This window comes from Sciurus vulgaris, assembly GCF_902686455.1.
Source record: "Sciurus vulgaris genome assembly, chromosome: 5".
Lineage (NCBI taxonomy): Eukaryota > Metazoa > Chordata > Mammalia > Rodentia > Sciuridae > Sciurus > Sciurus vulgaris.
Window position 1 is genome coordinate 181,531,262 of NC_136465.1, and position 130,681 is coordinate 181,661,942.

The 130,681-nt window shown below is 48.8% G+C and overlaps 3 protein-coding genes across 12 annotated transcripts; 2 read left to right on the forward strand and 1 right to left on the reverse strand.

The window, feature by feature from the left end:
• Window positions 1-16,893: 16,893 nt before the first annotated feature.
• On the forward strand, window positions 16,894-72,081 carry SHANK3 (SH3 and multiple ankyrin repeat domains 3). Its single transcript, XM_079141269.1, has 24 exons — window positions 16,894-17,029; window positions 17,412-17,471; window positions 18,196-18,818; window positions 19,146-19,349; window positions 20,368-20,439; window positions 22,177-22,285; window positions 22,360-22,511; window positions 22,603-22,770; window positions 22,860-22,976; window positions 23,394-23,471; window positions 24,338-24,404; window positions 37,342-37,615; window positions 40,333-40,526; window positions 41,426-41,539; window positions 46,548-46,623; window positions 46,906-46,988; window positions 47,350-47,474; window positions 47,571-47,703; window positions 48,658-48,738; window positions 52,651-52,674; window positions 55,851-55,981; window positions 56,532-56,616; window positions 60,503-62,771; window positions 70,505-72,081. The coding sequence occupies exons 3-24, from the start codon at window positions 18,540-18,542 to the stop codon at window positions 71,094-71,096; spliced, it is 5,427 nt and encodes a 1,808-aa protein (XP_078997395.1). The 5' UTR covers window positions 16,894-17,029; window positions 17,412-17,471; window positions 18,196-18,539; the 3' UTR covers window positions 71,097-72,081.
• ACR (acrosin) lies at window positions 56,532-81,012 on the forward strand. Of its 3 annotated transcripts, none has more exons than XM_079141270.1 (5): window positions 56,532-56,616; window positions 76,017-76,223; window positions 76,429-76,712; window positions 79,630-79,775; window positions 80,337-81,012. In XM_079141270.1, the coding sequence occupies exons 2-5, from the start codon at window positions 76,060-76,062 to the stop codon at window positions 80,985-80,987; spliced, it is 1,245 nt and encodes a 414-aa protein (XP_078997396.1). In that variant the 5' UTR covers window positions 56,532-56,616; window positions 76,017-76,059; the 3' UTR covers window positions 80,988-81,012. The 3 variants fall into 3 exon arrangements, with proteins under 3 accessions (XP_078997396.1, XP_078997397.1, XP_078997398.1); XM_079141271.1 differs by lacking the exon at window positions 56,532-56,616 and adding an exon at window positions 73,086-75,121; XM_079141272.1 differs by lacking the exon at window positions 56,532-56,616 and adding an exon at window positions 73,086-75,121 and having other exon boundaries at window positions 80,345-80,581.
• A 19,973-nt stretch (window positions 81,013-100,985) lies between these two features.
• RABL2B (RAB, member of RAS oncogene family like 2B) lies at window positions 100,986-115,101 on the reverse strand. 8 transcript variants are annotated; one of them, XM_079139240.1, is made up of 10 exons: window positions 114,953-115,094; window positions 114,469-114,650; window positions 113,456-113,602; window positions 107,006-107,035; window positions 105,827-105,906; window positions 105,041-105,120; window positions 102,866-102,977; window positions 102,525-102,622; window positions 102,179-102,262; window positions 100,986-102,019 (listed from the first exon to the last, which is right to left on the reverse strand). In XM_079139240.1, exons 3-10 carry the CDS (start codon window positions 113,560-113,562, stop codon window positions 101,939-101,941), a joined length of 672 nt encoding a protein of 223 aa, XP_078995366.1. In that variant the 5' UTR covers window positions 113,563-113,602; window positions 114,469-114,650; window positions 114,953-115,094; the 3' UTR covers window positions 100,986-101,938. The 8 variants fall into 8 exon arrangements, with proteins under 8 accessions (XP_078995366.1, XP_078995364.1, XP_078995367.1 ...); XM_079139238.1 differs by lacking the exon at window positions 114,469-114,650 and having other exon boundaries at window positions 114,953-115,101; XM_079139241.1 differs by lacking the exon at window positions 114,469-114,650 and having other exon boundaries at window positions 102,525-102,619; window positions 113,456-113,606; window positions 114,953-115,101.
• Window positions 115,102-130,681: the final 15,580 nt, after the last annotated feature.

Consider the following 130,681-nt stretch of genomic DNA (forward strand, 5'->3'; position numbering starts at 1 on the left):
TGGCCGACTCTGGGGGCGGGGCCGGGCCCGGTCGGGGGGGCCTGGGGAGGGGCCGGGGCGGGGCCGGGTGGTGAGGAGGGGTCGGGTCGCCGCTGGGTCTGCCGCGGGCTCCCGCGGGCGGGGAGTGGCTCGCCCCCGGGTCCAGCCCTGCGCTGACCTGGGTCCTTCCCGAAAGTCGGGACGAGCAGTGCCGCGGCTGGCGGTGGAGGACCTTGGGTTTGCCTTCTCGGACGCCCCAGAGCAGGTTCCCTCAGGGCCTTTCTGCCCCCAGCTGTGTGCCGCAGTGGTGTGTGTGTGTGTGTGTGTGTGTGTGAGGCGCTCGTGTGAGCGTGAGGCGCTCGTGTGAGCGTGAGGCGCTCGTGTGTGAGGCGCTCGTGTGTGTGAGTTGCTCGTGTCTGAGGCGCTCTTGTGTGTGAGGCGCTCGTGTGTGTGAGTTGCTCGTGTCTGAGGCGCTCTTGTGTGTGAGGCGCTCGTGTGTGTGAGGTGCTCGTGTGAGGCGCTCGTGTGTGAGGCGCTCGTGTGTGAGGCGCTCGTGTGTGAGGCGCTCGTGTGAGCGTGAGGCGCTCGTGTGAGCGTGAGATGCTCGTGTGTGAGGCGCTCGTGTGTGAGGCACTCGTGTGTGTGAGGTGCTCGTGTGTGTGAGTTGCTCGTGTGTGAGGCGCTCGTGTGTTTGAGGTGCCGTGTGCGTGAGGTGCTCGTGTGTTTGATGTGCCGTGTGCGTGAGGCGCTCGTGTGTGTGAGGTGCTCGTGTGTGTGAGGTGCTCGTGTGTGTGAGGTGCTCGTGTGTGAGGCGCTCGTGTGAGCGTGAGGCGCTCGTGTGTGAGGCGCTCGTGTGAGCGTGAGGTGCTCGTGTGTGTGAGTTGCTTGTGTGTGAGGTGCTCGTGTGTTTGAGGTGCCGTGTGCGTGAGGCGCTCGTGTGTTTGAGGTGCTCATGTGCAAGGCGCACGTGTCTGAGGTGCTCGTGTGAGTGTGAGGTGCTTGTGAATGTGAGGTGCTCGTGTGTGGTGTGTGTGTGGTGTTTGAGATGTGTAGTGCTTGAATGTGTGTGTGGTGTTCCAGGTGTGTAGTGTTCAGTGTGTGTGTGGTGCTTGAGGTATGTGCATATGTTGTGCTCAAGATGTTTGTGTGGTGCTTGAGATATGTGTATGGTGTTGGAGGTGTGTGTATTGTATTCGAGGTGTGTTTGTGTTGTTTGAGGTGGTGTGTGTGGTGTTCCAGGTGTGTACATGGTGTTGAGCTGTGTATGTGGTGTTTGAGGTGTGTGTGTGATGTTCCAGGTGGGTATGTGGTGTTTAAGAGGTGTGTGTGGTGTTCCAGGTGTGTGTGATGATACAAGTGTGTATGGTGTTCTAGAGATGTGTGGCATTCTAGGCGTGTATGTGGTCCAGGTGTGTTGTGTGACCCAGGTGTGCTGGTGGTCCAGGTGTGTTGTGCGGCTCTGGTGTGTGGTGTTCCGGGTGTGTGTGGTGTTAGAGGTGGGAGCGCTGTGTGAGGTCCTGTCCTCCTCTGACTCAGGGTTTGGAGGGGAGGAGCCATCTGAAGGTGTCCCGCCCTGATTGCCTTGGACTTAACCTTTTCAGCCTCCTGTTTAACTGTCCAGTGGGATTAACAGACCTGCTTCTCCGAGGTGGGAAGACAGGTGCTTTACTCAGTGTACCTTAAAACCTGGAGAGAGTGTAGAACCTGCCCCCCGAGGGCTGTGTGCGCTGAGGGCTTGGTCTGCAATTCAGGAGCGTTCCCAGGTGGGCTTTGGGGAAGGGATCCACCAGGAAGACATCAGCCTGGTAGGAAGGTGCCACTTCACGCTGTTCTCCCACTGGTGGCGTATTTTAAAACTGGCGTGTTTTTTCCTTCCTCTTCTCCCTTAACCGCTGGGAAGGCAGAGTTAACCTTCCCACCCTGGGCTGAGTTACCTATTCTTCAGCTCACTGACCACAGGAGTGAAGGAATCCAGACTTAGGACTGGCACCAGAGGATCTGAGGACCCGTCTCCACGGCCACACCTGGAGCTTACCTCCCATCCCCTCTTCAGTAGCCGTGTTCCTGAGCAGTGAGAACCACAGCCTCTGGGACAGGAGTCCTTGTGTTTGCCAAGTGGTGAAACTTCTTTTTCCTTTTCCTCAAAACCACGTCCTTACTACTGAACCAGCATTGCAGACAAGGACTGAGTTTTTGGTGTCAACGCCATCATTGGATTAATTCACTGATAGCTGGGACCACGGGGAAGGTGGTATCTGTGGGAGGTGGGACCTGGTTGAAGATCCTTGGGGACTGTTCCCCCCACCTTGAGGGGAGCAATTTTGCTTCACCATGTGCTCTTCCACCATAAAGGTTCTGCCTTCCACCCAACCATGGACTGAAACCGTGGGCCAAAATAAATCTTTCCTCCTCGAAGTCGGTCCTTCAGTTATTTGGTTCACAGCAATGAAAGGCTGATTAACACAGGCAGTGTCAGGGAAAGTCTGAAGGGCAGAGGCTCCCCTGGTGTCATGGGAAAGGGCTGAGCCAGAGGCAGGTGGTTCCCCTGGTGTCCCACTGCAGCATGGCTTCTGGGCTTGTGCAGGATGTGGGGCGGACCCAGAAATCTTTGAACCTGTAATTGGAGCTCTCAGAGTTAGTTGATGCTGTGAATTGGAGTTTAAAAGAAATCAACCAAAAGTACTTTCTTCTCTTTGAACTGCAAGCTGGGAACTACCCCAGGATCTGCCCATTATTCCTGGGAGGGCCTGTGTGGGGCTGTAATGTTATGCAAATCACGGTACTTACCCTGGGTTCTGGAGGCCTGCGCAGGTGCGTGCCACGTGTGCCTCGTGTGCCTCATGAGGGCTGCCTTGCCCAGCCCTGACCTCAGGCCTGCTGTTGGGGGTGGGGGAGGCTGTGCCTGTGCTGCAGACTCGGGTGTGTTCAAAGCCAAGCTCTGCAGGCTGTCCTGTATTTTGGGGATGTGAGTTCTTTTTCTGCATTGACAAAGCCCCAATTGGAGGCAGCCTGCTGGGGTTTGGGAAGTAGCTCCGGACACCTGGGGCATTGCTAATTTGGGACAAACGCCCACAGTTAGGAAGGAGGCATTGCAATGAGCAGCAGGTCTTTTCTTTCTGCACATTGGACAAGGGGCAGGAGAGGCCTCTGCATGGGAGGGTGGCATGGAGGAGCTGCCTAAGTGGAAGCATTTGGCCTGAGTGGACTTCTGCAGCAGTTGGACCAGTTGACACCCCAGCAGGCCTCCACTTCTCCCACCCCTTGGGCCTGTTCCTTAATGCTGCTGACGTTACTTAGGTGTGCTGTGCAGGGCTGTGAGAATCTCAAGCCAGAGCATGGAGCATTCCAGCTGAGCACTGAGTCCTGATGGAGATTATGTTGGTGATGGTGATGGGGGGAGGTGGGGACTCTGCCTGGAACCTGTGAATCCACCTTCTGAGTTTTGAGGAGCAGGGGCCAGGTTTTGTTATAATCCCCAGGCAAGAGAAAAGCCCTGAGAGACCCCTTCAAAGACTCACTCAAGAACAAGAATCAGGTAGGCACAGAAATGACCTCTGGTTGCAGGCAGGTGATTACTTCCCAAGAACTAGTCTTACCATCATTCCAAGTTCACAGAATTCAGAAAATTTTGTTAGCATTTTATCAAGAATGCTTGTCCTGTCCAAACCACGTTATTTTCTGATTCTTTGAAGAAACTAGAAAGAGCTCATGAGGAGGACCTCTCCAGCAGATCCAGGCCCCAAAGTAGTTCCAGACAGGGACAGTAGAGCTGGCACCTACAGCAGCCAGGAACCCCTGGTGCAGAGCCCAGAGCAGGTCTGGCTGGGGTGGGCTGAGAAGCAGCTGCTATGGTGCCCTGCACAGGTCCAAGGACTGATGTGAACCATGAACTGGTCACATTCCAGTCCTCCAAGACAGGGCAGGGCGATTTAAAGGAAGTCTGGGAAGAGAAGACTTGGACACAGTCGCATCATTTCACGAATCTTGTTCAGCAAAGTCCTGGGGAATGGATACTGAAGATGGCCCTAAATAAGGCCAGACAGAGGCAGTGACCACAGATCTGGAAGGGTACTGTCTGTGTTCTAGTAGTTAAAACTGGGGTTCACAAAACCTGTGGGAATGGAGGTGAAATATCAGACACTCCTGGGTTTAATAGAGAAAAAAAGCAAGAAAGGTTGAAGGAGGCAGGCATGCACTGTGCTTTGCTGCCCAGCTGTTCCCTAAGGGGTATACTGCGGAAAGAGAGTAACACCCTTGAGAAGCTCTGTGGGGCAGAGACAAAGGGGCACTGCTGCTGAGAAGCAGGGTGGAGACTGGGTGGTAGAGGCCATGCAGTCAGACAGGAGGGGGGAGTTGCTGTGATGGGCAAGCTGAGTGTTGCAGCATCAGAAACCTCTGACTCGCTGGCCCTCAGGTTTTCTCTGGAACAAAAGCAGAAGGCAGCACAGGGTGGGGTGTGGTGGGTGGGTGGAAACCCCTGGATTTCAGGAATGTGACCTGACTTGGTCACAACGCAGGGGACTGAAGTTCCTTTTGCAATTCCTGGATGTGAGTCATTCCTGGACCAGGAGCCCTCTGCCTAGTGACGTACCTGGTGGAAACACTCAAGGCCACACAGTCTTCCACCAGCCTTGCTTGAAGGGAGGAGCAGTCTTGGCCAGGATGGCTGTGCCCTGGGGGAGGGGATACTTCCAGTGAAGGGGCTGCTGGGCTAGTCTGTTGGTCAGAGGGGTTTTGGAGGGCAGATGAAACACGTTTTGATTCCACAATGGACATGGTGGGTATGGGAATCTATCCTGTGTTAATTTCCTGGTTACCTCATAATTGTTTTTTTTTTTTTTTTTCTTTTTTTTAGTTGTTGCTGGACCTTTATTTATCTATATGTGGTGCTGAGAATCGAACCCAGTGCCTCACACATGTTAGGCAAGTGCTCTACCACTGAGCCACATCCCCAGCCCACATATGCATTTTAAAACCTTTATTATGCACAAACTCTGGCCAGCTGCTCAAAACAATCTATTAAACAATATATGAGGACTGAGGTTGTGGCTCAGTGGTGGAGCACTTGTCTAGCATGTGTGAGGCACTGGGTTCGATCCCCTGCATAAATAGATAAATAAAGCAGAGTGTACTGTTCACTTATGAATTCATTTATCTGTTCAGCAAAACATGCTAAACATTTACATGTGCTGAGGCTAAGAAAAGAAGATTTTCAATAATGTAATCTAAAATGCTTCTATTGAAAAACACCTGGAAATGCTGATTTGAAATCTAATAAACATTCCTTTATATGCAAAGGTGAGCTTGAAAGAAAACAAGGGATATATCCCTGGAGACACAAAACAAAAAGAAAATTGAAACCAATAGGGTAAATGAGTATGAAATCTTGAACATTCTTACCACCTGGAACTCAAAGCCTTGGGTTTTAAGGCTGCGTAGTAAGGAAGAGACATGGACTTGGGCACGTGCAATATAACAGTTGGAAATAAGAGTCTTATAAAATCAGGACTTTTGAAGGCCCGAAAGACTACAGAAAAAAATCTGCTTTCCAGGAAGGAGAAATCAATGATTTTGTAACGATCTCATCACCAAAAGTAAATCAAATCTTCTCTGAGACTGCATAAGTATAAACTTACCTTCAAATGGGTGTAGAGTTTAAATATAAACTCCCTCGCTGGTTTGGAATCGAGTTGAGGTTGCTGTAGATTCACAGCACAGGGGCACTTAACAGGAGCAACAATACCAATCATCTCTGAAGGCGTGCACCCTCAACTTGACTCCTCCACGTTCCCACAGATGATGATCAGCCTGACATGAGATCACAATCTAAAATCACAAAACACCTATAGGTGTTGGCGAGGATGTGGGGGAAAAGGTACACTCATACATTGCTGGTGGGGTTGCAAATTAGTGCAGCCACTCTGGAAAGCAGTGTGGAGATTCCTTAGGAAACTTGGAATGGACCCACCAGCTATCTCACTCCTTGGCCTATACCCAAAGAACTTAAAATCAGCCTACTATAGTGATGCAGCCACATCAATGTTCATAGCTGCTCAATTCACAATAGCTGAATTATAGAACCAACTTAGATGCCCTTCAACATATGGATGGATAAAGAAACTGTGGTATATATACACCATGGAATAAAGAAGAATAAAATGATGGCATTTGCAGGTAAATGGATGAAGTTGGAGAATATCATGCTGAGATAAGCCAATCCCAAAAAACTAAAGGCTGAATGATCTCTCTGATAAGTGGATGATGATACATAATGGGGGGTGGGAGGGAGGCAAGAATGGAGGAAGGATGGATTGTATAGAGGAAAAAGTGGGGTGGGAGGGGTGGGGGAAAGGAAAAATAACAGAATGAGACAAACATCATTACCCTATGTACATGTACAATTACACAAATGGTATGACTCCATGTGCAATCAGAGAAACAAGTTGTATCCCATTAGTTTACAATGAATCAAAATAAATTTAAAAAAGCTTAAAATGCTAATTAAATACAGGATGCAATTAGAAAACATGAGCAGGGAATGAGAAACAATATGAAAGGATAAAAAAAAAAAATCCAAGAGACTTGAAAATGAACAAAATACAGCTCCAGAAGTGAAAAGACACAATGATAATTAGAATTTCCTTTTTTTTTTTCTTCCTGGAAAATATTTTTTTTATTTTTATCTATTTATTTTTGTGCTACTGGGCATTAAACCCAGGAATACTTTCTACTGAGCTATATTCCAGTTCTTTTCATCTTTTTTTTGGAAACAGGATCTTGCTAAGTTGCCCAGGCTGGTCTTGAATTTAGGATCCTCCTGCCTCAGCCTCCTGAGTCTCTAGGATCACGCATGTGCAGCACCATGCCAGACCGATTTTCTTCTTTTAAAAGGCCGAATATTATTCTATTGTGTATATATGCCACATTTTATTTATTCATTCATATGTTGATGGATTCCATATTTTGGCTATTGTGAATAATGAATAAAATTTCAATGGGCAGGTTAAATAGCAGATCAGCCACAGCTAAAGAATTATTAAATTAGAAAATGGTTCTGAAAAAATTATCCAGAATACAGAAGAGTCAGACCAGAAGATGAGAACATTTTACAGAAGTTAGAAGGAGAAAGTCCAATGTATTTAAGAGTTTTAAATCATTTTTTTACTTCTGCATTTTAAAATTTCATTAAGTATATTCTCAGTGGCATCACTGTCCATTCCCAGAACTTTTAAACATCAGAGTCTCTGTGCCTACTCTGCCTGCTCCAGCCCCTCTCACCTCTGTCCTGCTGTCTCTGTGAACGTATCTATATTAGACACTCGGCGTAAACGCAATCTTACAACATTTGCCCCTTTACATCTGGCTTATTTTACTTCAGGTAATGTTTTTGAGACTCATTCAACCATGTGCTCTAACAATTTGTGTTTAGATGGGTTCTCACTATGTCACCCAGTCACCCAGGCTGGTCTTGCTTTTATCACTTCCACGCAACACCATGAGACAAAAAAAAAAAAAAAAAACAAAAAAAAACAAGAAGCATAAAAATTCAAAGGGAGGAAGTAAAACTGTCTCTATTTGCTGAATACCTGATTATGAGGAAAATTCCAAGGAATTTACACACACACACGCACACGCACACACACTGTACTAGAACTCAGCACATTTTTATTTGTTTACTTGTTTGTTTGTATTGTGTGGTGCTGGGAATTGAACCCAGGGCCTCAGGCATGCCAGGCAAGTGCTCTATCGCTAAACCACACCCCCAGACCCTTGGCAAATTCTGAAAGGTCACAGGCTACAATGTGTGTGTGTGTGCGTGCGTCCACAAACTAGTTATTTCTATGCTAGCAACAATTGGAAAAATAAAAATTAAATGAAATTTCATTTACAATAACGTGAAATTAAAAAATGTTAGGACTAAATTCTTTTAAAAATAATTTTTTAGATGTTGATCTTTATTATTTTTTAAAATTTCTATGCAGTACTGAGAATTGAACCCAGTGCCTCACATGTGCTAGGCAGGTGCTCTACCACTGAGCCACAACCCCAGTCCCATAGGACTAAATTTAACAAAAATGTGTTGGAACTCTACACTGAAAGCTATTAAGCTTTGCTGAGATAAATTGGACCAAAATAAACGAGGCAATATACCACGCTCAACTGGGTTATATAGTGTGGCTAAGATGTCCACATTCTAAATATTTTCATAGATTTAACACAATACCAAATTCCCCAAAAGTTTTTATTTTGGTAAAAATTGACAAGTTTATTCTAAGATTTTTTTTTTTTTTTAAGAAATGAAAATGATATAGAGTGGCCAGTAAAGTTTAAAAAGAACAGAGTGGTTGGACTTACACTATCTGATTGCAAAACTTACTATAAAGTTTCAGAAATTAAACAGGGTGATATTAAAGGAAGTATATATAGATCAACAGAAAAGAGTAGGGAGTCCAGAAATAGACCACACGTATGTGGTCAACTGACTTTCAACAAAGGTGCAAAGGCCATTCAGTGAGAAAGACAAGTCCTTTCAAGAATGGTGCTGAGAGGGACCTAGAATAGTCAGATCCGTGCAGACAGAAAGTGGGACAGGGCAAGAAGGCTGGGAGAGGGTGTGGGCAGCCGCTGCTGCGGGAGGTCTACGTGGAGCATGAGGAGACAGAGCTCGGCAGAACTGTATGCAAACACAGCAAAACCACAACGCGGTGGTCCTGGGGACCAAACCCAGGGGCGCTCCAACACTGAGCTACACCCCAACCCTTTTTGTTTTTTAAATTAATTTATTTTTTGGCACAAGGGATTGAACCCAGGAGCGCTTTACCACTGAGCTACACCCCCCCATTTTATTTTTTACTTTGAGGCAGAGCCTTGCTAAATTGCCCAGGCTGCCCTTGAATTTGCAATCCTCCTGCCTTAACCTCTTGAGTCTCTGGGAGTAGAGATGGCCAGCTAACAGGGGAAATTTTATGATGTGCATATTTTGACACAATAAATGTAAAATGGTTCTGGAACAAATGAGCATCTCAAAAGAAAAATACAAACATCATCTTTTCTTGACACCAAAAACAGAATTAAACTTTAATCAAAGACTTAAATGAAAAACTAAAACTGCTGGGGTACAATTTAGTGGTAGAGGTCTTGCCTAGAGTGTGTGAGGCCTTGGATTTGTTCCTCAGCACCACACACACACACACAAAAAGCCCAAAGCTAAAACTATAAAACACAGGAAAAATTTCATGATAACATTACAGGAAAAGATTTATTAAATTAGACTAAAAAATATTAACAGTGAAAGAAAAACAGATAAATTAGGTTCTATGAAAACATTGGCTTTTTTAAAAAAGAGATTATAATGAAAATGAAAAGCCATGAAATACAGAACTCTTGTAACATCTACATCTTGTATAAAAATGTGTGTCCAGAATATATAAAGAGTTCCTAAATTTCAGTCAAACTACCTATTTAAAAAAAATGAGCAATAGACTAGGATAGACACTCCACAAAGAAGAAGATTGAATGGGCCAATAAGAACATGAAAAAAGGCTCAATATTATTAATAATCAAGGAATGCAAATTTAAACCTTCAAAGAGATAGCACTATACATCCATTAAAATGGCTTAAGTCTGAAAGGCTGACAATACCACGTGTGGACAGGGACAAGGATATGCAGAAAATGGAAGAAGGTGGAATGTAAAATGCACTACCATGCTAGAAATATGCCTGCCAATTTTAGTTAGCATATATCTCCCTAAGACATGTCTATTCTACCTTTAAGTATTTATCAAAGAGAAATGAAAGTTTAGGTCCTCACAAAAACAGGCAGTGCTCACACCTGTAATCTCAGAGACTCGGGAGGCTGAGGCAGGAGTTTCCCAAGTTCAAGGCCAACCTGGGCACCTTAGTGAGACCCTCTCAAAATAAAAATAAAAAAGGCCTGGGGATGTAGCTCAGTGGCACAGCATCCCTGGTTTCAGGCCCCAGTACTGTAAGAAACAAAACAACTTATGCACAAATGTTTATAGCAGTTTTATTCATAATTGTTTCGAACAGGAGACAACCCAAGTATACATATGACAGATGATTGACAAGGAAAATGTGGTATTTTCATAAAATGGAGTACTAAGAAAGAGAAGAAAGAACCAAGTGGCACTAATCCTTAGGGGGGCTTCCCTTTGGGGTGGAGGGTACTCTGGCAGAAAGTAGGCCAGGGGGTCTCCTGTCACTGAGGAAGGGGCTGGGACACTCCCCCACAGGGGATGGAGCACAGGGCCCCCCATGCTAAGCAAGTGCTCTGCATGGAGCAACACCACAGTCCCCTTTGTTATCTTTAGATAGGATCTCACTAAGTTGCCCAAGCTGCCCTTGAACTTGAGGTCCTCCTGCCTCAGTCTCCCAAGTGGGCTTATAGCATGTGCCACTGCCTGGCTCCAAAGGGGACTGAGTCCCTAGTTATCATTTCTGAAATCCAACAACAGTTCTGCTTCTGCTTTTCTCGCAGCTTGGCTCAGGAGCCAACACACTTCCCTACTTCTAGGCTGAAAGTGCACACCAGAGGGTGCAGGGCTGGCTCGGGCAGGTGCGTTGGCTGGCATCCCACCTCAGCATCAAGGACTCAGGTGGCCAGGGAGACGTCCTGGCCCTCCTCTCTCTCATGTCTGCTCAGTTAAAGTGGGGACAGTAGTAGGACCGTCCTCATTCGTTCTGGCAACACGGAGGTCCTGTTTGGACGTTGTCTCTGAAGCAAAGAGCCAGTCCTCAGAGACTCACTTCCACTCCCAGCCTCCTGGGCCATGGTGTGGGCTAGTGAGTGGGAGGACGGGAGTGCCTGGCTTGTGCCTGGTACTCAGTGGACACTCAGCTTTATTGGTAGGAAGCTAGCTCAGATGTACTTCCTGTCTTCTCCACCAGGGAAGGGTGCTCTGATGGATGCCCTTCACATGTGATGGCTGGTTTTTGTTGTAGATTCTTAGAGCTTTAGATTTAAAGCATTATTCTCCCATGGAATGTGAAATTAAAATTGAGATGTACATCTAGTTAAGTTCACACTTAAATTGTCAATGGCTTTGAGAGGGAGTTGGGGTAAACACATGGGAAAAACAGCCTTGAACTAAAGTTGGAATTCTATGTGCAAATTTTTATGATTGTGTTAAAAAAACCAAAAATTGCCATTTAAACCATTATTAAGTGCACGGTATTGATAAAAAGGAACTGCATGTATTTAAAAATGATAAATGTATCCCATTGTTGGAAGACAGGGATATGGGTTGTGAATGGACCGGAAACTTACAGGATTTCTGGAAGACTAATGCAGACGGAATCAGAGAGAGAGAGAAGCTAACACAGCCACAGTTGCCTGTTTATCCTAGATGTCAGTCTGACTGCTGGTGAGATGATCTCAGAATAGTGGCCCTACTGGGATGGAGTGGGATCAGCTAACTCCAGCTGCAGGGAACATAAAGGGCTACAGAGGTTTTGGGCCAGAGAAATGGAGCTGTCACTGCTGACAGGGCTTACCTTTAAAATAAAGTATAAAATAAGATAAAATCAATAAAAGCTGTGCTTGGTGACTTGGAAATACTCCAGAACCTCAGTAAATCACCTGTTTTCATAATGGATATTGCTTATTTCTCTCAATGTAAGCAATTTTCATAAAGCTTTGTCATGATCTTTTAGTGAAAAAGTCTGGGACAACGTAGCCACTGTCCCCTACACCATCTTTGGACCTTGGTCTGCATCACTCTGTGGTCCTCAGGGTTAATAAGTGAACAGAAGAAAAGTCCTGGGCTAGCAGTACCCTCCAAAGGGACATGTCAAGGTGACTTAGGATTTCCACAAATCCAGGTCTACTGTGAATTCCTGGCCCCCAAATCACAAAACTCTCATAAAACCATTTACCCCAAGAAAGTCTGTAGACGTCACAAAAAGCTTAGTTAGACCACCAGAAAGTTCACATAGCTAAACAACGGACTAGAAATTTTAAATATATATATTTGAAAAGATAAAAATAGAAGAAGCTAGGCACAGTGGTGCATACCTGTAGCTCTAACAACTCTGGAGGCTAAGGCAGGAAAATTGCAAGTTCTGGGCAACTTAGCGAAACTCTGCCTTAAAATAAAAAATAAAAAGGGCTGGGGATGTAGCTCAGTGGTAGAGTGCCTCTGGGTTCAATCACCAGTACCACTAAATATATACATACATACATACATATATTCATACATAAACAAAAGAATACATTTAAAATTTGCTTTAATTAAAAAACAAAAACGTCAACAAGAGAGCAAGAGCAAAAGAACAAGCAGATTTAAAAATATACCAAATGGAGCTTCTTGAAATAAAATCTATAGCCAGGTGTGGTTGTGCATGCCTGTTAATCCCAACAGCTTGGGAGGCTGAGGCAGGATGATCGCAAGTTCAAAGGCAGCCTCAGCAACTTAGCAAGGCCCTAAGTAACTCAGTGAGGCCCTAAATAAAAAAAAAAGAAATAGAAAAAAGGGCTGGGGATGTAGCTTGGTGGTTAAGTGCCCCTGCCCCTGAGTTCAATCCCTGGTACAAAAAAAACAAAAACAAAAACAAACAAACGACAACAACAACAACAAACTATGGTCATTGAAACTAAAAACTTTTTTTTTTTTTTTTGCAGTACTGGGGATCGAACTCAGGGCCTTGTGCTTGTAAGGCAAGCACTCTACCAGCTGAGCTATCTCCCCAGCCCTGAAACTGAAAACTTTTATGGACAGGATTACTAGCATACTAAACAGTCAAGGAAGTCAGGATTGTGAAAGTTCTCAGAATATAACACACACAGGAAAACAGCTTCACAGGACTGAGAGGAAAGTAACTACCGACACAGATCACCATTCAAGAATAAGAGTGAAGTTAGACATTTCAAGATGGAAGGGATTTGCCACAATAGACATTGAGATTTCTAAAGTGTGTACTTTCAGAAGGAAAGAATGAGGTGAAAGAAAAAATACTGAGTAATAAAATTGGTTAACGTGAGAAATCTGAATATTCACTGTGAGTGAGAATAATAACAAGAATGATTTAGAGTAAAAGCAACATGGTCACAAACCTACAGAATGAGAGGACTGGCTGGAGTTTAGTGTTCTAAATTCTTTATATTATTTGGAAAAAGGAAATGATACTAATTAACTTCAGGCCTTGTCAATGATGCCTGCTGAAAATTTAATTGTACTTATGAAAATGATAGAAAATGCCTAACTTCTAAACCAATGGGAGATGAGGGAAAGGGGAATAAAACCCCCGATCATTACAGTGGAGGCCAGAAAGGAGAAAACAGCAACAGAGAGAAAAAAGGAGGAACAACGTAAAATGGGTGATGAAAATCAGCTAAGACGTATCACCCACAGGAACACACTGCTGCAGTTGTAAATGGCCTCATGTATCTAAGAACATGAAGACAAAGGAGAGGGAAGGAGAGAGATGGGGAGTCCACACTCATGGGAACAGGGGCTGCGGCTGCACTAACTTTGAAAAAAGTAAAACCAAAGCAAGCAGCATTACTGGGTAAGGAGTGGCTGAACAATGATGAAAGGAAAAACTTGTCAGGAAAGTAAAATGATTCAAAACCTACTAATGTCTAATTACAAGGCCACAAAATATATACAACCAACACGGGAAAAGTGTCAAGCAGAAGTGGATAAAGCCACTATCACAGTAGAGCTACGTTTTGAGATGCGGTCTCACTGTGTGGACCAGCTTGGTTTTGCTGTCCTGAGCTCAAGCAGTTCTGCTTCAGCCTTGCAAGCAGCTGCGACTGCAGTCTGAGACAGGAACTTTAACACTCCTTTGTCAGCAATTTATGAATCAAGCAGACAAAATAGTAAGGTATAGAGTATTTGAACAACATAATTTAAGGAGCTTGGTCTAATAGATGCTACTTATTTATGAATACACACACACACACACACACACACACAGTGTTTATACGAACTGATGGATGCAAGGACATATGTACCTGCATCTAATAATTCCTGTTGAACAGGGAGGAAATCTTTACAAAAATGGGCCATGTGCCAGGACACACTCCACAGAATTCCCCATATTAGTATGAGCTAGGCTGTCTTTTCCATCCACAATGTAGTAAAGTAAGAAATCAGTAATGAAGAAATCATGCTGAAAAACTAGTACACATTTGAAAATTTAAATAAGCATACTCTTCAGTTATTTATAAGCTAAAATATATAACTGATATTATAAAATCAAAACATAATGAAATTAAAAATACTACTTATCAGCACATAAGGGACATAATACATGGCACCTGGAAATTTAGCATCAAAAGCTTATGAGGAAAGAATTATCTCAGAAAAGGAGAACTACTGAAAATTATTAAGTGTTCAGCTTAGTTTAGAAAAAAAAAAAACAAAACAAAACTATTAGTGGCTGAGAATGTAGTTCAGTAGCAGGAGAGGTGCCTAGAGTGCATGAGGTCCTGGGCTCAATACCCACACATAAAAAGCAGAAAAAGTAAACACAAGAACAGAATAAAACAAAATAGAAAAGGGAAGATCAAAACATGGAAAGCTGGCTGGGCCCAGTGGCACACACCTGTAATACCAGCAACTCAGGAAGCTGAGGCAGGAGAATCCCAAGTCAGAGACCAACCAGAGCAACTTAATGAGACTATCTCAAAATAAAAGGACTTGAAATGTAGCTAGCTCAGAGGTAGAGTATTCCTTTTGAAAAAGGAAACTTAGATTCAAGATGAAATAGACTCTGAATATAACCTTTGGATATTATATAACTACAAGCAATAAAAACAACTGATGTGGTTGGGCAGATTTATAATCTCAACTATTCCAGATGCTGAAGCAGGAAGATTCCTGCACAATTTAGCAAGACACTGTATCAAAGTTAAAGAATGGGCTGGGGATGTAGCTCAATGGTAGAGCCCTTGCCTAGGGCTCCAGTCCCATTAAAGCCAAAACCAAACACCTACTCAAAAGAATACATCAGGTCCAGATAGTTTAGAGTCAGTTGAGCATTCCAGGAGTCCTGCCTTACATAGACCACTCTTAGCCTGGGATAGTCTGATCTGAAGGGAGAAAGTTGGTTGTGCACTGTGTCTGGGCACTTGGACACATAAGGCAAGATCTGTCTGCACAGGGAACCCACCTTCTGGCAAAGAAAGAAGCTAAGCAACAAATGAGTGAATCAGAGTACAGAAGTCAAGAGTGGCTTCAGGAGAAAGCAGATCAAAGTAAGAGGTGAAGGAGCATGGGTGAGGAGGGTCTACATGGGAAAGATGCAGGCTGGCAGAGGAAAGCAGTGAGGGTAGGGCTTCGGTGAAACCCACCCCGTTGTCATGGACACCAAGAGACAGGTGGGAGGGCAGGGAGGAGTCAAGAAACAGGACAGAATCATGCCTGGGCAGCCAGCAGCAAGGGGTTCTTCTGGGGCTTCATGACCCAGAATGGGCCTGGGGCAAGGAGCCAGAAGGAGGGTTGGTTTAGGTGAGGAAGTGGACCTGTGGGAGTGATGGACAGTGGAAAGGGCACATGCTAGCTAGGCTGATGTGAGGCAAACCACCCGCAAAGAGGAGCCTGCAAAGGTTAAGTGAGGCCACTGGACAGCCTAAAGGTGGGGCGGTGAGTGCGGAGGGTCCAGGACTTTGAGGGATTTACTTGCCTGAGGTCTGGAACGCCTGGAGTGATCACTGAAACACAGGTGGAAGGTCACAAACAGTGACATCTTGGCAGCGGCCTTTGGGCCTGGGGGCCGCTGCAGGGCAGAGAGCTGGAGCCTGTGCCCTATGCCAGGCACTATTCTGGGTGCTTTGCTCTTGAGTTCCCCCAAGCCCCATGAAGCCTGTCGTGTCTGAAAGTTTGGTGGGCAGTGGAAAAGAAGCAGGGATGGCAAAAATGATGGTTGTGCCAGAACTTTGGCCCTGATGGAGAAGGGGAGCAGGCAGAAGGCCTGGTGTCTGGTATGGGGTCAGGTGGAGTGGCAGGGGTGCTGGGGTAGGGCAGGCCAAGAGTGGCCTTGACTGGAGGTGGGGGCTGTTTAGGAGGCTGGCGGGGGAGAAACCTGGGATCACCTTAACAAAACAAGGGACAAAGACACCATTCAGCTTCCTCCTTCAGAACCCACAGGAGGACATCCAGTGTGCAGGACCTGGGCATTCCTCGTTCTGCTGTTTGCCAGGTGGCAAGGCAGCTGGAGAACCATGGAGATTTGCTATTCATTCATTACACACCAGGCACTGTGTAGAGCACATGCTTGGTGTCACCCTGGGCAGTGTGAGGGCCAGCTGAGACTGGAGACCATCAGTCTGCTGGTTGCCAGGTGTTAAAGCTGTGATGTGTCTTCCCAAAAGGCTCCAGCAGCAGCAGGTACAGTACTAGGGAGCTGGCAGGAGAGGCTGCAAGGGCCCCCATGAGATCCAGCTTGGGAGTGGTCCAAACGGTCTGGCCAGGGGGCTCTGGGTCCATACAGGCCAAGGGGAGATTTGCAGGGAGCCCAAGGAATAGCGAGAAAATCGAGAAAGCTCTGGTCTGGTCTGAAGCTCTGGTTGTAGAGGGCCTTCTCTTCCAGACTCATTGCCAGTAGACCCTTCCCATCCATCACAGCAGGCTGCAGCTCACCCAGAGTAATGAAAGGCTGGGTCAAGGGCTGAGGGAGATAGGTGTGTGCGTGTGTTGGGGGGTGGAGGGTGGCCACTGGGTTGGGCCTGGGCCAAGGGAAAGGGAAAAGAGACAGGGCAGGAAGACGGTGGTGACGCCAGGGGTGGACAGCCCTAGTTTCCTCTCCTGAGGTAGGCAGCAGGAAGCCCAGCCCTCCTGCTTCCCAAGGTGCTTCCTGCAGATAAGGGAGACTCCTAGGCCCCTTCCTGCTCCCTGCTCCCAGCCCCCACCTCCCATCCTGTCCCCACACTCAATGTCCTCAATGCAGGCCACACCAATGGCCTTGGGAGGGGCCTCCTGGGGCTTCACTTCCCCGGCAGGGAGGGTCCACCCAGGCTTGAGAGCAGGCAGGACCAGACCCACAGACAGCCCTGGAACCTCAGCTCGGTCACGTCCTGGGAAGGTAGAAATTGTTCCTCAAAGGTAGCGGAGGGGAAGCAGCAACCCAGTGGTCGCTGAGAAGGCCCTTCTCTGGCGGGGGCTGGTCAGAAAACCCCTGTATGGGGTCAGGTAGCGCTTTTTGGCGGGGCAAGGGGAGTCGGGTGGATCTGCGGAGAAGGGAGCTTCTCCTGGGGGTGTCAATCACTGTTCTGTGTGGTGTCAGGGTATTTCTCAAAAGACCCAGGTTGCCAGAGAGAGGGATAGGGAGATTTTCTTGTGTGTGGTGGGCCAGGGCAGCCCAAGGTTATTCCTGGGAGCTCCACAGTAACCAGTTTTGTGGGGGATCCAGGGCTGCTAGTGGAGAGGGTGGGGGAGGTTGGTGCTTAGGGGCTGTTTTCCGCCAGAGGCAGAGGGCTTCCAGCCAGGCTGTTCCCTGAAGGTGATCCAGTGGGTGCCGTCAGAGGGTGAGTGGATCACTGCGGAGTCAGGGGCTGCTTTTCTTAGGTGGGGGGTTCAGCGCAGGTACGCTGTGCGAGGCAGTAGACTCCGGGACCCAGGGCTGCTCCGTCCTTGGGGCTGCGCGAAGCGCTGGGGCCTGGGCATTTCCGCGGCTGTGCCTGTGCGAGGCCGGGGCTGGCACGCGCCACGCGGGCGGCGCCTGAGCTAGTTTCCTCGCCGAGCTCCCCTCCTCCGCCCACTCGGCCCCCCTCCCGCGTTGCCAGGACAACGCGCGAAACTAAAATTCACTTCCCCATCGCAGGTGGAGACTAGTGGCGCCCCCTCCCCTAAGCCCTTCTCGCAGGTCGCGCCCCCATCCTCCGTCGCTAAGGTGACGGGGAAGGGGCGCCCGGCGGCGGAGGGGGCCGACCGGCCGAGGGCCGCAGAGCAGGGCCTGGGGGTCCAGAGTGAACTCCCCGAAGTCCGCCGCGGGGTGCCGCGGGACCCCGCTGGGCGCGGTCAGAGGCTGATGCTGGGGGGGCGCTCTCATCGCGGGGCCGGCCCGACCCTGCCCCGCGCGGGGCGCGCGGCCCTCGGAGCCCAGGGCTGGGGCAGGGTTGACCCCCATCCCCTCCGGGCCTGGAGTGGGGGTCCGCAGAGTTCAGAGAGGTCTCCACCCGGGGGGCTTAATTCTCCTTGTTCCTTCCCGTGCCTGGCCTGTGGTCCTGCCCCGACGCGGCCCCCACCCAGCTCCACGACCCGCTGACGCCCCTCGCCCGGTGGTCCGCGACGCTCGCCCGCAGCGGAAGCGCGGCGTGGCCCTCGCCGCTCAGCCACTCCCCCGCGAGGGCTAGGGCGCCCCCATCCCGGCGCGGCCCCCGGCCCCCGCCCCACGTCCGGACCCCCGCCCTCCGGCTCGCGGACTGCCCCCGCGCGCGCGGGACCCTGCGCGGACCCCCGCGCCTGGTCCCGGGCCTCCCGCCCCCGCCTCCGGCGCGGCCCCCTCGCCACCCCCGCCTCGCTCCCGGCTCAGGCCCCCTCCCCCCGCCGCCCCCGCCCCCGGGGAAGGCAGGCGCCGAGCGGAGCCGGGGCCGATGCAGCTGAGTCGCGCCGCCGCCGCCGCTGCCGCTGCCGCGGAGCCCCCGGAGCCGCTGTCCCCTGAGCCGGCCCCGGCCCCGGCCCCCCCCGGCCCCCTCCCGCGCAGCGCGGCCGGCGGGGCTCCGGCGGGGGGCCAGGGGGGGCCGGGGCGCCGCGCGGAGTCCCCGTGCGCCCGGCTCCCGGCCGCGGGTAGCCCCGGCGCGGGCGTGGGGATGGACGGCCCCGGGGCCAGCGCTGTGGTCGTGCGCGTCGGCATTCCGGACCTGCAGCAGACGGTGAGCCCCCGAGACCCCGCCGCGCCCTTCGTGACTTGCTCGCGGTGCCCCCGCCGGGCGCGCCCCGCGCCCAGGACCCCCGGCCGCGGCTACTCACCCCTCCCCCGCCGCCTCCGCGGGACCCTCCCCATCTCCGGGTGGGGGCGGGGCCCGGGGAAGCCCAGCCCCGGGGCGGGGCCTCGGCCGCAGTGCGTGGAGGCGCGGGTCCCGGCTGGGCTCCGAGCCTCGCCCTCCCTCCCGCCGGGCGCGGGGCGCGGAGCGCGGTGCCCGGCGCCTCGCGCGGGGCCGGGCGGGCGGGTCCTTGCTCACGAGCCCGCTCCGCCGCAGAAGTGTCTGCGCCTGGACCCGACCGCGCCCGTGTGGGCCGCCAAGCAGCGCGTGCTCTGCGCCCTCAACCACAGCCTGCAGGACGCGCTCAACTACGGGCTCTTCCAGCCGCCCTCCAGAGGCCGTGCCGGCAAGTTCCTGGATGAGGAGCGGCTCCTGCAAGAGTACCCGCCCAACCTGGACACGCCCCTGCCCTACCTGGAGGTGTCGAGCGGGCCCGGGGCAGGGGTGGGGGAGGCGCTTAGGCTGCGACCCCGAGCGCCGTGGCAGGAGCGGCGAAGGGCTGGCATTGAGACGCAGGGAAGGAGTTGGTGTGGGGGCAGTGCGCTGCGAGCGGTGTGTGCATGGGCAGTGTGAGCAGCGTGCGGGGTGAGCTGTGTTGCAGTGTGGGCAGGGAGAACAGTGTAGACAGGGTATGTGGTGCGTGCAAGACGTGTGTAGTACACAGTGAGCGGTGTGCAGCACATGCAGTCAGCGTGCGTGGTGTGAGCAGTTTGAGCGGCGTGTGCAGTCAGCAACCAGTATTGCTCCGCAATGAAGAGTGTGAGAAGTGAGTGCCCAGAGGGTTAGGTGGTGTAAGCAGTTGTCTGTGTGCATGTTCGTCCCCTGCTCCCCACTGTAAGGTCTTCTGAAGTGGGCCTGAGTGTCCTCTGCTCAGTCATGACGTAAAGGTGCCCTTCTATGAAGGGGGGTGGACAGAGACTGAGTCATGACAGTGTGATCTTGTAGTTTGGGGAAGGGGGAGGGTAATAACCCCAGTAGGCACTGAAATAAGAGGGTAGCTGAGGTCAAGGCTGACCTGACTTCCATGGTGGCACAGGGAATTGGGGTAAGTTCTACTTGGAGAGGGAGTAGAGAGGGGATGCCTAGGAAGGTAAGACTGGCATCCGATGTTGGGAGAGGAGTGGGGTTTTCCAGGGAGCCTTGGGGATGAGAATGAGGCAGGGTGGGAACCTGCCACTTAGAGATGGCCATGTACTCACCTTCCCTGGTGCCACATGCCACATTCAGTGTGGTGGGTAGGTGTCAGCTGTCAGCTGTGTGTCCACACTGGTGTGTGTCTGGGCCTTGCAGGGCTGTGAAGTGGCACTGCCCTGGAGGTGTGTGCAGGAGGGTCCTGTGATGGCGAGCAGTATATGTGTGAGAGCAGATGCTGGTGGTCACCAGTTGCTCACTTCGCTGGGGTGGGTACTTTCTCTCCACCTTTTCTTTATCTGAGCAGTTTCGATACAAGCGGCGTGTTTATGCCCAGAACCTCATTGATGACAAGCAGTTTGCAAAGCTGCACACAAAGGTAAAGAGGTCATTGTGGGAAGGGGGCCCCCCCACCATGGTCTCTGTCCCAAACTCTAGCTTAGGGTTGACCATGACCCTCCAACCCCAGCTTTGGCCCATTCTGTTGTCAGGGGTCCAGATATGGATTTTGGAGGCTGCTGGAGAGCTGGGCACAGATTCCAGGACCATGGCCAGAGATGGCTAGTCCTGTGATGGGTCCAGTTAAATCAGACTCTTGCTGTCCCCTAGCCAAGGGGGTGGAGTGTCCTGTAAGAGGCCAGGTGGGAGAGAAGCAGACAGACATCTGATGTGTTGGTTGTTGGGGACAAGAGGCCCAGTGCTTGTTGCCAGCTGGTGCTGGCCAGTATTGTGATTAGGCATCTCACGAATGCTCTCCCTGGCGGGACTCTTGTTACTCCATTTCATGTGAGGAAACTGCATGGCAGAGGGGTCAAGTCACTTACTTGTGATGTGCAGTCACGAGCTGGGCCCAGACCTGTCTGACTGCCCCATTCCCTGGCCAATGTGTGAGGTGTCTTTACTCTTGGGCACCACCTCTGAGCTCGCGAGACTTGGGAGTGCTGTATTACTTCCTCCGAACGTCCTTGGGAAAGATGGGTGTCTTACTCCGCCCCGTGGTCAGACTCCTGGAGCCCTCACCCCAGCTCTGTGGCTGGTGTGTGTGTGCTTGTTGGACAATTCCTTGATGGACTCTGTAGCTTAGGGTAGGGCCCTGTGCCCTATGACTCCATTTGTAACCCCAGATCTTTAGGCTTCAGAACCAGGCATTTCCGCTGCCCATGGCAGGTGGTGGTCAGTAGCCCTGGCTCTGTGGCTAGGCAGGCATCATGTCAGAAAGGTCCTTGACTCCCTCCACTGCTCCTTGTGTGAGCCTATCACCTAGGCCACTGCCCTGAAGTTACCTTTCTCCTGACTTCTTCCCAGTGACCAATAGAACATGCGTGTCTTATTCCTCAGTGAGTCCTGCTTGTTTGGGGGATGCACTTGAACCTCTCCTCACAGCCCTGGGCTCTCTCCCCTCCTGCCCTGGGACTGACTGAGGTCTCTCCCTGGAGTCTCTGCACAGGCTCTTCCCTTGGTTGAAATGAACTTCCTCAAGTTCCATTGCCCCAACCCATGGCAGTGGTCCCTAGCTGCCCCCTCCTGCCTGCTGCATGCTGAGTGTTCACAGAGGCCGTAGGCTGGGGTACCTTGCCTTGTGTGTGCGGTGTCCCTGCCATGTGGTGCTGTTGAGGCTTTGCTGGGTGAACTGACTCAGAACTGGGTAAATGAACAGAAGGCCAAGTTGTGTTGTAGGCGGCCCCAAGGGTCAGCCATGGGGTGAGCTGGTGAGCAAGAAGGACAAGAGAAATCTTGGGAATGATGAGCTTTTGGGGTTGTCATGGGGCTGGCTCAGGGCTCTTCTAGTCTGAGCAGGTTGGGGCATGAGAGCCAGGAGGCAGAGCCAGGGCAGTGACTGAGGTTGAGGCTGTGGCCTCGCTTGGGCGTGATGAGGGAGACTGACTGTGGCAAGGCAGGCTGTGCCTAGCCTACGGTTGGGTTTGGGTGTCAGGACTCAGGGAAGGTCTCTGAATGGCACCACGGGTCAAGCCAACCTGGAATCAGAACCAAGACTCGGTGCAGGGCCTCAGGTGACAGGTCAGACCACGGGGTGGAGCAGTGGGTGGCCCGAAGCTTACTGGAGGAAACGGGGGTGGCCATGACACCCAGCTGTCTGAGGCACTTGGCATTCCAGGCGAACCTGAAGAAATTCATGGACTATGTCCAGCTGCACAGCACAGACAAGGTGGCCCGCCTTCTGGACAAGGGACTGGACCCCAATTTCCACGACCCTGATTCAGGAGGTGAGGAGCAGAGCAGAGAGGGACTGTCCTTTGAGTGGTTAGGACCCTAACTTTGATCTGCCCCTTGAACCCAGAGTGCCCTCTGAGTCTTGCGGCCCAGCTGGACAATGCCACAGACCTGCTGAAGGTGCTGAGGAACGGTGGTGCTCACCTGGACTTCCGCACCCGGGATGGGCTCACTGCTGTGCATTGTGCCACCCGGCAGAGGAATGCAGGGGCATTGACGGTCAGCGAGGGGCCCTGTCTGGAGGGGACGTGGCCTGGTGGGGTGGGGAGGAAGCCAGGCCTGTAATGAATGTTGAACTGCCTCCCCTCAGACCCTGCTGGACCTGGGGGCTTCACCCGACTACAAGGACAGCCGCGGCCTGACAGCCCTGTACCACAGTGCCCTGGGGGGTGGGGACGCCCTCTGCTGTGAGCTGCTTCTCCACGACCACGCACAGCTGGGAACTACTGATGAGAATGGCTGGCAGGAGATCCACCAGGTGGGTAGGGAGTGTGCTACAGGGCCTGGCGTGGGGCAGGTGGGGCACAGGCTCTGTCCTGGCCGCTGGAGCACATCCCTCCTCCCTAGGCCTGCCGCTTCGGGCACGTGCAGCACCTGGAGCACCTGCTGTTCTACGGAGCCAACATGGGTGCCCAGAATGCCTCGGGAAACACGGCACTGCATATCTGTGCTCTCTACAACCAGGTGCGACCACACATGCTGTACCTGTGCAGGTGCAGTGCCTGTTTTGAGTGCAGCAAAGCACGCCTGTGTGCACATTCACACTGACTGTGTGCTGCTCCACGCGTCCTGTGTCTCTGTGTCCTGCAGTGAGTCGTGGTGGTAGGATGGCCTTGTGGGCCTACCTATGCAGTCTGCCCCCTGAGTGCACACGTATCGTGTGTACGTGTGGGCCCCCGAGGTCATCCTGGTGAAAACTAACATATCCAGACCCCCGGGGCTGGTGGGACCTTCCCCGGCATACCTACCTGGCTCAGGTGTGCAGAGAACATGTAGGCGTAGTGCCACATCGTACACGCTCGTGTGTACCTGTGTGTGCCGGCCACTGCACCTGGCCCGTTTCTCCAGCCACCCAGTGTGACCCCTGCTGCCTCCTGACAGGAGAGTTGTGCTCGAGTCCTGCTCTTCCGAGGAGCCAACAAGGATGTTCGCAATTACAATAGTCAGACGGCCTTCCAGGTACGTGCGGTTCCCTGGGGCAGGCCGTCTGTCTCTGTGTGCTTTAACTTTTCCAAACTTTGGTTTTCTGGAAGGAAGAGGGGAGCATGCACTCCCATGACTGGCATGGGAGGCGGTGCACAGGGCAGGCCAGTGGTGGGTGTTGGATGCCCAGGCAGAGAGGAGGATTCAGGGGCTGGGGCAGCGGGAGGGGCAGTCAAGAAGAGGGGAGAACAGGTGTGGGCATGACCCCTAAAGGCAGGCAGGGATACAGAGCTCAAACCCAAGAGGGTGCCACCCTGACTCCTGACGTCCCAGTGATGCCCCCGAGCCCCTTGTTTGGCCAAGCTGGTTGGCATTGGCTGGGTAGTGGCCTGGAATATGTCATGGGGGCTGGTGGGCCACCAAAAGAGCGAGGATCTGCTCTCAGTAGGAACACAGACCTCTGGTGAGGGTAGAGGCAGTGGTGCGGGGATTGGGGCACATCTGGTAGTAGATACATCAGGGCCCGTCAGGTGGCAGGATGCAGGGCCACAGGAAGATGAGGGTTGCGTGTGGCTGATCCAGGAGTGATGGTCGTGTGGATGGGCAGATTAGAAGTTCTGGGAGTGTGTCCCATTATGCCTGGGGCCATCTCACGGCCTGGGAGTCCTCTGGTCCTGGGCAGACGGGGTGGTGGGTCTCTACTCAACAGGGCGTGTGTGTAGCACCCTGTGACTGCTGTCTGTAAGCAGCTGACCCAGTTAGACTGGAGTGTTGTGACTTGAGAAGAAGGGCTGTCTGGGGAGGAAGACTGCAGAGCAGTCTCGGAGCCCCTCGGCAGCATGCGGTCTGGTCCCCTAGACCTCCTTGCTGCCCTCCGTGTCGTGACCTCCCCTTTCTTCCAGGTGGCCATCATTGCAGGGAACTTTGAGCTTGCAGAGGTCATCAAGACCCACAAAGACTCAGATGTTGGTGAGTCCTGCCCACCCATGGGCCTTGTTCAGTGTGGATTTGTGTGGGTGCTCAAGGACAGTAGCGACATGTCAGGGGCCCCCAGCTCTAAGCCCAGGGTCTGTGACTCCGGCAGGCGTGGGTGATAGACCACAGGAAGGGCCTATGTTGATGAACAGACTTTTCAGTCAGGGCCAAGAGCATGGTGAGCCAGGCTAGCCCTGGGCTTAGGGTTGACCTTAGGCCAGGGTTTGTGTTTTCCTCGTAGGTCCGAGGAAGGGCTGTTTGGGGGCACAGGGCTGTGGATCTCATTCCAGCCTGGAATATGGAAGCATTCAGGTGACTGTAGTGTGCTCTTAGTGTTGCAGAGATCTCACGAACATACGTGGAGAGGTAGCAACAGTGAAGACTGAGATGGACAGGGTGGGGCCTCCAGGCCAGGGCCCCCCAGGCCAGGCTCCTGGCGACCCGTGTGTTGGGGGATGACTGGCTTGCAAGTGACTCGTGGTCCTTGGAGGAAGACCAGAATCTGCACATGCAGCCTGGCCCAGGACAGGCAGGAGGAAGGGCCGGCACACACTCTTGCGCCCTGGGGAATGTGTGCTAAGCCAGACCATCCTGTGTAGGGTGGGGAGATTGGGCCTGCAGGAGTCCTCGAACCTCCCTCCAGGAGAGTGCTGGCCATGCCCTCTGGCTCCTGAGTGGAATGGGCTTCTGTGTCTGTGGCTCTCTCTGGAACATGGCCTCCCAACCCACTTTCTGCCCGAGTACTTACTTGGGGGTCCCCATTTTCTGTTTCTTTAAAAAGTGAAGTGGCAGTGGGCAGCCCAGGGCTGGGCTGTTGGTATGGTCAGAATCTCACTGGTCTTGATGAGTGCGGTGAGGGCTGGGGCTAGACTTGGGGTGAGGTTGAGGTTAAGTTGATAATGTCTTTAGGGATCTGTCCTCTGTGGCAGTTCCCCCTGAACCACTCCTCTCCACAAAGCCCTTGGAGCCCCAGCAGGGTGAGGGCCATGATGGCAGTGGGCAGACCCTCCTCTGCAGAGACCCTCCTCTGTGTACAGCCCGTAGGTTCGGGTCCAGGTTATGGCTAGGAGAGAACCGTGGTCAAGTTTGGATTTGAATCAGGGCCAGGATAGGCTGATGGGTGTGGCATCTTACCTGGGATTGCTGTGGGCCCTCTTCTGCTGTGGGCATCTGGCGTGGGAGAGCTGTGAAGGTCTGTGGGGCCTCACTTCTTCTTTAGTGAAGTGAGGTCTTCACCACTGCCCAAGTCCCTCCCCACCCTAGCCTCCTACAGCTGGACTCCGGGAAGTAGGTGGCTTCCAGCTAGTTGACTGGAGGGAAGGGGCTTGTTTGTGGTCTAGGCTGAGAGGCAGGAAGACCCTGCTGCCGTCCTCCTAGGTCTCCAGGGCACTAGTGGAGGCTTGCTGTCCTGCCCCAGGTGTGCTCGTGTGGTTGGGGTGAGGTCCACTGTCCCCGTGCTGCAGAGTAGGCCTGTGTCACCAGCCTGCTGTGGTCATTGGCTCCGTTGGCCACACCCCCTTGCCAGCTCAGCTGTCATGATGTTCCTGTGACACACCATTATCCTTTGCGCAGGTCGAGGCATTCATGAGGTTTACTCTGAGCCCCTAATCTCAAGTCGCCCTCAACAACCCCCAAAGGTTGATTATTGGATTTGTGGCAGGCCCTGTGTGTGAACCTGGGGATTCAGGGTCTATCCTTCTTACCCCTCCCCCTCTGCACACAGTCACTCAAGGACATTGCCTAAATGGCCCTTGGAGTTACATGTCCCACTCTGGGTAGGGCCTGCATGTAGGAGAAGCTGGAGGGGGATATGCCCACCCATCTGGCTCCTTATTCAACTGTGAAAGGGCCCTCTGGGGGGTCCAGGGAAACGTGTCATCTTCCTGCCTCTTGGCAGCCCGCAGGCTTTGGGCAGGGTCCCTGGCCTGGCAGTGGCAGTGTGTGCATGCCGCCTGACTTGGGCCTCCTCCTCTTATCCTCTCAGGCACACACTCCTTGCACACGTGTTCTTGGGGACTTGGAGTTCCACAGTGCCTTGGACGAGTACCCTGGGGCGGCACATCCTGAGTAGTGACCACATGGTTCCGACTCAGCCAGCCTGGGTGGCGCTCAGGTTCCGCCCCGAGAGCCAGCTCCAGGGGCAGCAGAGCTGGGGTCCTGCCGCCATGCTGGGCAATGGGCATGGACCTGACTTGAAAGACAATGCCCAGCAGGCACATCTAGCCCATAGCTCCCATCTCATACCACGAAAATTTAATTGAACAGTTCTGTGGCATTGCTTCCATTCACAATGTTGTGCAACCAATTCTATTAAACCCCAAAACATTTTTATTTCCCCCAAACAACTGCAGACACACTAAGCAGTCATTCTGCATTGCCCTTTCCCCAGCCTGTTGCATGCACACACTTTCTCTCTGTGGATTTCCCTTTTATGCCCTTCCATGTAAACAGAATTATGCAGTGTGACCCTCTATGTTTGGCCTCTTTAGTTCAACATATGTTTGACGTTCGTCTACCTTGTAGGGTGTTTCACTACTTTATTCCTTTTTATGGCTGAATAATATTCCATTTTATGTGACATTTTGTTTATCCATTAATGGATATGTAGGTTATTTCTACCCACCCTCCCCGCATTGCCCCTGGCTTGGTACTAGGGATTGAACCCAGCGGTGCTCTACTACTGGGCTGCAATCCCCAGCCTTTTTTATTTTTATTTAATTTTTAATTTAAAAATTTTTTGCTGATATTGGGGCTTGAACCCAGGGCTGCAAGCTCTCTCTCATGGAGTCACTTTGATGCCTTTTGATGTCAAAAGTTTTTAACTTTATAAGATCCAATGTATCTCTTTGTTTGTTTTTGACTTGGAGTCTCCCTGTGCTGCCCAGGCTGGTCTTAAACTCCTGGGCTCAAGTGATCCTCTTATCTCAGCCTTCCAAGCAGTTGGGACTACAGGCACATACCACTGTACCTGGCTAGTGTTTCTTCTATCACTCATGCTTTTGATGTCATATTTAATAATCCACTACCAAATTTAAGATCATTTAAGCATATTTCCATTTTAGAGACTTTGTTAGAATGTTCTGTGATCATTACTGGGGAGAGGTAGCACTCTGCCAGAGGGAGGCCTTGATCGGAACCCAGTTGGTGGTTTCTGATTGGAGCTGTTTCTGGTTTCAGTTTACTCTTTACAGTCGTCTTTGGTGTGTTCACATAGGAATTTAAAGTGCAGAGCCACCCCTATCAAAAGGCTTCCCAGTTAGAATTTTTAAAAATCGGCTCCCTGCTTTTGGTCAGCCTCTTGTTTATGAGTGATCGATCAAAACCTGGATGTAAGTGCCACCACCATGGCTGGCTGTCCCCTGGGAACTCCTGTGGCATGTGCTAGATTGCTGAAGGAAGAGTCCTTCAGTTGTTCACCTCATCTTCCTTGCTCTGAATACACCGTGAACCCCTCTGGCATCCTGTGGATGCCTGCACACATATTTAGGCCTCGAGAGGACACAGTGTGCTGCAGTGTGACTGTCGGACGGTGACACACAGAGACCAGATGCTTCCTAGCCAAGAGCCTATAACCAACCGAACTAATTTTTCTATGGAGCAAAAGAAAAGCAAAGATCAGTGACTACAGTGAGCTGTAAATTCAGTCTGTATCCAGAGGGAGTCAGCCAAAGAGATTCTAGATTTGGACTCAAAGAAGGTTGTTTCCTGGCTTGCAGTTTGGACAGTTGGTCATGGCACTGGGTGTCTTGCTGAGCTCCCCAGTGAACACTCAGGGGTGGGGCTTGTTCCTGGAATCACATCCAGGTATCCTTCTGCAGCTTGTGGGGTTTCAGGAACAGGGTGGTTCTTGTTAGTGATTCCAAGTTGGAGAAGAGGGAGAAAACTTAGATCGGAGGAGTCTAGAGCTCAAGCTCCAGTCCAGTTCACGCAGACGATAGAACCGGAAAACAGTGAGCTGGGGCTGGAGCCTCATAACAGGCGGACTGTGGTTTTCTTCCAAGGCATGATTTTTCTCTCTGTAATTGTCCCACTTTCTGCCAAGGTAATCAGAGCAAGACTGATCTGAATGCACAGTAATTCAGCCTTGTGAAACCTGGCTGGAGTTTGTGTAAAGTCAGCACAGATGGTAGTGGCCTGTGTAAGCCCTTTACTTGGGTGTAGTTGGAACTTTTTATAAGGAACCCTAGATGGGACTTATTAAAAAACTTTGAAAGCTAGATGTCAAATCAAGGCAAACTTCAGACCTCACCTACAGTGCCTGTAGATCTAGGAAATTCTGTCTCCTGAGGTCCTAAAAACACCTTGAGGTTTGGGGACCAGCCGGGAGGTATCAGTTTTTACTTATTGTGAGACTGAGAACGGTGGAAGGCAGCTTCCTTCACACGTTCCCAAGTAGCGACATTCCAGTTACGACCTTGGTTGACACAACCTGTGTTTCCAATCATACCTTCTCATGAAGAGAGAGGTTCTTTTTCTTTTTTTATTGCGGTGCTGGGGATTTGAACCCAGGGCCTTGTGCTTGCAAGGCAAGCACTCTACAACTGAGCTATCTCCCCAGCCCCAAGAAAGAGGTTCTTATTGAACCTGTGCAAATAACTGTTGCCACATAATAAAAATATACATGGTTACTTTTCCAAATTTTAGAGGAGCAGATAGGGAGAAAAATATTTCAATATTACTGTTAAAAGTCTAATTTACTAAATTGCTGAAAGCTATAAATAACTTAAAAGGAAAAAATGTTTCCTTAAATCTGGAAAATAGAAAATGAACCACTAACATTTCAAATAAAGTCATAAAATCATTGTCCTCATCAAGTTTGAGTGCCTGTCATTAATTATTGTTCTGCTAGACCTTCGTCAGCAGTCTAGTCAAACTACTGTTTTTTTTTTTTTTTTTGTTTGTTTTTTTTTTCTGTCTTCAGAGAGGGGGATTTTGCTGGGCACAGTGGCACATGCCTGTAATACCAATGACTTGGGAGGCTGAGGCAGGAGTATTGAGAGCTGCAAAGCCAGCCTCAGCAACAGCAAGGTGCTCAGCAACTTAGTTAGACCTTGTCTCCAAATAAAATACAAAATAGGGCTGGGGATGTGGCTCAGTAGGCAAGTGACCCTGAGTTCAGTTCTTGGTATCTCCCCCAATGAGAAGAGGGGGTCTTGCTGTATTGCTAGCCTGGCCCCTCTCTCCTGGGCCCTGGTGCAGCTGGGCCATGGGCGATTGCCACCACACCTGCAGAACTTGCCCAGAACACACCCTTCTGGTTCGCACTGCTGCCAGAAGCTGCTCTTCCCAGCCACGCAGGTCAGCCACTTGTACTAATAGGACGTCTACTTCTTGGTAGCCTCAGTCTCTAGGGAAGACTAGTAAGACTGCAGTGTTTAATGTTGGTGTTTTGTCTTTCGTTAACACCCAAATATAATTAACTTCTTTACCATATAAAGGCAAGGTGCCAGAGTGTGTGTACTTTAACTTTGTGTTTTTGAACCCAGGGACACTGTGCCACATCCTCAACCCTTTTACTTTTTGAGACAGGATTTTGCTAAGTTGCCCACTGGCCCGAAATTTGATCCTCTTGCCTCAGCTCTGGAGTTGCAGGGATGACAGGCCTACAGCACTGCACCCAGCTGACCTTTCCCTATTTTAACATAGGAATGATTTAGGCACTTAATGATTATCCAATATTTAATTTAACTTTAAGATTTTAAGTTACCAAAGAACATTTTGAAACTATTTTTAAGTAGGCATATTCTATAAAATGTTAATTATTTTCAAAAAATTTATTAGTGAACTGTTTTTTTTTTAATTTTTATTTACAGTTAACTAACTTGTTCTTTTTCTGTGGTGGGAGGTTTGCTGGGAATCAGACCCAGGCATTGCTTCTGCAGGCAAGAGCTCTATTGCTGAGCTGCACCCCTCACCCTGATTTACTGTTCTTAGCAAATTTGCTTGAATTACCCATGAAAAATTCAGTGAGACACTAAACAAAGCCCACACTGAAGGCCTTTGGGAAGTGCTATCCCAAAATATGCTGCTTTGGGTGTCTCGGTCACCTGACCTCCAAGGCGTTTGTAGAGAGCAAGGGAGGGGAGGGGCTTGCTTTGGATGCCCTGTCCTGTCTGAAGTCAGATGCTCCCACAAACCCAGTGTCCTCTGTCTCCTCTTTATGCCATAATCCTGTTCTGCTTTATTTCTGTTGAGAAATAAGGTAGGATTAAAAAATGTCACAGAAGCCGAGAAGCTAAAAAGTTAAACATGGTTCTACCCTCCGTTTTCTCCTTCTGTGAGTCTTGTGTCAAGCAGTTCATTTTCACTGTATGTTTTGCTTTTAGGTTAACTTATGGTTCATGGTCTTAAACATCTAGAAGAGACCATACAAATCTGTCTGACCAGCAGCCCAGGAAAAACTGACATTGTCAAAATATTCCTATTCTTGTTTTACTAACAATTTAAAAACTGACTTTATTACCAGGGATCTACCTAAATCATGTGAACTTAGGGGGAAAAAACCCAAAACACATTTGGGCATTTTCTCTATTTCTGAGAACTGTAGGAATGATTCACATGCATGCTCATTTATCCCTAAACCAATTTGAATAGAACTTTCTTAAAGGATTTATCAATTGTTTTAGTAGTAGTACCATATAAAAGATCACATGTCACTAACATTCATACAAAAATACACATAAAACAGGCTGGGGTGTAGCTCAGTCGTAGAGTGCTTGCCTAGTGTGCACTAGGGTTGATTTCCAGCAATACACACGCACACACGCAGGAAAAAAAAAAAAAGGGAGAAGTCTTTTGGGGCTGACTAGATTGATCGGAATTCCTAAAGAAAAACAAAACTGCCCAGTGGGCTGTGTAATCTGTAACAGATTTGTCTTTTGTCTGTAGGTCTGGTGGATTGACCATGCTAGGAATGGCTTTCCATGGTCATCTGAGGGTTTCATGCTTTTTCTGGCCCTGTGTGGACCCCATGTGGGGATACTGTGGCCCTGGGTGCCACCTCAGAGTGACAGGCAACCTCGGGTCTATCACTATATGCTTGGTTACACGAGCTTGGGGCAGAGCCCATGAGCAAGGCAGTGAAGGGTTGAGCCCTGGTGGTGTTGCTCTGAGATTTTGACCTAAGCACTGGGGGTTAAAAAGCAGACTGATGACCTGACTTTATAAACACTGACCTAGTTCTTTTCTCTTCCTTTGGGGTGGGCCTGTAAATTACGAACAGGCAGTGGCAGGAAGACAAGTCAGACACCTCTGCATGCTACTCAAGATGCAGTTTCTGAGGTGTTCAGAGTTCCCTGCCCCCTTTCTTATGCCGTAATAGACAAATAGTTTTGTTTAGTTAAACAAGCCATACTGTGGCCCCAAACTTGTAGATGATTCAGTAACATTCTCCATTTCCCTAGAAAAGTACAGGTTCCCAGATGGAGTCCCAGACTCCTTGGATTAAATAAACTGGCAATTCCCTGCCTTCCTGGGACCTTTCATACCAAGATATTTTACCAAAGCCAGTCAGCACCTGTCTGGTTTCTGTTGTGACTTTAGAACCCAGCGCGGATCAGGACTCACTCAGATGAACTGTACACCAGTGGCAGAGCCCAGGAAGCTGTGGGAGCCCCCACCCTCCCCCAGCCAGGCTTTGTTTGCTTCTTGCTCCTGTCAAATCTCTCATTTTGAATGCAAGATCTGATGAAAGAAAAACTGAAGCACATTTAAATTTTAAAGAGTTTGGGTGTTCTGCAATCGTGAAAGGTATGGAGGTAGTCTGCCGGGAGGGGCACAGGGAAGGCACTTCTAAACGGTGTCTATGGAAGCAGGACAAAGTGACTTTTTGGTTTGGAACCTAGTGGGTGGATTCTGATTGGAGCTGTTTCTCATTCAGTTTACTGTTTACAGTGGGCTTTAGTGTGTTCGTGTAGGAAGTTAAAGTGGAGCCACACCCATCTAATGGCTTCCCGGTTAGAAAAAAACCAGAATGGTAGAAAAGAATTCTAAGAGTTTTATGGGTTTGGCTGGTATGCTTAGGCCATCGATCTATTTTAAGTTAATGTATATGATGTGAGTAGAAATCTGTCTTCATTCTTTTGTATATGGATGTCCAATTGTCTGGTGCTGTTTATTGAAAAGATTCTCATTCTTATCCTGTTGAATGGCCTTGGCATCCTTGTCAAAATCATGTGGCCGTAGATATGTGGGTTCATTTCTGGGTTCTCAGTTGTATCCCATTGGGTCTACATGTTTATTTTTGGGGGGTACTTCTCTACCGCTGAACTACAAGTCCTTTTACTTTTTTAAACATTTAATTTTTATTTTATTATCATATTTTAGTTGTAGATGGACACAGTACCTTTATTTATTTTTATGTGGTGCTGAGGATTGAACCCAGTATGTCACAGGTGGTAAGGCAAGTGTTCTTCCACTAAGCTACACCACCAACCCCTTTTTAATTTGTATTATTTTGTGGTGCTGGGAATCAAACCCAGGATAGCTGCTCTATCACTGAGCTACATCCTCAGCTACCTATTTGTTTATTTATTTATTTTTTTAAATTTTGAGATAGGGTCTTGCTAAGTTGCTTAGGGCGTCACTGAATTACCCTGGCTGGCCTTGCACTCGGCAGTCCTCCTGCCTCGGACTCCCAAGTTGCTGGGATTACAGGTGTGCGCCACATGCCTGGCCTATTTGTTGGTTCTTACACCGGCACCCCTGTGGTTTTGATTATGGTGGTTTTGGTAAGTTTTTAATTAGGATGTTTCAACTCCAGAGGTTTCCTTCATTTTGTTCCTCTTTTTTGATACTGTTCACTGTATAACTCCATAGAAAGTTTTGAGGTTGGGAGGTTTCAAATCAGGTTCTTTCAACTTTGTTCATCTTTTTTTGATAGTGTTTTGTTTAATCAGGGCCCCTTGCAATTCTATGTGGATTTGAGGATTTTTTTTTCTATTTCTGCAAAAAAGGAACTTTGATAGACTTGCATTGACTCTGTAATCATTCTGTATAAGACTGACATCTTAACAATATTCCAGTCAATGGCATGAGATTTCCCTCCATTTATTTAGGTCTTCTTTGAGAAATGTTTTGTCATGTTTGGTATACAAATCTTTTACTTTCTTAGTTAAATTATTCTTGAGTATTTTATTTTTTGAATGCTATTACAAATGGAGTTATCTTAATTTTCTTTTGGATTGCTCACTGCTGATGTATAGAACCAGGTGATTTTTGTACATCTTGTACCCCAAGATTTTGCTCACCTTGTTTATTCACTTTTGTAGCTTTCTTGGTGGATTCTTTGGATTTTCTATGTATAGGATCGTGCCATCTGCAAATAGAGGTAAATTTGCCTCTGCCTTCCCAATCTGGATGCCTTTCATTTGTTTTCTTTTCTTTTTTTTTCTTTCTTTTTCTTGTTTTTCCTCTAATTGCTCTGCTAGAGTTTCTAGCACAGTGCTGAATATTGGTCATGAAAGTGGACCTCTTGACTGGTCTCCTGACTCTAGGGAGAACCTTTTGACCTTCTGCCACTGAGCTGATATTGGCTGTGGGTTTTTAACAAGTGTGTCTTGTCATGTTGAGGATGTTTCCCTCTAGTGTTTGGAGTGTCCTTCTGTCCTCTCAGTGGAAATGGTCATAAAGGTTTCCTCCTCTGTTGTATTGATGTGATGCATCACATTAATTTCAGTGGTCTCTAGATAGGTTTCTTTTCTTCTCTTTGTTTTAGTGCTGAGGATTGAACCCAGGGGTGCTCCATCACTGAGCTACATTCCCAGCCTTTAAACATTTTTTTTTTTCACATATATTTTTAGTTGTTGATGGACCTTTATTTTATTCACTTATTTATATGTGGTGCTGAGAATTGAACTCAGTACTTCACATGTGCTAGGCAAGCACTCTGCCACTGAGACACAAACCCAACCCCTCCCCAGCCTTTTTTATTTTATTTTGAGTCAGGGTCTAAGTTGCTGAGGCTGGAAATTTAGGAACTTGGGATCCTCCTGCCTCAGCCTCTCCAGTTACTAGGATTATAAGCGTGTGCTACTGTGCCCAGCTGGGTTTTTCCTTTGTCATGTCTTTATCTGGCCTTGGCATCAGAGTAATACTGGTCCCAAAGAATGAATCGGGGAGTGTTGCCCTTGTTCTGTTTTGGAAGCCTGAGGAGGGTTGTTGCTGACTCTTCAGATGTGGCAGGGCCCACAGTGATGCTGTGTGGTTGGACTTCTCTTTCTTAGGAGGTTTGTGATTTCTGAATTGCAAACCTTGGTTGTTATAGGTCTGCTTAGATTTTCTATTTCTTTGTCGGTCTGTTTTGTTGATATGTTTTATTCTAGGAATTCGTTCATCTTGTCTAGCTTATCTGATTTTGGGGGTGTTAGTCAGCTTTTCATTACTGTGACCAAAATACCTGACAAAATAGCTTCAAGGAGGAAAAATTTTGGGGGCTCATGGTTTCAGAGTTTCAATTCATGTCAGCTGACTCCATTTCTCTGAATTCGAGGTGAGGCAGAAAGACCATCATGGTGGAAGGACATGGTGGAGGAAAGCTTCTCAGCCTATGGCAAGCCAGGAAGCAAAGACAAGGCCCCTGTGAGAGAGAAGCCAGAGACAAAATATAATCCCCAAGGATATGCCCCCCAGTGACCTACTTTCTTCAATCAAGCCCAGTTTCCACTCAGTAGCCCATTCATATTATTAACCCATCAAATGGATTTATACACTGATTAGGTTTCAACTCTCATAATCCAAATATTTCACCTTTGAACATTCTTCATTGTCTATGGCATGAACTTATTAGGGGACACCTCATATCCAAACTGTTCATAGCATTATTTTTTATTTTTAATTTCTGTAAGTTAGATAGTAATGCCACAAATATTTCTGGTTTTAGCTGTTTTTGTCCATCTTCTCTCTTTTTTAGTCTAAGTTTTGCCAATTCTGTTGATACTTATAGAGACAACTTTTCATTTCATTGATTCTCTGTTGGTTTTCTATTTTGTTTATCATCTCTGCTCTGATCTTATTATTCCCATTCCTCTGATAACTTTCCTTCCTTTTGCTAGGTTAGTTTGTTCTTTTTCTAGTTCCTTGAGGTGTACAATTAGGTTATTAGTTTGAGATCTCCCCCCTCCTTTTTGGTATGGAGATTAATCCAGGTCTTTGCTCATGCTGTACCCCAGCCCAACTCCTTTTTAAATGTAGATGTTTATAGCTATAAATTTACCTTTAAGTGTTGCTTTTGCTATATACTATCACTTTTGTTATGCTGTATTTTTGTTTTTGTCTCAAAATTGTTTCTATTTTTTTTAAACTAGAGATTTTTTTTTAATTGTTAATGGGCCTTCATTTTATTCATTTATTTATGGATGGTGCTGAGAATCGAACCTAGTATCTCACACATGTGAGGCAAGTGCTCTACTACTGAGCCACAACCCCAGCCCTCTAATTTTCCATTTAATTTCTTTTTTGATGTGGTTGTTAAAGAGTATGGTATTTAAACTGGGCATGATGGTGCACACCTGTAATTCCAGTTACTCAGGAGGCTGAGGCAGGAGGATCAAAGTTTGAGGCTAGCCTGGGCAACTTAAACTCTGTCTCAAAGAATAAAAAAAGGTCTGGGGATGCAGCTTAGCCCTGGTTTAATCCTCAGTCACACACATGGGTAAGTGTGTACACACAGAGTGTGGCATTTAATTTCCATATACACATTTTCCAATTTCCTTCTGTTTTTATTTTTAGCTTCATTCCATTGTGCTTGAAGAAGATACTTTGTATGATTTTAGTCTTTTTAAAAATATATTGAGACTAGACTTGTTTTGTTGTCAAATATATGGTCTGTGCTGTTCCAGGTGTACTTGAGAATTCGCCTGTGTGCTCTCTGCTGGGTAGGAGTACCTGCATGCCTGTGAGGTGGATTGACTTAGGTCTCCTGTCTCTTCACTGCTCTTCTCTTCAGGGGTTCTGTCCTCTGTGGACAGTTCAGTGTTGGTGTCTACAGTTGCCCTGGTGACTGCCTATTTCCTCTTCAATCATGTCACTGTTGGCTTCTGATATTTCAATATTCTGTTGTTTGGTGCACATGTGTTAATAATCATTAGTCTTTGTGATTAGTTGAGACTTTTACTGATGTACAATGTCCTTTGTCTCATTTTAAAATTGTAAAGTTGTTTTGTCTGATACGAATATAGGCCCCAGCTCTCTTTTAATTTCTATTTATGTGAGAAATTCTTTAACTCTTGACCTATTTATGCCTTTGGATCTAAAGTGATTTTCTAAGTATCATATAGTTGGGTCATCATTATCTCCTTTTTAGATAAAGTTTTATTGGAACACAAATATGCCCATTTCCTTATGTATTTATTCACAATACTGTGGCAGAATTACATGTAGAGACTATTTGACTTTCAGAGAAGCCTGAGATAGTTACCATCTGGTTCCTTACAGAAGTTTGCTGAAACTTCGTTTTTTTTTTTTTTTTTTTTTTTTTTTTTTGTGGTGCTGGGGATTGAACCCAGGGCCTTGTTCCTGCAAGGCAAGCACTCTACCGACTGAGCTATCTCCCCAGCCCTGAAACTTGGTCTTATCAACAAACTTCTGGCTGTAGGTCACCCTTAAGCAGTCTTACATATCAGTGGTCTGGTGCTATTGGTCATGGCTGTTTTGTGTCGACTGAAGCTCATGAAACGAGAAACCGAGAACAGATCTGGGCCTCATCAGACTGAGAGGATAGCGGCTATGTTTGTCCCTGCAGCCGGAGTTAGAGGCAGCTTGGCTGGGATGTGGCCTCTCTGTGGTGGCTTTAGTTATAGAGTGGCCAACTGTCAGTTTGCCTGAGACAAGCAGTTCCTAGAACACAGGATTTTAGTTTTAAATCTTGGGCAAACTGGGACAGTCGGTCACCCAGCTGGCTCTTCAGAGTCTCACCTGTGCCCCTCCACTCCAGTACCATTCAGGGAGACCCCCAGCTACGCGAAGCGGCGGAGACTGGCTGGTCCCAGTGGCTTGGCATCGCCTCGGCCTCTGCAGCGCTCAGCCAGCGACATCAACCTGAAGGGTGAGGCACAGCCAGCAGCCTCCCCTGGGCCCTCTCTGCGAAGCCTCCCCCACCAGCTGCTGCTTCAGCGGCTGCAGGAGGAGAAAGACCGTGATCGTGATGGCGACCAGGAGAATGATGTCGGTGGCCCTTCTGCAAGCAGGGGCAGCCAAAGCAAGATCAGGTAGGAGGGGGCTGGGAGGCCCTGGTGGGGGGCGGGGTGCCAGCACTGGACCAGGTGTGGCGGTGGGGGCAGGGAGAGATGACGCCTGGCCTTGTGCAGTGATGGTCTGGGGTCTGAGGTAGGGACTCCGAGGCCCTTGACAGGCCTCCCTGAATGGAGGAGGGAAGAAGGTGAGGCCCGTGGGCTGGAGCAGGCTTACCCATACTGGTCTCTGGTTGAAGCTGGGGCTTGCTCTAGACAGTGAGCAGCTGAGGGTGTGGTTAGAAAGCTCACTGCAACATCAGGGCTGTCGTGATTGAGTGAGGGATGCCTCTTCACAAAGCCTCAGAACCTGCACATGACTTCCAGCCCTGTCTGCACGGCATTCCCCCATCCCCAGCCCTGTCTACCTATGGAACTCTTTACCACCCCCTGTGCCCCAGGACACTGAGAAATTAGGGACATATAAGAGATTTGAAGTCCCCAGAACTTAGAGGAGGAGGTGTGGACTGACGCCTATTGAAGTGGCAGGCTGCACAGTGGGGCTGGGGTGCCAAGGTCTCAGATCACCACTGTACTGAGTTCTCCTTGGTAAGGTGGGATAATCTCATCCAAGGCATTCCTTTTGAAAAGCCTTCCAGGGTGCTGGAGAGGCATGTCTGCTGGGACCCTGGTGCACTGCATGGGCAGCCCCTGCTGGTTGTGGTGTCTGTGTTCCTTGTACCTTGAGAGCAGGAGCTGTATTTGCGTATTGCTGTTTTCCAAGAGCCAGGCACATAGAAGGTGTTCGAAGACATTGTTGGATGAAAGTGTTATAATAACAGTGTGTTGTTTTCTGATGGCAGCCAGCTCTTAGAATCCTATCACTTGGTGCAGCATTGAACAGAGTAGCAAATGTGTCATTTCCATTCACCTCAGTGGCTTTTGAGTCTGTACCCTGATAACACCATGCTGTAGTCCTGATGCCCAGTTTAGGTCAGAAAAGTCATAGGACTAGGAATCGGTTACCTGGGCCCAGGTACTTGGTAGTGAGCTTGAGGTGTGGCAGGAGCTCCTGGTAGGCTTTCCAGGTGCCCTTGCCCCTGTTCATGAAGCCCAAACTCAGTGGTGACTTTAGTGTCTGTTTATTCCTAGACTTGTTGGACCCCCAAGGCTGTCTGTCCTGCCCCAAATTCAGCTCTCCTCTGAAGCTTTCACATAACCCCTTGGGTTTCTAAAGAACAAATGGCCCCGTGGCTGAAAGAATGTATTCAGGATGTTGCCATTTCTCAGAAGGGCTTCTCCTGAGTCTGAGCCTTGTGGCTGCCACAGCTTCCTGCATCCGCTTGTGTGTTCATTCACCTTTCAGCAGATGCAAAACGAAGAATTGCATGTTAGGGCCCCAGCTTGGCTCCTCTGAGATGGCAGGGTTCTCCTCTTCCCTACGAACACTGGATAGGTGCCTGGAATACCAGATGTGGTGGGAGCTCACCGCAGGGGCCCCAACCCGGTTTCAGGACATGGATAGCTGGGCCCAATATGAAGAAGCAGTTAGGTGGGCAGTGATCTAGGTATTGGGCTGTCCTGGTGAGTGGACAGGGGTCTGTGGTCCTCAGGAGGGGGATCAAAGAAGTTTGGTGCACTCAGGAAGGACAACCTCAGGGGCAGAGAAAACCTGTGGTCAATGGACAGAAGATGGCACTTGTGTAAGCGGTGTGGGGCTCTGACTCCCCTTGTAGGCTGAGCCCGGTGTGTAGCCCCTGGAAGCCCAGAAATGTGATCTGCAGGCTCTGGCCCCAGCACCACACTGCTGAGCCTAGAAGGGTGAGTTTGGAGGAGTTTGGAGCTGAGAGTGGGTAACTTAATGGCCAGCAGAATGGGCCAGATCAGAGTACTTCAGTTGTTGGTTGCAGTGTGGCGAAGGGCTCAGAGGAAGGAGAGGGAAGGTGTCCACACATATGGCTGGAGCATAGCAAGTACCCCAGTCTGGGAGAGCTTGGCCCATTGGCCCAAAATGTGAACTTGGCCTGCTAGGTGCTAGGGAGCCAGGGCAGGCTTTTGAGCAAAGTGGAGGCGGAGGGCTGAGTGCCCAGGACGGAGGAGTGGTGTGGGGAGAGTGGTGAGCATGTAGTGGGCAAGGGCAGCAGGGAAAGGTGTCCAGGACAGAGGACACAGGCCTCTGTGGAGAGAGGGGATTGGGGCGTCAGGGTATGAGGAGGCCAAGCTCTGAGACCTGCTGCGCCCCTCCCTGCCCTTCCCCAGCACCGGCGTCTTTTTCGGCGCCCAGAGACCCGCCCATCCATCCCCGGTGCCCACCTGGCAGCCACACAAGCCCCCTTACGCCGCACCCCTGTTCGGCCTAGCGGGGTCCGCGGGGCGCGGGGGAGCGGGGCCGGAGTCAGGCGGCCGCCGCCGCCCGCAGAGGGAGGAGCCGGCGGAGGAGGCGGGGCGCGGGGCGGCCGCGGCATGGAGCGAGCCCGGCGCGCCCGGGAGCGCAGCCCCGCGGCCCCGGAGCCCTGAGCGGGCGCGGCTCGTGCGCTGGCGGGAGCGGGCCGGGCGCGGCGGCGCGGCCCATGGAGCGGCCCCGGGCCGGGCCCCCGGCGGGCGGGCGGGCGGCCGGCGGGCGGCGGGCGCTGCGGCGGCAGCTGCGGTGAGGCCGGCGGCGGGGCCGGGCCGTGCGCCATGGAGGCCCCGGGCGCCGGCTTCGCGTGCCCGCTGCCCCCCGGCATCGCGTCCGTCACCTACGTGTTCGTCTACAGCCCAAGCGGGCCCGGCGGCCCCGGCCCTGCGCCCGGCCCGGGCCCGGCGCCCCCCGCGTCCCCCGCGCCACCGCCCCGGGGCCCGAAGAGGAAACTTTACAGCGCCGTCCCCGGCCGCAAGTTCATCGCGGTGAAGGCGCACAGCCCGCAGGGCGAGGGGGAGATCCCGCTGCACCGCGGCGAGGCCGTGAAGGGTGAGGGGCGCGGGGGGCGGGGCCGGCGTGGCGGAGCCTGGTGGTCCGGTGGTGGGGGTGGCCCCGGCCTTGCTGGATGCGCTCGGCCGAGTTCCTGTGTCCCCGTCAAGGGCTCTGGCTGATGAACTCCTGTCATGTGGCTCTGTCTGTCATGATAGAGCCTCAGCTCTTGTCATGGGTGCCTCTGTGTCATGATGGGGGCTGATGTCACCAGGGTCCCTGTATTTGAAGGACCCTGTCCCATTACAGGGCTTCCTGGCATGTGTCACTTCTTAGGCTTCTTCACTGGGAATCCTTGGGATGTGGTGCGGTCCTTGCTGTCCTGGGGGAGATCCGACAGTGTGTGTCTGTGCACTCTGCATGTTTCTGTCACAGGGCTGTTTTGGGGGGTTTGAGCCCCTCCGTCATGGGGATCTGTGCCATCACTGGGGCCCCTTCCTCCAGTGCTCTGAGGCAGCAGGGCATGAGAGCCCAAGGTAGAAGCAGTTGTGCGGGTCAGCCCTCCTGACATCGTATGGTTTAACCCATCGACCAGCACAATGACCCTGAGCTTTTGGCTGTGACCCCTGGGTGGGTGTCAGAGCCAGGAGGGTGGAGGGACAGTGGTCATCGGGGACAAGAGCAGGAGTGGCCCCTGTCTCTGCCTTCTGTCCCATCTAGTGTGTCCATCTGTGTCTCTCTGTCCCCCACATGCCTGTCCTGTGCTGAGCCCATCTGTTCATTTCCCTCTTCTGTTGGGCCCCAAAATCTCCCCCCCAGGGAAGAATCTGGGAGGATGTGGGAAGAGGAAGGGAGCCAGGGTGAGGGTCATGGGCAGAACCTATTCCTGAGGTGGCTGGGAGGCCACTGTTCTGCAGCTCCACACTGCTCTCACACCCTGTCTGGCTTCCATCCTCCAGTGCTCAGCATCGGGGAAGGCGGCTTCTGGGAGGGGACCGTGAAGGGTCGCACAGGCTGGTTCCCAGCTGACTGTGTGGAAGAGGTGCAGATGCGACAGTATGACACACGGCGTGGTGAGTGACCTAGGCCCCCAGGCAGTTCCTGAGGACACCACCCTTCCAGCCTCCCTTGGGTCTCTTGGGCACTAAATCTGGACATTGACAGGGGAAAGATGAGGCGTGCACTCAGACACACCCAAAGTAGATGCAAACTTGTGCACATGGCACAGACACGGTGAATGCACAGCGTGTTAAGCTTTTGAACATGTGTGCATGCAACCTGACAGTGTGCACACCACAAAATCACCTGTGATGTGCCCACAGGAGGCACACCCTCGTGACCATGCCTCTGGGTGAATGATCCCATACGTGACTCCTGTGACTGTAACCACCCCTCCTGCATAGTCCCCACAGAAATATCAGGTGCTCGGAGCTTGCAATTCATGTGTGGCTGGCAGACCAGTAAGGAGGTCAGTGTGAGAAAAGAGGCGTTTTTCCAAAGTGGACAGATTGTCAAAGTGGGCAGAGCAGGAGGCCTGAACTAGCCAAGAGGAAACGAGGCCAGTCAGGCCCCACGGGGCAGTTGTGGGTACCCTGGGGCTGTGGTGGTCCGAGGGCCACCAATGAGGGATGACCCCTGTCCTCAGCCAGAAGAATAATATGAAGGTGAACGTTCCAGCTCCTAGAGGTGCTGAGTGGCCTCAGTCCAAGCCTGCTGAACACCTGGGCTTCCAGAAAGGTCCCCCTCTGGGTCCTGCTAGTAGATACGGTGGCTAGTCCTTTGCAGCACACTACACAGGCTGTTTGGTCAGTCTGGGATATACCTTTGCAGTGAGCCCTCAGTTCCTAGGCATACCCATGAGATTACTTCTGGCACAGAGAACTGATGGGATGAAGGAGCCCCTCCTGAGTGGTTACTGGTGATCGTCAGTTTGTGTCGGATCTAGGTATTTATTTCCTTCCTTCTGCATGTGAAAGGTTTGGGTCTAGGGTTGCTGAGTCCCCTTCCCTGGTTAGTTTCCCAGGGGAGTCCATCCTCTCTGTGGCTAGTACCCCTACCCTATGCCCAATTTGGCAGAGGCCTAGGGAGGCAGGACCTTGCCTGCTGACCCACTGCTGGCCAGGTGCCTTTGCTCTTTCACATGGCTGTTCCCTAACCTCCTGAGGTCCTTCTGGTGGCCCTTCTAGAATATGGAAGGGCCTGGGCCCCTTGTTCTCTACCTGTGAAGAGTGGGTGGAGTGGGGTCCAGGTGGGAAATAATTTTAGAGATCTAGGCTCTGGTTTGACTGGATAGAGGAGAGGAGGAAGGATGAATCTCCATGCTCATGACAGAGGAGCCAGTCCTGATGCATTGTGGGTCACAAAGGTTCTGGCTTGAAAACTCTGGATACAGGTACATTTAGACCTCAGTCTGAAACTTGGGAGGGAGGGAAGTATGGTGGGGCATGTAAGTATGGGAGCTCCTGGGTTGGCCTGAAGGAGCCAGAGAGGGTGCCCGTGTGTGTAGGGCCCAGCAGTGCTCTAGAGCCACCCATGGTGGCACCCGTGTGCCTGAGCAGTGCAGTTCTAGCACTTCACCTGTCAGAAGTGGCAGATAGCAGTCCCGGGAGGTGGAACCAGTTGTTACTCATCCATTTCTAGGGGACACCTCAACCTTGAAGGGTGGTCTTTTTGTTACATAGGTAGGCAGCCTTGTGGGGTGGCAAGGCTGGCATGGGGAGCCTGAGGCCAGCCATGTGGCCTTGGGGTCAAGGGAAAAAATGTCATTGTGGTGGGAGTTGACCTGGCTAGGGCTGCTTGATTGTGCAGGTATTTTAGGGTCAGGGTCAAGATCTGGACAAGACAAAGCAGTTAGAAGTTCACAGAGAAGGGAAAGGGCCACAGTTTGGGGACTGAGGCCTGAGCCCTCTAGGCAGTTGCAGGGCCTCTAGATGGCTGCAGATTAGGGTGTGTGACTGGAGAAGAGTGTATCAGAGGTACTTGGGTAGGTGGGAGCTTCCTGCATGGGTAGAGGGCCAGGGCCCTGCAGAGGCAGCCTGCAGGGAACAGGTAGGAGCAGTAGTGGCCTCCGTCTGACCTCAACTGCATGCCCAGTTAGCCACTCCAGGAAGAACCTCCCACCTGGGACTCAGGCTTATTTCTGCCAGAGGCCAGAGAGCAGACTAGCAACAGGAACCTGCTTCCCAGATTAAAAAATTCTGGGCTGGGATTGTACCTCGGTGGAGAGCACTTGCCTAGCACATGTGAGGCACTGGTTTCGATCCTCAGCACCACATAATAAGCAAACAAACAAACAAAGGTATTTTTAAAAACCCAATTCAGGGACCAGAGTGGGGACAGAGAAGGACTTGCAGGCCAAGGAGGGGACACTGTGCTGAGGTGCACAGGCCTGTCTGCTGCCCAGGGTCAGCATTTGCTGCAGGACCAGGAGACAGGCACTGAGCAGAGATGGGCTCCCTGTGGCACTGTTGCAGGATCTGGGAATCGAGCTGTGAGGAAAGGAAGCGCTGAGGCCAATTTGCGCAGGGACTTTGAGGTCCAGTGTGCTGGGGTGCTGTGCTGTCCCCTGTTTTTCCAGTGTGGTTCTCATTTAGGGGGCTGGTGCTGGCAGACTTTCATGTGTCTGATTAATAAAACCAGAGAATGATTTTTTGTTTTACAATAAATGCTATTTGGTTGACAAAAACCTAAAAATGAGAGGTTAGTTCATAGTTAGAGGCTAGTGAATGCAAGTTTGGGGTCCTTCTGCAAGCAGGCACTGTAAGTATTTCTGTGACAGTTGACCTGGAGTGGAGTGTGGTGAACGTCAGGAGGGATCTGACTTCATTGTCCTGAGGCCTGATCTGTGTTGACCTCTAAGCTTCAGGATGGCCCATGTGGGCATGTCACAGAGGGCCTCAGCCAGAGTGAGGTGGTACATGCTTGGAAGGGGCCAGGGTGATGAGATAACAGGCTACTAGAACCCAGGGACCCTCCAAAGTAGGTTTTGTCATTCTCTAAGGAGAGACTCAAAGGGAACAGTTGTCTCACTGAGAATCACACCTTCATGGAAGGACTGAAGTCTGGACCAGTGCTTTTCTTGACGTCCATATCTTCTGGTGTGAATAGGAACTCATTCTACTCCTATCTAGCCATGGCTCCTTCTATGTGTATATCTGTTCCATCTGTTCTTTGACTCACCCAATTATCCCACCCAGCCTACCTAGCCTTTTCCTTCCTCTGTTCATCCACCTCCCACCCACCCCTGTGCATCCACCCAATCTGTCTGTCCCTCTATTGATCCATCCATCTATCTATCCATCTATCCATTCATCTCTCCATCAACCCACCCACCCATCTGCATTCATCAGTCTTTCCACCCATGTATCCATCCATCCATTTCTCTGTCAACCCACCCAGTCCATCTGTCCATCTCTCCATCAACCCTCTTAGTCAATCCATCCATCTGTGAACCCATCTCTTCATGTATCCATCTTTTCTTTACCCCATCCATCTATCTTTTTTCCCCCTCCACCCACCCATCCATTTTTTATATTCACTTCCCTTTTGGTTTGTCTTTACATTTTTTCCGTCCATGCAGCATAGATCCACACACACACCCAACTAGTTGTGCACCATATTTCTCTGTCTCTTAGGTGCCAGGTGCTGTGCTGGGCACTGGGACCACACAGAGATTAAGACGTGTTCTTTTCCTTCAAGGAACTCACAGTTATTGGGGAGATAGGTCATAAGGAATTGTAGGTTCCCCCTGATCTCACTTCTGGCCACTCTCTGGCTCCCTCTGCTCCAGCTGCATGGGATTCCACCATATCCCTCACACCCCAGGCCAGTGGGTTCCACTCTGAGTGCCCCATGCCTGGAGGCCCTCATCCTCTCCCTGGGCCTTTGCTCAGCTGTCTTTGAAGGTGAGGACTTCCTGAGATGCCTTGGAACTACCCTGTCTTTGCACCCTTGTTATTTTTTTTTTCCTTCAGCATTTGCCAGCATTTGACGTGTTATATATTTATTGTTTATTACATCTCCCAGAATAGCCTATTAACTCCACAAGGGCAGAGACTTTGCTGTGTTCTCTGCTATATTAGAGCTAAAACAAACAGGGCCTGGTATATAGTAGGAGCTCAATAAATACTTGTTGATGTTAAAAATGAATCCTGAGAAAATGGGGGGGGTGGCTGAGGGTGAGACATGAGGCAGTGGGTCACGACCTTGCACGTGGAACCGGAAGTGTGAGGAACTGAAATGGCAAGACCTGTGGGCTGCCGGAGAACCCAGCCTGAGCCCAGGTCCTGGTCGGTGATGTGGGCCAGACTTTCAGGAGACCAGCAAGGCCGAGGTGGGGCAGCCGGCAAACCTGGCCAGTTCCACACGGCCACGAGGGACTTTGAGATCAAAGGACAGATGAGGATGAACTTTTATGGGATGCAGTGAGGTCAGGGAAGGGGTACTCGGCCCCACCTGAATCCCTTTGCACATTCAGAGGCAGGGTCTGCAGCAAGGGACACCCTAGGGTACACATCAGGCCTATGGAGAAGGGCTCAGTGAAGATGCAGTGCTGCTTCCAGGCTGGTGCATGCGAGCGGACAGTGCAACTCTGCCCGAGAGCGCGGGTCACGTACACACAGATGTGTACTGGCACACGCTGAAATCCACATGCAGGTGCAAGAGCACAGTGCTTGCACACTATCAGTCAGACACAGCGTGAGCAGCGCATGTACACATGACTGGGTCTCATGCACACCCGCAGGCTCTCTCCAGCGCTCTCAGGTTTGGGGCTCACTGACTGGATGACCCTGGCCTTGTCTGGTCTCCTGTGTTCGGTTGCTGTTCAGGAGAGATGAGCCATGGCTGCTACCCACTTGGGCCCTGGCTGCCAGAGGCCAGAATTCCCTGCATGGTCCCCTTAGCCTTCCTGCCTAAGACTTCTGGACACAGGACCCAGAACCCCAGGAGTTGGGGTCCCCATTGCCATCTGGGCACAACCAGGCCAAGGGTGTGTGTGGACAGACTGTGAGCAGCACAGTCGAGAGCAGTTCAGCCAGTTGGAGGCCACGGCCATTCCTCAGCTCCTGATACTCCCTCCAGAAACCCGGGAGGACCGGACGAAGCGGCTTTTCCGCCACTACACGGTGGGCTCCTATGACAGCCTCACTTCACACAGGTACTGGCAGGTGGGGCAGGGTATGGACACAGGGACACTGGTGGGGACTACAGGTGTGGGGTGGCACATCTGGTGAGAGGGAGGGCCAGGGTGTGCAGAGGTTGGAGGGAGATGAGGACGGGGTGCCTGGTCACCTCTGCCTCCCACAGTCCAGGTCAGGCTGGGCAGTCCTGGAATGATGTGGGCTGTGGGACTCTGTGGAACCATGTGGGGTGAGCCTGGCTGCCATGCTCCCCAGCTGCCGGGCTAGCCTCACCCCCGCCCCCTGCTTTCCTTCGTCAGTGACTACGTCATTGATGACAAGGTGGCTGTCCTCCAGAAACGGGAACACGAGGGCTTTGGCTTCGTGCTCCGGGGGGCCAAAGGTAAGGGTGCGGGTGCTGTGTGGTGCTGGGTGTTCTCCGTCCTGCTGCCACCCACCTACTGGCTCCGGCTGCCCCTGCTGTGGCTCTGGCTGTGTGGTGTGGGGTTCCCTGGGACAGCGCCGCCTCCTCCACTGCTTTACACTCTGCAGGGAGCCTAAGCAGAGTGGGGGCCTTTCTGGTTGGGGGAGTGGGGGTCGTGCTGGATTCCTGGGCTGGGTGGCCCTGCCTGCTGCCCTCCTGTCTCAGGTCATTCTGCCCCAGTTGTCACGTGTTCCGTGAGCTGAGCTGTGTGGAGGCTGCTGTGTGCTGGCCGCCCCCACCTGAGCCGCACTGGTGAGGCACCTTCCTGCTCCCCCTGCAGCAGAGACCCCCATCGAGGAGTTCACACCCACGCCGGCCTTCCCCGCGCTCCAGTACCTGGAGTCCGTGGATGTGGAGGGCGTGGCCTGGAGGGCGGGGCTGCGCACGGGAGACTTCCTCATCGAGGTGAGCCCCAGCCCTGGCCTGCACAGCCTGGCGGGATCCTGACCCCGAACCTGGGAGGACATGCCTGGCGCCTACCCAGCAGCCCATCTGTCCTAGGTGAACGGGGTGAATGTGGTGAAGGTTGGACACAAGCAGGTGGTGGCCCTGATCCGCCAGGGTGGCAACCGCCTGGTCATGAAGGTCGTGTCTGTGACCAGGAAGCCAGAGGAGGATGGGGCTCGGCGCAGAGGTGAGGGCTGAGGTTCGTGGGCTCTGCCCTGACTCCCCTGGGTTCCTGACCTTAGCCCTTTACCTCAGGCCTACCTTCCTCTCCCCAACCTGACCCTGTGCTACTGAACCTGGGTGAGGCTTAATAGATGGAGCTCAATAAATACTTGTTTATAGCCCAGGTTGCTTTCCAGGCCGTGATGTTAGGATCCTGGCCCTGTACCTGACCTCTGACCTCTGACCCCAGGTTGCCCCCTCAGATCCCTTCCCCCCCTTTCCCGGAGTCCCCAGCTCCTGGCATGGCAGATCCCTCCTTCCCTGACTCTGCCAGCAGCTGCCTGGAGGCCGGGGTTGCCATGGCAACTGTGAGGTTGACGCTGCTGCTTATTGTCGGAGGGAAGGGGGAGGCGGCACCTGAGGGAAGAGGAAAAGCGTCTTCTCCCCGCGCCGCCGACACCGCACAGCCGGGGCCCAGGAGGCCTTGCCGCCCAGCCCAGCCCAGGCCTGTGGCTTGGCTGGTCACACCCTGGTTCTCCAAGGGCAGTGGCCACCAGGGCCCTGGGGGAGCCCTGGAGCAGCAGGAGCCAGCCTGGCAGGAGACCCTCCCAGCCCCCATCCCATGGCGCCAGTGCCCCCTCACTGGGTGCTCGGAGCCTGCAGGGTGGGTGCTCAGACCAGAGCCAGCCGGCACCCTGACCCCCACTGGTACCGTTGACTGCCTTCTGAGGCCTGGGTTCTGGGGGTTCCCAGGGCCCCAGAGGCCCCCACCACCCCAGCCCCGGTGCTCCCCGAGCTCCCCACGCCATGAAGAAGTTTGCATCCAGCCGCAGCCTGAACAAGATCCTGGCTCAGTGCGACTCATCCTCACGGGAATACGAGGAGATCCAGGCGGTGGAGCGCAAGTGGCACCTACACCTGGCCACGCCGCGCCGCCTGCTGCTGGACAGGAGGTCCAAGGCCTCCCTCTTCTTTGCAGCCCCACCTCCCCCGAAGAGGGCTCCCAGCACCACGCTGACCCTGCGCTCCAAGTCCATGACTGCCGAACTCGAGGAACTTGGTGAGCACTAGGGTGGCCATGGGCATGGGTCAGAAGGCCTAGGGAGAGGTGGACATAGGCTGTGTGGGAGGCCAGGGATGCTGAGCTGGAGCTGAGGTTAGGCAAGGACAGTAGGAAGGACAGTGATGGGTGTGGGAGCTGGCCAGAGTGCTGGAGGGGTGGGGAAGTTCAGTTCCTGTGGGGTGAGGCGGGCATGGCACGTGGAAGGCCTGGGCAGTGGGGAGACAGATAGGACAACAAGGACAGACAGATGGGGCATGTGTGACCCTGCAGCGTGTTCGCATGTATATGTGCATGCGTTGCCCCTTACTTTCCATGTCTCAATCTGACTCTGTGTCTGCTTTTCGGCCAACTGAGCAAGGAGGAGTGGTTGAGGAACCTAGGTCTGTTTCCAGCTCTGCCAGGCACTGGCTGGGTCATCTGTGTGTGTTACTGTTGCACCTGTGTGCTGCAGAGTGTTCAAGTGAGCCTCTGACCTTCAGGGCCTCTGTGAGCATCTCTGGCTGATGACAGGATGGGGCCTCATGAACTGGGAGGTGTTGGGCTTTGATGGGCACCAGGTCAGCCAGTCTCATCATGGGCATGATGTGTGATCATTAACAGCCTTTTTGTGAACATGTTGCAATATACTTGATCACATCCACACACACCTTGAAGAGCCTTGTGGTGAACCCTAACCTTAGCCCTAACCCTAACCTGTGTGACCACATCCTGCCGTGTGCAACCTCATTGTGGGCGTATGCTGATGCACGTGACTCTTGAGAGCCCTGTTATGGTGCATCCCAGCCAGCAGTAGCCCCTCTGTGAGTACGCTCAACATGTGTGACAGTTGATGTGCTCAGCTGAAAGGACAGTTTCCTTCCAGTCAGAGCCCAGTCCCAATCCCAGACTCTACTCTGGCTGTGGTCATAGAAGAAGCCCTTCCTTTGGCCCCCAGAGTGATCCCTGACCTTGTTCATGGACTGGGCCCTGACCCTGTCCTGGACACAAGCTGGGCTCACTATTCCAAGCAGGCATTCTTGACTATGTTGTATTTCAGTGTGGGAAGCAGCTACCAAGATAGACTGGGCTGACATGGTCAGGATTTTCTTTGCCATAATACTTTGGATAAAATAAAATGAACACACATATATGGACAACTCAAAACAAAGGAAAAGGAATCCCCAGGTCTCAAAAATGGAGAAATGGAGAAAGAGCTCAAAACCAGGGGAGCAGGGGAATCTGATGCTTCCATAGTCCAGGGCAGGGGTCAGGTTCTGAAGCCCCCACAAAGCTGGGAGACTTGGCTGTGAGTCTTTGGGAAGTGGGAAAGTTGGAACTATACACAGAACTAAAATTAGCACCAGAAGAACTAGAAATCAGAGGAGTATGAAAGAGAGTGAAGTAAAATAATAGAATTAAAAGAGCTAAAGAAAGAGAATAAGACAGAACCACAACACAAAAGAATAAGCGCATTTTATAAAGATCCCTGAAGAATTGTTACTGAAAAAAAAAAAAAAAAAAAAAAAAAAAAAAAATCTGTGGCCAGGATAAACAGTATACTAGACCCAGCTGAAAAAAAGGAACAGAAGATAAGTCTGAGGAGATTGCTCAGACCAGCACAGGAAAACATGGAGGTGTAGACAACAGAGATCAGTTAGGGGACAGAGGCAGCAAGCTCTAGCACCTGCCCATTGGGAGTTCTAGAGGGAAAGAGCAAAAACAAAAGCAATATTCAAACAGTAAATAGCTAAGAATTTCCCAAAAGTGAAAAAAGACGTGAGACACCAATTTGAAGAAGTTCCAAGTAGGGAAATAAGAACAAGTCTATGTCTAGATTGATCACAGTAAAACTTTAGAATTCCATAGACAAATAAAATTCTTAAAAATTATCAGAGAGACAAACAGGAGAGGAATGTTGACTGGGAGGGAGCAGTGGCTTAGTGACAGACTCTGGGTAGCAGCAGTGGAAGGCAGAAGACCATGGAGGGACACACTTCTGGTCTCAGAGTCGTAAGGGTCAATTGTCAGTCACAGCTGACCTGTGTCACATGGGTCCATAAGCCAGTACGAGGAGGCAGCTGTGTCTGGTTGGACACCAGGTAGGATGGGTAGGTGGGTCCCTGGAGTCCCCTGCCAGAGGCTACATGTTTGGGAGGGACCCTCCTAGTTTGCACAAATAGATTTGGGCAACCTGAGCACTATAATCCAGGGAACCAAGGACTCTGCCCTGTGAATTTGGAAGAACTCCTCAGTCTGGAAAGGGTTTCTCTGCCGAGTACACTTGTCCTGCCTTTTGTTAAAAAACTCCTGAGCGTCCCTGCCTACAGAAACAGTGAGTGAAAGAGGCAGCTCTTCCCCTCTGTTCCAGAAGCCAAAGTTGTTGGGTTTGCTCTGCAGACTCTGGTGGTCCAGAGGAGCTCACTCATGGTATTAGGTTTTTCCTGATCCAAGGCTGGGGGACAACAAGAGGGCAGCTTAGCACAGAGCCTCTGCCTACATTTTTGGGCCTGGGATCACAACTTCGGTTGAAGCTGGACTCAGCTTCTTCATGGTACTGTGTTCAAAGAAGGGCTAGGCAGCCAAGGGCCCTTGGCAAGTCATCCTGCTCCTGGAGGACAGCTGCTCCAGGAGGCAGCCATTTACCCACTTCTGACCAGTCCCCTGTGGAAATACATGGTTTGTGGAAGCCGACCAGCAGTCGGGTCCTCCAGGTGCTTGAGGTGCCAAATGCCAGGTGCTCGAGCTCATGCTGTGATGGTTCCTGCCATGTGGAGAATGGGGCCAGGCTCTGCAGGAGGAGGGGGAGGAGGGAGGGAGGGGCTCCTGTGAGTGAAAGCTGGTCCCAGGAAATGAAGGTTATAGTAGCCGGCAGAGGTGGGGGTGACAGGAAGAGCAAGGTGGTAGAGGAGGAAGCACAGCATTGCCAGTTCCCTTCCTTATTGGGGCTTCTCACCCAAGACTCCACTCAGCTTCACCTGATGTGAGCAGGGCCAAATGTCAGTGGAGACCCCAGCTCTGAGGACCTGGCAGGTCCAAGCTAATTCCTAATTATTCATGACTTTCTTAGGCGAAATCAGTTTTCTGTAATCACTAAGTTCCTTTTTCTTTGTGATCAGATGTCGGGGTAGGTGCCATGCCCAGTGTCCTTGTCACTGGTCTCTCTGCAAAGCCCTGGGTTCCATCCCCAGTCTTACACACACACACACACACACACACACGCGCGCGCGCGCGCGCGCCCTCTACTTAGCAAAGAATGCTCAGTGGTGACCATCAGTTTCAGTGGCCTCTGAAATTGAATTTTTTTGGAGTTTTTGCCTTTTTTCTGAACAAACATTTGACTGGACCAAGTATGGTTTAGTTGTGTACATCGCTGTGTGTGGTCATGTCTGTGTACAATATATGTATGTAAGCATATGGACTCATGGGTGTATGTGAATGTGTGTGCATGTATGTGCATGCATGAATGGACTTTGAGTGTGTATGCATGCTCACGTGTGCATGCATGAGTGGTCTTGTGAGCATGTTTGTATGCACATGTGAGTGGACTTCATGTGTATGTGCACGTGTGTGCATGTGTGAGTGGACTTGTGACCATGTGTGTACATGTGTGAGTGGACCTGTGGGCATGTGTGTGCACATGTGTGCATGTGTGAGTGAACTTGGTGTGTGCATACGTATGTGTATGCATGTACACACATAAGCGTATATTCCTGCTTGTGGTGGTTTTCTCTTTGTTTCAGGCCATGTACCAACCAGCTGGGCATTTGAGCAGATTTGTTCTCATGATAAGAATGGGTAGGCCAGGGCAAGATCTGTGAGGACCTGGTTTTGGGGAGGTGGGAGTTCATAGGAATGAATGTGGAGAATGGGCCTGGGTGCTATGGGATGAAGCCTCCTCTTATCCCCTGTGCTCTGTTTCTTGATTCCAAGCCTCCATTCGGAGAAGAAAAGGGGGTAAGTCATCTACTTGTGTCCCCAGGCCCAGCTCTGCCTAACACCTGTTGGTGTGTGAGACTGCAGTCCAAGTGTGGTGGGCTGGAATCCTGGCCTCACCCAGTTTCTGTTGCCTTCTCCTGGGGGATCTGGGGCATGGAGAAGGGCTGCGAATGATGGCTGGAGTGTCCCCATGGTTGTGACTCTCTGGGATATAATAGGGAGGCACAGCTGTGGGGCCTAGGATTCAGGTGCACTAGGGAATGGGGGAGCTGTGGAGGCAGCCTGGTGGAGAGGAGCTGGGATACTCCCTGGTGGAGGCCACTGCAAGTGCCATGGCCTAGAGCTGGGCATAGGAAGGGCTCTGGGGACCCCACTCTAGAGCTGGGAGAGCTGAGTGACGTGCATTGTCAGGACAGGGGCTGGGGTGTTCAGCTCTGACTGCATTGCATCTCTGCTTGTCCCCTAGGGGCTGCCTCTTCCTGGGTTGTGGGCCCTACTCTTGTGCTGGTTGGTTGCAGGGCTGAGCTCAGAGGGGACAGTCCCTTTACAGCTGGGATCTGAGGTTCCCTGCTAGGCTGTTGGCTTTGCCACCACCTGGGCCTGGTTACTGAGGTCCAGTATCTGGTGAGCTCTTGGGCCTGACTTCTACTGCTGCTTCTACGTCTTGCATAGGTAGAAACCAGGCCCAGATGGAAGCCTAAGGTGGCCCTGTGGCCCCAGGCATGTGTCTCTGCACATCCTCTGTGCACCTGGAACCCCTCCATACCCACTGGACCCCAGCCCAGTTCTCCCTCAGGACCTGTAGTCCTGTGGTCCCTGTGCCCCCAAGGCTCCTCTTGCCTGGATCTGTTGTCCTTTCACGTATTAAACAGATGACAAGGTCTCCTCCAGGACCCCTTTCTGTGCCTTTGGGGCAGACCAGCAAGCTATTTCTGGGATATTGTGGTCCTGCCATCCAGTGATGTAGTTGTGCTTCCAGGGTGCTGTGCTGTGGCCTATGTCCCTCTCCCAGCTGTGGGGGAGGTGGCAGGAGAGTTGTCACCCTACTTGGGCCCCAGTGTGTCCTGCCCCACTCCCAGATGACTCACGTGGGATGTTGATGGGAGTGCCTGGACCTGGTTCCTAGTGGGCTTCATCTCCTTTTAAAAGTATCTTAAGTGATTTATTCAAGAGTATGTTTTCTGATTTTGTTGGGAATTTATCCCAACCTCATCATCTTGTCATTTGCAGAATTCTTGTTTCTTTTCCTTTTGAAAGTAATTTTCAGTTGGCCCCAGCACCTCACCTCGTGACCCATAATAGTTGCTTTGCTAAACTTTGTGTGCACACTGCTTTGGGTCTCTGGGATCAGGCTCTCCTGGACCTAGAGAAGCACCTTCTCCAAACCCGTAGCCCAGGTGGCAGCATGTCTTCCTTGGAAACATGGCACCAGTGTTCCACAGGGTTTTCTGCCACGTTCACTTCTGTGGTTTCTGGATAGTGTGGCAGTTAAGACTACTCTCTTACTGGGCCTGTATCTGGACAGTCTCTCTCTGCCTCAGTTTGCTCCTAGGTAGAGTGAGGTCTGTATGCTTGCTGTGGGAGATAAAGCCTGGCACATGCTGGACATCACCATGGATCGGGGGCAATGGATTTTACCTTTGAAAGGAAATTCTTCAGTCCATTTTAAAAATAAATGGGATGATCCCTCATCCATCAATCCCTGGTCTGGGAGCTGCCCTATGGGGGAGCTGGTGAAGGCCTGCATACAGCTGGGCTCAGGAGTCATCTGAGGAGACAAGGTCATTTTGCCTCTGGTGGGCACTCAGCACCTGCACTGGGGCCAGTGGGTTGTGGGCCCCTCTGCAGAGTCTTCCTAGAGTCAGCTGCATGGTACCTGGCTGTGCTCATGCCTGTTGTATCTAGTGAGGGCCCCAGCTCTGGGCAGTCAGTGTGCAGGGTGGGTCTAGTCTGGGCTGGGTACAGGACACTTCAGGAAGCTGCCAAGGGGATGGCAGGTGGAGCCAGCAGGTGCTATTGGCTGCCACAGCTTGGGGCTGGGAGTAGCTGGAGGTGTCCAGGGTGAGCACGGGAGTTCTTCAGGGGCACGTGAGAGTGGAAAGGCACCAGGGTGAGTGCCCCCTGAGGGTAGGCACAGCGCTTGAGAGATGAGTAGGGCCTGGGGATAGGAACAGCCTGAGGGATGGGTTGGGTTCTGTGCAACCACTGGAAAAAAGGGCTTGTGTAGTTGCCAGGTGGACTCAAGTGCTGCCTCAGCCCCTTCTGCACCCTGATACAATCCTGAGTGGGCTCTGAGATAGAGCTGAGTGGTCACCTCACCATAGCTCTGTGCCCTCAGTCACGTTAGTTGAACATTTCCAAATCCTTTTGATAAGCAACAGTACCACTTTTAAAAACAATTCACTTTAATAAGGACAAGCAAAGATTTCCTTTTATAACAGACTTGGAGAAAACATACCCAAGGCCTCCTGGTGCATCTGCCTTGTTCAGGCATCAGCCCCACATGGGTCTCCCCGACTACTCTGGCTCCCACTGCTTTCTGGTGGGCTGGGGAGCCCCTCAACGAGGAGCATCCTTTACAGCCATCCTGCTTTCCTTCTCATTTCTTAGCACACACCTGGATGGAGCTGCCTCCCCTTGGGTGAAGAAGGAAGATGCTTTGACCTACTCTTGCGTACTGAACCATTTTTTAGATCCCCAGCCTGAGCCTTGTTCCTAGGCTTGTTCCACCTGTCTGTGCATTCATTGATTATTGATTCAGTGGATCTTGTGGACACACGCTTTACATCAGAGTCTGCACAGGGCTGTGGGCCCACCAGGAGCAGCTTGCCTTGGCACAGGTCATGTGCCGAGATTACTCCCAGGAGGAATGGGAGTCAGGGAATAGGGTCTCTAAACCGTTCTGTTCCCCACCCTTGCCCCTTCCTTCATTGTCAGAGTGGCTACCCCTGGAGTGGGACTCACAGGGACATCTGGAGAATTGATGGCAGGCTGGGGGCTGGGTCCTGGGGCCTGAAGGACTTGTTCAGGATGCAAGATGTGGGTCTAGGCTGTGAGCCTTGGGCAGTGAGGGGCCTGATGATGGTTGGGTCCCAGTGGCCATGGTCAGCACCATGGGCCATGTGGGCCTGGGAGGTACAGTAGTGGGATGAGAGGTAGGTTTGGGGACTGAAGTGGTGTCTCCTCCACTGCAGAGAAGCTGGATGAGATCCTGGCAGCTGCTGCAGAGCCAGCACTGAGGCCAGACATTGCGGATGCTGACTCCAGAGCAGCCACTGTTAAGCAGCGGCCCACCAGCCGGAGGATCACCCCTGCTGAGATCAGCGTAAGTTGGTTGGGCAGGACATGGGGGTCAGAGGGCCATGCTTCCTCTTTTTTTGCATCTCTTCTCTGGAGGTGGGAGGAATACCACACAGCTTCATGGAGACTCTTGAGACCACCTCAGTCCCCAGGATGGCCAGTTTAGTACAGTGGGTCTCTCCTGTGGCTGCAGCCTACATACCTCCCACCTCGGGCAGCTTCTGTACCACTGTGGGACCACCAGACCCCTGTCCTCTGGGGGCTACCACACAGCATGCCCTGTCCTTGCCCACTCTCCACCCCACAGGTGCCTTCTGGACTCTTCCCCTCCTCCAGGCCATGCCTGGGACCCATACCCACCACTTGCACTGTCTGTGTCTGCACTGCCCACACAACCTGCTGCCTGAACACAGAGCCAGATCTGATTGCTGGCCCAGGCATGGGTACCAGTGTGTTGGAGGGTGCACGGGGTGTATCTGGCCTCTGGCTTGGGTGGAGGAGGGGTGGGCTGATTGGAGCACTGGGGGCCCCAGTGCCCTGGAACCTCCATGTTCCCCCCTCCCCGACCCCCACAGTCATTGTTTGAGCGCCAGGGCCTCCCAGGCCCAGAAAAGCTGCCGGGCTCTCTGCGGAAGGGGATTCCACGGACCAAGTCTGTAGGTATGGCTGGGCTGAGGGACTGCATGAGTCGGGAGGGACGGGGCTTGGCTGGGTGGATTCAGGGTTGGAGGATGCTATCTCTTGCTGCCCCTGGCTTGGATTTCCAGTTCCCTGAGTCCAACCTCTTCCTGCCCAGCCCAGGAGTCCCATTTATGGACATGAGTACATGGATCCTTCCCCAGCCTGGTGCCTACTGGGTGCTGCTGGCCCAACTCTCATGTGCACTGGGTGCCCTTCACTTCTCTCCACTGCCCTGGCATCAGTGTTTTTGTCCCCAAATCAGGTGTCTCCTATCTTGACTGCTCCCCTGTAGTAGGATCCATGCAAAGGTCCAGTTTACCCCAAAACAGCCTCTCCTTGGACCTCCCCGCCACCGCCTTCTGATGCTCACTCTCCCCTCACAGAGCCAGGTTTCCTGGAACAGTCACCTATATTGCCCTGAGCCTGTGTCTGATGAGCTTTCTCCATATCTAAAAGGAAACGACCCCTGCCAGGGTCACCAGTGGCCTCTGGGGAATCTCTCCCAGGGCATGTACCACCAGGCTTCCTCCTACCACTCCGCTGGATTTCTTTGCTCCCTCCTCAGTGAAATTCTCCTCCCATGGTCCTGGGACATTGCTTCCTGGAGTTCCCTCCTTCCTCAGCCTGTACCCATTCAGGCCCCACCCCCCAGTCTCCAGCCTGCCACCTTTAGAACCCGCTCAAGGCCAAATCCTCAGTAACTGTTCCTTCTGCCCTCATCACCTCGTGACCTCATTACCGCCCCTCACCCCAGCCTCCTTCACACCTCACACGTGGCCACCTCCTTGACTCCAGCAGGACTATATCTCCACAGGCATGCAGTCTTCCTCACCTGCCCACCCACAGAGCTGCCCATTGTCCATCCACCTATCTGCAGACACCCCCCACACGCAGTCCTTCCCTGCCCAGCATTTACTGCACATTTATGCACGTGTTTATTTCATACTCTCAGTAACCATATTGGGGGAACATCATTTATTCAACTGAAGCAAAGAGGATTAAATTGACTTGCCCAAGGCTGCACAGCTGTCCTGCCTGTTGCCTCCCATCCACCCTCAAGCCAACCAGCTGCCCAAACTCCAGCGCCTCACCTTCCCCCAGGACCTGTTTACTCTAGGCTAACCGTGGGGGTCTCCAGCTCGGTGGGGAGGATGGGTCAGCTCAGTTCCATCTTGGGTGTCAAGGTGCACATCCATATGGAGCTGACTGAGGAGCTCCAGCCACCCTTGGGCGTCACAGAACTCTGGGGGCAATTTTGAGCTTAGAATGCAGGGTAAGTGGGAGTTCCCAGGGGACAATGGAGCAAATTGCTGACAGACGCCAGTATGTAAAAGACATGGGTGTATGGCAAGGTCCTTTATGGACTGCTGAGGATCATTTTCTATACCTGAGAGAGTGGGGAAGGTTAGTGAAACTGCAGCTACTTTGGAGCCCAGAGGTACTCCTTCTTGCCCTCCTTGGCCTAAGTCCTGGGCATTCTCTGTCATTTCTTTCTTCTCTGCCTCACTTGATAATTTGGGATGGGCTGCCTCCTGACACGTCTTAAGCTTTGCCCAGTACAGCTTTTGTCCTGCACTTGGACCACAGCTTTGTTCTCATGACCTCATGCCCCTCTCTGCCTCATCCATCCCTCTGACAAAGGGCCTTTTTGCAGTACAGCACAGGCAGTACTATACATTCTTTAGGTTAATCCTCTGTGGATTCCTTATTGTCTTGGGGCTCTGGGCACAGCACTGGCCCTCTCCATCTTCACCTCCCTCTGACCTGGGTCTTACAGTGCTTGCTACTCTTCACCTGCTCTCACTCTGCCTGGATAGCATACCCAGTTGCAGAACCAATCACTGCAGGTCCAACCTTGGGCATCTGCTCTGTAAGCCCTGAGCCTCCTGGAAGGCCTGCCAGCTCCTCCTACTGATGCCTGTTGTGCTCTGTGAATAAGTGAACTAACAGGTGCTCATCTTAATTCCCCATGGCCTGCCTGTAGTTGCCAGTATGAGCATTGCCTATATTGTGTGGCCATGGGCTCATGGTGTAATCCTTAGAGCCTCAGGACCCTAATCTGTTAACGTGGAGAACACTGGTGCCTCCCCCAGGATCGCTCAGGCTCACCAGTAGGCTGTTCCTGCTTGAGCTCCAAGTGGGCACACGGGCTGCTCAACAGCTGCTAACAGTGATAGATCAGACCCTGCACTTGAGGCTTGCAAACGAGTGTCTAGGAAATGCTCTTGCTACGATTGGGGCAGACAGGCATCAGAACAGACCCCCATTCTGTGCAAAGGCAAGTGACTTTTCTTCACCTAACACAGAATTTGGCATGCCATTAGCATTAAATCTCCCTTTTTCATCTTCACTTGTCACTGCCGCCTCTACACATGGAGGTGCACTAGTTCCTCCTGTGGAGCTCCATCTAATGCACTCTTGGGGTGCTCATCATGTGTGCATGTGTTGTGCAGGGAAGCAACTGGGGAGATCATAGACCGTGTCCAGCAGTGGGAAGGAAGGCAGAACTAAAAATGATCATGATACTTGGCCACCTTCCAAGGGTGCTGCTACCTGTCCTGTCCAGCCCAGCACTGTAAACCTTCAGTGACCCTGCAGTGGGTGGAAACTCCTGAGACTGAAATTCCTAGAGGTGACTGGTAGAGCTGGAGCTCAAGCCTAGTCTGCAGCAGAAGCCTACCCTTGCTATACCTGACCTGACAGAGCCATTACGTGGCTGGATGCAGTGTGGTGTCGGAGGCCTTGCTGGCAACGCTGTTCTGCAGTGGCAGGGGAGGATCTGGTCAGAGCAGACATCTTACCTTCTTAACTGTTGACCAAGCCCCCAATGTGTCTAGGCACAGAGCATACCAGACTTGGTGTGTTGGTGTGCAGCTGCCCACCCCTTAGGCTGGGCCACCCAGCACATGCAGCCTCACGGCACACACCTGTGGGTGTCCACATTATGTCCCAGAGGACATAGGAGATTGTCAGGTTCTAGCTAGAATCCTAATGGTGTCTACAGGTAGAAGAAGGGGCTTCCTTTTAAGCTTACATAAGCCCATGAGAAGGTAGGCTCAGAGAGGCTGGCCTGGCGTCACACAGCCAGTAAGGGCTAATATGGAAACATGCAGAGTGCTTGACCTATAGTTCCATTTAAGTCACATACCCATTCCTGCCTCTACCAAACCTTACTGAAGTTCAGCCACTGTGTCACCTGCCTCCTAGCAGCCCCATCAGGCCCATCCATACTCCACTGTCCCTCTGTCAGATGCATGGTGCTCTCTGCCACGGTTTTGTCCCTCATCTGCAGCAGGGCTGCACTCCCACCTCTGGTTGCCATCCCGGCCACCTACAGGCCAAGCCTGTTCCATTGCGGGTGTTTCTGGGACTGCTTTCCTCAGTTTTGGATGGGAACCCCTATGCCAGGCCCCCTTCCTTCACCTGGGTGGGCCACCCCTACAGGCCTAGTGTCTTTTATGGTCTGGATGGTCTGTTTTGTGTGTGTGTGTGTGTGTGTGTGTGTGTGTGTCCGCAGGCATGGCAGGTCTTGGCCTCAGGCAGGGAGGGCTTACGTTCTGTCCCAGAGCCTTTATCGGGGGCTTTCCTTCACCTGTGGCTGGACTGAGTACTCTCCTGGGCCCTAGCCCTTCCTACTTGTGCAAGACTGGGTGTCTCAAGATGAGCCCAGACTGGTCTCTCGCTCAGAGCCCCTGTTGTGGGCTTCCTGCATCATCCCTGGTGTCCTGCTGGCCCTGACCTGTCCTCCTGAGTAGGGTGGACTTGGGGTCTGACCAGCCTCCATGGGAGGGGACCCCACAGTCTCCAGGGGCATCTCTGAAGGCACCACACCCAGGGCGGTCTCACCAGACCCTTCCATCCGCAGGGGAGGATGAAAAGCTGGCGTCCCTACTGGAAGGGCGCTTCCCGCGGAGCACATCGATGCAGGACTCAGGGCGCGAGGGGCGCGGCATCCCGCCCCCGCCACAGACCGCGCCTCCGCCCCCACCAGCGCCCTACTACTTCGACTCTGGGCCGCCCCCTGCCTTCTCGCCGCCACCCCCGCCCGGCCGAGCCTACGACACAGTACGCTCCAGCTTCAAGCCAGGCCTGGAGGCGCGCCTGGGCGCGGGAACCGCCGGCCTCTACGAGCCAGGTGCACCCCTCGGCCCACTGCCCTATCCCGAGCGGCAGAAGCGCGCGCGCTCTATGATCATCTTGCAGGACTCAGCGCCGGAAGCGGGTGACGTGCCCCGGCCTGCGCCCACGGCCACACCGCCGGAGCGCCCGAAGCGCAGGCCGCGGCCACCGGGCCCCGACAGCCCCTATGCCAACCTGGGCGCCTTCAGTGCCAGCCTCTTCGCGCCATCCAAGCCGCAACGCCGCAAGAGCCCTCTGGTGAAGCAACTGCAGGTGGAGGACGCACAGGAGCGTGCGGCCCTGGCTGTGGGCAGTCCTGGCCCGGTCGGCGGCAGCTTTGCCAGAGAGCCGTCCCCGACGCACCGCGGGCCCCGGCAGGGTGGCCTCGACTATGGCGCGGGGGACGGCCTGGGGCTCGCGTTCGGGGGCCCAGGCCCAGGTCCAGGCCCGGGCCCTGGCAAGGAGCGGCGACTTGAAGAACGGCGTCGCTCCACAGTGTTCCTGTCTGTGGGCGCCATCGAGGGCAGCCCCCCCAGTGCGGACTTGCCATCTCTGCAGCCCTCCCGCTCCATAGACGAGCGCCTCCTGGGGGCCGGCCCCACCACCGGCCGTGACTTGCTGCTCCCTTCCCCTGTCTCTGCCCTGAAGCCATTGGTCAGTGGTCCGAGCCTTGGGCCCTCGGGCTCCACCTTCATCCACCCGCTCACTGGCAAACCCTTGGACCCTAGCTCACCCCTGGCCCTTGCCCTGGCTGCCCGAGAACGGGCTCTGGCTTCACAGGCACCCTCCCGCTCCCCGACACCCGTGCACAGCCCTGACGCAGACCGCCCTGGACCCCTGTTTGTGGATGTACAGGCCCGGGATTCGGAGCGAGGGGCCTTGGCCTCCCCAGCTTTCTCCCCGCGGAGCCCAGCCTGGATTCCTGTGCCTGCCCGAAGGGAGGTAGAGAAGGCCCCTCGGGAGGAGCGGAAGTCACCCGAGGACAAGAAGTCCATGATCCTCAGCGTCTTGGACACTTCATTGCAGCGGCCTGCCGGCCTCATTGTTGTGCACGCCACCAGCAATGGGCAGGAGCCCAGCAGGTTGGGAGCTGAAGAGGAGCGCCCCGGCACCCCGGAGCTGGCCCCAGCACCCATGCAGACTGCGTCTGTGGCAGAGCCCCTGCCTAGCCCCCGGGTTCAGCCCCCTGGCAGCACCCCAGCAGACCCTGGACCTGGCCAGGGCAGCTCAGAGGAGGAGCCAGAGCTGGTGTTTGCTGTGAACCTGCCGCCTGCCCAGCTGTCCTCCAGTGATGAGGAGACCAGGGAGGAGCTGGCCCGCATTGGGCTGGTGCCACCCCCTGAAGAGTTTGCCAATGGAATCCTGCTGGCCACCCCACCCCCCGGCCCGGGCCCATTGCCCACCACGGTGCCCAGCCCGGCCTCAGGGAAGCCCAGCAGTGAGCCACCCCCTGCCCCTGAGTCTGCAGCTGACTCTGGCGTGGAGGAGGCTGACACTCGGAGCTCCAGCGACCCTCACCTGGAGACCACAAGCACCATCTCCACAGTGTCCAGCATGTCTACCCTGAGCTCAGAGAGCGGGGAACTCACCGACACCCACACCTCCTTCGCTGATGGACACACTTTTCTACTCGAGAAGCCACCAGTGCCTCCCAAGCCCAAGCTCAAGTCCCCGCTGGGGAAGGGGCCGGTGACCTTCAGGGACCCGCTGCTGAAGCAGTCCTCGGACAGCGAGCTTATGGCCCAGCAGCACCATGCCGCCTCTGCTGGGCTGGCCTCTGCCGCTGGGCCTGCCCGCCCTCGCTACCTCTTCCAGAGAAGGTCCAAGCTGTGGGGGGACCCCGTGGAGAGCCGGGGGCTCCCTGGGCCTGAGGACGACAAACCAACTGTGATCAGCGAACTCAGCTCCCGCCTGCAACAGCTGAACAAAGACACGCGCTCCCTGGGGGAGGAGCCAGCTGGTGGCCTGGGTGGCCTGCTGGACCCTTCCAAGAAGTCGCCCATCGCAGCAGCTCGGTGAGCAGGGCAATGTGGGGAGGGACCTGTCCCTGTCTCCTGTTCCTCTTGTCCACTCACAGACCCCTCTGTTCCTCCTCATTCTGTCCCATCTCACCTGTCCCCCACCCCGGTTAGCCATCTCTTCGTCTAGTCTTGCTTTGTTTTCTGAGATAGAAGGCCCTTTAGGACTGCTGGTCTCCATGACCCTGTTGGTGCTGGCCGTGGGGCATGAGCATGTCCAGAACCCCAGCTGTTTGGCTTTTTTTGTGGCCTTGTGTCTGCCGGCTTATGCCTCCACTCCTGTCCTCATGGGTGGTGTGGCTGCCCCAGGAAACTGGTGCCATCTGTCCTGGGCTGCCGCCTGCTTTGCTTCTTTTTGAGGCCTGTAGCACCCTGGCACCTTTTCTTTTGGGGACCAGCCACTAACTCCTATTTTCTGCCCAGAAATATTTTTCTCATGGTACTCCCTTAAACACAGACTCCTGTGTGTGATTTTTAAAGTGCATTAAGAAGATAGGTGGGGTTGTACCATCTGCCCTCTCACCTCCTTCCCTTTCTTGTTCTCTGTCCTGCACCCCAGCATGGGGTTACAGGGAGGGGCTGAGCTGGGGCTGGGTGCCACTGAAGTTGTTGCCACTCTGTCTAGAATCCTTGGGCTGGGCCCCCATGGGCTGCATGTGTGCTGGTTCAGCTGACCAGCCTCTTGTCTGCCTTTCTCAAGCTTTTGCCTCTGTTCCCCAAGGTCCCCTCACCCCAGGTTTGGGTGGGGTGCTCCTTCCTGACTCCTTTCTGCCCTGAAGACCACCCAAGTGGGCGCTTTGCTGGCGGTTGTGGACGGCAGAATCCACAGCGTAGTGAGTGGTGCACAGCTTGGGGACTGCAGACATCACTCCTAAGGGCTTGTCCATCCTGCCTTTTTCCAGTTTAGGATCCAAAAGATAAATGGGGACTTGGGAAGCTCATGGTGCCTCTCCTAAGGGGTCAAGGAATGCTGCTTCCAGCACTTATCATCTGGAAGTTTGCTCTGGAGCCTCGTACCCTTTCAACCTCTTCCAACTCCCAGCCAAATCTGAAAGCCTCTTTCCAGCAGTGCAGTGTGCAGGGTATCCTTAGAGTGGATGCAACAGGTGTGGATCGGGCAGGATGAGTGCAGGACCAGATCCTTGAGGATAAGGGGGTCTCCTGACCCAGGCCTCTCCTCCCTCTCTGCTTCTCCTTCTCCTGCCAGTCTCTCTGTTCCTCTCTGCTTCTTGGTATCAATGAAGGTAAAAGCCGTTTACAGTGCACTGCATAGTGTCTGGGCCCATACAGGCCATCAATAAACATTTCTTAAGTGAACAGAAGAGAGAAGCCAAATGCAAGTGCTGTCTTTTGTGGCTTAGGACAAATTTCATGGAAAGGCAGGCAGAGGGGCTTAAATCTATTGGATGTCCAGCTCCTGCAGTCAGGCTCAGTGAGCCCAGTCCCTGTTATGGGTTCTGGCTCCCATCAAGTAGTTGGCAGCAGGGCCAGATCTAGTGGTTCCTCAGCCAGAGGCTTCCAGTGTGTTCCTTCTCTAGATTCATTCTCCTAGGTGGTCTTTGGCTTCTCCTCAGTTGGGTTAAAGTACTCTTAGCCTGAGACTCTGTGTTTTGCCAGGCCTGGGTGGGGAAGGCAAGGCCAGAATACCAGCACTTCCAACACTTTTTTTTTTTTTTTTTTTTTCTCAGTGCTGGGAATTGAACCCAGGGCCTGTGCTTGCAAAGCAAACACTCTACTAACTGAGCTATATCCCCAGCCTCCAACCCTTCCATTTGTCTCCAGGCTTTGGAAAGTGGGCAACTTTTCTCTGTAGTTCCTGCAAAATTCTGGCCTTTGCCTGGCTTCTAGTAGCCAGGCTTTCCCATCGATCACTGGGGTCATTGGCTAGTCATGAGTGGGGTGGCAATGGGAATGGGGTGGGGGTTGGGGTGGAGCCCGCCTACCTGGCAAACAGGAGCTGAGACTGAGGGGTGGTTACTCTGCAGAGGAAAGTCAGCTGCTGACCAGTCCTAAAACAGCAGGCATTCATTATGTTGTGGCCTCAGCGTCCTGCTGCTTGTCTGACGCTGGCTCAGAGCCCTCAGGTGGCCCTGGAGTTCCACCCTCACCAGGCCACAGCTCAGCTCTGTTTTCTAGAGCAGACCACTTAGACTCTTGGACCTCTGTCCCTCACATTACCAGAAGTGGGTCTGGTAATGATTGGAACTCCCAGGCTGCCCCGAGGGTGGGCATGCTGACACATGAATCGAGCTGGGATGTGATGGGTCCTCGCACACACAAGCTGGTGTCACCTTCATCCTCACCAACACCCAGGCACCCCAGCAGGCACTGAGGTTAATTGCTAGAGACCTTTGTGGGAAAGTAAGCATGCTAGATATGGCGCTAGAGAATGTCATAGCACATTATTTCATTTTCACAATTCTGTTAGATGAACAATAACATGATCTCCATCTTCCAGACCATCAAACAGGTCCTAGAGTCACTCCATCCAGTAAGTATGGTATGTCTGACCCCAGCCCCATTCTCTGGAAACCTGGAGCTCTGTCCTTAAGCACCTTCTGATGAAGCACTAGGGTTATGCTCAGCAGTCTCCTCACACACAAGTGGACGGCATGTTCTCTGCATAGCATGAACATATCAGACATGCCTGCACATATCAGACGTGTAACAAACAGCACCCAGTGTTATCTGCTTGCCCAACTGCACTAAAATACCCAGGGCACTGGCTGTGCCCTGGCTCCTATCCCTTCTTGCCTCTGCATTCCCCTCTGTTCTGCCCACTTATTCTTGGGCTCCTTGATGTCAGAGCTGGGAGAAAACATAGCCCTTTGAAGTGAGCCCCACTGCCTACCATGACCTCTATGCATCTGGTTGCAGGCAGGGGGTTTAACACAGGACCTATGGCCATGTTTGTGTCCAGTCCTATTTTGGGTCTGATCTTCTGCATGGCCCATCTAGACCATGTGTTGGCTATTGTTCTGTAGCCAGTGGTGACTGGAGTCTGGTATTCTTTTCTTACGTAGGAATGAAACTGCTCGTGAACTGCCTGTTAGAGAAGTATCCAAAGTGTGGGAAGTTCTGACATCCAGGCATGACTGCTTCTTTCCCAGTTTCTATTCTGGTAGAGGTCCTAGGGCAGCAGCCAAAACCACCTTCAGGGTCACACACCTGAGCCATGTCCCTTGTTCCCTGTATGCTCCCTCAATTTCATCCCCCAAACTCATCTCTTCTCTCCCTTGGTGGATACTACGAGGAAGGAAGCACCCCTTTCCACTGCCTTCTGCAGGAAGACAGTCCAGGCTCCGATGTTCTTTAGCCACAAGGTTTCCATCAACCTGAGATCTTTCTTAGCAAGTTAAGCTATCTTGTATATTGTGAAACCAAAGTTAAGGGACTTGAGGAAAGGGACCAGATTGTTTGCACTGGGCCACCCTTGATTTTCAGGTGGCAGTTGGAGGATGCATCACACTTGGTTTGCTTCTGGGAGTCTAGGACTATGGGCCTCTGGGACACACCTACCCAGGTCACCCATCTCTGAGTACTGCCTTCAGACCTCACCCTGCCCGACAGACCATTTGTCTGCTCAGCCCCATGCCCAGTTAAGACTGTATTTACAGCCGATTCAGACCTGATTCTGAGCTCCACCACTGGTGGGGGCCTCTTCCTGCCTGTCTGTCTTGAGGCCTACACTGCCTCTGAACTCACTTTGTCTTCCAGGGCCCATGCTTGGACCCGAATCCCACATGTGGTCTAAGACCACAGCACACTGCTCTGTTCCCCTTGGTCATCAGTTTTATACCTCTCTGACCCTTTCGTTTGGTTTTAAAGAAAAAGTTAATGGAGAAATAACTTTGAATACACAAATGTGAAGTTTCTTTGTGGCAATACCTTTCAGTGCCCTGATCAGCTATGTGGGGGAGGGCACAGCATCCATGTTCTCTAGACCTGCTAGGGTCACTGATCAGAGCCCCCCTTTCCTCAGGATGGCCAAGAGTTCCTGCCTACTAGCAGGACAAAACCCTGCGTGCTTGGGTGACCACACTCACAGCTGCCTCCAGGACAGTCAGGCACTGGGGCCAGAATGCAGTGTCCCTGCAGGCCATATGCAGGTAGGGCAAGTGTCCATCCCTGAACCTGGAACTCTGCTGGGCACAGTAGTGGTCACAGAGGAGGGGACATGGTGACACTGGAGTTGTGAACAGACCCAGGTGGTAGGAGTGAGGCATCTGCAGGAGAAGTTCTGGAGTCCTGTTTGGTTCTGTGCTCCTACTGCAGATTATTTCCCTTAATAAAGCCCCTACTCATGAGGTTATGAGGCCTAGACCTACCCCATGTGAGTGCAGGAACAGAAAGTTGAGGCCAGGCCACAGTGTGGACTCCTTCTTGCCATTGGTACCAAGGGATCCACAGAGGTGGGCAGGCCTGGGCCGGAGATGCTGCATTATTTTTATGATATTTTTTCAGTGCATATTGTATTCCTGGCTTTGTGCCAGGTACCAGGAATCAAGCATGGTGAAGAAGTGGGGGGCTGGGACTCAGTGCTGGAGTGTCTTCCTGGTGTGAGGCCCTGGGGTCAATCCCCAGCAACCCTAAAAATCAGAGGTGAAAGGTCCTGCGATGATAAGTCTGGAACAGAGAAGACCAACGAGGAGGACCCAGGGTAAAGTTAGGAGTCGGTGACTCGTCAACCACATGGGTGAGAAGGCGGGGAGCTGACAGTGGCTTCTAGGCTTCTCATGTGGGAGAGAGGGGGTATCAATTACTGAGGTGGGGTGAGGAGCATGTTACCAGACCCCAGTAGAGGTGGGGCCTCATGTGACATTCCTGGGCACATCAGCCATAGCAAGCAGTGACCCAGAGAAAACATAGACCATGAAAAGCAGGGGAACAGAAACCCATCCAGGAGGAGACTGAGGAAAGGGTGCCTCTGAGGGACTTGGACAAGCAGGTCAGCTGCTGACAGCTGGTGACTATCAGGGGGAAGCGGGAAGCCTCGCTGGCCAGGAGTCACTGTGGACAGTGGACAAGATCCAGACACGAGACACTGGGGGCTGTGGATGCTTACTTTGCAAGCTGTCCTCTGGAGGGAGGCTGCTGGCTGCACCTGGTGAGGTGTTGTGGCCTAGAGCCCTTTGGGGTGCAGTAGGTGCTGTGAGGTAGCTGTGCAGTGACTGGAGCCTGGCCAGGGAGGTGATCAGACAGCTACACGTGCCAGTGGACAGAAACGGATTGTGGAGGTGTGTGGAAACCCTTGGAAGTCAGATGTGGATACTGCGGGGGTTTCTGCCCTGGCAGTGAGGTGGGCAGCACTCATCCCCCAGAGGAGGGCACAGAGTACACTCTCAAGCCCTGGGTGGCCGGCCATGCCCTCCCATACTCTGGGGCTTTGGAGGGCACAGTCTTCCTTGGGCTTTCCTTCTGGGCTTCTTGATGTGCCCAGCTTGTGTGGGAGGAGGTATGTGTGCCTGGCCCTCTCCCCACTCCCAGCCCAGTGCTCCTTGGTCTCTTGGCCTGTAGCCCCTGGGCTCCTTGAGCCAGACTACCCTTGGCTGAGGCTTCCTCATCACCCCTGCCAGGCAGGAGGGCTTCAGTGCTACCCAGACAGGCATAGTTTGCTCTGCCCTCCTCCAACTTTCCTGGGAAGGGTCTAGTTGAACCTCTCACTGCACTGCAGATTGGCTGCGCTGTACCTGTCTCCACTGTTCAGCCAGGGTCCCCCCCCCCACCCCTGTGGCAGTACACTTCTGAGACTCCAGGTACACCTGACATCACAACAACACAAAAACCTATCCCTTGGGATGAGGCCTGGGCAGGTGTCTGTCCTGTGATGCAGGTGCTCTGGACAGGGTCAGTGAGCGAGTTTGGGGGTGGGAGGCAAGGTGCATATTTCTGGTTCTATTCCTCTGAGTAACCACAGCCTGTTCTCACAGGTGTGATTCCTTCATAGTCTCAACCAGCACTGCACACACAGTCACCACCCTAGGGAACCCTGCTGCCACCTAAAGTGTAGGTGGCTCCCTCAGGCCAGGTACCATAGGATCAAGCGAGCATTTCTTCTGGTGGTCTTGCCTGTTCCCTGTGCCCACCTCAGGTGCTTCTCGAGCCCTTATCTGGGGGCATAGTCTAGCCCCTTCAGGGAGCTCTGCTATGGGTCTGAGCAGTTGGGAGGAGACAATAAAGACAGGCTGAGGAAGAGACAGCTAGTGGGAGGGGTGTAAGTGAGGTTGAGTGGAAAAGAGATCTCCAGAGAGGGCCTGGCCTTGCACAGGTGGAGATGAAAAATGAAACCTGCTTTAAGGGCTGGAATGAGGAGGGTGCCATGCAGGTGCAGGACAGGTGCTGGAAATTTTGTGTGGTTCGGACAAAAGGTGGACTCCCAACCCAGAGGAGGAATCCATAGGCCAGCCTGGGTTGGGGACAGGCATTGGAGCGGGGAATGACAGAGGCCAGTCAGATAGCAGAGAGAATGTCAAGGGACTGCACCACTAAGTGCCTGCTAAACAACACTGTGTCTGCACTGCATTAACAAGAGCGCCAGAGGACAGCTCCTGTGCAGGCAGGTCAGGTGCACTCTGATCTGCCAAGCCCACCTGCACTTTGAGGTCCCACGTAGGTGCCTCCCCTCCCCCAGCACCTCCAGGGTAGCTGGGCCCTACTCCTGAGTGCCTCCCTGCGCAGGGTCTCTGGTAGGGGTCCCTGCACCTGGCTGCCCATTGTGTGGTTGTGACTGTGGGCCATGTGGGCCTGGCCTGCTAACACTCTCTCTCATTGCTCTCTCCTGCCCATCTGCATGTGGCTGCTCTGTCTAGCTGCGCGGTGGTCCCGAGCGCCGGCTGTGTAAGTGAGCATGCCCATCCCATGCCTCTCACAGTCCATGTGCTATGCCTAGCTGCCCAGTTCTGCTCTGCATGGCTGCGTGGGGCTTTGGTGCCACTGGAAGCCCCTGAGGAATGGGGATGTGGGAGTGGGTTTGCTCTGGAGCAGTCACCCCAGGCAGGCCTCCTGTCATGGTCAGGTTGAGGCAGGGCTAGAGGTCCCCGGTCCTGGCAGATGAGGAAGTGAGGTGCCATCTGTTCTTGTATGTGTCTGCGTGTGAGCTGCTGAGCCCCTGCCACTGCTGCATGTCTGCAACCTGAGTGGGTACCATAGTTGTCATGAGCTGTCACGTGCAGGGAGGCTGCCTGTGTGTGTTGGTGCACTGCTGCCTCACACCTGCACACACTACCCTGCGTGGGCGTTTGTCCCCAGTGTCATGGACCTGTTCAGTCTTTGACCACACCCAGCTTTTTCCATGGTCGGCTGTCCCTGAAGCTAAACAGGTTCTCTGGTTCTCCTCAGGGGAACAGAGCTGTGTGGGGGGTGTGGCAAAGGCTACTGTGAGTCTTGCCATCTAGGACACCTGTGGATGCCCAGAGCCAGTGTTGGAGGCTGGCAGTGAGGGGGGCAGCTGGCTCTTGGCGTAAGCAGCTGTCTTTCCTTGGTGGGCTGCTCTTGAAGTCTCCACGGAGTATGGGGAGGAGGGCATCAGTTTTACGCCTCATATGCCAGCCAGTCTAGGGGTCCCTGAGAGCAGGATCCTGACTCTGACCTTTGGGCCACGCAAGAGGACTAGGATAACTGTAGGATATTCTCCCCAGCCAGAGTCCTCCCGGCCCCTCGCCCCACTCCCCTCTGCCTGCCCCACTTTACTTCACCCCCTCACCTGGCCCTGACCCCCTCTCCCTCCGCAGGCTCTTCAGCAGCCTCGGTGAGCTGAGCACCATCTCAGCGCAGCGCAGCCCCGGGGGCCCGGGCAGCGGGGCCTCCTACTCGGTGCGGCCCAGCGGCCGCTACCCCGTGGCGCGACGCGCCCCGAGCCCAGTGAAGCCCGCGTCGCTGGAGCGGGTGGAGGGGCTGGGGGCGGGCGCGGGGGGCGCGGGGCGGCCCTTCGGCCTCACGCCTCCCACCATCCTCAAGTCGTCCAGCCTCTCCATTCCGCACGAGCCCAAGGAGGTACGCTTCGTGGTGCGCAGCGTGAGTGCGCGCAGCCGCTCCCCTTCGCCGTCACCGCTGCCCTCGCCTGCGCCTGGCTCAGGCCCCGGCGCCCCGGGCCCGCGTCGGCCCTTCCAGCAGAAGCCGCTGCAGCTCTGGAGCAAGTTTGATGTGGGCGACTGGCTGGAGAGCATCCACCTAGGCGAGCACCGCGACCGCTTCGAGGACCACGAGATCGAGGGCGCACATCTGCCCGCACTCACAAAGGACGACTTCGTGGAGCTGGGCGTCACGCGCGTGGGCCACCGCATGAACATCGAACGCGCGCTCAGGCAGCTGGAAGGCAGCTGACGCCCTACCCCCACTCCCGCTCCAGCTGCGCCCTGCGGGCAGGGCCCCTCACCCCAACCCCGGGCCGCGGGCTCGGCCCGCCCCCTACGACGGCGCCCGGGCCAGGAATGTTGCATGAAACGTCCCGTTTGCTGTTGCTCGGAGACTTGCCCTGTACATTGCTTAGTGCCCTCCCCTGCCCTGCTGCCGAGCCCCACCCAGCACACAGAAAGGGCGCGGACCAGGGAGGCTGGGGCAGGAGTTGGTTGGGGGTGGGGTGCTCTGGCCTGACCACCACCTTCACAGCTCCGGGTGGCCATTCTCCCAGAGGGGGAACCTAGTCCAGCATGCGAGGTCAGGACACGCCTTGGTGACTCGGGGGGAGGGGGGAGACATTGGGGTTCTAGATGGGGGCCAAGGAGCCCCCTGTTTTGCATATTTTATTCCACTCTATATTTGGAACGAGAAAAGGAACAAATATCTCTGTCCGTAATAGTTCCCGTCCCCTTTCCCCCAGCCCTCCCGCTGGTCCCACCGCAGCTGCCCAGTCTTCCATCTCCGGCCCCTCACTGCCACCCCATCCGGGGCAGGGGACACTCCAGCTGGTCTGGGGTTGGCCAGGGTCCTGGCGGCCCACCCAGGGGCCCCAGCTCGGCTCCCTTCCCTTGCTGAGCTATAGTGTGCCCCACCCACCCTTCAGGTGCTGCTCGGGGGCGGGGGGGAGGGGGGCAAGGGCTGCAGGCTTCAGGTCCTGCTGGGCAGCAGCAGGGCCGGGTGGCCTGGGACCATCGCCCTGGGGCTGGGGCTGGGCCCTAGCACTCCACCCCTAGCCATCTTCCTCACAGGGTCTCTCCTCAAGAAGGGGTCTAGCATCCCCTCCATGTTCTTGGGCAACTACAGCAGAGAAGCCTCCCTGCCTTGGACCCCAAAGTCTCCTGTTCTTGCCCTGTGTGTGTGCACACTTGCGTGCATGTGTGAAACCTGGGTGCGACTTGGCACGTGGGAGCCCTGTGTGCCTGATTGTGGAGTGGCCCCCAGGGGCCACTGTCGGCTGGTGTGGGGGCTGTGGAAGTGTGTGATGGGTGTGTGCCTGTGAAAGCACCCTGTCTCCTCTTCCAAAGAACGTCAGGCCCTCTTGCCCCTGGGCCCTGCTGTTTGCCCAGCCTGTCCTTCCAGAGCCTCCCCCAGCCTGCGTGGGGTTCTTTGCTGAATTCCTGCTGCTTGAGGAGGCCGAGGGCCCCCTGGAGGCAGTGTCCCTCTTTGGGCTTCTGAGGGGATGGTGGGGTCCCCTAGAGTCATGCCACCACAGGCCCTGGGGAGAGTCAGAGACCCCTGAGGGTGCCCCAGCCCCCCTACTGTGACTCCTCACACTCAGCAACGGCCTGTGGGGTGGGGGGCCTGGGGCGTTTTTAAACCTAGGGTTTGGAGTCTGGACTAAGCTCCATCCACGTCACTCACAAGTTTCTGTTTATATTTCTAGCTTTTTTTAATAAAATAAAAAAAAAAGAAAACAGAAGTTTTCACAGCCCAGGGGCCTGGCACGCCGGTCTGTGCCTGCCCCTCCCTGGCCCACCGGCCCCATTCCCTGGGCTCAGAGTCACACCCACTAACCCTCTCACCAACAGACCAGGTCACACACAGCAGCAGTCACTGTAACAGACTGCCACATACACACTCAGTCTCACACTCACCTGTGGGTTTTGGTTCCGTTCAATTTGGGTTTTTAACTTTACAGGGTCAGTTCCGCTTCACCCCTCCTTTTGTATGGAGTTCCATCCAGGGGCTTTCACCCCCTGCTCCAGTCCTGAGGCCTCCTGACCCTGACGTTGTGATACACCCCACAGAGATCTATGTTTCTTATATTATTATTATTGATAATAATTATTATAATATTATTATGTAATAAATTTATAAGAAATGAAGCCTTGTTCCACTTGCCTGTTTGAAGGGATGCAGAGTCTGTCTCCGACCCTTAGACAGGTCACACAGACCCACAGCCTTGACCACGTGCTGATGACTCAGCTGTGTCTATGACTCGGGCCTTTGCTGGCTTCCCTGCCCATTACCTGGCTTCTGCCTGGTCTGCTGGCCTCCCATCCAGCAGCTCACTGAGTGGTGCGGCTCCTGAGCTCAAGTCCGGTGGTCCTCTGATCTCTGCCACTTTTTATTTTTTATTTTTTGGTTCCGTGGATCAGTCCCAGGCTTCATGCCTGTTAATCTCGTGCTTCGCCACTGAGCCGCACCCCATTCCCTGTGTCACGATCTCAGATCCAGGGTTTAAAGCCTCCAGTGCCGTTGTTTATAACGTCTGCAGTTCTCGATTTTGAGTCCTCTCTTCTCCCCTCCCTGTCCATTCAGGCCTGCTGCACATGGCCCAGCCCTCTTCCTCCCGTGGGCTCAGGCGCTGGTCTCCATTCCTGCCCTCTGCTCGCTAACAACAGACTGTCTTTTGAAGGAAGGCATGTCCCCTCACACCTCTGGTGGCCTGCCCCTCCCTTTCAGGCCCCACTCCACTCCTGGAACCCATCTTGTGGCTCAGATCATGACTGCCATTCCCCCTCCTGTGTGGGTTGCCCACCGTCACCACCCTTGTAGGTTGAACTCCAGGTCCCTTCTTCCAGGAAACCCTCCTTCCCTGGCCCTCACTTTGCATCCTCATAGCCCTTGCACCATCTCAAATTAGAGGAAACTGGTGCTTCTCACCTTGGATCATCCCCCTAGGGACAAGCACCTCAGGGATGTGAGGTAGGCCTTGTGTGCACAGCCAGCTACCACAGGCCAATAATGCATCAAGGGAGACACAGCCTGTGTGGCATCTGGTGTGTGTGTTGGGGGGCAGCTCATGAGTGAGGGTGGGGGACTCCTGGACAAGAGGGAACAGAAGCAGAGAGTTGAGTTGGTAGGCAGTCCTACTGCGTGGGAGGGTGGAAACCTGGGTTGAGAACCAGCTGAGGACTCAGCTGTGATGTGTCTGAGGGCAGAGGTTTCAGGGGGCAGTGAATTCTGACCCTCAGCCAGCATGAAAATAACAGACTTACACCTGACTCAGGGGTTGATGGTAAGGCTTGGAGAGGAGCCAGCCAGCCAGGAAAGCAGGAAGGTCCTGTGAGGAGGACCAAAGCTGGAGGTGGGAGGGAGGGGCTCTCGTCAGTCCTGGTAGAGGAGCAGCCTCTTTGTCCTCTGATAGGCTGGCAAAGCTCACAGTGAGGTGCAGGAGGTAGGTGTGCTCCCTATGTAGGTGAAGCAGACAAGAGCTCCTGACACTCTTGCAGGGGAGGGAAAACGTTTTAACATCTGGAACGTGTGGTGAGCATTTGTTACTTCTGATAGGCAAGACGCTGTCTCCTGGCAATCAGAAAAAATGGTGCTTTGTGATATGCAGACAGCTGTGGTGAAAACTGATGTGCAAGCTTTGAAGACAATACTTTGCTCCACTTGTTGCACTTAGATCCCAGAGAGGAGGTCTGGATGTTCAGGGAGGGGACCTTGTGATACTCAGCACTGAACGGTAAAGTGGACTTTGTAGTCATAAACTTGGGAGATTCAAAATGGCTCTTTGTACTGATGGTATATCCTTGGAGAAGGAAAAGACAGTTTTCCCCACCAAATAATAAGGATCCACAGATCTTCTGACATCTTAGCACCATCTTGTTACAGCAGGGCCATACAGCCCCTCAGTCCTTAAGTTTGGACTGATTACAGCTGGAAAAGAGACACACCCTGAACTCTCACACAGGGGGACCTTGGAAGAGTGGGAATGAAGACCTTGGCCTTGGGGTGGAGGGAACAGGGCGATACATCAGTCCCCCTTCACCGTGGGAGTTGGGGAGTCACTTCAGCATGAATCAGTTAAGCCTAGGGGCCTGCCTGGCTTACTGCTGGGGTTGGGGGGAGACCACCCTGCTGATTGGCCAAGAGGCCACGGAGCTTTGTGAGGTCATGGCCTGCATGCCAGGCTGGGGCAGGAGTATGGTGGAGATGCTGCCAACTGCCATTCTGCTGGTCTTGGCAGTGTCTGTGGTTGCCAAAGATAACTCCACGTGTGAGTAAGTGTCAGGGGCACCTTGGTCAGGGAAGCTCAACAGGTCCCACCCAGACTTCCTCTGTCCAGGGATAGGGAGGGGGCCAAACTTGGGTCTTAGCAGTACTTGAATCTCATATACCCAACTCATACCCTCCTTGCTCCCAGAACCATCAGTCCAGAGCCCCTGGATCCTGAGTTGTCCACAGCTTCCCCTGAGAGGGAGCTCTCAGCTCCTTAATCCATGCTCCTAGTTCCCCTGGTGATTGACTCCATTGCCACTCGGACATCAAGTCCTGAATTTCAGGACCCCCTGTCCTCCTTGGACAACTGAGATGTCCCCCATGAGCTTGAACCCATGTGCTCCTGGTGCTTCCACCTACCTATAGACTCTCACCCCTGAAGTGACCCACAATGCCAACAACTCCTATCTACTACTCGCTTTCTGCCTGTGACAGTTCCCCACTGCTCCAAGTGTGCCCCCAGGCCTGTGGGTCACTGTATCTGCTTGCAGTGACTCTCCTCCCGCTACTGTCTAACCCTAACCCTGCAGCCCTAGATTCCCTAAATCACCTAAATCTCCTACCTGAGATTGGCTCTAAAGACCCCAGTCCATTATACTCTTCTACCTCCAGACCCTTCATTCCACCTCTAGCCTCCCACTCTGCCCAGAGATCTTCCATACTTCTAGGGTTGGTATAGTCCTATGTACAGCCTCTTTCCTTACCTTGAAAACATAAGACCCCCCCCCATCCCCAACTATTTCCTGGAGCTAATGGCTTCTTGCATACCCCAGGTTGCCCCTTTCTTGGAACCCCACAAATCTTTCCCACATTTCCCATCCCCATATCACTGCCTCCCCACAGGTACCAGGACTGGATGTGCCTATTGGTTTGAATTGTGTCTTGGTCTCTCCTCAGTGGCCCCTGTGGGTTACGGTTCAGACAGAACCCGCAAGGGGGTATGCGAATCATCGGAGGGCATGTTGTGCAGCATGGGGCTTGGCCTTGGATGGTCAGCCTCCAGGTCTACCTGCCCCACAACAGCCGCAGGTACCATTCATGTGGAGGAAGCCTGCTGAATTCTCGCTGGGTGCTTACAGCTGCTCACTGCTTCGACAACAAGAAGTACGTGTGGGAACACCCAGAGGGAGGTCTCCAGAAGGCTTTTCTTGGAAAGGGAACTTCCCCAGGGGCTTTGTGCAGGGTATCCCTGAGGTCCTGGGCCAAGTGGCAACTGGACCTTGGCTGGGGGAAGGCTCTGAGGATCACTCCCCAGGGGCTTCTGTGGACCCCATCTATGAGAACGACTGTTTTACCTTTGTACCCACAGAAGAGTCTTTGACTGGAGACTGATTTTTGGAGCACAGGAAATTGAATATGGGACAAACATGCCAGTGAATGACCCTCTGCAGGAGAGATTTGTGGAGAGAATCATCATCCACGAAAAATACAACATTGTGACCGAGGGGAACGACATTGCTCTCTTGAAGGTCACCCCTCCTGTTTCATGTGGGCCTTTCATTGGGGTAGGCTGCCTGCCCAATTTTAAGGCAGGCCCTCCCAAAGTTCCCCAGACCTGCTATGTGGCTGGCTGGGGATACATAAAGGAGAACGGTGAGTGTGGGAAGGGTCTGAGGAGGGCATGCTGGTCATTCCTGTGGTGGGCTTGGAGGTGCAGGGGTCATACATTGATGCCCAGTTGAGCAACTTTCAGTCCTCAACATGGTGCCATGGACAGAGGCTATCACAGTGCCCTTTCACAGCTGGAGAAACAGTGTGAGGGAAACTAAGTCCCCTGTCCAGGGTCACAGGACTGGTGATGGCCTGCTGCCTAGGGGAAGGCTGAATGGCAGGCACAAGTAGAACCTTGGCATTTTTTCCTGTCTCTACCTGGCACCTGGAGCCCCAGCTGCTGGATTCTGGAAATGGGGAATGTACACTGAAACAGCATTTAGAGAAGAATTCCAGATTTGTTTTTGTGACCATAGTCTAGTTTTGCTCATGTGTAAGGATGGTCTCCAAGCTGAACATCCCAACCTCTGCTATGGCAGGGCCATTCTTGTCCACCAGGAGCAGTAGGCTTCTGGCTCTCTGTCCTTGGATAGTCATGGCACCAACTTCCACCCTTTTCATTTGAGCCGCTTACCTTCTCTCCATCCCCTGAGAGGGAGGCAGGCAGGGGGTGTGCTTTCTGCAGCTCACGCGTGTTCCAGGATTTCAGGCTCCTTGGAGCCATCCATCAGGTCACTTGCTGTTTATGATGATGGTAGCTGCCTATCTAGACTTCTCTGTCCTTGGCAAGCTGACTGCCTTTTTTTTGGCCCCAATCTCTCACCTACCCAACATTGCCTGACCCACTTGGCACCAGCTGAGTGGTGAGTAGGAGAATCTTTTTCCACTGTGGATGGGTTCGCAGAGGGTCCAGGGAGGATCTAGAGCAACGGCTATGCTGACTCCATGGTTATGCTGAGTCCATCATCTCCCCATGTACTTGAAGCCCAGGGGCACTGTTTGTCCCAGGGGCAGCAGTGGACAGCAAGATTCTGTCAGTGGACAGCAAGGTGGAACTGAATCTCTGTGCATGACCCACACTCTAGTTTTCCAAAAGCAGCCATGTAGATTAGGGTGGTGACACAGTTACTTTGCTCTCAACCTCTTCTTTGACAACGGAAAATTTAGGCTTCTTAATTCAAGCAATTCAGTCATTTGGGGCTTAAAACTCATTTGAGGTTCTTTCTTTTACTCTTATTCCCTTGTTCCAGAGGTTGATCTAGTTCCTGATGGGTTTGTCACCTGTCCTGTCCCTCTACTCTCATTTTCACTGGCCTTTGCTGACATGTGACCTTCACTTCCTGACCCAGGGTGCCCACCCCCATTTCAGCTGCTGATGCTCATGGTTATGCCATGGTGTCCAGAGTGAGGACATGCATTATTCTAGATCACCCTCCAATCTGCCCTCTGGCCTGTCCACAGCTTGAAAGTTTTTCTAGTCCCTGGAAGGCTGTTCTCAGGGTCCTCGCCCATCCCCCACATTTGCTATCCAATTCTAGGCTCCCAGATATGCCTTGGTCAAAGCAAGTCCTTTGTCCTAGAATCCTCCAGAAACTTAATGGGGCATCTCTTATTACTTTTTTTTTTTTTTTTTTTTTTCCAAACATCCCCAGTCCCTAAGTACAAGTCTTAAAGAAATACGCAGGCTCCAATCTCCTGTGACTCACTGGAACCTTCCTTGTTCTGGCTCCTCCTTGAACTCATCTGCTTTGGGGCTGAAAGAATACCTGAGGGTGTTGCTTCTTCCCTTGAATTTTGAGCTCCTGTAGGCTTCTGACCTTTTTACTTAAGCCAAGGGGCTGGGACTGTGGAAACCATCTTCAGTTTTAGGACACCTAGCATTTTACAATGATAACTTTGAGGACTGAGGTTCTTCCATAGATCTAAAAAGTCATCTCAATTACTACAAGCCAGGATTGTTGCTGCCACCTCAGTGTCAATACCAATCCAAGGGCAGGGGCAGGGCACATATTAATCCCTCACTGCTGCTTGAATGGAGGAATGGTGATGGCTGAAGGGATTGAGGAACAGAACCCCACTGGGCAAACACACATTTCACAGCCATCTACTGGATGCTGGTGAGTGTGCAATTCTATGTACATGCCCCAAGCGATTCCTCTCTTACCCTCTGGGCCTGCATAGCTGTGTTCCAGATCTGCCTCACCCTAGGCTGCTCCCTGTCTGTGCTGTAGACCTTCCAGATCTGCCCACTAGGCTGTGGGTGTTGCCATGGGAGGGGACCTGCTGTACTGGATGGGAGGCTTGGTGGCATTGGATGGGGGCTGCATCTGAGCTGGATGCATGCTGCTTGCATGAGCTTGTCCAGACAGGCCTTCTCTAACCCCCAGGTCATGATAAGGTCCTGAGCTCTGAAGGAGACCCAGACTCAGCTCTCTTCTTCCTAGAATCTTCTCAAAACAGATCTAAGGCATGTGGGGAGGGACTAATTAACCCAGCTTCACTGCCGGACAGAAGAGTCCTGATGGAGGAATAAGAAGCAGAGGGGCTGATTCCTAGCCAGACTGTGGGAAATGAAGGGTGTGTTCTAGACTTGGGTCTAGAGAAGGGCCATCCTAGCCAGATTCCAGTTGCCACCTTCCCATAGTAGGCAGGTGGTACTCCAGCTCCTGATCCATAATGGGAACAATAGGACAGTGTGACTCAGTGAGTGCTGGGTAGATCCCAGTTGTGTGTGTTAATGCTAAAACTAACCTCCTTAATCCCTCATCTACCATGAATATGCACACCCATCCACCCTTGCTTCCTCTCCAGCTTCATCCAGGTGACACAGCCCCACTTCCATCCCTGGCTGCTCTTTCATTGTGTATTTCCTCAGGAGTGTATGAGGAAAGGTGGGGCATTGGCTGATGGATCTAGGTTTAACTAGAGCATTATGAAGGATGGGGGTTCAGTGGAGGAGGAGGCAGGGCTTCCCTCCATGTCTGCCTTGATCACTCACCACTGCGTGGCCTGGCTGCAGCCCCCAGGCCATCGCCTGTACTGATGGAGGCACGTGTGGACCTCATTGACCTCGACCTGTGTAACTCGACCCAGTGGTACAATGGGCGTGTCACGTCAACCAACGTGTGCGCAGGGTATCCCGAAGGCAAGATCGACACCTGCCAGGTAACCCTCTTCCTGGTCCCAGACTCCTGAGTCCCTCCAGGGCTCCCCAGGCCTGAGGACACCTCTTTTTTGGTCCCCGAGCTCCACTGCTTCTGCTCCCTTCCCAGTGCCCTTCTCTAGTGATTCTTCCCCTGATCTCTCTCCCAGCACTGAGAGAGGTGATACCCAGCAGCTACTCCTACAGAGAACCAATCACCACATTTAGTACTTGATACCAACCTCAGCAATCAGAACATATCACCCAAACCTAGTGCCTGAAGACAATGCTCCCCTCTCTTTCCCAGAACGCAAAGCATCTAAACCCACAAGTGCTGGTGTATGCAAGGCAGAGCCACATGCATGCACACACTACACTCATCTCACTGCAGGAAACCTATGTCAGTCCATGCTGTTCTCAATCCTAGCACAGGCTGTTGTACCGTCTCAAACTTCACCACACCCAGCTCTGTTTCTGGCAGCAGGAAACCATGTGGCTGCAGAACTGTCCTCCCAGAGCCCCACGACCCCTCTGGGCAAGGAGAGCGGCTCAGGCTGAGAATGACCTATGTGTCCTTTGGGCAGGGGGACAGCGGCGGGCCTCTCATGTGCAGAGACAACGACCAGAGCCCCTTTGTTATCGTGGGGATCACGAGCTGGGGGGTAGGCTGTGCCCGTGCTAAGCGCCCTGGAATCTACACGGCTACCTGGGACTATCTGGACTGGATTGCTTCCAAGATCGGTCCTAACGCCTTGCACATGATTCAGCCGGCCACCCCTCCTCCTCCTACTCGACCTCGGCCTCCACCCCGACCCATCCTCCGCCCTTCCTCTGCTCACCGTCCTTGGTATATCCACCAGCCTCGCCCATCCCGGCCCATTACACCCCGTCCTCAAGCCCCGGCTCCTATCCCGGCCCCGGCCCCCGCCCCGGCCCCCGCCCCGGCCCCGGCCCCGGCCCCCACCCCCGCCCCCGCCCCCGTCCCGACCCCGACCCCGGCCCCGGCCCCGGCCCCGGTCCCGGTCCCGGTCCAGGCCCTCACCCCAGCGCCGGTCCCACTGCCATCTCCACCGGTACCTTCGTCTCCACCGCCGCCTCCCACCAAAATTCCCCAGACACTTTCTTTTGCGGAGCGACTTCAGCAGCTCATAGAGACTCTGAAGCGGAAGGATTATTCTAGCTCAAAGGTCTCTTATGACACGGAGACCATAGAGCTCCGAGGATCCACATCCTGATCCAACCCTGGTCTCAACAGACCCAGTGAACCCTTCACTCCTGAGAAAAAGAGATGAAATAAACATATACATATTTATATTTATAAATATATATATACACGAAGAGATGCTTTCTGGACTTCTTTCAATCTGTCCACCCCAATGCAACCCAAACCTCCATCAAATCTAACTCCTCCCTCTTTCACTCTCCAATAAGGTGGGATTGCTCATACAATCCTGTTAATCGTGTTTCTTAAATCTTAAATGCTAGCGCTGGAATAAGGTGATGGGTCCACAGACCAGGTTTGGTTAATATCTCACCTTAGTGGTTAGAAGGGGTTGTCTCTGCATATGCAATTCAGCGGGAGTATGTCCTGAAAATGCTGCTGTGAGCTGAGCCGACTGGGAAAGAAGGCACGAGGGTCAGTCTTCCACTAGGAGGCCACTCTTCTGAAGGTGGGGCTCCCAGAACATGAACAACAAGGCTGGGCAGCCACAACAGCAAACGTCCAGCACAGCACACGGTTGGCTTATTGGTGGCTGGCTGCCTGAACATTGCCCGTGCAAGGTCCTGACTGGCCTGTGACTAAACTCATTAGTTCCTGGATTCAGGCAAACTAGAAAATTATTTGCTAAGAGTTTTCCAGGAATAGTAATGGTGTAGGGGGATAGCTTTTTGAAATACCTGAGTGGATTTTGAATGGCTTCCTTGACATTCAGGGGTATTTAAGATCTTCCATTGCAAGGAACAGAAACCAAGTCATTTAAATGACAAGGATGCAAAGACACTGTACAGAACCAACAGTAAAAGTCAGAAGCAGACAGGAGGAATGGTATGGCTAGAGTCTGAAGTTTTCTCAAGAGTGGCTGCAAATGCTCAACTTGAATGACAGACCTGTCTGCACTGCCCCAGACTGGTGGCAGCCCTCAGAACTGCTCACATTTGCTGGCAAAGTCCTGGGAAAGAAATCCTGATGAGCTCAGGTCAACTACTTACTTCGGTCAAGGGAGTAAATTGAACTTGACTGCTATATTAACCACTCGTGGTATCAAAGATGGAAGGTCCCAGAGAGAGAAGACCCTGGCTTCTGGCATTCACTTGCACATCAATTCATCAAACTGCTTGTGTGCAAGTCAATTGCAAGATGTTCTAATGCCCTGGCTGCAAAGACACATGGCAGAGAGAAGGTGTTGCAGCAGGTGGCGGGGAACCTCTGTGAGAAGCCTGTGGGACTGGTTTCTTCCTGCCTGGCCCAGACATGGATAGGGATGTCCCAGGTTGTCTTTGGAATTCCTTGGTCTGCTTGGCAAAGTCCTACTCAACCCCCCATCAGCTCTATATCTGTGGGAAGATGCACCTGAGGGTTGTGTGACTGTGGAATAAGGACAAGAGTGAAACAGGGCTTGACGCTGAATGCTCACGGATGTGGGCTGTCATGTGGAGCCACCTAGCCATGAGCTGCTCGTGCATATCTGCAGGGAGCACTGTGGATCACCATTTTCCCCACCCTGAAATTCTTTGGCTACATAGGAGGGTTTGCATTTTGGTGTGAATGACCCATAGCTCTGTGGCATGGCAATATTTGATTGTTTCAAAAGCCAAATGCTATCTGCTTTGGTTAAGAACTGGTGTTGCTAAGAATGGAGTTGGAAATTCAGTTTTTGCCTCCCTGAAGTGCTGGAGCTTGAGCCCAGGGTCCCATGAGTGCTAGTCGGGCACTCTACCACCGAGCTGTTCCCTGACCCCATTAAAACTGGATTCTATTTTTCAACCTTTATTGATTTATTTTTATGTGGTGCTGAGGATCAAAGCCAGTGCCTCACACATGCTAGGCAAGCGCTCTACCACTGAACTACAACCCCGGCCCAGATTCTATTTTTTTTTTTTTTTTTTTAATTCTAGAGATTGAACCCAGGGTGCTTTGCCATTGAGCTACATCCCAGACCTTTTAAAATTTGTTTATTTTGAGACATGGTCTTGCTAAGTTCCCGAGGCAGTTCTTGAACTTGCAAGCCTCCTGCCTTAGTCTCCTGTAGTTGCTGGGATTACAGGTATGCATTACCATGCCTGACCAAAGCCAGGTATCATCTTTGCACCTGGTCCAGACACTAACCATCTGAATACTGTGCAAACGAGGCAAAGGCCTGGTTACAGAGCAAGACAGAGACCATGTCACAGGCCACATTTTCCAAAGAGCAACAGCTCAGGATTTATCTTTGTTCGTGATGGGTCAATCCTGTACCTTGAGCCAGACACAGCACCAGGTGGGTTTATAGGTGGGAGCAGTGGGGCAAGGTGTGCTCAGATGCATGGAGGGATTCTGGACAAGTTGGGGAAGAACTACAGTAGCAACAGTACCCCAGATATCTTATTCCTTTTTTTTTTTTTTTTTAACTGTGGTTTTGAGGATTGAACCTAGGAGTGATCTACCACTGAACTATGTGTCCAGGCCTTTTGGACTTTATCTTAAGATGGGGTCTCACTGAGTTGTCCACACTGTCCTCAAATTCATGATCCTCCTACCTCAGCCTCCAAAGCAACTGGGATTACAGGTGTGTACCACTGCACCTAACTCATCCCTTCTTTATGAGACTTCTTGGGTCAAGAATGGGTTCTCTTGACTCTCTCCTCTTAAATGCTCTAACTCTTGTGCTAGTTTATCCCTCCTCCCTCAGTGAGGTGGAAACTCTTGCACTGGTTTGTCATCCCTAGCTGGCACTGGATCTCCTTCCTGGAGAGATGGCCTATTCTCAGGGAACACCCAGACAAGTGACCACAGACTGGGTGGAGCACGGGGAGTTCAGGCAATAGTTTCTTGTTCACCTCTGGAGGCTTCCCATCCACACAAAGGGGTTGATGCCTGCTACGATCCCCTCCCTAGTTTCCACTTCATGCTGCTCTATAACTTCCTTTTCTATTTAGCAAATAGTTGTTTCCATGCAAGTTTGTGCACCTTAGTTCTCTAGATGGGTCTCAGAGCACTATGCTCCTTCCTGGAGCATAGTGGATGTAGTATAGTGGAATATTCATTTCCCCACATCTCAGCCAACACTGCTTCTCATCAAATGTGACCTTCACCAATGCAGTAGATTTTCTAATTTTAAAGATTAGGAACAGATTTGTGTTAAGTAAATTGAGGCTCTTTGGTTCACCTTCATGTCCCTGTGGATATTCTGACCCTGAAAATGACTCATAGACCCTGGAACAGATCTTGCCTACATAAGGACTGAAGAGAAGTGGACCAGCCACACAGAGCACTAGAACCCAGGGGATCTAGCATCTGAGGGATGTGCTCCCTACTCTCATTGGATGATTAAGTTTCCTCCCTCCCTTCCTCCCTCCCTCCCTCCATTCTTTCCTTCCTTCTTCCATCCCTTCCTTCCTTCCTTCCTTCCTTCTTTTCTTCCCCCACCTTTCTTGTTGGTCTGGGGATAGAACTCAGGGCCTCATACTTGCCAGGAAGCACTCTACTACTGAGCCAAAACCCAGTCCTTACAATAACAACTTTTATTAAAAATTCAATTAATAGTGAATAGTATTGTTAGGAAGAATGACAAAAAGAATTTGACAACAGATGAAACTGCACAGGGCAAAAGTCTGACCCCAGAAAGGCAGCCATAATGGAGGTCACAGACGCACAGTTGAAAAGACTCAGAGGAAGAGGCTCTGACCGTGACTCTGAGCAGTAGAGGAGATCTCATAATATCTACGAGAAATAACTGACCTGATGAGTACCATTTTACTAAATTTAAAGTGGAGAAGTAAAGGAATGGAGATGGGTCACCTTCAGTGTACAGAAAACTGAGGAAGAAGCTGAATGAATGGAGTCCGCTGCAGGACTGCATTTTTGGTAAGTGACCACCAGTGAACTACTGTGGTCACCACAAGTGACTTTTTCTGTGGTTATTCATGTGCTTTCATTTCCCTTGGGTGAGTACTTAGACCAGAGAGCTGATCTGGTAGCATGGGAAGAGCATATTTTGACGTAGGAATACACCATGAAGCCATCTGAAAACTGAGGTAGTGAACACCTGCCCCTCTCACAAGTCTCCGGGGGCCTTTGCCATTCCCATCCCCTCCCCTCCTTGCCCCAGGCATCCTCTACCTGTGCCTTTCACTACAGATTAGTTTGCATTCCTTAGAGTGTATATAAATGGAATCCTGAGCAAGTACTCTTTTTCTCTTTTTCTTTCTCTCTCTCTCTCTCTCTCTCTTTTTTTTTTTTTTTTTTTTTTTTTTTTTTTGAGATGGGGTCTCGAACCCATGGGCTCAAGCAATTCTCCAGCAGTCTCCCAAGTAGCAGGGTAGAGGCACGTGCCACCACGCCTGACTCAAGCAAGTACTTTTTTTTTTTTTTAATCTACCTTCTTTCACTCAGCATTCATTTTGAGATTAGTTCATGTCCTAGCGTGCATCAGTAATTTATTCCTTTTTATTGCTAAGTATGTCATTGTATGAGCATACCTCAATTTGTTTTTCTATTATATTGGATTGTTTCCAGTTTTGGCTATGATAATAAACAGCAGTGAACATTCATATTCATGTATAGGTCTTTTGCATTTTATTTAGATGAAAATACTTCCATATCTGTTGACTAAGTGCCTACCTGAAGAATGGTTACATCGTATATTAAACCCTTTTTCAAAAACTGCCAAAATATTTTTTCAAAGTAGCTGCAACATTTTGTATCCCACTTAAACTGTAGAGTTACAGCCTCTGCAACACTTGGTATGGTCCTTCTTTTCATTGTAGTTCTGATGGGTATGTAGTGACATTCATTGTGTTTTTAATTTGCATTTACTTAATTACTGGCAAGGTTAAGCATCTTTTCATGTGTTTATTGCCATCCAAAAATCTTCTTTGGTAAAGTTTTTGGTCAAATCTTTTGCCTATTTAAAAATATTTGTAGCCATTTTATAGTATTTTGAGAGTTCTTTTTATGTGCTGAATATGACATGAATGAATTGTATGCTTTTGTAATGTTTCTCCCTATCAGAGGGAGGATTCCCTAAACAGTATTTGAATACTCTAGTGTCCTTTGAAGAAGAGAAATTTTAAATTTTGATGGAGTACAATTAATCAATTTGTTTTTTTATAAATCATATTTTTATATCAAATTGAAGAAAGTTTTGCTTGACAACCCAAGGTTGCAAAATTTTTCTTGTATATTGTCTTCCAGAAATTTAGTTTTAGGTTTCACGTTGAGGTCTATGATCCATTTTGAGTTAATTTTTGTATTGGTGTGAACTCTGGTTCTAACACCATAGTTTAAAAAGGTTTTCCTTTCTCCATTGAATTGCTTTGCACCCCTGAACAAAATTAGTAGTTCACATATGTATAGTTCTGTTTTTGGACTCTCTGATCTATTTATCTTTTGACACCAATTCCACACTGCCTTACTCTATAGAGTACCTAGTTTACAATAAGTCTTGAAACCAGGTAATGTCTGTCTTCCAATTTTGTTCTTTCTCAAGGCTGACTGTCTAGTCTAGGTCCTTTACACTTCAGCTTGTTGATTTCTACAATAAAAAATTCTGCTAAGATGGTACACTCTTACTACTGGGAATATATTTAAGGGATGTGAAATCAGTCTGTCAGACGAACATCTGTCCTCCAGCTCACTGCAGCACTGTTAATAGTAACCAAGAGATGGAATCAACCATCAATGGATGAGTGGATAAAGAAAATGCTATACACACATACACACACAATGAAATATCATGTGGCCGTGAAAAAGAAGGAAATCTTGTCATTTGTGACTGCATGAATGAACCTAGAGAAAATTATGCTAAGTGAACTAAGCCAGGCACAGAAAGACAAACACCACATAATTTTACTTATATGAAAAAATGTAAGCTGAGCTCAGTGGCATACACCTGTAATCCAAGCAGCTTGGAAGGCTGAGGCAGGAGGATCTTAAGATCAAAGCCAGCCTCAGCAACTTAGTGAGGTCCTAAGCAACTTAATGAGTCTCGAAATCAAACTTAAAAAGGACTGGGAATGCAGCTCAGTAGTCAAGTGGCCCTGTGTTCAATTCCCAGTACTGAAAACAAATTGTTCATGACTATTAACTGAACTCTAGAGTTAATTCGGATTTTACCAATTTTCAATTACTTTTCCTTTTTTTCTGTTCCAAGGTCAACTCAAGGCACCCTAGCATTTTCATTTGTCATTTGTCCTTGGTTTCCTCTGGTTTGCTAGTTTTCAGTCTTTCTTTGCTTTTATAGAACCTTGGCATTTTGGGGCAATGCTTGTCAGGTATTTTATAGAATGTCTCTTAATTTGAACCTGTCTGAATTTTTCCAGGATTGTGTTGGTATCATAACTTTGGGAAAAGAATCCCACAGAGATGAAATGCCCCTTCCATCCATCCTACCAAGGGCCACGACAGGCCATGGCCACGTTGCCCCAGCAACTTGGTCCGCCGTGTTTTGCAAGCCTGCTCTGCTCCCATATCACAGGCTCCTCTTTGGAAGTGAGACCTTCAGTCTACTTCCTACAGGTTGGGCTTCTCTTGTAGCTGAGGTTTGTCTCTCATGCATTCATTTGCTCATTCATTCATTCACATAAATATAGATTACCTATGTGTATTTCTTTTACTTGTGGGATTATAACCCAATATAATGTCGTTCAATCCATTGATCACAGCTTTTCAACTTTGGCCTTTGGGAGATCTTCCTTGATCTTTACTTCCTTTCTTTTAACTTATCTTACTTTGTTCTTAAGGGAAAGCTGAGCTTATTGCTTTGAAACTTTTCCTTTTTTTTTTAACCTAGTATAACCATTTAGTACTATAAACTTCTCCCTAAACACTGCTTTGGTGACATACCATATATTTTACATATTGTTTCCAATTTTAATTGGCTCAGAATATTTTCCAGTTTTCTATTTGATTTTATATTTGACCCAGGTGTCATTTAGAAACACGCTATTTAGCTAATGAATAGGAATTATTGATTTCTAATTCAACCCCCGTGGTCAGGGTATACTTTGGCTTGAATCTGTTTTTGTGATTTGTTTATGGTACAGGATGTGGTGGTCTATCTTGGTAAATGTTCTGTGTATACTTGGGAAAACACATGTGTTCTTCTATTACTGGGTGGAGTGTTTTATACTTGTCAATCAGTTCAAGATGGTTGATAGTGTTCAAATTTTCTATATCCTTATTCATTTTCTGTACCCTCATTCTACAAATTCTTGAGAGGGGGCACTGAAATTGCTGAAGATAATTGCAGATTTGTCCATTGCTCCTCATAAGTCTGTCAGGTTTTCATTAGTATATATATATATATATTTTTAATTTATTTTTATTTTAAACAAATGGGATACATCTTGTTTCTCTGTACATGAAGGAGAGGCATACCTTTTAGTATATATTTTTAACAGCTACATTGATAGCAGAACTATGCGACCTGCTGCTGTGGGAGGCAACCCACTTCTCAGCAGTGCCATTGCACCATTTCTTCCTGTTTTCACACGATATTCCACTGCATGGAGAGACCATGTTTTATAGACATTGGGGTTATTTCCCGCTTTCTGGCTGTCATGAATAATGCTGCTGTAAAATGCACATCCAGGCTTTCGTATGAGGGTGTTCTCATTTTTCTTGAGTATATGTCTAGGAGCAGGTCTTCTGAATCATACAGTAGCTATGCTTAATCATTCTGGGAATTGTCCAGCTGTTTTCCAAGGTGGCTGTACTGTTTTACATTCCCACCAGCAGTGTATGAGGGCTATAATTTCTCTACATCCTCACCGACACTCATTTTCTGTCTTTTTCATTATATTTATGTGAGGTGGTATCTCATTCTGGTTTTAATTTCTAGTTCCTTGATGACCAATGATGTTGAGGAGGAAAGGAGATGTTTGTCCACATAAAGACCTGTACCTGAATGTCCATAGTAGATTGATTTGGAATAGTGCAAACTGGAAATGACCAAATGAAGAATGGATAAGCAGATGCTATGCTATTGAATGGAATATTGCTCAGCCATAGAAAGGGATTGGCATGTATATAACATGGATGAAACTCAAGGTAATTATGCTGAGTGAAAGAAACAGGTCACAAAGGGCCTATATTGTATTGAATTTATTCCATTTATATAAAATTCTAGGGCAGCTCAGAGGTTGTCTGGGGAGGGTTGTGGATTGGAGGGATTACAAAGGTAGTGGATGTGTTCACTGTCTTGACTGTGTTTATGTGGTTCTACATGTCTCTGAATTTACCAAGTTGTGTAGATTAAATGTGTGGAGTTCATTATATGTAAATTATACCTAAATAAAATCTGTATTTAAAAGACAGATAGGCAGCTAACAACACCTATAATCAAGGAGAGCAAGAATGGCTCTTTCTTTCTGCTTCCTGGCTGCCACAAGTTGAGCAGCTTTCCTTAACCACGCCCTTCCGCCATGATGTGCTATGTCACCTTGGGGTCAGAGCAATGGACTTGGCTGACTACAGACTAAACCTCTGAAACCATGGGCCCAACGTCAACTTTTCCTCTTTTGGGGAAAGAGAGAGAGAGAGAGAGAGAGAGAGAGAGAGAGAGAGAGAGAGAGAGAGAGAGAGAGAGAGAGAGAGATGATGGAATCAAGAATGATTAGACATGAACTATTACTCAACCATAAAAAAGAATGAATCTGGAGACTATCATACTAAGTGAAATAAACTAATCCTAAAAAACCAAAGACTGAATCTCTCTGATATGTGGATGCTAACACACAATAGGGGGGCAGGGTAGAAGTTCAGTGGATTAGCCAAAGGGAAATGAAGGGAAGGGAGGGGGGTTGGGAATAGAAACGACAGCAGAATGAATGGGACATAACTTTCCTATGTTCATATATGAATACATAAGCAGTGAAACTCCACATCATGTACAACCACAAGACTGGGATCCTAATTTCTCACTGCATGTCTTGTGTGAGTGAAGGAAAGGCTTCCTGTTGGAGGGCTGGGCTGGCTGTGAAATAAAAACTATGAAATTTATTTATCAGAAATAATGACAGAATTATCTTAAGAGCAGGGGCATGACCAGTTGAGCCATCTGTAAGGGTCTGGCTCTAACAAAGGAAGAAGACCACGCTTGGTGTGCAGCTACAGATCAAAAGGGAACCAGTGGGAGCTTCTTCTGTGAAGCACAGGATAGGGGTGAAGGTAAACAAGCCATTTGGCTCTAGCAGGTCACTCCCACATCCAGGGCCTGCATCTGAACTTCAGAGGTGAACCAAGGCAGGATAACCAAATGACTCAGGCAGTTCCTGAGGCCAGATCCTCCTAATAGCTCAACCAAGCTTGGTTTACATATAAGCCATGGGTGGCTCCCCATACTAATTAGAATAAATTATACTCCACATGAGTATAATATGTCAAAATACACTCTATTATCATGTATATCTAAAAAGAACAAATGAAAATTAAGAAAAAAATGGATTAACAGAAAACTGAGGTCATTGGAAAGACTGCATGATGGATGAAGAAGATGAGAATATTAATTAAGAGACAAAAAGATACTGTTAGTCAATTTTTTTTCTTTTCTTTTTTAAATGTTTTAAGTTGTTGATGAGTCTTTGTTTTTTATTTATTTATTTATATGTGGTGCTGAGAATCGAACCCAGTGTCTCACACATGCCAGGCAAGCGCTCTACCACTGAGCCACAACCCCAGCCCCGTGTTAGTCAATTTCTGTTGCTGTGACAAAGTACCAGAGAGGAAAAAATTGTCCTCACGGGAGGCTAAGTTTAAAGGTGATGGATTAACTAATCTGGTAGGGAAAATTTCAAGGCAGCATGGCATTCAGGCTGTAGCATGGGCATTGCTGGATGCTTTTAGCCAGATTTACAGTGAGAATTGGGAGCAAAACGTGGAGTGGAAAGATTTGAAAAAGTTGCAGTTTGTCCAAAAAAGGTGTAAGGGTAAAAGCGTGTCCAAGAGGGATGTCATTGCTAAAGAGACAGCACAATTTAAAAGAAGCTAAGTTCTTTTAATCAGGACAGTAGAAAAGATCCCTTGAGGGAATTCCAGGAATCATAAGACCCCGCCCATCACAGGCTCAAAGGGGTGGGGTGTAAAACTTTCATTGGAAAAGCAAGACTGAGCCCAAGGCACCCCCTGCATAGGGTCACCCAGGGAAATGTTGTGGCATTCTTTTTGCTATGTTCAAAATTTGTAAGGAGGAAATATTTATTTCGACTCATGATTTCAGAGGTTTCAGTTCCTAGTTGCTTACCGCATCACTTTGGGCTTGTGGTAGCACAGTACATTGGCACATGTGTCAGAGGTCTGTCAACTTCATGATGACTAGGAAGTAAAAAGAGAGAGAAAGAGGCAGAAACCAGGGGACCCTTTAAGGGCGTGCCCCCGGTATGGACAAAACGTAGACAAATAATTTGCCAGAATGTAATATGTGGCCTATAGTCTAATTCCTAATGGAGTCCTTTTTTCCCCCTGAAACCTCATCAGCATGGCCTTCACTGTAGAATTTCTGCTGTTATTCTGGTCTTAGAGCCTTCATCTGAATCACCCATTAAGCTCTGCTTACAGAACTCTAGGTTTAATTTAGCTTGTTTCCCCAAAACTTTTCCAAATTCCTTCAGCAGACCAGTTCCAAGGGTTTCTATCCCGTCTTTTGGTATCAACCTTCTGTGTTGACTCTGTTCATTGTCGATTTCTGTCACTGGGACAAATATCTGAGATAAACTACTTACAAGGGGTGAAAAGTTTATTTTGGCTCATGGTGTCAGGGGTCTCAGTTCGTGGCTGCTTAGACCTGTTGCTTTGGGCCTGTGGTGGCAGAGGACATCATGGCAGGAATGTGTGGTGGAGGAGGCAGCACCTCACGATGGCTGGGAAGCAAAGTGAGGGAGAAGAGGGCTGGGATTCCCAGTATCCCCTCCAAGGGCAGCCCCACAATGGTCTGACTTCCTTCCACTGGGCATCACCTCCCAAGAGCACCACAGGCAAGTTCCACCACCTCCCAAGAGCACCACAGGCAAGTGACAACACCTTTAACACATGAGATTTTGGGGAGCATTCCAGATCCAAACCATAGCAGTTTCCAACCAAAAATTCTGGAACTCAAATGTTCAAAAGCTGACTTGAAAACCTTAGTAACAAGTTCAACAGGAGACTTTAACAGGCAGAAAAAAATAAATACAACAACTGGAATAATTCAGTCTGAGGAACAGAAAGAAAAGGGAGTTAGAAAAAAATGTACAGAGCCCAGGGGACTTTTGGATACCACCCAGCACACCAGTGTACAGATTATAGGAGCTCCAAAAAGAGGGAAAGAAATGAGCAGAAAATTTATCTGAAGAAATTATGGTCCCGAACTTCCCAAATGAGGAAAGACATTAATATGCACAGATAAGATAAGTGGATTTTAAGAGCAGTAAGAGAAAAACAGCCTGTTATATGAAAACAATGCTTGATAAGATTAACAGTTGATTTCCTACCAGAGGGTATGAAAACTATATGGGATGAAAAATTTAAAATTCTAAAGAAAAAATTCCATCACTCAGTAATCCTATAGCCAGAAAATTATGCTAGGTGACACAAAGAAGTGGGTAGCAAAAGTGTGGAAAGGGGAAAAAAAATGCTTTGTAAATAGCACCCACTGGTTGGTGTGGTTAAATTATTGTTAGTTAAAATGGACTTCAATCATAAAAGGCTGCAAGAGACAAATAAGGATGTCATATGTTGGAAAAAGTTTGAATCTACTAAGAAGATTCAAATATGAACACATTCTCCCCTAACAACAGAACTCCAAATGTACAAAGCAAAAATGGACAGAATTAAATGGAGAAATATTCACTTCTGCAATAATGTTTAGAGTGTTTAATACCCTTCTTTAAATAATGAAGAGTACAATCAGACAGGAGATCAACAAGGAAATTGAAGCCTTGTATGCCAATATAAACCAATTAGCCATAACAGACAGATACAGGGCACTCTACCCAACAGGAGCAGACTGCTCACAACTCAATATTCTCCAGTACCAATCTTAATAAATTTAAAAAATTGAAATCACATGAAGCATCTTTTCTGAGTTCAGAAGAAAAAAACTCTCAACCAGTAACAGAAGGAGAACTGGAAAATACACAAATATGTGAAAGTTAAACAATACATTTTTTTTTTGCACCAGGGATTGAACACAGGACACTGAACTACTGAGCCACATTCCAAACCCCTTAAATTTTTTTTTTTTTTTTTAATTTTGACACAGGGTCTTGTTAAGTTGCTGGGGCTGGCTTTGAACTTGTCCTCCTGACTCAGCCTCTAGATCTGCTGGGATTATAGACACATACCACTGCACCCAGCTAAACAATTCATTCTTAAACAACCAATGGATCAAAGAATAAATCACAGGGAATTAGACAAGGCCTTGAGGTGATTGAAGACAAAAACACAACACACTAAAGACTTATGAGATGCAGCAAAAGCAGACACTAAGAGGAAAATTCATAGCTGTAAACATGTATATTAAAAACCAAGCAATTCTAAATCCATAATATAATCATATGTCCAAAGGACATAGAAAGAAAGTAGATCTGAAGCTAGCAGAAGAAAGGAAATAATAAGAATTGGAGTGGAGAAAACACAGAGACTAGAAAAATAATAGTCAAAAACACTGAATGTTGGTTCTTTGAAAAGAACAACAAAATCGACAGACTTTTAGCTATATAAACTAACAAAACAAGAGAGAAGATCCAAATTACCTAAATAAAAGTGAGATTGGAAACATCACTACACAGTTTTGTAGAAACAAGAACCATAAGAGAATATTATAGATGATTGAATGCCAATAAATGGGATAATCTACCTAGATGAGACGGAAAAAAAGAAAAAGAACAATTTGAATAAATCCAAATAGTCCTGTAACAGAAGAGGCTGAGTCAGCAATTAGACACCTTCCAAAAAACCCACACCAGATGATCATATAGTGGCACTTGTGAAATCTATCCAACATTTAAATAATTTGTACCAATCCTTCTCAAACTCTTGCAAAAGATAAAAAAGAAGGGAATACCTTCTAACTCACTCTATGAGGTCAGCATTGTTTTGATATCTAAGCCACACAAGGATACTACTGGAAAAGAAAGCTGCAACCAATAACTCATAAATATATTTTTAAAAATCCTTCACAGAATACTAGCCAGTCATATTCAGGAGTGTATGAAAAATACTGTACACCACACTCTATGAGGTTTACCCCAGGAACACAGGGTTGGGCTCAGCATATAAAAGTCAATCAATCACTGATAGGATTAAGGGGGTTGACATGATCATCTTACTGGACGGAGAAAAAGCATTTGACAAAAATCCCATAACTGTCAGTAAACTACCCAACCTCCCAAATACCCAATCCTTATTTTTTAAAATATTTTTTTAGTTGTAGATGGACACAATACCTTTACTTAATTTTTATGTGCTGCTGAGGATCAAACCCAGTGTCTCCCATGTGCAAGGCAAGTGCTCTACCACTGAGCTACAACCCCAGCTCCCCAAATACCCAATCTTAAAAACAGAAATGTCTTCAACATGATAAAAGACACATATGACATACCCATTACACAATCAAGCAACAGGGAATAAAATAATCCCTTTTACAATTCCATGAAAAAGAATAAAATACTTAGAAATAAATTTAATCAAGGAGACAGAAGGCTCGCAACACTGAAAACTACAAAGTGTCGCTGAAAAATCAAACCAGACCTAAATAAATGGAAAAACATCTGTATCCGTGAACTTGAAGACTTAATGTTTGGTAGATAATACCACCCAAAGCAATTTACACATCCAATGCAATCTCTTTCAAAATCAAAATGACTTCTTTTTTTTTTTTTTTGTAGAAATAGAATGCACATCCTTAAACTCTTATGGAATTCTAAGGGATTCCAAGTAGCCAAAGCAATCTTGAAAAAGGAAAGCAAAGTTGGAGGACCGACACTTCCTGATTTCACATCTAAACCACAAATGTGCAGTAATCAAAACAGTGTCACGTAGACGTGTAGGCCAACGGGACAGAAGAGAAGCCAGAAATAAAACCTCCATGTGTGGTCAACTGATTTTTGACAAGGGTGCCAAGACCATCCAGTGGGGAAAGGACAGTCTCTTCAATAAATGGCGCTCAAAAACAAGCAAAAGAAAGAGTGTGGACCCTTATCCCATCCCATACACAAAATTTAACAAAAATCAAGTGAAAATAAAGACCTAAAGTGCTAAAACTATTAAACTCTTAGGAGAAAATACGGGGGAAAGTCTTCATGACCTTGGATTTGGAAAGATTTCTTAAATATGATACCAAAAACGCAAAAGAAAAAAAATTGGGTAAATTGGAATCATCAAAATTAAAAACTCTGGTGCATCAAAGGAAACTATCAAGTAAATGAAAAGAAAACTCAAAGAATAAGAGAAAATCCTTGAAAATCATATATTTGATAGGCGTTTAATAAGCAGAATATATAAAGATGCCGGACAACATCACAAAACCCCTAAACAACCCAATCTGAACATGGGATATTTCTCTAAAGTAAATACACAAATGATCAATGAGCACACCAAAGGATGCTCAGCTTCATTAGTCCTGGGAAGTGAAATCAAAGCCACAATGAGATGAATGGCTAACATCACAGGAGTGGAAAAGAAGGTGGATGAGGCTGTGGAGAATCAGCACCGCTGTGCCTTGTCAGTGGGAGTGTGAGATGACGCAGCTGCAGTGGAGAGCAATCTGGCAGCTCCTCTAAAGTCACAGAGTCACTCCTAGGTATATGCCCAGAAACCTGACTGCAGGGAACCCCAGACACTGGGAATATCCAAAAGACAGAAACAACTCGTGTGCCTGTCAGGAGGAACCCAAGAACAGGGTGGTGTAGAGACACAACCAATGCTATTCTGTCATAAAAGAATCGTAGTTCTTACGCATAAGTTCTTATGCATTCTGGAACATAGACATACCTTTAAAACATTGTGATAACTGAAATAGGTCAGACACAAAAAGAAAATGCGATTCCATTTACATTAGGTATCAAAATTTGGACATTCATAGAGACAGAAAGTAGAAAAGATTACCGTTGCTCAGGGGAAGGGATGATGTGAGGGTGGCTCCTATTTAACAGTTACTGTTTCTGTTTGGGGTCATGAAAAAGCTATGGGATAGACAGTGGGGGATGGTTACAAAAAATCATGAGTGTAGTTAACGCCATTAAATTGTTTGCTTAAAAATACTGAAGCTTCTGTTATTCATATCTAATACAATAAAAATTGAAAAAAGTTACACCACAAAAAAATCAACACAAAAGAATGCTGGCATGAAAAATAAGTGACAAAAAAGTACAAGATGGTATACCCATGGTGACAACTGGCTGTACTTCTGTTGGCATTCAGGCCTTCAGATGGCAGAGGCCCTGCGAGGTGGCTTTATGGGGTCCCTGCCGAGTTCTGCACCGACTGGTGCAGGTCTTTGCTGCAGCTCAGGCAGTGGGGTGTTCCACGTCTTCCTTTCTTGAACAGGTGGCAGGTAATCTTCCAGCAGATGCACCCACTGTGTTGACTGTGGTTTGGACCCATGTTGAAAGTGGGCATGGTGTGGAGCTGTGCCAGGAGAATAGAAAGGCCCATGGAAATTCACAGTGCAGATCCTCACAAAGGACAAATCCTCAGTGTGTGGTCATTATTGGCTACCTCAGATCAGCAAAGTACTTTGATATTTAGAGTCACTTATTCCAGCAATTCCTGGTGATACTGAGGAAATTAGGAAATTAGATCCAAAACTTAAAGAAGACCATGTTCCAAAAAGCAAAATAATGAATGGCCACAGATGAAAAATCTCCTTATTTGTTCATTTTTTTCTGATATGTCACAGTTCACTACTATGTATTACTATATAGTCTCATCTTTGGTCTATTTAAAATTAAAACATGTTCGAACAGCTGTGAATTATATATAAACATATATATAAACATATGTATATATATGAACTATATCATCCAGTTAACACATTGTTTCACCTGTTAAATTAAACCCATCATGTTATAGTACTAAAAAGACCCATAGAAAAAAGTCAAGATTTTAAAAATATCATGTTTATTAAAATCTCAAAACTTTATAAAAAGGACCCACCACTGAAGGTCTGTTTTCACGGATGTAACGTGTATACAGCTACCCATGAAAAGGCAAAGCAGCAATGCTAGAACTGAAATGTTCACAGTGAAACACCAGTGTACACACATCCGGGTGGCATGGCTGCTGCACAGAGAGGTTCTGTAAAATAAATGCCTGTGGGACTTTGAGATGGTGGTTCCACTATAACAGTTTGGCAATTTCCTAGAAGGTTAAATATAGAATTACCACATGACCTGGCAATTCCATTCTTAGATATGCATCCTGCTATGGACTGAATTGTGTTTCCTGCTCCTTCCCAAATTCATAGGATGAGTCCCTAACTCCCAAGGTAACTGTATTTTGAAATGGGCCTTTCAGAGGCAATAAGGGTAATGAGATCATAGGGTGGGCCCTAATCCAAGGATGTGTGGCCTTCTGAAGAGAGGAAGAGAAAGGATCTTTCTCTTTGCTTGCACACACAGAGATCATATGAGCATACAGGGGTACAGCAGCCACTACCAGCCAGGAGAAGAGGCCTCAGAATGACACCTACTTGGTTGGCACCTTGCTCTCAAGACTTCTCAGCCTCCAGAACTGTGAGAAGTAAGTTGCTCTTGTTAGCCACCAGTCTGTGATATTTTGTTACAGCAGAATATGCAGACTGAATTCTGGTACTTGTGCAAGTACATGTTCATGGGTGTTCTTAACACCACTAATTTTAATAGATAAAAGTTGGAAACAGCTTAAATGTCCATCAACAGATGAATAAACACATTATTATATGATAGACTATGAACCAGCCTTGTAGAGGAAGAACATGTTACGTGAGTGAATCTTGAAAGCAGCGTGCTAAGTGGAATAAGCCAGATACGAAAAGTCACACATTGTGTGATTCCTTTTATATGAACTATCCAGAATATATAAATCCAGAGATAGACACAGATTAATTAGTAAGGTGTTCACTTTGAAGTGGTGGAAATATTTTGGAACTAGATAGGGGTTGTGGTTATACAATATTGTGACTGTGTTACATGCATGGAGTGATTGATTTAATATTATGTAAATTTTTTGATGTCATGTGAATTATTTTAAAATAATTTATGGCTGGTGGTATTATATACATATTTAGTTCATTCATTTAATTTGGCCCCTGCAAGAGGTGGTTAACTCATACAGGATGAGAGTAGACTCCCCAAAACTTAACGAAGAAGTAGCCTCATTGCAGCTGTTGTGCAGGAGCTGGTGTCTTTATTGGATGGAATAACAGAAACTTGGAAACATGGGCTGTGATTATTGCTCAAACAATGCATCATTTCCAGGAAGGACGAGCAGTTGCATTCTTGTTTGACCAAGAGCTGTGTAATTGTGCATGTCCTTGGTTCTGTCCAAGGTTACGTTAATTCTGCTTTGTTATAACACATTCTAAAGGTAACTGGACCATCTCAACTTCCCATAGAACATCATTTCCATTCACTATATTGATAGCTGCATAACTGGGTCCAGGGAGCTAAGTACTCTAGATGCCTTGATAACCTGTGTGCACTCCAGAGGGTGGAAGGTAAACACTACAGATATTCTGGAGTCTGCTACATTGGCAAAATTTAGAGATTTATTGGTCTGTTAGCTCAGTATGTGACTGCCACAGATGGACTGCTGCCCCCTAGGGATGATGATTCTGAAAGATGAAGGTAAGGGGAAGTCTTCCCAATGGGCAGAACTTTTGGCAATGTAAGAGGCCACACATTATGTAGTGGGAAGTGACCTGAATCTATTCCTAGATTTTAGGCTCAGCTGGTTGTTAGGGGGCCTGAGAAGAGCAAGATCAAAGAGGTCGAGTGCACAAAAGTCTACAAAACTATAAGTATATACAACTATTAACTGTCAGTTGAGAAATAAGTAAATAGAAAGTGTTTTAGTCAGCACAATTTTTGCCACAGTGACCAGAAGACCTGACGACAATTTTAGAGGAGGTAAAGTTATTTGGGCCTACTATTTTAGAGGTGTCAGTCTGTAGATGGTCAGCTGCATTGCTCTTGGCCTGAGTTGAGGCAGAACTTCAAGGCAGAAGAGCGTGATAGAGGAAGGCAGCTCAGGACATGGCAATCAGGAAGTAGAGAGAGAGAGAGAGTTCTGCTCACCAGGGACAAAATATGTACTCCAAAGGTATCTTCTCAGCCACACCCTACCTGTCTACAGTTACCACCCGGTTAATCCATATCAGAGGATCAATGCACTGATTAAGTTAAGAGCAGATCAGGTTAATGTTCTCCTAACCCGTTCTTCCATTGTCTCTCACATGAGCTTTGGGGACAGCTTGTACCTAACCACAACATGCCCTTTAAATATGGTAGACAACTCAGTAATCTGTGTAGGATTTCATGTCCTGCATCCAGTAGCCAGGGTCGGAGATGGAAGTCACCATCTCTCAACGACATGCTCAGGGAATTTGTGGTTCGGGTTTGCAAATGTAGGCTTTGAGTGGAGATCCTTGGTGGGGGAGTTGATTTCCTTCAAGTGACACAATAAGGGTGTCAAAAAATATAAAGCCATAGCTGCTTCCTCAACACTGCATGTGCTAGGGGAGTGGCAAGTAGAAGAAGGAGTTAGTGTTCTGAAAAGAGGACACTGACCCTGATCTTCACCAGGAGGAGGAATGGAGGTAGAGTGTGCACTTGGTACTCAGGTAACCCCTGCTACCTTGGTATCCACACATCAAGCTCTAAGTGCAACCACAGCCTCATAATGGAGCAGGATCCACACAAGGAAAACCACCTCGCTGGCAGAAGTGCTAGTAGAAAAGGGAGAGGATGTTTCCCTAAGAGGATCCAATTGCAATAGCAGGGCTCTGGTTTCCAACTGACTGTCCTCTTGTACACTTCCCCAGAACTTAGGACTGGTCAGAATCTTGAGGAAACTCTGCCTGGATGGAATGAACTGTCTAAGAAGCAACAGGAGAGTTCATGGCTGAGGATGCTGCTGGCACCTTGAGCATCCAATTACTGAACATTAATGGATAAACCCACAGCTGCCCTTTCTCCAGAGAGGTGCCCTAACTCAAACAGGAACCACTTTGCCCTGGAGGCTGTGAGCTGCCCCTTCCACCTCACAGCTGGAGACCCTGGCCTTGAGACAGCACACATTCTGAGGCAGTCTGCCCTACAGAGCTTCCCTGGGAGGGTTGAAGCTGGTCTCAACCCTGGAGACCACAACCTTGCTCAGCTTTCTGCCTCCCAACCTCCCCACTCCCTTTACTTGTTTCTGAGAATGGCCCTAGTGAGCCATTAAACAATTACCTTCCCAGGATCTGATTCTGGGGAGCCTGATACAAAGCAGCTACCTAAAGTCAATACTGATGGTGAATCAATTTCACATGTGAAGTTTACCTCAACAAAGCAGTTTGCATTAAAAACCCCACCAACCTTCTGGGCTGGGGTAGCTAAGTGGTGGCCTGCTTGCTCGCTTAGCATGCCCTGAATTTGTTCCCCAGCACAGCAAAACAAAAGAGAAAAACAAACCAATCTTCAAATTATTAGTCATTTATAATAACTAATTAAAAAAATTCCACCTGCAAAATCCCTGAACAGGTGAAATCTAAGCTGAGCACGTGCAAATCACTTACATAAAGGGGAAACATTTGTTTTCGAGCTCCCAGATCAACACCTATTCTTTTTAAAATGTTGCATTACACTGCATTTCTCCTTTGGTTTTTTTTTTTTTTTTTTTTTTTTTGCAGTACTGGGGATCGAACTCAGGGCCTTGTGCTTGCGAGCCAAGCACTCTACCAGCTGAGCTATCTCCCCAGCCTTGCATTTCTCCTTTGGTCAAAAGTTAACTTGGGTTACCCATGGCAAATCGAGGCAGACTCCCCTCATTAATTGGTTGATGATCTGTTTTTGTGTCTTTTTGCTCAGAACCACAAAGCACACATGTATATTTAATGTTTGTATTTCAATCTTTACTAAAAACAGAAACAGTACAGACAAAATAAATTAAGGACCCCAATTCAAGTGATGCCCAAGATGATCATAAAAGCACAAGAGCAAGCCACAGACACTGGACACGGCTCAAAGGCAACAGGATAGCTCTTCCTCTGCAGCCCTCAGCCACCCCCAGGAGGCACGTCTCACTTGTCCTACAGAAATGAAGGAATAACTCCCAAGCTGATGGAGAGGCTTCAAAGGGAGCAGTTCTGAAAGTTGATTTCTTGTCATTCAAATGGGTGTCCTTGTGGCCTGGCTGTTTATCGTCAGTACTGTTTACTTTCCTCTGTGTATTTGTATGACCAAGTAGAGCTAGACTTGTTACTAGTTTTTATTTAATTTTAATGGCAAACCTGTTCCTGTGATCTTGGCCTGATCTAGAAGAGCTCCTGAAATTTTTAGGTGTTCAAAAACTTGAAATAAACATCTGTCTGCTTAAAAATGTCTTCTAAAAAGTTGACTAAGGAGACTAAAGGAGGAAAAAGGACAAGGCCCCACACATTCTGCAGTGGGGGACTGGGGTAATCAGGGATTAGCAACCATTCTCTTGTAAGAAATGCAAAGAATATTTCCTGAGGTCAATTTGGGGAAGAAAAAAAACAAGAAACAACTACCTAAATATCTGTCCACTGTGAAGAGACACACAAGTGTGTTCTTTGGTTCCTTCCACTGCCCAGCTGAGGGAGGGTGAGTGATGTGAAAGACACCGATCCTTGATTCTGTTGCAAGCAGTCTGGGGGACCTCACATCTTTCCAGGATGCTGTTGCTGACCTCATCCTGTATCATGAGGTGGTGGGTTTGTGGGAGGCTGAGCGAGGCTGGCCAGGACAGATCCCCATTCAGAGCAGGAAGGATATTCCAAAAGGTCCCCACCCCGAGGCAGCCCTCTGATCAGGGGGGGAGCGGGCTCTTGGTCCCGCCACTCTGCTCCTGGCTGGGCGCATCCTCCTCTTTCTGCTCCAACTTGAAGTTCTGTGAACGAGGTCACAGGTGAGGTTTGGCACTGCATTTGCCCAACTTTAGATCTGACACACTTAAAGGCAGTCAGAAGTCATCATATCGTGTTATACTCTACACCTCTGAAGAGAAGGCCTGCTTTTCCTATCCCATTTAGGATTTGGTCTGACCTACCTCAAGCTCCTGCAAAACCTCATCCATAAAGTCCTGGGAATTCTGTTTGTAAGACACAGCTAATCGAATCGCATCATTGAAGAGCTGTGGGGAGGTGGAGATGGTGGGAAAAAGTGTGGCAGTGGGCAGGAAGCCCGAGACCCACCCCTAAAATCGGCCAACTCACCCTTGAATTCACCCTTTCCCATGCAAGGCCATTTTGCCTCATCAAGCCCAGGCCATCCCACCTTCTCTTCCCTGCCACTCACTGGCCCTGCCCTCCCACCCCTTTCCTTCCCAGCCTCCCTGTAACTGCCACCTGACAGTCCCAGCCCCGTCACTGAATTGCTCCATAGACTCCCATTACCTTCACGACATTGGTGCCATCAGCAGCTGAGACAAAGTACAGGGGCAGAGAGAACTTCCTGGCAAAATTGAAGCTTTTTTGGGTCACATTTATGTCTGCTGCAGAGAGAAGTAGGGCATTGGCCATCTGTTCTGGGGAAAGGAGAGGGGTCTGGAGGGAGTGGGGGCCCTGTGCCACAAAGTGAGGCAGAAATGATCAGGATTGTGTCCTCTGTGTCTTAGGAAGAGGGCAAGGATGGCTCGGCTGACAAATTGCTGACAGCTGCCTGGCCCAGGAGAGAAGAGGAAACATGGTGACAGGTCCCCATGCATCACTGTCACCCAGGTGCAGGGATGGCCCACCATCAATTTTGTTGGCCACCACGATGCATGGGATCTCTGGCCTGAACTCCCGAAGCTCTGCATACCAGGTACTCAGGTTTTTATAGGTGACTTTCCTCTGCACATCGAATACCTGCAAAGGACATAGAAGAGTGTTCTGGTGTGTCAACGTCTCTGCGCTCCACCTAGGTGACACATACACACAGTGTGAGTAGGTGTCACAGACTGGGAGCCCAGACTAGCACCCTTAGAAGAGGGTCTGAGAGGAGCCAATGGACATTTCACAGGCAGAAGGCCACTTCCAGAGAGAGAAGAGAAGTGAGAGGACTGAAACTGAAATGGCTAGGGGTGACCTTCCGGTTCTCAAGGGACAGACTTCAGCTCCCATCTGCCTCACTGCACCACCCGTTCAGTATCCTTAGTTATCAGTACTAGAAGTCTGGGAAATCCTAAAAGGCTTCATGTCATCTGGTGATGAGCCCTTCCTTACCAGAGGGCAGGAGGGGACAGTTTTCTACCCACAGTGCAGCCAGCTGCCAGGCTCCTGCAGCAGTACTTGGATCTTTCCCCACTGGCACTTGCGTGTGCACAGCACAGAATCCATGTGCCAGAGTGGGCAGAGTGCTATGTGCACTCAGGGTAAAGAGCAAATATAATGACAAACATCAGGGGAGGCTGTGAACTGGGGAGGAGCTGGAAGGAAGACAGGGAGGGTGGCCAACTCCTTCTGTGTGCCCTCTGTTGCTGCTCCTTATGGGTGAATGACAGTCACTCAGGGCCAGGATGAGTCTGCGCATATTGCAGGTAACCACTAAGTGGAAGGCAGGACTGGAAGGCTGGATGGTGCCAAAAGCTACGGGAGGCAGGGCAGACTCCAATACCAACAGTGACAGCAACTTATCCACCCAAGTGCTCTCACCAGAGAGACTGCAGCCAGAGTGAGGCACAAGATCTGCAGGGTAAGCCACAGCAGCAATACAACTCTCAGCTGGTTTCCCTTGGGTGCTGTCTTGGAGTCACTCTGTGAGCAAGCCCACATCAGCCCACACCAATGAAGTGCTGGGAGTCACATGGAGAAGTACTCACTGCTGGTGGCCCAGCTGGCTGCCAGTGTGTGTGGAGATACCTGGGGGGTCTTCTCAGCTGAGACCCCAGACCCAGTACAGAACTGTTGTTTTATGCTGTCCAGGTTCCAATTTTGTGTGAAACCAGTATATTGGGCTGGGAATATGGCTTAGCAGTAGAGTTTATAGTATGTGCTAAGTTGGGTGCCATGGCACACACTGTAATCCAAGTGGCTCGGGAGGCTGAGGCAGGAGGATCGCAAGTTCAAAGCCAGCCTCAGCAACTTAGTGAGACCCTGTCTTATAAATAAATAAAATTTAAATAAAAATACACACCCACATACAAACAAACAAACAAACAAATAGGCTGGGGATGTAGCTCAATGGTTAAGAGCCCCTGGGTTCAATCCCTGGTATCAAAACAGAAGTGTGCTTAGTGTGCACAAGGCCCTGGGTTCAATTCCCAGTACAAAAAAACCCCAAACCAGACTATGTGTTATTATAACACGTGATGTTATGGACAACTAATATTCATGAAAAAGTTTTAAGTGGCCCCAAATGAAAACACATTCCTTTTCAGCATTTAAGAATGATGACCCACGAATGGAGCCAGGGAACCCACAGGCAGGCATTCCCAGGAGGCATCCCTTCCAGGCTGCTTTGGGTGCTCCTGTGGAGTTCACTATATCCTGGCCACTGGATGGAATCCTGAAGAATGTTCCAGAAGCACAGTGGGACACTGGGAAGGAGATGAGGGATGGTTTGAGAGGGACGGTCCCTGGGAAGCAGCAGGGCAATGGGAGCTCCTCTGAGGGATGGGCCCAACCAGAGAAGGGCTGTGGCCCTGTCTCTGTCAGATCTGCTGCTGGAGCCCTGAGGGTGTTGCTCACCCTAGAATGACAGTTCTTCACCTTTCCTTTACCCATCCCCACCTCAGGCAAGCTTACCTGGCATGTTCTCATTAGCAACTCCGGGAAGCACCTGTGGTTTGAAATCTTGGTGGTTCTGATTCCCTCTCTCACAGGACAGAGGGCTTGGTTAGGAGGGCTCAGGACTGCTGAGCGCCCTGTTCCCTTACCCCTCAGGGCAGAACTGCCCAGTGCTTTTGTTTACCTCCCATCTGGTCTCATACCATGATGCAGGCGTGGGCCTTGTGGTAGTAGGAGGCATGCATGCTCTGGAACCGCTCCTGGCCTGCCGTGTCCCAAAAGTCTGTAATGTGAACACAGCTCTGACTGCCTGACAGGGATGGAGGGCAGACCCACATGCCCCAAATATTTCTGTACAGGTGTCTGTGTGCAGAAACATGACACATGTGGATAGTGCCATGTGTGAGTGCATGTGAGGTGCATGGGAAGGAACAGACATCAGACAGTTCCACATGTCCTCAGGACATGTACCAGGTGTACTGAGAGGTGTATGTGTGTTTGGGGGACCCAGGGCCGGGGGTCAGGGGCCAGGAGGATAAAGCAGACAGGAAGCCCCACAAGGGGAAAGGTAGGTGCCCCTTATCCCCACATTCAAGATGCAGGGTCCTCCAAAGTTTCAAATTCCATGTGCCATGAACATAGATAGTGAATAGTCAGGCAGGATGAGTTGCCTCATGGAAGGTCAAACCCCATGGCAGATGATGCTTAGGCCCACATATGCGTTTTCTTTACACTGGCTGAATGAGAACCCCTGAAATGAAGATAGCTACTGCCTTGTCAAGGCCTCTGCTCCTCTTTCCTCACCTTTCTGAACCTTGCCCTGTACACTGGTTCTGGCCTGGTGTTGGGGTTAGAGGCAGTGTCCCTTCTTCCCTTCCTGGCTGTCTCACCTCCTGCCTTGACTCCCTCCATGGACCTCCTCAAAACTGTCTTCCTCTCCCACTTCCTTCCCCTTGAGGCTCAGTGTGGCCTGAGCCTATGCTGCTCACCCACGAGGATGGTCTTGCCGTCCACAGTGGCCGTGTGCTTATACAGAGTCAGAGCATATGTGGACAGCTGCTGTGGCTGGCTGCGCTCAGGTTAAGGAACAAAGATGAATAATGGTAGCTAAGAAAGGGGCAGGGAGGGAGGTATTTGGTGCTTGGGTTGATGGAATGAACCCTCTCCCTCTTTTCTTTTCATTTACTTAGATTTTAAATGAATGAATTTTGTAGATGGAGAATGAGGTTCTCACTGGCACACACTCCAATAGGAGGGTGGCAGGGCCTGGGAGTGTGCCCTGGCCATCAAGCTCTGAAGTACACCTGGACCAGGATTTCAGAGAAGCTGTCTTAAGTGGCACTAGAGAGCTGAAAAAGACAACTGTGGATGCCTTCTATATGGATAGAACTCTTGTAGCCTAGAAAGGAAACCCTAACCCTAGGCAGCAACATGGTTATTCCCTGGAAAAAGGCACCCACAAACCAGACAGCTGATAAGCTGTTTATAAACCAAAGTTTGCCTGTGTGTGAAACCCTAACAAAAAGTCTGGGGCATAATGCCTCCTGAAGCAAAAAGATGCTGGATATGTAACTAGCAGAGCCAGCAGTTAGGCTGGGTGCACAGGAGCATTTGCTATGAGGTGGACAAAAATACTAAGATGTGAGAGCAACTGACTTCAGCCTTACAGTGCCAGGGCAAGAAGCAACAGGCTCTGGAGGTCTTCTCACTCTTGGTTCTAAGTGGGCCAACCTGGGAGTTGCAGGGAGGGCCTCATTCCAACATAAGCAATGCAACATTCATGGGAGGAGGGAGAAGACAGAAGCTTATATTCTACAAAGTTCATTCCTATCAGAGACTTATTAAACCTTATGGAGCCTGAGCCCTGAGGTCAGAGGTTAAGGGAGAGCTATGAAGGAGGGAGGATCTGAATCCAAGCATTTGATCCAGATCAGGTGTTATCAGCCATTCTTACTGCCTTCCTAATATAAAATAAAGCCAAATATGACCGAGTTCCAAAAGAGATGGCACTGATCATGTGATGGCATGCAGGTTACCCGGTGAGCAGGCAGTGTGAAGGAAAGCCAAGCATTCATTTGCCCTCTGCTCTTCCCTGGTGGATGGAGGTGGAGATGCATCCGAGTAGGAAGAGTGCAGGAACAAGGGGCCTCTCCAGCCTTGAAGGATACAATCCATTCATGAGAAATCTCTCCATGAGTCTGCAAGGGAGCGTTCAAGGCAGTCATTAGGTAGTGTCAGGATGACAACCTGGAAGTCACATGTGGCTTCCCCCTCTCTCCTATTAACTTCCAGCCAAACGGTTTCTAGGTGAAGTCCCCAACCTGGACTCGTGTCAGTATGAGTACACAGACCAGCCCATGTGAGGCTCTTAGATTCATGATTTCTACCTCAGCATGCTGTTTTCTGCACAGGGAAACTGAGGCCAGAAATACTAGCCTCCACTGAAAAGCCATTTCCCCAAGATTCTGGAGGTCCTAAGGACTTTGCTCAAACTCAATCCAAGCAGTGAGATTGACCCTGAGGACTGTTTATAGTAGGGAAGCAGTTCTGTACATGTCATATTTCTTTCTCCCTTTCTACTTTGTACACACAGCAACTGAGGTACTAGTTATTTTATTCCCCCTCAATCAGAATGGGATGTGGACCAGAGCAGTTCTCAAGCTTGTTGCTTGCTGCTGTATGCTCAATGAATAGGGCATACAGAGGTGCAGTGGGGCTCAGTCATGTCCTGAACGTGTGAATGTGAGCACAGTCAATAGCTTAATGCAGACCCCCAAATCCAGGCACCTCTCTGAATCCTTTTATGGCTTTCACATACACTGTCACCAACTGAAAAAAAAAGAAAAGAAAAGAAAGAAAATCACCCTCCCCCAAAAGATCTAATCAAGATTCTATCACAACACAATTATTTAAAAAAACAAATTTTAACATTCTTGTATTTTAAAACTGAAAGATAATCAAACATATAAATAATAATCAACTTATAAATAACAATCAGACATATAAAACCACTTATAAATAACTTATGTCAAACAAGAATCACTGAGGGCTGGGGTTGCAGGTCAATGGTAAGAGTACTTGTCTAGCGTGTGTTAGGCACTGGGTTTGATCCTTAGTACCACACAAAAATAAAAACAAATAAAATAAAGGCATTCTGTCCATCTACAACTACAAAAAAAAAAAAAAAAATCACTGAACTTTATAACAGAGCAAAAGAAATTCCCCAACATGGACAATAGTGAGAAAGTAGAGTGGAAAACGGGAACAGGTCCTGAGGGGCCTGTGAACTATAAAATGATGTTTGCCACTGAAATCTCTAAAGGAAAGGAAAAAGAAGACCACACTGGAAAATAGAAGAAATAACACTTAAAAATTTCCTAAATTTGGCAAAAGACATAAACCTAAGAAGTTCAGAGGTTGAACATATGTCGAACAAAATAAATCCAAAGAAATCCACAACAGGACACTGTTTAGTCAGCTCTTAAACTCTGGAGACACAGAAAAAAACCTTGAAAGCAGGGCAAGGGCGAGGGTGAGGGTTAGCAGAGAGAGAGAGGGGAGGAGGGAGGGGATAAAGAGGGAAGGAGGTGGGAGGGAGGGAGAGAAGAAAGAGGGAGGAGGAGGGAGGGAGGGAGAGAAGCAAGGTTTACTTATCTTTAGGGGAAAAACCACTAAATGATCCCTCATCATAAACTACTGGGGCCACAGGAAATGACACATACTTCTCAAGTACTCGAAGACAGGAACTGTCAACCCAGAATTCTAAATGCAGTGAAAATTCTTGAGAGTAAAGGAGAAATTGAGTTTTTTTTTTTTTTTCTTTTTTTTCACATGAAGGAGTAAGAATCTGTTTCCAGCAGGCTACCCTAAAAGAATGGATAAAGGAAAATCTGGAAACAGAAAGGAAATGATAAAAGAAAGCAACTTGGAATATCAGGAAGAAAGAACTAGGTAAGGAAAAATACTGGAAATACAATAGAATGTCTTCTCTCCTTTAAAAATTTCAAAAAATCTATTTTTAATGTTTTTAAAAAAATTCATTTTTAATGTTTAAAGCAAACATTGTAACACTGATGGCGGTCTCAGTTACACAGAGGAAACAGTATTACAGTTAAACAGAGGTGTAAAAGCAGGCAGGGTTGTGATGCTTCACTCCAAAGGTCTGCAGACTGGTAAGGTGCATTCACATATGTGATACCTAAAACCACCAACACAGGAGCCACACAGAGAGGTACCCTCAATAACTATAGATAAATGAAAATCAATTTTTAAAAAAGTTTAAGTAAAAGTAACTATAGGAAGGCAGGAAAAAAATTCAAGGTCAGCTGGGCAACTTAGTGAGATCCTGCATCAAAATAAAAACCTACCCAAAAGAAAAGCCCAGGACTAGATAGTTTCATTGGTTAATTCTAGCAACCATTCAAAGAGTTTACAGCAAACCTTCTCAAAGGTTTCCAAAAATTATAGAGTGGAGGAACACTGCCTATTTTTTTCTGTGAGGCCAGCATTGCCTTGATCAAAGCTAGATAATGAAGGTACAGGAAAAGAAAACTGCAGGTAGCAGAAACCCTCAACATACTAGCAACTCAAATCCAGCAGGACATTAAAAGGATTATGTGCCATAACCAAGGGGTATTAGTCCGTGGAATACAAGGGTAAGAAAACTGAGCAACCCAATACATCACCTGAGTGGAATGAAGGAAAAATAATCAGATGATCATTTCAACAGATGCAGACAAAGGATAATACAACTCAAATACCACTTTATGAGAAATCACTCAGGCAACCAGGAAGTCACCACATTCATTGGCATGCGCTGGCTCACAGTATTCTCTGTACATCGTTTTCATTTCTGTGAAGTAAGTATCCATGTACTCAGCTGCATTTCTCTTTTCTCTTTTTTCCTAGTCAGTCTGGTTAAAGAACCAACTTTTAGTTTCACTGATTTTTTTTCTCTATTTTTTTATTTCTCTATTTCTTATTTTTTCTACTCTTTTGATTACCTCCAATTAATTCCTCAGCAGAGTAAAGCCATATAAGAAAAGCTCACAGCTGATGTCACTCAGTGGTGGGAGATTGTTAAGCCTTCCCCCAAGTTCAGGAATAAGGCAAGGACACATGCTCCATGCTTCTATTCAGCGCTATACTGGAAACTCTAGCCAGTACACCTATGCAAGAAGGAAGCAAAAATTCTTCCAAAACAGAAAGGCAGAAACACAATTAAGAACACCAAAAAAGACTGTTATATATAATAAAAAAATGTACCAAAAGTGAAGGATATAAAACTAACACACAACAAGTAGCTGCACCTCTATTCACTTGCAATGAATAACGAGGAAAGGAAATAATTCCTTTTACAATTCCATGAAAAAGAATAAAATACTTAGAAATAAATTTAATCAAGGAGACAGAAGGCTCGCAACACTGAAAACTACAAAGTGTCGCTGAAAAATCAAACCAGACCTAAATAAATGGAAAAACATCTGTATCCGTGAACTTGAAGACTTAATGTTTGGTAGATAATACCACCCAAAGCAATTTACACATCCAATGCAATCTCTTTCAAAATCAAAATGACTTCTTTTTTTTTTTTTTGTAGAAATAGAATGCACATCCTTAAACTCTTATGGAATTCTAAGGGATTCCAAGTAGCCAAAGCAATCTTGAAAAAGGAAAGCAAAGTTGGAGGACCGACACTTCCTGATTTCACATCTAAACCACAAATGTGCAGTAATCAAAACAGTGTCACGTAGACGTGTAGGCCAACGGGACAGAAGAGAAGCCAGAAATAAAACCTCCATGTGTGGTCAACTGATTTTTGACAAGGGTGCCAAGACCATCCAGTGGGGAAAGGACAGTCTCTTCAATAAATGGCGCTCAAAACCAAGCAAAAGAAAGAGTGTGGACCCTTATCCCATCCCATACACAAAATTTAACAAAAATCAAGTGAAAATAAAGACCTAAAGTGCTAAAACTATTAAACTCTTAGGAGAAAATACGGGGGAAAGTCTTCATGACCTTGGATTTGGAAAGATTTCTTAAATATGATACCAAAAACGCAAAAGAAAAAAAATTGGGTAAATTGGAATCATCAAAATTAAAAACTCTGGTGCATCAAAGGAAACTATCAAGTAAATGAAAAGAAAACTCAAAGAATAAGAGAAAATCCTTGAAAATCATATATTTGATAGGCGTTTAATAAGCAGAATATATAAAGATGCCGGACAACATCACAAAACCCCTAAACAACCCAATCTGAACATGGGATATTTCTCTAAAGTAAATACACAAATGATCAATGAGCACACCAAAGGATGCTCAGCTTCATTAGTCCTGGGAAGTGAAATCAAAGCCACAATGAGATGAATGGCTAACATCACAGGAGTGGAAAAGAAGGTGGATGAGGCTGTGGAGAATCAGCACCGCTGTGCCTTGTCAGTGGGAGTGTGAGATGACGCAGCTGCAGTGGAGAGCAATCTGGCAGCTCCTCTAAAGTCACAGAGTCACTCCTAGGTATATGCCCAGAAACCTGACTGCAGGGAACCCCAGACACTGGGAATATCCAAAAGACAGAAACAACTCGTGTGCCTGTCAGGAGGAACCCAAGAACAGGGTGGTGTAGAGACACAACCAATGCTATTCTGTCATAAAAGGAATAAGTTTTGATACAGTCTATGTCATGGATGAACCTTGAAAGCATTATGCTAAGTGAAACCAGCCAGGTGCCGTGGTAAGTGAACAAAGGGAGGGTTCTCTTATATGGAGCAGGGTCTGACTGGTGCTGACTAGTGCTGAGCATTTGACAGTGAAAAGGGGTCCATGCAAGACCTCTCTGAGCTGGCTGGCTCAGGTGTTGTCAGGACATCTCCTCTCAAAGGCATCTGATGCAGAAAGGTGGCACATATAGGAATGAAGAGAACACCCTGCTAGGAGGCAGTTCCAGGTCCAGGATGCCTGGGGGGTGGGAGCTACATCATTAGAGCCCACACTCAATGGAGTCCTGGGGTGTTCATAGGAAAAATGGCATCTAGAATAGCAAATACGCTGCATGAGGAAAAAAGGGCTCTTTAAGAAGGCCTGTTGATCTGTGCTACCACTACTGTAAATTTCTAAACTGCAAGAAGGTAGCACAGCTTCAAAACCCTCTGGAACTGAGGCTGTGCAGAGATAGATGCCCTCAGATATGAAGAACACAGGCATTAATTAGCTTTTTTCTTAAGAAATATTTTAATTGTCGATGGGCCTTTATGCTTTTATGTATTTACATGCGGTGCTGAGAATCTAACCCAGTGCCTCACACATGTAAGGCAAGCCCATTAATTAGCTTCTGAATGGGGGTTTTCTCCTGAATTTAGAGATACTTAAAATCTTGCATAGAGTTCCTGAGTTCCGGTGAAATGAAACCAAGATTTTTCTCTCCTACCTATCTTCCTTCAGATACACAGTTTTCATCCTGGTCTCTACCTGTGGGACATTTTACGTGAGATATTGCCAGGGAAACCTCATGGAAGTCAGTGCTATGGTAATCTTTGATGTCCTGTTAACTACTTAGATTCTTTTTGGTACAGTTTTAAATGAGGCTGGAGGGCTGGGTAGCAGGCAGGCCCCATTGGATCTCACACCAGGTTATCTTCTCCCAAAGGTCCACCAGTTATTAAGCTGACAATCTAGTCCCCACGTGCCTTCCAATCATGTTCTCTCTTGTGAGTTCTACACTCCAGTGGGGATAAAGGGACTGTTATTTATTGGATAACTTTCCTAAAGTATAACATCCACATCACTTTTGTTGTATGGGACATTGTTAAGGAGGTCAAAGCAACCGTAAAAATGCTAAAGGAGAGCTGCAGTGAGTATGGAGTGGGGAAGAGAGGGAACATGCATTCATGAAGATGGCCTAAAAACAGCAAAGCTCCTTCCAAATTATTTATAGCTACCTGAGCCCAAGGTAGAAAATGAGGTGGGCTGGGAGCTTCTGGGAGGTAAGACTAACACAGACATCTAAGCGGGGACAACTCTACCTCATCCTGAGAAGGCGAATAGGCATGTGCTCTCACCAGTTCTAAACAGGTGAGAAGTAGGATGTCTCATGGAGACAAGTTGCATAGCCTCTCCTCACCAGTAGGCAGAGTTCCACAGTGGATCAGACGGTACTGAAGTCAATAGAGTAAGTCAATTGTGATTGCTATCCATACTTCTCAGTCTCGGTGAGTTGCTCCAAGAAAGCATCTTTACCACCTGTAACCAATCTGTCACTTTCTTCTCTTCAGTCCCACTGCCTCAGGCCCATAGTCCCTCAGCCCACATGCTTCATACAGAAGTTCTTTAGTTCTTGCCTCATCATCCTGGACTATGTCAATAGTCTGTAGGGTAACCTGCTCTGTACCTTCTGTCAGGACTCATGGAAAACATTCTAATTCCTCTATCCTTTTGACTCACTCCTCACTCCCTCAACACACACATCTGCTGATGTGATTCCTTTGTTCCCCTGTGCACACCTGGGTTCCAGCCAATTGCTCCCTCACCAGCCAATAGAAGTCATGGTCCTCTGCCTTTGGAGGACTTTACTAACAACCCAGATCCATTGGGCCTGGTCTTTCTTTCCTAATCTCCCAACATACTTGGACTTGCCCACTGCACTGTCCCCCAGGCAGATGATCTTCACGTTGTCATCAGCATCATATTTCTCTTGATCCAGCTCACAGGGTTTCGTTTTATCCCCTGCCATTGGCTCTCAGTTGTAAAGGCCCAGGTAGGTGGTCTTGTCACTGCCTGGGAAGGTCAAGAAGAGATTACGATTAGAGATAAGAAGTCCCCTCAACCAAATCTATTTCTTCCTCCTCCTAGATGGGAAAAAGGAGCCCAAGGACACACATCTTTCTCCCTTTACCACTGACTTGACTGGTACATGCTAGGCCTCACGGTTGTAACCTCATTCCACAAGATTCTATGTTATCTCCCTACTGCAAGTATGCTCAGGCCATACTTCCCACCTGACATGCTGAAGCTTTACAAGTACAACATATGGGTTTTCTTACATGTCAAACAGTGATAAAAATAGTACCCATGTGACATGATAAGTATGAGACACTGTCAGGCAAAACCAATCTGAGTTCTTATCACTAAATGATGTAGCCAAAGATGCCTAACCCACATTCCTGACAATCTGCCCTCACACTTCTCACCTCTCCTGATCTTCCATCCTGCTGCAATCAGCAGCTGCCTCACCCTCTTCAATGTGGATATTCCTCAAACCCTCTTCTACAGGAGATATTTTTTAAACCCTCTAGTAGGTTCAGGCATCTCCTAAATGCTGACGATGCTAAACTACATGGAGAATGCTCCCCTTAGTGCCGGATTCAGACATGTAATTGACCGCCAGACCCGTAAATAGATGAAGGCCTGCAGGCAAGTTACATGTTAACCCAAGTGCTACAGTCCTGCCCATCACAACTGCTGCTCTTCACATTCCCATCACCATCCAGCGCCATGTATACCCATGTATAAAATCATCTTTAGCCTGTTCTACTCCCCTCACACCCGAATATGGGACTGCAAACATTCCTAAGATCCTGAGATGCCTGGGCACACAGAAATGATACTCTGATGATGACCTAACAACACTAATTGTCACTTATTTAGCATTTACCCTGGGCAGACCTCGCACTGGGTTCAGCGGGTATGAGACACACCCGTAGAGTCTGCTGCGGGGTCAGAGGTATGCACACGGGTTGCTTGTGCCAGCACAGTTACTGCCTTTGCACAAGCAGGAACTGAGCCTTGTTCACTGCGTACTCTCGGCCGTCAGCGCAGTGTCTGGGAAGTGGCAGATGCTTGGTGAGCATGGTGAGGTCTCTGCTCCTTCCACTTCCTTTCTGTGAGCGAAGCGATCTATTGGAAAGCCAAACCTAACCTATCGCTGTGCGCTCGAAGACCTTCAATGGCTGACGCTGTCCTCGCGATGCAGGGGACAAGCTCTCTTTCATTCAAAACTTCTGGGCACCCACCGCTCAGCCGCGCGGACCCTTCCCCGGCCCTCCCTCCGCCCAAGGCCCACGAACTGCCTCCGAGGGGCGCGTCCCAGAGACCAAGGCGTCCCCAGGAGGCCTCGTCCTCACGTGCGGTCCAGGGAGACGGCTGGAGACACCGGGGACGTCACCGCCCTCTGACCCGTAGCCCCTCCGATTCCACCGGCCAGCCCAGCTCGCAGCTCAAGCCGCACCGTCCTCCGCTTCCGGCTGGGCAGCGTCCCTGCAGCTGCTACGCAACCGCGCCAGGACCCCGCAGAGGGCTGCCCGGTAGAGTGCCCGAAGGACCCCCTGGGCGTGGGGTGGCTGGCGTGGTGCCTGGCGGCTGGCGGGCCAGGGTGTGGCGTCCGGCCCCTGCGCACCCTGGCTTAGCTGCTGGGGCTCTGGAGTGGTCACATCTGCTTACATCAACTGATTTTTTTTTTCTTCTTATTTTGAACAATGGATACATTTGGCTAGGGCTTTTGACCATCCATCTTAAGCATAGAGCATTTAGTGCCTTTTGTCACCAGTTTAAACTTTAACCCCATATTCCTGCCTCATTTTGACATTTGTAACTAAGCAAGAGCCTAGATGGCCTCAAAGCCTAGATTTTCTAAGTGAGCAGGCATTAGGAGAGAACCCTGTCACTGATTGACCTGGCAGGTTCCAGGTGCCCACAAGATTAGCTCTTGTGCCAGACACTTCCTAGGGGCTGTGTGCTACTGTGCCCTAGAGGGAGAGAGAGAGCTGTGATATTGCAAAGGAGGCTCTGAGAAGACTGGAGGAGCAGGGAGAAGGAGGATTAAATACTTGTATGAAACTGGGCAGTCAGTCATAAGCCCGGCAAACACAAGTTCTTTTATTTCAACTTAATTTCTGATATGTATAACACTGAACTCACATATCACACTCCACACAATTATGTATATATAATTGAGCAAAGGCAAAGAGCAGATACAAATGCAGTCACTGTAGGTGGTCAGATAGAACTTGTCCAGGGCGCAGAGCCAGGTTCAGAATAGACAGCGGTTTCAGAGTGTCCTCTTGAGATATCAGCTTGGAGTGGGCCATGTGTCAACATTGTGGACAGGAGACTGTACTCTGCTGAAGCCTGAGGATGGAGAGTCAGAGGTTTGTTGCTGTGGCAATTTTCCTGGGCAAGGCTTATGATGAGAATTGATCAGGTGATGAGGTCAGGGTGCCACCATGTCCAGTCTCAGGGCACTCCTCCTTTTATGGGTCTCAATTGAGGGGTTGCTTTATTCCATGGCCTGGCATGTTTGATGAGCTTATGAGTCTGGATTTCCAATATGAGTCTGTTACTCCTGTGCATTTATGTGCTTCTGATTAATTCAATAAGTTCACAGGTGGTCATTCTTATTAGCATGATCAAATTATTTATCACTTTGTGCTTTATGGTTGTGCCAAGGCATGGAGTCATTCCACCTCAGTACTTGGACTCAAAATGGGAGCTTCACGGGGGGTCAGAGACAGTGGCTCTGAGCGCCCCCTTCTGGCTGCCATCAGCAGCGCAGAATGCTCCGAAGTCCCTGCTCAGCAGTGCTTCTGCGCCCCCTCTGGCAGTTTCATTGATCTCTTATCAATCTTGTATAGGAACAGTGGATTTGAAAACTAGAATGAGAAAATTTTAAAAGCATTACCAGTTACAATAGCACCCCCCGAAATCGAAATTCTTAAATGAGTCCTAAAGCACTATTGTGCTTTCAGAAAATCTTGAAACACAATAGAAAGAAATAAAATAAAACATAAATGCAGATTCCCTCAAACTCGATCTGCAGATTCAGTGCAAATCCCCAGCAAACTGTTTCTGAACCTAGAATAGTAGCATTGACTGCAAAAACTTGGAGAACTCACACATCTGGATTCCAGAACCTGTGAGAAAGCTAAAGCAGTGAAGAAAATGTGATGCAGGTGAAGGAATCGACAGACAAATGGAGATGCATGGAGAGTACAAAACACACCCATTACATATAGGCAGTTGACTTTGTCAAAGGGATGAAGACCTTTGGTGGAGAAAGGAACATCTGCTCCATAGATGGTAATGGAACAACTGGAAACCATATGGGAAAAATAGACATAGGCACATTTAGAAATTACATAGAGATCCATTCAAAATACTCCATAGACTTGCATTTAAAATATGAAGCTATAAAAATTCTAGAAGAAACATGACCACTTGTTGCGTGATGAATTTTCTAATGAAGCCCCCAAATGGGGAGATGCTATGACCTGGGAACACCTCGGGGTTGTGTCTACAATGAGAACCAGAACGTCCTTATTCTCATTACCCACCTGGGGAGATGAACATGTCCTTAGGATGTGTGGGGACCATGTCTATGCTGAGCTAGCCCTAACCTGAACACTTAGGGCCTACCCTGGGGATGTCCGAGGTCTACAGCTAAGGTGAGGACTACCTTCTCCTGGGGATCCACCCAAGGAGATGACACATCTGAGGACACCTGAGGACCAGAGCTTCCTGCTCCTGGGGAACCCACCCAGGAAGACACTATAGCATGGGCACTTGGAGCCATGCCCATGATGAGGTCCAGAGCTTCCTTCTTGGCAGCTACACAGGATGCCACGCGAGAAAAAAAAGTAAGGAGAAATTTACTTTCCATTGCCTCATGTGCTGAAGGAGAAGCTTTGCTATATTGTTTACTTTCTCAGATAATATTTTAGCAAGACTTATTTTACAAATATATCCCTTATCAAGTCTTTGGCTACTCATCATCATAGTGTTATAAAGTATTTTGCATGGATTGGGTGTGTTTCTGCAGAGAAAGCTCAGGACACAGAAAGGAGAAACACAGACACACTTCAGGATGGTGCAGAGAAAGCACAAGGGCCCCAGCACCTGAAATCTCACCGGGGCCTGATGGTAAGGGTTAATATATCTCCTTGCCTTCATTTATTTGTTTTTTTAATGTTTCAGTTTTCTCACATTGTTAAATTACTTGAAAAATATTGAAAAGTTGATGTATCAATGTGATGATAATAATATTCTCACAGTGTTAAAGTACTTGAAAATATTGAAAAGTTAATGTATTGGGGCCGGGGTTGTGGCTCAGTGGTAGAGCACTTGTCTAGCATGTGTGAGGCACTGGGTTTGAGTCTCAGCATCACATATAAATAAATGAATAAAATATCGACATCTAAATACATATATATATATATAAAGAAAAGTTAATGTATCAATGTGATGATAATATTATGGCTATATTAAATAGTCCTTTCCATTATGTAACTAAAAGTTTTATCGAAAATAACCAGGCATGGTGGCAGACACCTGTAGTCCCAGCAACTCAGGAGGCTGAGGCAGGAGTATTGCAAGTTCAAAGCCAGTCTCAGTAATTTATTGAGACCCAAAGCAACTTAGTTGCTCAAAATAAAAAATAAAAAGGGCTGGGGATGCGGTTCCATGGTAAAGCACCCCTGGGTTCAATCCCCAATACCAAAAAATATTTTTAATATTAAAAAAAAAAACCCAGACAATACTGGAGCTAGCTGGGTGAGTCTGCACACAGTTGGGTGGGCTGTTTTGCAAGTCCCAGGGGCTGCTGGGGTGATGGCTGTGTGGATAGTTGTCAGACTGCATTACCCAGAATTCCTGGGGTACCAGGGTGAACATGTGGTTTTCAGCTTCACAGCTGTGTGGGCAGAGCAATGGGCTACATGACCAGAGTTCTCAGGGGTCCCCACCCCCAGGAGCTTCTACTTTGAGGGCTTCATGGGAGAAGTCAAGACTATATTGCCAATAATTCTTGGGGGTGTCTGAGCAGTTACGCTCTTACAGCTCCTTCAGTCCTCTGTGGAAAGGGTTCAGCAGGCAGTCAATGAATTACACTACCCAGAATCCTTGAGATACCAGGGCAAGCGCACATACTGAACCTTCAGGGAATCTCCACAATGAGAGCTGAGCCATAAATGCCAGCCCACATGGCCAAGAATACTCACGTGGCATGCAACTCCCAGGAGCCTCTGGGATAAAGGCTGCATGGGCAGACTGATAGATTACACTGACCATAATCATTGTGGCCTTCAGCTGCCAGAGGCCTTGGTGATGAAGACTGCAAGGGCAGAGTATTGGACTTCACAGCCCAGAGTTCCTGAGCTTACCCATGCAAAAGTATAACCTGCAGTTCTCATGGCTCTCCATGGTGAGGGCTCTGCAGGCAGAGCCCTGCATTACACTGTCCAGAATCCCTGGAGATGCCTGGGCAATATGAAGCCTGCACCTCTGAATCATCTGTGGTGGGGGCTGTGTGGGTAGGGCACTGGATTATAATATTCAGACTCTTCAAGTTACTAAGCCTACAGCCTGTTGGGACTCCTGGCAGAAGTGTGTGTGGGCAAAATGTAGCTGGACTACATTTCCCCACAATCCTCAGGGGAGACAGCCATCGGGATCCCACCCTAGCAGTGAGCAGGCAAATCAGGGAATTTAATTACAGTCCTAAAGGGGTGGAAGTCCCTAGGATCCCCCACAGAGAGCCAGCAAAACAGCATAACAAATAACCCACAACCCTCATGATAGGAGGTAGGGATTGTCTGCTGAGAATTCAGGGATTCTGGGAACTTTCTTCACTCAGGAATGTGGGTAATGTCATTCCATGCTTTGCCAACAAACACAGTCTGGGAATCTGAAGCTGAAGGCCATATGCTTGTTCTAGTACCATGAGAATTCTCAGTAATGTTAGCGTAAGGGCCAGGATTAGTGGTTTACTGACAGTCCGTAGAGACATCTGTAAGCTTCTGATATGAAGGATTGTGATTGACACAGCCCTGGGTTTGCCTGCTTGCTGCAGGGGATCCTGGGAGGTTCCTGTAATACAAAGCTGCATTGCATCACAACCTAGCTTGTCAGTCTGAAAGCTGCTCTCCCCGCCCTTTCTGTTACAGCCATTTCCCCACATCCCAACTACTGTCAGTCTGTGAACATCCTAGCTAGCTATTGGTTCATCAGTCAGTTTGCAAGTATACTTCTCTGTTATTGGTCCCCTGTAAGCCTGGCGGAATTCAACTGCTTTAGGGTAGTTACCCCCCCCCACACCGCCATCTTTTCTCATGCTTTTCTCTCCCTGACTCATTTTCTTTCTCCTCCTCACTCTTCCACTCTCTCTAGCACGCACTCTTTCTCTTTCCCTTTCTCTTTCTCTCATTTTCTCTCTTACCCTGCAGGGAGACACTCTATTTGCTTAATAAACCCTCTTATGTGATTTCCTGTGTCCAGCGTGGTTTTCATGGGATCTCTTACATTGGTGCTGTGACTTGGGATGGGTTCTTCCACTGTCTCTTAAGCAAGTGGAACCCCATCTGAGCCCCAGTGCCCCCCGGACACAGCCTCACCTTCTATTCTGCCCAGACGCTCTGCTCTGCATCCATCACCGGACTTCAGATTGGTGAGTCCTCTAGGCAGGTTCCCCTAGACCGGTTTATCCGGTATCCTCGAGGCAGCTGAGGGGTGGGGGGTCTTATCTGCCAGGTGGGTTCCTGTTTTTATGGTGGAGATTCTCTCTCAGGTTTGAGGCTCATCTTCCTCATGCTCACTCACACTCAAGAACCCTGATATCAGGTTCTCAACCCTCTTGGCTTTTGCCTGGCACACAGACTGATGCTTGTGTCACGACACCATTGCTGTGCTGCCTCCTTGACTCCAGCCGACTACTCTGTGGCCTCGGGTCGCCGGGGCACAGACTCGGCTGTGTCAGTCTCCACCATGGGATCTGGGTCCTCCATCCCCACAGATTCAACCCTTCGCCTGACTCCTGGCTTATATTTGGCCACAGTACCCTTTAGATAATCAATCCAAAATCGCCACGTAATGGCACCCAGCTTCTGTGAGCGAGCAGGCAGATGGAAAGGGATTTCTTATCTTTGAGTCTCTTCTTTCTTGCTTCTTGGCTCTTCCTGCAGGGTCACACGCCTCTGGCTCCTGCTTCTCCGTCTTCCCCTGCTTCTCCATCTCCTTCATCCCTTTCTGTTTCTGCTTCCATTCCCGGGCCCAGCCCACCTAGTCCCCCTGCCACGAGGTCCCACATACGCTGGTGTGGAGGGAGTAGCCAGCCCAACCATCAGTGGCGCGTCCCAGTAAGGAGTACGATATAGCAGCCCCATTCCCCACAAGTAGTGGGAGATAATGTTTAACAACTTTTTGCATCCAAACCTGAATTGATTACTAACCAGGAAAAAGGGTTAAAATGCCCTAGGCATCAAGTTTCTGCTAGAACCTGACAGTTCCTTTCAGATCTCAGTCAAGGCTTACATTGACATGTAAATGGAGGAAGCCAGAGTGCTCAGTGGGAGACCAGTCTCAGACCCAAGGAAAACAGTGTCCACTTTAAATTTCTCCTGGGCTGCAACTCAGAACACTTTTACTCTCCCTGTCGCCTCTTCTCTCCTTCTCATTTTCTTATGCTATAATTAATGGCCATTATCATTTTTCTTCTAGGACTTTTGTTTTTCTTAAATGCTATATTTTTGAGCTCACAATTTTGGTCCTACATACCTCGGTTAATGATTTTTGATCAATTCTTTTTATCCAACTCGAGTTATTTTTGAACATCTGTTACATTGCAATGGAGATAAGCATTACAAGGCCTTTGCTTTTGTGTTAAATATAAGTGCACATAAAAATTAAAATTTAAAAAATAGATCCAAATACCTTTAATTCACGTGATTTAAAAAGGTTCAATTTAAATTGGGTAAACTAATAGAAATAAAATGTCTTTAAAATTAACTCACAAGTCTCTAGGTGGCCAAACTGATAAAATGTTGATTTTATTAAATGCCTAACATCAATTTTTCTAGGACTTTTCTTCAACAGGAAAGAGACGGCAAATACTGTTGGTACACTTGTCTGATCTGATATCTTGTTTTTTTTTAATACTTGTCTGATATCTTGTTTTTTTTTTTTTTTTTTTTTTTACAATAAGATGAGTGAATTAGAGTCGACATGTATGGGATTACTCAAACGTGTTTGTTAGAGACATCTGATTAATTTACAAAGTTATTCCATGGAGTAACATACTTAAAAACATTATTCTTTGTATATTAAATGTGTTCATATTTTCCAGGTGTACAAGCCTTTAAAGCAGAAAATTTATCAAGCTGCTATTCTCCAAATTAAACTTGTCTATAATGGTAAACCTATCATTTAATGTTCTATTATAGGACCTGTCATCAATAGGGTATATGTAAAATTTGTTAAATGTATTTCTAAAAGTTATTGACAGCCTGATTTGTTTAAAGGTTAAAAGCTCTCTTAGCTTTTAATTCATGTTTTAGATATAATGTTAAATTGTGTTAACATTTATGTTAACATAAATGTTCATATAGACTCAGGAGTCAATATATGTAAATTTCTTAAAATGACATTTAAGAAAGAGTGTAATGCACAGTAGCAAAAATGGGACAACAGTGATTGAGATTGGGGTCTCTGACCCATGACTTTGGGCAGTGGACTTCCTTGAGAGCGACACAGAGCTCCTAACATTGCACTTTGCAGCTCTGAAAAAAGTTACGTGAATGTCCTAGTCTCTGTAACTTTCCTGAAAACAAAGAATAATGCTTACATACATATATAAAGATTGCTGACATAACTCTTTAGATCTGCATTTCCATCAGAGAACAGAGCTTAATCTTCAAAATCTGTGTTTATAAACCTTTATTTTCTAATACTCCTTTGCCCCTCACTGAACTTGAGAATTTGGTCATGTTGGTCATGGCAAAAGAGGAAAAATTAGCTTTAGGAAAAGCCCCGCTTTACCTGAGATAAGGCTCTGCCTCACAACCCTGCTGCATGTCAGAATGGCTCCAAAGTAAGCCAGACTTTAACTCATTTAAAGTTGTGTTCAAAAGTTTGATGTTTGTTGTAAAGATTACTGTGATCTCAAACAGGGGATATAATGAATAACTCAGCAAAAAGATAGCTATTGCACAAACTAAATGTTTTACTGTTGGTGATTCCATTTTGTATTTTCCTTGTAAACTCTAATTGTTGCCTGATCAATATTTTGCAGAAGTACTGCTTCAAGAGCGAACACTGTAAATTAACTTGGAATAGTAAGCCATCACCTATAGGGCAGATAATATAAACCCCAATTAGATAAAAGGGAGTAAATAGCTGTAAAGTCATAGACATTGAAATTAAAGCCCAGTACTCTTACTTTATTACTGGTGTGACTGGCTTGCTGGGTGGTTAAGATCAAACTTAGAGATTGAAATTAAATACAGAGGCCAAGGAAAAAAAAAAAAAAAAAACAAAAACCAATATCTTGCCCTCAAAGTCAGCCTGAACCCAGGGAACAAGAGGACTTCTCTAAGGAGCTTTGCAACTTTGGGTGGGTCACACAACCTCCTGATCAAGGAGATTGATGAGGCCACTACAGGATGAAAAGCCAATCAGTGCACCTGCTGCAGAGGAGGGTCATGGAAAAGGGAGACACCCCTGGTGCTTCCAAAGGAAGCCACCTCATCAAGGAGACCCTACCTAACCAAGGTCACTAATGGAGCTAAGAAGCTGCTCTTAAGTTCTCTATGAGTGACCCCTGTGGGAACTCAGCTCTTTGACAGGAACAGGTCACTTTGACTAGCTTGACCTTAAATACCTAGCAAAACAGTTAAAACCAAAATATAGCCATTCTTGGTCATTTAAAAGAAATAATAGTTAAATGTAACTTAAGATGTACACTTGTGTTAGCCCACTAGAATAAAGACAAAAGAGAGATTCTTAGGCAAATGTGCCTGATAACTATCAAGAGAAACTGCCAGAGTCAGAAGTTTTAGTCAGTTTAAGGCCTACAGACACAGGTAGGCTTAATCTATGTTTGCTAGTAACAGAAGTATAGAGATCTCTGTTAAATGTTGTGTTTACATTCCTGATAACCTGGACAATGTTAAAGTTCCCAAATAAAGGCCTTGTCCTCTCAAGCCTTTGCTTGGCCTTGTTATGGGAACAACTTCTCAGTTCTTCCACCCCCTGGTGAGGGATTCATTGGCATGTTCCAGATTCTGCAACATTTATATTATATCAATCTTATTTCTCTACTCATGTCTTTTTGTTCTTCTTTCATAGAAGCACCCATCCCCGGATGCCAGAACAGTGAATTTCAGAGGTCATGCATCAGCACTAGGTAGTGGCATAGCTATCTGCAACACCAAACTAACAGAATCCTCCTCAGGATGCAGTTGCTGCCTGTGGAGAGAAACAAGCAAAAGTTGAGTTAGGGGAATTAAGGTGCAGTACAAATGCCCATGCTGATCAGTGGTGGGTCCTGGTTGCTGTCTTCAGGTTCTCCTTGGCAGGTGTGGCCCTGTGGGGATCCTGCAGTTGCCTTCCACCTGGCTGTCCTTGCCCAGCAGGTTCCTAAGGGCAAAGATGTAGACCTGGGTCTTTGTCCCTGTGTTCTCCTGAGTTTATCATCTGTGTCTACAGGTGTTTCCATACAGAACCCACTTTGACCCACTGTGGGGCATGGCACAGTGTAAGGGCAGGCCAGGTGGTCTGGGTGTGGGCCAGAGCAGAGGCCTGGGGGAGCTCAGAGACCCCAGGGCCTCCATGTCATGAATGATCTGCAATTCTGTTATTTCACTCACCTGCTGAAGCACATCCTGATTCCCTCAGTACTTGGTCATTGTGAGCAGAACTGCTGTCTGTAATTGCACGCTGCATTTAGACATACATTTTCAGTTATTTTTTCCTCCCCCACCCCTCCCACCCCTCTTTTTCCTCTATACAGTCCCTCCTTCCTCCATTCTTGCCCCCCTTCTACCCCCCCATTATGTATCATTATCCGCTTATCAGCGAGATCATTCGTCCTTTGGTTTTCTGAGACTGGCTTATCTCACTTAGCATGATATTCTCCAGTTTCATCCATTTGCCTGCAAATGCCATAATTTTATCATTCTTTATAGCTGAGTAATATTCCATTGTATATACATACTGCAGTTTCTTTATCCATTCATCAATTGAAGGACATCTAGGTTGGTTCCACAGTCTGGCTATTGTGAATTGAGTAGCTATGAATATTGATGTGGCTGTATCTCTGTAGTATGCTGATTTTAAGTCCTTTGGGTATAGGTTGAGGAGTGGGATAGCTGGGTCAAATGGTAGGTCCATTCCAAGTTTTCTAAGGAATCTCCACACTGCTTTCCAGAGTGGCTGCACTAATTCGCATCCCCACCAGCAATGTATGAGTGTACCTTTTTCCCCACATCCTCTCCAACACCTATTGTTGCTTGTATTCTTGATAATCGCCATTCTAATTGGGGTGAGATGGAATCTTAGTGTAATTTTGATTTGCATTTCTCTTATTACTAAAGATGGTGAACATTTTTTCATATGTTTGTTGATTGCTTGTACATTTGTGAAGCGTCTGTTCATATCCTTAGCCCATTTGTTGATTGGGTTATTTGTATTCTTAGTGTAGAGTTTTTTGAGTTCTTTATATATTCTGAAAATTAGTGCTCTATCTCAAGTATGAGTGGCAAAGATATTCTCCCACTCTGTAGGCTCTCTCTTCACATTGCTGATAGTTTCCTTTGCTGAGAGAAAGCTATTTAGTTTGAATCTATCCCAGTTATTGATTCTTGCTTTTATTTCTTGTGCTATGGGAGTCCTGTTAAGGAAGTCTGATCCTAAGCCAACAAGGTGAAGATTTGGACCTACTTTTTCTTCTATAAGATGCAGGGTCTCTGGTCTGATTTCAAGGTCCTTGATCCGTTGTGAGTTGATTTTTGTACAAGGTGAGAGATAGGGGTTTAGTTTTTCTGTTGCATATGGATTTCCAGTTTCCCCAGCACCCTTTGTTGAAGAGGCTATCTTTTCTCCATTGCATATTTTTGGCACCTTTGTCTGGTATTAGATAATTGTATTTATTAGGGTTTGTGTCCGTGTCCTCTATTCTGTACCATTGATCTTCCTGTCTATTTTGGTGCCAATACCATGCAGTTTTTGTTACTATTGCTTTGTAGTATAGTTGAAGTTCTGGTATTGCGATAGCCCCTGCTTCACTCTTCCTGCTAAGGATTGCTTTAGCTATTCTGGGTTTCTTATTCTTCCAGATGAATTTTGTGATTGCTTGCTCTATTTCTGTGAGGTACGTCATTGGGATTTTAATTGGAATTGCATTGAATCTGTATAGCACTTTTGGAAGTATGGTCATTTTGACAATATGAATTCTGCCTATCCAAGAACATGGGAGATCTTTCCGTCTTCTAAGGTCTTCCTTAATTTCTTTCTTCAGTGTTTTGTAGTTTTCATTGTAGAGATCTTTTATCTCTTTGATTAGATTGATTCCCAAGTATTTTATTTTATTTTTTGAGGCTATTGCAAATGGAGTTGTTTTCCTCATTTCCCTTTCAGCTGTTTCATCACTTGCGTATAAAAATGCTTTAGATTTATGCGTGTTGATTTTATAGCCTGCTATTTTGCTGAATTCATTGATGAGGTCTAGAAGTTTTCTGGAGGAGGTTTTTGGATCCTCTAAATATAGAATCATGTCATCCGCAAATAGTGACAGCTTAAGTTCCTCTTTTCCTATTTGTATCCCTTTAATTTCTTTAGTCTGCCTAATTGCTCTGGCTAGAGTTTGAGGACAATGTTGAATAGAAGTGGTGAAAGAGGACATCCCTGTCTTGTTCCCATTTTTAAAGGGAATGGTTTCAGTTTTTCTCCATTAGGAATGATGTTGGCCATGGGCTTAGCATAAATAGCCTTTACAATGTTCAGGTATGTTCCTGCTATCCCTATTTTTTCTAGTGTTTTGAGCATGAAGGGGTGTTGTATTTTGTCGAATGCTTTTTCTGCGTCAATTGAAATAACCATATGATTCTTATCCTTAAGTCTATTGATATGATGGATTATGTGTATTTATTTACGAATGTTGAACCATCCTTGCATTCCAGGAATGAACCCAACTTGATCGTGGTGCACAATTTTCTTGATATGTTTTTGGATACAGTTTGCCAATATTTTGTTAATGATCTTTGCATCTATATTCATCAAGGATATTGGTCTGAAATTTTCTTTCCTTGATGTGTCTTTGCCTGGTTTGGGTATGAGGATGATATTAGCTTCATAGAATGAGTTTTGTAGGGTACCCTCCTTTTCTATTTCCTGGAATACTTTGAGAAGTATTGGAATGAGTTCTTCTTTGAAGGTCTTGTAGAAGTCGGCTGAGAATCCATCTGGTCCTGGACTTTTCTTGGATGGTAGATTTTTAATGGCTGCTTCTATATCATTTCTTGATATTGATCTGTTTAAATTGTGTATGTCCTCCTGGTTCAGTTTGGGAGGAGCACATGTCTCTAGAAATTTGTCAATGTCTTTGGTAGTTTCTATTTTGTTGGAATACAGATTTTAGAAGTTGCTTTTCATTATGTTCTGTATCTCAGTGGTGTCTGTCGTGATGTTTCCTTTTGCATCATGTATTTTAGTAATTTGAGTCTTCTCTCTCCTTCTCTTTGTTAGTGTTGCTAAGGGTTTGTCTGTTTTGTTTACTTTCTCAAAGAACCAACTTTTTGTTATGTCAATTTTTTGAATAGTTTCTTTTATTTTGATTTCATCTCTGATTTTAATTATTTCCTGTCTTCTACTACTTTTGCTGTTATTCTGTTCTTCTTTTTCTAGGGCTTTGAGCTGTAATGTTAGGTCATTTAGATGTTGACTTTTCATTCTTTTCTGGAATACACTCCATGCAATGAATTTTCCTCTTAGTACCGCTTTCATAGTGTCCCAGAGATTTTGACATGTTGTATCGTCATTCTCATTGACCTCTAAGAATTTTTTAATCTCCTCCCTGATGTTTTTTGTTATCCATGTTTCATTCAATAGCATATTATTTAGTCTCCAGGTGTTGAAGTAATTTCTGTTTTTTATTTTGTCATTGATTTCTACTCTCAGTCCATTATGATCTGATAGAACACAAGGCAGTATCTCTATTTTTTCCCATTTACTAAGGGCTGCTTTGTGGCATAACATATGGTTTATTTTTGAGAAGGTTCCATGTGCTGCTGAGAAGAAAGTGAATCTGCTCGTTGATGGATGGAATATTCTATATATGTCTATTAAGTCTAGGTTATTGATTGTGTTATTGAGTTCTATGGTTTCTTTGGTTGGATTTTGTTTGGAAGATCTATCTAGTGGTGACAGCGGTGTGTTAAAGTCACCCAGAATTATTGTGTTGTGGTCTATGTGATTCCTAAAATTGAGAAGGATTTGTTTGATGTACAGGGATTCACCATTGTTTGGGGCATAAATATTTACTATCGTTATGTCTTCCTGATTTATGGTTCCCTTAAGCAGTATGAAATGTCCTTCTTCATCCCTTCTGACTAACTTTGACTTGAAGTCCACTTTATCTGAAATAAGGATGAAAACCCCTGCTTTTTTACTGAGTCCATGTGCATGGTAGGTTTTTTCCCATCCTTTCACCTTTAGTCTGTGGATGTCTTTTTCTATGAGATGAGTCTCTTGCAGGCAGCATATTGTTGAGTCTTTCTTTTTAATCCATTCTGCCAGTCTATGTCTTTTGATTGATGAGTTTAGGCCATTAACGTTCAGGGTTATTATTTAGATATGATTTGTATTCCCAGTCATTTGGCTTATTTTTGGTTTTTAAGTTGGCTTGGTTTCTCCTTTGAGTGGATTTTCTCTAAGGTAGTTCCTCCGTTTGCTGACCTCTATTGTTGTTTTTCATTTCCTCCTCATGGAATATTTTGTTGAGAACATTCTGTAGCTCAGGCTTTCTATTTGTAAATTCTTTTAACTTTTGTTTATCATGGAAGGATTTTATTTCCTCTTCAAATCTGAAGGTTAGCTTTGCTGGGTATAGGATTCTTGGTTGGCAACCATGTTCTTTCAGAGCTTGAAATACGTTGTTCCAGGCCCGTCTAGCTTTTAGAGTCTGGGCTGAGAAGTCGGCTGCTGTCTGTATTGGACTCCCCCTATATGTAATCTGATGCTTTTCTCTCGGGGCCTTCAAAATCCTCTATTTTGAATGTTAGGCATTTTCATTATAATGTGCCTTGGTGTGGATCTGTTGTGATTCTGTGCATTTGGTGTTCTGTAAGCATCTTGTATTTGATTTTCCATTTCATTCTTCAGGTTTGGGAAATTTTCTGATAGTATTTCATTGAATAGGTTGTTCATTCCTTTGGTTTGTATCTCTGTGCCTTCCTCCATCCCAATAATTCTTAAATTTGGTCTTTTCTTGATGTTCCATAGTTCTTGGAGATTCTGTTCATGATTTCTTACCATCTTCTCTGGGCAACTTTACTTTCAAGATTAAGTATTTTGTCTTCATTGTCTAAGGTTCTGTCCTCCAAGTGGTCTAGTCTGTTGGTGATGCTTTCCATTGAGTTTTTTTTTTTTTTTAATCTTTTTTTTTTTTTTTTTTTTTTTTTTTTTTTTTTGCGGTGCTGGGGATTGAACCCAAGGCCTTGTGTTTGCAAGGCAAGCACTCTACCGAGTGAGCTATCTCCCCAGCCCCTTGAGTTTTTAATTTGGTTTATTGTTTCCTTCATTTCAAGGATTTCTGTTTGGTTTTTTTTTTTTTTTTTTGACAATCTCTATCTCTTTGTTGAAATGATCTTTTGCTTCCTGTAGGTGCTCTTTCAGCTTAGTGGTATTATCATTCGTTGCCTCCATTTGTTCTCTTATCTCATCCTTTGCTTCGTGAATCATCTTAATCATGTATAATCTGAAATCCTTTTCTGACATTTCTTCTAACATACTGTCATTGGGTTCTATTACTATAGAATCCAGATTTGTTTGGATCATTTTCTTCCCTTGTTTTTCATGTTGTTCACATATCTTCCCCTCTAGCAGTGCAGATCTGGGGTATTGCAGATTCCCCCTATAGGCTTATAGTGGCCCTATAGGTTTCCAAAACCCTTTCTTTAAGGGGAGATCAGTATCAGCAGTGCCCGATTCAGACACTATGCAATCCTAGACCAAATAGCCCCTATGAGGACAATAACAAAATTGTCATAATAAACAGAATGAGTTCAAATATTATCTTCAGTAAAACAAACAGATTTGCAATAAGGTCTGCAGTTTCTAATGGAGGACAAAGAGGATGCAGAGGGGTGTAGAATGTGGCTGTTAATGGGATAAGAAAAGAATATACAGAAGTTCTAGAAAATAGAAAGGGTGAGAGTGTAATCAAAAGAAATTGGATGTTAGCATGCAAAAAGGGAGAAAGAGACTCTGAGGGAACAGGTAAACAAAAGGAAAAGAGAGTAAGAAAAGTAAAGAAATAAAAACGTGAATTTTTTCAATAAGGAGAAAAAAGAAAATCTACATTATAACAGTCATATAGTAATGAAACCTCCCAGTGTTCAGTAGCCTGATGCATGAGAGGTATCTGACAATGAGCTTCAAGCCTCCAGCAGGCATCTCAGGATGGGATTTGCCCCACCTAAAGATTGGAGGTATGGCTTCCAGGATTATCCAAGATGGCTTCTCTGGCTTCCAAATATGTTGGCAAATGGGGAGCTGCAGCTCAGGTGTGGACGTGGTCAGCTGGAGGTCCTGGAGGCTGGGTGTATTTGGTGTGGTTGTGGGATCCTGGAAACCGGTTGCAGTCAGTCAGTCTGGGGTCCGGGTGATAGGGCGCAGTCAGTTGGTCTGGGGGTTGCGGCGGCAGGGAGCAGTCAGTCGATGTGAGGGCCCCAGAGGCAGGGAGTGATCGGTCAGGCTGAGGGATCCTAGAGTTGGGGCTCAGTCAGTCCGACCAGGGGTCCTACAGGGCCTGGCTGTTGTCTCAAAATGGCAGCAGCCACGTGTAATCAAACCTGCAGGTACTGTAACAGTGA

Bases quoted from the DNA above. Each gene is read 5' to 3' on its own strand.
- RABL2B (XM_079139238.1), bottom strand. From the start codon at position 113,562: ATGGCAGGGGATAAAACGAAACCCTGTGAGCTGGATCAAGAGAAATAT. The intron at 105,121-105,826 runs GTGAGCAGCATA...TTCACATTACAG, and splicing joins CGGCAAGACCATCCTCGTGG to ACTTTTGGGACACGGCAGGC. The intron at 102,020-102,178 runs GTAGGTCAGACC...CCTCGTTCACAG, and splicing joins AGGTTTTGCAGGAGCTTGAG to AACTTCAAGTTGGAGCAGAA.
- ACR (XM_079141271.1), top strand. From the start codon at position 74,916: ATGAATCAGTTAAGCCTAGGGGCCTGCCTGGCTTACTGCTGGGGTTGG. The intron at 75,122-76,016 runs GTAAGTGTCAGG...GTCTCTCCTCAG, and splicing joins AAAGATAACTCCACGTGTGA to TGGCCCCTGTGGGTTACGGT. The intron at 76,713-79,629 runs GTGAGTGTGGGA...GCCTGGCTGCAG, and splicing joins GGGATACATAAAGGAGAACG to CCCCCAGGCCATCGCCTGTA.
- SHANK3 (XM_079141269.1), top strand. From the start codon at position 18,540: ATGCAGCTGAGTCGCGCCGCCGCCGCCGCTGCCGCTGCCGCGGAGCCC. The intron at 23,472-24,337 runs GTACGTGCGGTT...CCTTTCTTCCAG, and splicing joins ATAGTCAGACGGCCTTCCAG to GTGGCCATCATTGCAGGGAA. The intron at 46,624-46,905 runs GTACTGGCAGGT...TTCCTTCGTCAG, and splicing joins GACAGCCTCACTTCACACAG to TGACTACGTCATTGATGACA.